We start from the raw sequence: 144,179 nt of genomic DNA, 5'->3' as shown, positions 1-144,179 counted from the left end.
CTTTTCAGCAAGAGGCATATTTCTGAGAACATTACTGACCACAGAGTCCCCACCATGCTTTGCTTCTGCTGCAGTGAGCCAAGAACCTATAGATTTCCTGCTCTTAAAATACATTAATGTAATAAAAGTCAGAATTACACAGCCTGGTATTTGTGATTTACAGCCCTAGGCCAAACACAACAAGTAAGAAATAAGAACATCCTGTGGCAATTCAAACATTCCAAGTCTGTTAGGTCAGAGGATGAATTTTCTACCTGCAACGGAGGAGAAAAGCTATTGTGTCCATTACAGCCAAAACAAAAGTGACAATGAAACATCTGCAATACTTTTTTCTGGGTTTTGAGTGAATAGATCAACATCAGTAGTGACTAGTCTCAGCAGCTGTCCTGTCTAATTACCAGCTGCTCTTGGACATTATCATCTAATATTAATACCACTGGAAACTCTTATTACATTCAGTTTATCATTATGTCATGTCTGGCTTCTTGTCTTTCTTCTCCAAATCTGCATGGTTAACCTAGACCAGTATCATTCCCTGTTTCCAGACTGAGCTGGCATTTTCAGAGCCTCTTTGCTAAGGATGGTTTTAAGAAAAACATCACAGGTCAATCAAGGTACTATAGACATTCAGTTATGCTCTACAATTAGACTTATTTTGTCCAGGGTCTCTTCCATATCCCTATCAGCATTTAGTTTTTATGCATAAGCACAACCCCAGTGACCAGCTAATTAAGCTGAATTTTAATTTTAATGTGTTCTCACCCAAAGAAAAGTGCTTTTACTGGCACTGAATAAAAGACTTAGGTTAACAACCAACAGCACTCCAGTGCTGTACCTGTAGTACCCAAGAGGAGTAAATCAGACAGAAGACCTTTGCTGTTCAAGGCTATGTATCCGTGGCAGAGCTATGCTTTTCTGTTAGCTTCAACAAACAAAAAAGGGAGAATTGCCTTTCTGTATTTAAATGAACGACCTTAACAATGTTTCTGAAGGGAGACTGAGGAGCAGTCCAATTCAAGAGAAAACCTAGGCTAAGGATTACACCAAACTATGTGTTTGACATTCTGCAGTATCGAAACACCAGATAAAGGTGCATTGGGGCAATAGCTCAGGGTCTGCATACTCTCCTGAGGGCAACATAGGCTTTGAATGTCACATTGAGACCACAGAAAACCAAAACATTTTACTCATCTCTAGGTTAAATATGTGGCAGATGATAGGAGCTTGTTTTTTCTTTCTAGCATGCTTCATCAGCTCAGAGGAACACACCTTCAGGGATGATGGGGGAGCCAGATCTTGCCTTTGAAGCTGAGACACGCTTTGGCTTCCTGTTGGTATCAGCTTCTAGGAAATGGGCCCTGTTTCCACAAAGATGGATATAAACCGGGCATTTTCCATAAGCCAGTTGGCTTGTTGTCACTGCTTATGAGTACTTTTTTTTCCCTCCTGTCAGACAGGTGGGGAGATGAACCCCACATCCCTTCAACCTTGCCACTCTGCCCCCCTCTGTCATGCTGGCAGCATCAGCTGCCACGGCATTATTTCAGAAACCAGGTGCTTCTACCCCAGGGGTACAAACTGCATGACCCCACTCTGTATAAAAGGACCACATTAGTCACGGAGAGTGCTTCCAGGAAGGCTAATGACAGGAAATGGACCCAGACACTGATGTGTTGCATATTAAGCATCTCTTACTGCAAGGATCTTCCCTGCTCTTCAATTAAATAATATTCAGAGGAAGTACCGGTCACAAACCTTCTCCACCATCATCCTTAATAGCTGGTAAAACAGTTACTTTGACCCCTTGACAATGTTGCATGACCACAAAAGCAGTGGAAGAGTGGATGCTGTCATCAGGTGCAGTAATCAGAAATGACTGTGCATGTAAGCTTGATGGTTTCTCACAAACATCTGCTTTGAGGTCCTTAGTTCCCACGAACCCCTCATCTGCCCTCCATTACGGTCACCTGCAAGAAAACCAGCAGTTATTATAGTGAAGAAAACCTGACTCGGGAGTCAAAATCATGGTCATGCCGCTAATATATAGAGGTCTCCTCTTGCTCGAGGAGGGCAGACTTGCGTCCTGAGCCACCACACACAAATTTGGGCACAGGTCTAAAATACATGAAAACAACTCTTCGGTGCCAGTGGCAAGAAATAGGGTAATTAGAGTTTCTAATGTTTACACTATTTTGGTGGATACTGAACAATATCAGAATATACATGCCACAAGCAAGGAACAGCTGAGACTAGGGCTAAATAAAGATCAAAGGGCATATATGCATCTGGATGTGTTTTCTCTAACTGTTTTTTGCTTGCATAGCAAGTACTAGGATCTGTGTCTATAATATAAACAATATAGAGCATGGGAATTATGGAAAATGCAGAAGACAAATAGAAATATTAGAGATCAAGCCTCACATTTGAGTTTTTCTTAGAAAAATGTAATAATCCTCCAGAAAAATAGAAGGGAAGGGTTTTCATTACATTAAACATTATTTTCTGAAGTATGGTACCTAGAAAAAAAAAAAAAAAATCACTGTCTGGTGGCAAAAGAAAATCAAAACATGAAGCTTGTAGCAGCTGGGAAGTTCAAACAACCAAGTAAGGGTTTGAGTTGGGTAATAATACAAAGCTGTTGGGTCTCCAGCCAGGGCACTCCTGACTCAGGCACTCCACTTTCCTGTCTTGATTCACTTGCTTGCTCTTGCTGGTTGGTGGTCTTCCACGATTCAGAGAGAATATAAAAAAATTTTATTATTATCGCCTGTTGAAGTAGCTTCAGGAGTTTTAAAAAAATATTATTTTGCTCCTTCCAATGAGATATGATTTTCTTCAGTTTCTGAGCTCAGGAAAGCAGCTGTAGTGCATGGTGAGGATGGTTATTTCTTTCCATGCAGAGCAAGCAAGGGCCCTAAACATCTCTGCAATTACTTCAGATTCCATCACTGGTGTTTTACATTAAGACTTTTTTTTTTTTTTCCAGGAGAATGTTCTTGTTGCTTCTGGGTGCATTTTCTTAGGACCCAGAAAGCCACAACTTGGTGAGAAGCCTCACAAAATTGCAGCACTCCTCAGCTGGCTGCTTGCTCCCCTGGGATGCATGTGTATGCCTCATATCAACAGAGCGGTTCTCAGTCCACCTGTGAAGAAGCACTGTTATTTTCTCATTTGAATGTTGAAGCGACACCAGGTGAGACAACAAAATATGCCAGATGGAGAGATCAAGGCAGCACAGGCTCATTTATAGAACTCCAAACCACATCATTTTTTTTTGTTCCCTTTCAGCATACCAGTCCCAGCTGTGTCTCATTTGCTGGTGACAGAGGATGCCAGCAGTGATAAGGGTGACAAGATGTCAAGGGGGAATCTGCCATTTCACCACCCCAAGCCCAGGTGGCTCTGACCAAGGCCAAGGTGGCCCCAGCAGGTCTCAGGTGGCGAGGGAGAGCAGATACCCCCTCTGAAGTCTCAGTGTCTCACTGACCTCCCTTCCTTGCCCCCCAAACCAGCAGGGTGAAGGAAACACCTCTCCCCTGACACAGCATTGCAACCATCTTTTCTGCTGCTATTCACAACACCAATCCCTCATATTAGGCCATGACATGAAACATCAAATGAGATCATGAAAAACATCAGTGCGCGTGCAGCACAGCTAAAGGTCACCGCTGCATGTGAATTCACTTTTAAAAATAATTAATTGAACAACAGCCTGACATTTACCCTGCAAAGGGATTTTTGGAAGTTTGCTTGCTGAAGTCTGATGTTCACAGGCTGCAATGTTTACTGCTGGGGGAGTGAAGGATCATTGTTATTCTAGAGCAAACAAAAGAAAATGGATCAAATTCAACTCTGAGTAAAGGAAAAAAAAAACCCTATAGGTAAAACTTGCATTGGATTCACTCAGCTTTGCTCTTTCTCCCTGCTTTGTTTCATGGGACCAGTGAATACCATTAAGGCTGAACAAATATTTCCAATGCAAAAAGTAATTTCCGCCTTCATGTAATGTCTTTTCTCAGAGCTAAAGTTTCGCACACCTTTTCCTACCTTAGAAGTACTTTTATTAATATTATTTGCAGGAATGAGAGTCTGAATAATGGTCAGGCAGTTTTTTTAGAATATAGAGGAAGAAGGAATAAAAGAAAGGAAATTGTGCTGTTCTCCTTAAATCTTCTTTTTAACTGGTAGCTCAGTTGCAAGAGTCTCATCCCTCTGTTTCACAGATGGACTGAGCTGGGTGGGCTGATCAGCATCAGTTGTGAGGAGCCAACATCCTAAACCCATTCTTTTTATGCACTTGGCTTCTGCAGGCCCATGGGCCATTAATTTCCTTCTGACTATACATGCTCTTTTAAGCCCTGGAAGGAACAGACTAAAGGCACATTATCGATGACATTGAACACACTGGTTGCTCACCCAGAAGCCTGTTCTACACAGTTTTCATTAAGTATTTTGTCTCACAGGGAAGCTAAAATGTGACTTTTCATTTTGGACTTGGACTATACTCTATTCCATTTTCAAAGAGCCTGAAATGTGAATGGAATGCGTATCAGAGCATCTCATCCTCTAACCAGCTTTCCATCCCTTAAAAAAATTAAAAAATCTTTCCTCCATTCCCACAGCAACTTAGTTTCTTTAGTAAGCTCTGGTGTGAACCCTTGCCTAATGCTATTTGGAAAGCCACATACATTCCCTCTTCTGGGCCCTCCTTATCCACATTGGGACCAGAGGGCTAGTCTGGTAGGGTTACCCTTTCAAGAAGTCAAGAAGACTGCTTCCCACAGGCTGTGTTTGTATCTACCTGCCCAGTGCTTATTGCTCACTATCAGCTCTGCCATCTTGCTGCTGCTGGGAGTTACACTCACTGCCCCGTGGTTCCCAGGATGCCCTCTAAAGCTTCAGTTGTAAAGGGAATTTACAATTAGGGATTTCAACTCTCCCTGAAAGAAATAAGCTCTTCATGTGCAGTGATACTGATTTTAAGTTTTGGCAATGAATATCTCAGTCTGGTGTCTGCATGTTCTTCTAGTCACAGCCAAGCCTGTGATTCTCAGCAACTGCAAGCAAAAGCTTAATTATTCTTTACATATCACATGTCTTGCCTAATCACCTGCTGTTTGTTGAGCAACACACAGTTTAAAGGGAATCTCATACCCTAGCACATTGTAGCACCTAGCATTAGAATACATATAGGGACAACATGTACATCTTCCAGATCACAATATCAACCAAACATTTTTTTTAAAACAGTATACATTTTCTAACATATTTACATAATTACATTTTGTGTGATTTATCACCTAAATCACAATTACAATCTGCTTTTTGAACACACACCAATATACATAGCATTATACTGTATGCAGTATAAAGATACCCAAGCCAGACTTTCCAGCTCTGCTATTGTATAGGTACTAGGGAAAGTAAGAGAGCTGGCCTCTGTGTCAGGGTGGTCCCAGCAGTCACATGAGACCAGCTGGATAATTTACCTCATTACTTTACAGCTAGCTCTGAAATTAATGGTGCAGCCCTAACAGGCCAAGCTTAAGAAGCAGGTAGATGTGCAGATTTATTGCAAGTGCATTTAGGTCAATTATTTTTAAAAAATCATTTTAATTTCCTAAAGGTACATTATGAAGCCAGTTAATCTTATGGCTAGCAGCCTATATGTGGCCTGGGACCTCTTGTACATCTTGGCTTCAGATCCCAGCTCTCCTACCTACTGGCCAGGGTTTTTTTATGCTTGACCTCTGTGACAAATCCAGGTGCAAATCCAGCCACCGGGGCAGGGGTCCTTCATAGACCACTTGTTTCTCAAGTCCAGCTGATGCTTGGACACATGTGGGATGTTTCTCAACATCCAGTACTAACATTTTGCAATTCCTTTATCTACACACTTCATCGGCAGCGGAGTCCCTCCCTGTTTACAAACTCTGATCAATCAAGTCAAGCAAGTTTACTGCTGTGTGTTTCTTACCGTGGGTTGTTCTGCTGATGCTCATTTTGAATGCTAGCTGGCTACGCTGACCACATTTCAGCTCAGCAGAACAAACCACAGCATTGCTGTTCTGGTGCTGGAAGGAGCTGCACAGACCTTTTCCCAGAGGGAGCCTCTGGGCTCCTTGCAGACGGCAGTGCTGACCACTGCAACCAGGCACCCCATCCCTCCCTCTCTCCCACAGCAGGGAGGATCTGGGGAATATAACCAACATAGATTTCCAAATGCAATGGTCTGTATTGAAGGTTATTAGGAAACAGAGCTCATTCATGATTAGAAAAAAAGTCTTTGGACTAAAAATAGATTAAGAGATGGGAAGGAAACGGCAGGCCTTAGTGATCAGTTTTGAAGATGGAGAGGAGTCAGCAGAGGGGTCTCCCAGTAATCAGTGCTGAGACTGTTTCTAGCCAGCATTTTTCTCAGAAATGGGAGTGAACAGTGAAATAGCCATGTTTTTGCATGAGGCTGAGCTCTTTTCTTTTATGTTGGTGGTAAATAATTTGGAAGGAGCTGAACACAGCTGAGCAGGCAGAAAGGTCGCAGGTGAGCTTTGATGTCAATGTAAGCAAGGAAATACACCTAGGAAAACATAGCCTACCTATTCCCACATAATGTGAAGCTTGAAAGAGGCAGCTACAACTCAGAAGAGAGATTCTTAACAGGTCTTGTCTCTTTCTAACTCAGTATACAGGAGCAGAAAGAAAGAAAACACTAAGGTATGGAAAACACTAACGTACGTTCAGAAGTGCAGAACAAGACAGAAAGGAACCCTTTGCCACCACATAAGAGCTTCACAGCCTAGATCTTGAAAATGGTGTGTGTCTTGGGTCTCTGCATCTCGGGAAGGACATAGTGAAATTAAAGAAACTACAGAGAAGGGTAACTAAAGGGATTAAGGGGACAGTGAAGTTGCCCAACAAGGAAAGATGGTAAGAGACCGGGAGTCTTCAACTTGCAAAGGACAAAGCTGAGGGGTATCATATAAAGCAATATCAATATAATGACATAATATCAAAGCTGGTGGCCATGCTGAATGCCAAAGTGTTGTTCACCAGAACCCATATTGCAGGAACTAGAGGGCACTCAAGGAGTCTGTCTAGAAAACAGCTTAAAAAAGTTAAACCAATTTCTTACACAGAAGGTAGTGAACTTCTGGGAGTTGCTGCCATTAGAAACTGTGGATGTTGATAGCAGCCAGTTAAGGAATTAAACAAATTCACAGAGAATATATAAATTATTTTTGAAAGGACTGGGCAAAGCTGTATTCTGTGTAATTTTTATGACTGAGATTGTGGATGTTGAAGAACTACAAAGGGCATGTACCAACACAAATGGTAGGGTTTGCATAATCTCCTTAAACATCTCCTTTTGCTGCCATTAAAATCTATGTGAATTTTGCAATCATCTTCAAATGAGGCCACTGCACCACAGAACCAATGTAAGCTGACATATCATGAATGGGACTTGCTGGTAACCCAGTAGATAAAGGTTGTGATGGATTAAAATCTGTTTGGTAAGGAGGCTCAATCTCAGGCTCAGAAGCTTCAGAGGACTTCTACAATTTTGACTGGATAATCCAGTTCCATCATACACAGGGCAGAGTGGACCTTATCAGATCTTAAACAAAATCTGAATGCAAACATTACTACATATTCCTTACCAAAATACAAGAAATATGTTGTTAACACTCCACTGTGTACTTCATTGTAACTGAATACTGTGAAGCCACACATTTTTCTGTCAACATCCTAAAGATACAGCATCTTGACCTTCAAACCTTAGGACAGAGACAGGCAAAATAACTCATCATTTGGGAAAGAGCCATGAACAAACTGGGATTTGTTGGGCTGCACCAAGGCTTATCTGAACATTTTGTTTTCTTGATTTAGAGGATTGTTTGGGAGTTCACCATAAGGACACTCTCAAGAGCAACATTTCCACTTATAAGTATCTGCAGAACGTTCCCCTAACCTTCCTGCCTTTACATTACATATTTTTAAACAGTGGGAAATCCAGACTACAATAAAAAACCCCCTGCATACTCAGCTCTTCCAATAAAATGCCAAATTATGAGATAGCTTGTTCACCTGGTTTGCATTGAGCCTGTCAGAGAATGAGCAAAACTGAAGGAACAAGCCATTTATGATGGTTTAGTAAATCTCTATGTCAGTTTTTGTTGGGAAGGTAATACTAAGCCTAAAGCATGCCTTTTATGTCGGCTGATAATGTCAAAGAACACACAAGGGAAACACTGACCCTTGCAACTACTGTCAAGACAGAAGTCCCAGGTTACTAATGGGAAAAGGGACATCTGGCAGCGAGAGGACACTGAGAAACACCACAGGTAAAACCTCCAAGAACTTCTTGGTAACACTATACCTAAGAGCATTCTGCTCACTAAGATGTCTGTCTCAGATGCTTAGTAGGCAACTCTGAGTCTTCTGTATTTCAGGTGGGTTACTGAAAACTACTGGATTTGGGTTTGCTATTCCAGAGCATGTGAGGGTTGCAGGAATTTTTAGGTCTAATTTATGTGTGCCAGCCTACAGTTTGCCAACAACATACATTGGTAAGGAGACAGAGGAGGCTTGAAGGAATGCACGAGCATTGTATCTCAAGAATCAGAGCTTAAATTATATGATTAATCCATTTACAAATCCTGTTTCTCATTGCAATGCAAGTGATCACCCCCATCATTCTACTAAAATGACTGGTGTGTCCCAGTTAACATCTTGCATCACCAAGTCTGTTTAGATTCCTATAGACTAAGTCTAGTTTTGAGAGTTGGAGATAGCTGAGAAGTAACTATTGTTATCTGAAACACTGATCACAGGTACTGGTACATGTAAGATTGTATTGATATTTAGTGCCAGAAGCAGTAACCTTTACCAAGACACACAGACACCTTTTATTCCACATGAACTTGTGACTTCTGAAAAGAAAAAAAGAATAAATAAAGAAACCTCTTTGTTTCATTCCAACAATTCTTTTTGTGTAAGTTAGTGTTAACGATCGGCTAAAAACCACCTCACATCCTTACCACAAAGATGCATTTGTGTGGGAGCAGTATCATCATTCCTCTTTAAGGTTCAAATTACACAAACTCCCCTTTTACTCAGCAGCCAAAATACTTTCTGAGGAATTTCTTAGGAGATAAAGGAACAGGTCAAAACAGGCTGCTGCCCACTGCCACACTAGATAAACCCTGGCATACATACTTAGAAACCTAGATAGAAAGGATGTGTTCACATTATCACAGCTTTTTGATGTGGTTGTGCATTATGGCATCCTGAACACTCACTCCGTATTTCAGAGCCTCAGAAGCAGCAAAGCTGAGTTTTGTAGGGGGTGAAGAGTGGGGGTGAAAGAGCGTGAATTGTTAAATTAAAAAAGAGTTACATCTGTAGTAACAGACATTTTCCATCCACAAGCCAACAGCCTTTTCATCATTTTACTTCCTTGAACAGATTATCTCTGATTAACAACTGCTTTTTAGAAGCCTCTGTTGTAACATCAGCTTTTTGGTTATTCCTCTCCATTTCATGTACAAAAATACAAGCTCATGCCTGGTGCTTGCGTCTAACCTCTGCTCCCTTCTTGCTCAGACAGAAGATTCTGTATGCCTTTGTGCCCTCAGAGGTACCAGCCTGAAGGTCAGCTCTGGAGCACATCATCTTCCACCACGAAACTGAACACATTTCAGACTTTATAAAATAACTTTCTGTCTTTCCGTCACACCATAACAGGGCCATTAGGTTTTATTTATTCTCTTAATGCAATTTTGTTCACATGAACTCTGAATCTCTCTTTCTGTATTTCCACCGATATGAGCCTGCTCCTTCAGACACTGCTTACAAGATGGGAGCATGAATGAAGAATCATAGTGGATCTAAGGAATAGCTTGTAAGAGCTGGAGGCAGGAATCAAGGGAGCTGCACATACACAAGACATCACTGCTCCTGACTTCAGGAGCTTTTTTGATTTGGTTTGATTTTAACAACAGCTAGTCAGTAGAATACAGACATGAAAGACGTACAACATGTCACTGCTCCTCTGTGATCTCCTGTGCTCTGCCACCGCCCACACCCTCTGGAGCAATGGGATCCTTCTAAACCAAGTTCTGAACTACTTCAGCTGAAAAAAAAGCCAGAATGCACTAATCCCACCCATGTATGACAATGGTCACTTTTATCCATAAACATGAGTGCAACATTGGCTGGTACAGATATCCATGGGATATTATATTACTTCCAGTGTGCTACACAGTGCTGGTTCAGAAGACATGAACTTAAAGTCTGGCCCACTTAAACAAGACTGAACTCAAAGTGTGGCACTATACCTGCTCCCAATATGTCTGCCCTTTTTTCTATTCCTACAAGCACTTTCTCCCAGTTTGTTAAGCTTCCTTTCCCCTTTTATGCCACTTGCCCACTGAAGGACTTGCCCTAATACTTCACAGGCTACACCAGTGTGCACTTCCAGTCAAGTGAATGAACATGCAGGCAGGGTGAAGAATTTGCCAATTGCAGATTAAGGCCCAAGAGGACAAAAAGAGAAACAGACGAAGAAATGACATTTTTTCCCATACAAGTTACTGTTGCCAACATTCAAAGAACAAAAATAAGATTCACAGAGGCTGTTTGGGGAGGAGGAAAGGAAAGAAAGCGTGGGGGCTGCACATCAGCTCAACAGAAATGCACACTGACAGTGACATATGTTCATACACACAGTCTGCACAAAGATGATGATGTACATTTGAGACAACCACCTGCTTCATCTGTTGACAGGTACTGACATGCATATACTCCAACTCATGGACCTTGCCTTGACCGAGGCAATATAATACAAACGGTATTTTAATAATACAACTGGACTTTCAAAAAACTATTGATAAATTTGTTATTACTCAAACCCCTTGCCATTTCTAGAGACTTGGATTTAATGCGAAACCAAAGCTGATTTTCAACTGAGTTCATTCTCCAATGTGAGGCCAATATGCCTTATTTAGTTAAAAGCAGGTCTACCTTCAGAATTTAACATCTGATTTTATTAAGACTTCTGAAAGAATTTAATTAAGGATTCTTCCTCTTTCCACATTCCTGCAATCACACAATATTGAAGACATCAGGTGATTCTCTTATTTTAATTTTTGTCCCCAATAGCTTTCAACAACTGCTCCTTGAGCTGGAAGTCTTTCAGCTGGGCCCTGGCAACAACACCCTAGTAATGGCAATGTGATGTGCGACACGTGTGCTTGTATCTGGCACGTAACTAGAATAAGCAACTGCACCTCCAGGGCACAATAAGGAGGAAAAGACCATCCAGGGCCAGTGCCTACTTCCAGTAGGCAGCATGTCTTCTGAGGCTGGGATATTGGTGTAATCAATCAGAAAAGGCAGCAAAGGAAAGATCTGTTTTCAGTTCAAACTAGTAAACTTCTGAACTTAAACGTGTAGACAAAGAGAACACACACTGAGAAAATAATATCCAAAACAAACCTAATTTAACCCAGGATTTCGCTTTTCTGATTTTTTTTTAAGGGCCTTTTATAATTCTGACAAAATTATAACACCGTTCCTGACTTGGCATTAGTTCCACAGAAACAGCGAAAGCAAAGTGTTACAAGGTCCAAGACAAGCAAAGTGTTAAGCCTGCAGGCCATCCCTTTGCCTTCATTCTAGGGTGCTCTCACCTTCTGGCTCATTATGTCCCACCATCAATTGCATGCTAGCAGCAACAAATGCCAGAGCATGAAGGAGGGCAAGGGCAGGGTGATGGGCATCGGAGCAAGGAGGGTCCTTGGGTCCTTCATTGACAGGGTCTGTCTAGGGGGACTACAGGGAGACCCATATTGATCCTTGGTAAGGCAATTCATTTACTGCAAGTTGCATACAACCTAAAACTAAGCTCAGGGAACACAAATAGGACTCCAATGCTGCAAATACATCTGTTCATCTAAAAAATCCTTTATTGTCACTAGACCCCAGAGCACCCATCAAGCTCCCTCACCTTTTTTTGATCCGCAGTGTCTGTGTAAAACACAGGAACAGGTTTGCTCTCCAAAGAGTCATGATTTTTCAGAGCTCACCACTAATACCACACTGTCTTAATCCAAACTTTGAGAAATTAAGTTCCTGGCTTGTATTCCTGTAGATACAATAAACAAAAATTTATTAATCTGTTATCTTCTTGAAAAAACTTATCAGAACAGACAAAAAAATACTATCAAACTTGGTGGATAAACAAACTTCTACAGAAGGAGGTCTGCGATGAGTGAGTTTCAGCTGCTGGATGATACTCGTTGAGCAGCGAAGCAGCCCAGCCTGCAAGCAGAGGGCTGTTTGCTCCCTGGCCTGGCTGCTGCGGTGGTGCCCAGCTGGACTCTGCAGTACCCAGCCGCTAGTCACAGCCTGGCCAGCTAGCCACAGAGGACAGCTGGCTCTTCAAAACAACACATAAAATATCACTGCTAAAATCTACAGATTAAACAGTTACACAGCATTGATTAACAAAAAAAATATCCAAGTAAATGCAAAGAGATTATGCTTGATGTGTTTGCGTACATGTGTGTTCACTTGCATATGTGCATGGAACAGCAACCAAACACAAAGGTGTCCATTTAATCAGTGCAACATGTATTAGTGGACTAATAAAACTGCAGTTAAGCGTGTCAAATGCATTCAATCAATACACAGCAGTTTGCTTATTTGAATATACTTCATTTTGCAGGCCATTTATCTACACTCTTAAAATAACTTTACTTACAAGCATACAATTCCCATCAATAAATATGGAGAGTGATTCAATTTTCTTTTTCTAAATGGAAAACATGGCTCATGTGACCCTAATCCATCTGTAAAATACCCCATCAAAAATACCATATAGACACACATTAAAATATTTTCATTATTTTTATGTGTGCGTAGAGGTATATTTAGTATGCACACAGAAGCTTACACTAAAAAAAGTGTCTTCAGCCATTTGCCATCATAGCTACTCCTTAGGCTTTATTGCACACAAAAATGGTTTTGGAACTTGCAAAATGAATCATCTTTCCACCATATTCATAGAACAAACCAATTCCAGTCAGAAAGTGGCAGCTGAACCCATGCACATACAGTGGCCAGAAGGGAAGTGAGAGCCACAAGCAAGTGGCTTAGCTGCTAGAGGCCTGAATGAGTAGGGGAACCTGGTAGTCAGAAACCCACTTTCTGATACTTGGGTGCCCTGGGACCTGCTCACTGGGCACTGAAGGCATGTTTCCAAGCACCTTCTGCTCTGTGCAGTTCTCAGACTTCAAACCCTAAGAAAAAATGATGAAAAGAATAGTTTGGGTTTAGACACACCTGGAAGAAAGAAAAAGTTGAATGCCATAGTGTTGAGTAGAGTCCCTCTGGAATGGAAATGTTTAAGCAGCATTTCACCCTGAATGCAGTGAGAACTTGCCAGCAACAATGAAGAGGATGTCATTTGACAAAGTGATGTACATGGTACATTTAGCAGCTGTCAGATGAGTTGGGCAAAGGAAGATAATAGGAAGGGTCCATGATCAGATGAGCAGCACAAGGTGTTTCTGATCTTGACCAGCCTCCCTAACACTGTCAGGGCCTTAAAAAAAAAAATCAGACTGCAGTGGGAACCCAAAGCAACAGCTAGAGAGACTACAAGGAGAACTGTACTGATCCATGGATAACTCAATTCAACGTCTGCAGGTTGCACACAACCTAAAATGAAGCTTGGACCCTGATGCTGCAGTCAGGACTGGCTGTCTCCAAAATCCTGCAACAGGAAGTCATGCTGAGCTTAAAACCAGTCAAGCAAGCTGTAGTGAGCTATAGAGGTCAAAACAGCATTACTACGTGGAGGAAAAAAAAGTAAGGCATGCAATGAATTGCCTCATTTTTGGCAAACACACAGTGAACAGAAACGATGACCTCCAAGCACTGCTAGCTAAAGGGAACTGACATCTGTCTATAGCTCGCTGCAAAGCACACTGAAAAACAAATGAGATGATTAACTTTCAATAGGACACCGTTACACAGTTACAAGTCAGTTGCCAGAACCAAAAGTATTAAATGGAAAACAAAGTTCCAAGCACTAAAAATTTGTCACCGAGTTCAGGGTTTATTGTGAGGTGTCTGTCCTGTAAGAGGAGAAAGGAAACTTGTCACACTGGTGAGTGAACTGCCATCAGTATTAACGAAGAATAAAATATTTGTAACAGCGCTTGGGAAAACAGTACGTTACCTTTACTGGATAAAGGATGGGAATGCTTGCTCATTTCTGCAGCACAGGAGCAAAATTTGAAGTGTTTACATATATAAACTGTGAAGACCTGGTTAAGACATCCTACAAGGCTTCACCCTCCAAATAGTTTCCTCCTAGGATGACCACTTCATTTGGTTAAAAATATTGGCAGGCATAAAAAGGGATGACTGGCACCTCAGGAAAGAGCCAGAGCAAACACAAACCAAGAAAAGTTTCATATAACAGGAACTGTATTAAATAATGAAGAAGCAACTGATAATGGATGTTAGGCTAAGCTGTATCTAGTACAGCTAAATTTAGAGCAGATCTACAATATTACACAGGTTTCTCGTAAACAAAGTGTTTTCATGTCAAGAAGGGGGTGGTTGTGATGCTGAAAGTTGGTATCAAGGGAGATGGGTTTTAATGGATATATGAGATAGATAAAACTCATAGAAAGCTCTCTGATTTTTGATTCTAGGTCCCACCTCCACTTTTGGCAACACAAGTCCACATCTGCTGGGGACATCAGTGACTTCAGGCAGCAGTCATCACACCAGCTTGCCACCCCAGAGGAACGTGCATTGCGAAATAAGAGGTAATGCCATCCCCAGTGTCAGGGTAGAAGGACGCCAAGAGAAGCCAAGGATAGGACTCCTGCTCCCTTGGAAGTCCTCAGACAAAAACCGAAGCAGATTACACAAGTGCCTCAGACCAGAGGCACTTTTATTTACAATAAATAGATAAGGACCTTCCAGTTGCAAGCCCAGGCAGCCACATGAAGCAGCTCACAACTTACATGAAAGTCAGTGGTAAATCCAGATGCAAGCTCAGGAGCTTGCATTGTACCACAGCAGTCTTCAGATTTAGCTGATAAGAGAGATGTGCTATGAGGACCAACACCCCCAGGAGCCTGACTACCCCTCTCCTTCAAAACCCTGAAATAACAGTTTTGCTTACACCTTACTTCTGTGTTGTACAGTATTTTCTTCCTTATAATAAAACATAGGAGATAGTGCAAGGAGGGAGAAGAGGGTCAGCCAACACATCCTGCCTATTAGGAGATGATACTGATATACTCCCCTGGCAACCTCTCATGCAAAACCATCCACAGTCTGACAGAAACATTGCCTGACAGAGCTCAGGACAGTCACAGGGAGCAAACTGCTGGTATCAACACAATGCAAATAGATGAAGGAAAAATTCACCAAAAGTGCTGCTCAAACAGAGGAACATTAATGCAAGTTTATTTGGTAGCTGGTGGTCAGGCTTTTACCAGGAAGTTAGCTACTCTGAGTGGCTTCTGAGACTGAAATACTTCAAATACCCCCATAATCCCTCTTTCTTTTTAGCCAGAGCTAGACGTATAATATTAAAAAAATAACAGAAGCACATCCAAATAAGAACACAGCCATTGCACTCCGAATTATTTCCATATGAAGCCTTAATTTCAAACAGATGATGATCATTATGTGAAGCAAACAAGAGTAAAAGATACTGAGTAATGGACTCTGAAATGTAATTATTTTAAAACCTACTTAAATAACAGCTAGCACACTAAATCCACACATCGGCATTTAAGAAAGCGAAAGCATGAAGACTGAAGACTCTATGCTTTTCAGTGCAGCCTCAAACACGCCAGAGGCTGATGGCACAGCACGTGCTCTGCTCCATATCCCTTGCTTTTTCCCCTTTGAACTCTGGTATCATCCAAGTGCAGCTCAGGAACTTTATGCAACAAAAGCCTCATCTAACGTAACAAAAAGGTCAGAATCATGGTCTGAAATGGTTTCCCCACCTTAACTCTTTAGCACATGGTGCAGTTGTCAGAGGATGATATTTATAGCCTAGATATATTTGCTACTAGAGCCATGCATCATGAAAGGAATCCTACGGTATCACAGTAAAAAACCTCCAGGGGCTTTATTTAGTCTTAGCTTAAAGGTTCAGAGAAGTATTATTATTTCTAAGTTAAAAGCAGACCATGTTATTTTACTCAAATCCTCTTGCACGCTTCTCTCACTTCAGCATTCTTCATTCATTGGAAATAATTGAAAACTTGCCTTCTTCAACTGAGTGATAGGAAAGCTCAAGTCAATTCTAGGGCAGTTCTTAAGGTACAGTAAAATGTAAGCACAGAAAGGAAAATTCTCAGGAATGACCACTATTTTAATCCTGAAAAGCAGGGTAGAAATTACATAAGATTATGCAAATTTCTCATTTAGTTTTAGAACAAACAAGACTTAAATGCAATACTTATACATGCCCTGATCTTCAGGACTGAAGTTCAGCTCTATGTAGCTAAACAGAAAAGCAAAGTAGCAGAGGACTTGTTTAAAAATCACAAGGAAGTCATAGTTCTGGCATTCCTCCTTTCCCCAAAAAACTAAAAAAAATAAAATACCATCATAAATACTTTCAATTTACTTACCCAGACAAGCACAAGAAAGACCATTTATCAGCAGTTCAAATTAATAACTGGAGCCACCTCTTCTCTTTAAATTAGGGCACTTGCTGTCTGTCAAAGCAAAATCTGCAAACTAGATAAAAGTAATGGATAACTGTCTTGAAAATTTAACCCTTGTACTCCGAATCAAGATGTGCTGCCAATTACAAGTTGGTTTTACATGTCCAGTTGCAAACAGTTTCACTGTCACCTAGAAAGCTGTTTGATATGAGGTCAAAATATTTGCTTTCTCATTCTTTGTATTCGTCTGCTTTTTTGGAACGGGATTAGAGCTGAGTACTTTGGATGGGGCTAATTCTGTGCTTACTTCGGCACTTTAAGCCAGCTATGACAAAGGACAGCTGGTAATTACACTACAAGATCCTAAAATTTCAAATCACAGAACTTACAACATCATTAGGCACAGGGAAGAGGTTTCAATTTCTTTCATATGATTTTATGGCTGCATCTGGCCTTGCACAGTTTTACTCACAGTAACTGATGCTCCTGGCTTTAACAACAACAAAAAGGGTGCCAAACATCAGTCCAATACAAACACTTCAAATCTGTTTAAAATGATTGTAAAATGGTTTTCTCTAAGATTTGATCACTTGCTGCTATGCAAAAGACTTTACTTGCAATGCCCAGAGGTTTTCTGAAAGATTTTCATTACACAGATGAAAAAAGACTGCACATCTTGGAAGAAACGCACAAGTCAACTCAGAAGTGAGGAGGCTGTTAAAGAGAGACCTTGTTTTGACTGGTCCAGGTTCACTCTTCACAGATACTACTAAGCTGGACAAAAACCATGTTGATGGCTAACAGCCACCAGCGAGACCAGTAGCACCCTTCTTAGCATCAAATGAAAACAGCACCTTTTTTTTTTTCCTACCCTTAAGACATTGTCAAAACCAAAATGCTCGCAGGCACTTTATATGCCATCTGGAACCAGTGGTGGCATCAACCTATTTTGTCTTTGCCACCAACTTTAAGCTGTCACTTTGAAAAGGAAAAGGGTAGGTACAGCAGAAGCCATTTAGGCCAAGAGCAGCCAAGTGATCCAAGGCAAATGTGGGGTCCCTTGCAGGAGCTGGCGAGGATGGTAGGAGCTGGGCAGCCAGTAGCAGCCACAGCATGCCAGGGCCAGCGTTAGCACAGGTTTAGCTGCATCTGCTACAGTGGTTCAGTCGAAGAGACAGTGAAATGAAACCACGGATACAGATCTCCCCCCCAAACAGGGTTCTGGCTTTAGATACACAGTATTTTTGCAATGGTGAAGGAAAGTGGAGAAGAGATCACGTCAGTGAGATATACCCAGTGCAGGGAAGGTTTTTAAATGCAATGGTGTTTTTTAGTCCCTGGTTTGAGATCAGAAAGAGAAGAGTGGGTGGGTTGCTCTGATTTGGTGGGAGAAAAACCACATGAAGCAACTCTCTGTAATAGCATAAACAGTGGGAGGCAGAATTGCAAGAATAATTACAACCGAGGAAAGCACAGAGCAATGGAAGAGCATCAAGACACCACACCTGCTTACCTCCTGCTCTGCCCCAAGATTAAAACTTTGATGTAACCACAGAGTTACATTTTTGGTATTCAAGACAAGGGAGAAGGTGGAAAAAAAAAAGAAAAAAAAGAGCGAAAAGATATGTTGCAGTGCCAAGGAAATGGGACTACACCCAAAAAGGAAAAAAACGAGCTGTTTTAGCTGTCATCTTCAAAATACTTTGCCAGTTCTTTGCAACATGATGTGTTGTGTATTTAAGGGTAAACATTTCAAAATATTCAACCATGGAAGTGGGTTTTTTCTTCAAAAAATTGCTTCATGTATTTTTTTTTTCTTCCTATGAACTAGATACTCATGCTGACAGCTGCCAAATCCTGCTAGGCTTTCTGTGCAATTCAGTGGAGACATTTAAGAGTAAACACAGTGCCTTAGATTCTCTGCTTCCCCATTACCTGCACCATCCCTTCCCACAAAAAGGAAATCTAACCGTTGTTTTTCTTTTGACTGTTAAGCAAAGCTTTCTTTTCTCTGAAACTTAACCTGTTCTATGCATGAGGGGAAAAAGGGAGAGAAAGACAAGCATTGTCTTTTCAATGAGAAGGATGGCCTTTGTGAACTATCGCTTTTGCAAATGAAAAATGAACAGGGCATGGAGGAACTACAACAGCCATTCTGACACAACCACTGTTCTCCACTGTTGTGCTTCAGAGAAAGTCCCTGTTACCAAATTTCCAGTCCTGGGGCTGGTGCTGCTTTGAGCCTTAGAAAGACACTACCCCAGCCTCAGCATTCCCACTTCTTTCAGGTTATCCAGAAGTCCCTCCCTGTGAAACAGACACAAGTGATGCCATGAGAGTGACAAGAAATCATGATAAGCAAATCTTCAGAGGCATGTGTCTTCTGTTCATGATGTTTCATGTTTGTTTCCAGTTGCCATCACATTTTAACAGACTTCTGCTCTTGTCTCTCAGTGACCCTGTAGCCTCCGTGTCCATGCCACCTGGAGCCCCAATTCCTGGGCTGTGCTCAGCAGCTGCAGCCCAATGCAAAAATGCCCTGCACATCTCCGCGGTGGCAATGTGCAGAGCTAGTAGTTCCTCATGGAGGTGACTGGCATTAGTTACCTGCGTGTAAGAAGCATGTGAGCTCAGTCACCTGTTTCAGAGGAAGGATTGTAAAATAATTGGTTTAAGTTTAGGGAAAAATTGTGAAGACATCTCTTTTTCCAGTAGTGATCCAGATACAATTTTTGGTTCCCATAACTTAAAAGAAAAAAAAAAATTGTTTTTCCTAACTCAGCTATATGTATGTATTGTAAGTTACCTGAACCAACAGAATGACTCCTGGGAAAGCATGACTTGCCTCTGTGTTGACCCTAAACATTTTCCATTTAGAGTGGTTTCATATACAGCAAAAACTGATTAAGAAGATACACTATCTTGGACTTTAAAAGAAAAAAAATCCTGCTTTCATTAAGTAGAGAAGCCTTCGAAATTAATCTTTCGGAAATTCAGAGAAGCGACATATTCAATTGTTCATTGAGCTTTTTTACTATCCCCCTAGCTGCAAGAAATTATTAAAAACATAGTATATTCACTAGCAGGGATGGGTTTTTTGGCTCTTTTTTTTTTTTTTTTTTTTTTTTTTCTGATGTGCCAGCAAGGAACAAATCTGTTCTAAGCCATATTTACCCCATTACCTTTTAATCCAAACCCCATCAGGTAGAATGAGTTCCTATTCCTTCTCTCCTTTATATGCAGCTGTATTAAATCTATTTTAGTTAGTTAACATTCCTAGTCTAGACACATCCTAAAAAATCTAAACTGAAATTTACAGTCATCAAGCTACATCCACAGGATGCAGGAACAATCACTTCATTAGCCTTTTGCAACAGCTTAGTTTTCAATAAGCTTCATGCTCTGAATAATCAAGTCAGAAGTCAAGGCTCACTTCATCAGCTTAAAAAAAAAATCATACAGAAGTTTGCATAACAGTGAGATTACTTGTAACTGGAGCTCTCCAAGTCACAGTCTACTTACACATTTGCATCTTGCTTATACATACACCACAATTCTTTATTTCTAGTATCCATAGTGGGGAAAGTAAGTCTTCTGTTCTTCATGTTCGGGGTACAGACCTGCCTAGTGCTAAGTTCCTTCTCAGCCACTCAACATATAGCCACAAACTGTAAGGACTCTTATGGAAGGGAAAGGAGGAAGGAAAATGAGCACACACAGATAAATTACAGTTGTGGGTTTTTAACTATTCTATTATCAAAAGAAAGATGTATGGTGTCACCTACAGCGCTAACATGAAGCGCCCAACACACTGATAACTACTTGTCAGAGGCTTTCTTCTCACAAACAGCAACTTCACAACCACCTTACCTACACCATGTTAGCCCTAGGTGCTCACATCAGCTACTGAGAAGTGGCAGGAGGAACACTAGATATAACCACAACTGTACTGAAGTACTCTGCAAAGGAGGAAGGCATGGTGTACACACAGAGGTGACCATTCCCCTAGCTTTTTCAACTAATACTACAGACAACCTTGTGTGGACTTGTCTGAAAAACCTCATACCATTGACAAAGGCAAAACTAACTGTGGCAATACTATGAAGCACAGCTTTTGAGGTGAGCAGTTTAATGAAAAACTGAGGTACCTTTATATCACAATTAAAGTGGACCTCAGATTAGTTCAGGAAGAAATTTAAACTGAACTACTGTATCTCAGAAAAGTTTTGGTAAGGGTTGGTGCAAGGTAGGGGAGTTATTACCTATAAGTGTTTTTATTTTCTCTGTATTTCTGGCAGAATTTGTCCTTGCAGACATCTTCACAGATAAGTTCCATCAGGGGACAGGTAGGATTCATCTAACTTCCTTATGGAGCTGTAATATTATGGAATACGAACACAGCAAAGGACAGTAAACAAAACCCTCAAAACCCAAAAAATAAAACCAAAACCCATTACAACAGGATGTCTGCAAAAATGGAAAGACAACCCAGCCTCACCCAGTTGCCACTGCTCTAAGTAGCAGTATTAAAGGACTGTATAAATAACACTAAAAAAAATCATACATAGATATACATCCTTTTTGCCACTGATGAGAGTATCTTGCAAGGCAGAAGAGATATATGCTCCTAAAAGAGCTACCTCACAGCCACACCCAAGATCAAGCACAGAAGAATTGTTAAGCAGTGTTCCACAGTTCTCCATGAGGAGGTCTGGGAGAAGGGGCAGCATCACCAGTTTTGATAGAGTGGTAAAGACATTCCCAGTATCACTACAGTCCCCACCAAACCACACTGATTGTTACCACACTGCCATCATTACTATGAGTCTAGTTCTGTCATCTCTTCAAAAAAACGTAGGAAACTTGTATATCAGCCTTTCCAGTCCTACAGCCAGAATCACATCTAACAGACCTATTTTTTTAATTTCCCAGACACATCATTGACAGGATGAGAACAATTGTGTCTTGTTGATGTCCAAGTCAAACACCCAACTAACAGACAGACTCAAATGGCCCCATGTCTAGAAGAAAGTCCATTACGCATTGTTCTGATATTTCCTACAGGAGATACGGAAATGAACAAATTCAGCCCATGCACCAGAATATTCAGAATATGCAGTAAGTGAGCCACAAGCAAATCTGAGGCTCAGTGCACTGATATATCAGTGGTCACCTAATTCTACACGAAAACACAACGTTTTGCTGTGTTGTGTTATATTGTGTTATCAGCTGCATGTAACATCCTAGCAGATACTGATAAAACGCCATGCAAAAGGCATCACCTATTCACTGTTCAGGATAATGTGGCCTCCTCCCCCTTTATAAGCCAACAAGCTGACTCTCCTCTAAGTAAGTGCTTTATATGGAAGCACTTTTAACTAGCTATCCATGCACCTTGTTGAGCATCAAATCAGTTCAACCACCAAAAAAGAAACCATTTCAGTCTAGTTTGTAACCTTCAAAACTAAACCATCCATTCATCCAAGCTGTTGCAAGCCAGGTCTGCAATCTTCAGGCACCTGTTGTGGGATTAGGTGAAGGGAGGGTGGATGCCACCACCTGTCCATGATGTGTTGCATGGTGGCAGCACAGTGGTGGCCAGAGCAGAGAGGTGCTCATGGGCAAGTGGCTTCCAAAGCCAACTACAGAGCAGATCAGGTGTGCTGGAGTGAACCAGTAGCTCTAAAACGCCAATGCCTGAGCATAGTTGAAGAATTATCTCTAGGTACTGTCCTGACAACTGCAAAAAAATCCATTCTCTACTGATGAAGTGTTGGGGGGGAAGTGGGGGCACCTGAGGAAAACAATTAATTTCTTTTTAGTGATGTTAGTGATTACTGAAGATCACTCCAACATTTGTCATAAATTTGACTGCAGGAGCCAGCTGAGTTAATGGATTATACTTAAATAGCCTCTGAAGCTTTCATAAGGCAGGAAGATCACTGATGCAATTGGACTAAAGCATCAGAGAAACAAAGCATGTCTTAGGGGACCGATCATGACACATTCAAGAGATCCAGTCTTAGGCAAGTCCTTAGCCAGAAAAAAAAACAGACCTTCAGGGTCTGGTTTCTACAAAACCCATGACTCAGAAGATACAATTTCCTTCAATACACGTTTCAGCACTGTTGCACGGGGACGACATGCACTTTTGAAAGCAAGAGTACAACACGTAAGAGTGGAAATGGCACATAATGCCTCCTAGCAGTCCAGAACCATGAAAAGGAATGAGAACAATGAAGTGTTTCATTGCACCAGGGACCTGACAGAACAGGCTTGAGATGGCACTTTTGTACATCTTATGTACCAAACATGACAGGCAGGGCTAAGCATGCCTACAACAGATAATACAGAAGTAAAACAGCCTCTCAAGTGAGAGGGTGTATGCACTCCTGCTGTGGGGCTGAACTTCAGTTATAATTGGTTGAAGTGGTTTAGTGCGCTTTGTCTAAACTACTTCACATAAATATGCACAATCTGTAATGAAATAATTATTTGCTTTTTCTTTCAGCAATTCATATTCAAGATCACAAAAAAACCCCAGGCCAGATCAGAAGAATGATTGGCTTTGACTACAAAGGGTAATTTTGAGAGCTACTACAGTCAAGCAAGCCATAAATATGGGTAATACAGAATTGGTTCCTGTGGTTTTAAGCATCTGGGAATGAGAGAGAAGATTTTTGGGTTTGAAATTTGTCTCCAGTTCATTCACCCTATTAGTACAGCCACATCTGAACGGAATTACATGTGCAACTTGATCTTACTGCCTCAAGGATACATTTCTTTTTTCATTTCACATGGGGAGAGGTTCTTTACCCTGGTAATAGAAATGCCACTTCCCACTACCAGCACTTCCCTGACTTAAAAGAGTACAGGAGAAATTGCAAGTGACAGGTTCATCAGCATTCAACATGCCATAACTTACTGTATTACAACAATGACCTACAGTGACAGCTGTTACATCATCCCAAGATCCTAGAATACTCACCATCAGAACTGGTCATTTGAGCCGTGTCCATCTAACTGGCATAGAGATGAAACTACCACTTTGCTAATCTGGTTAGCTACCTAAAAACATTTTCAGGGCAACAAGATCCATTAGAGACCTGGATACACTGATTAATCAATTCATGTACATAAAAACCATGACGGAAAACAGCAGCTAGAAAATTATTCCTGTTTTCATTGAACTTGAAACAAGGTTTCTGTGCTGAAACAATCCAGATTTCCAAATCGTGCAGCCAAAGCAACTACAAAATTTACTCTCAGATTCTTTGGTTTGAATATTTCCAATGTTGAAGTCGCCGCAGCAATGAAGGTTGGGCTCCTTTCCCACTTCCTGTGGACTGGACATGGACCCAACAGTTTTTCTTGGACCACTTACCAGGATAGGTGCCTTCTTTTGCCAAAGTTAAGTTTGCAGGAAAGGCGTATTTCTAGAGTTTAGAGGAAGCAGTGGTGAAGTCTCTTAAAACACTGGTTTAACATCCTTTCTATTAGCAGTACACTTCCAGTATATAAACTATACATGGCCAAATGGTTATAGTCCCAGAAACAGAGAAGTGACATAGAGTATCTGAACAGGAAAGATTTATGATCAACTTTGAAATGCACAGCGAAAGGATGAGAGGTAACAGGCAAGTTGCAGGAAAGGAAATTCCAGTTAAGTATTAGGGAGTAAAAAAAAATACTCTTCACCACGAGAGGTGTCAAACACAAACAGGTTGGCCAGAAGGCTGTATTGTTCAAGATGCAGAGAACCTGACTGGACAAGGCCTTGAGTAACCTGATCCAACCCTGAAGTCATCCCTGCTTTTGCAGGGGTTTGGACAAAATGACCTGCAGAGGTCTGTTCCAACCCAAGAAAAAAGGAAAAGTGGGAATATCAGAAACTTGGGACTGAACCAGCATCATTATCATTAAGTACTGAAAAAGAAGTCCAAGTTATTTGAGATAGCAAAAGAACCAAAGGTGGCGATTAAACACCGCACAAGGAAAGCAGAAGTCTATAAATACAACTTAATGCAAAAAGAAACAAATAATTATTTCTATAGTCCTGTGTTATAAGCTAAATGTTCAGAAGACTGAATGCCACTGAGGATCACTTAATGAAAACATTTACTTAACGCACTATTAGAATGCATAATGGATAACACAGAAACAATGCACATCTCTAATGGCAATATATGAACTCATCAGTACCTTAAACACCATAATCCAATCTTTGAAAGAATTAGAAAAAAGATGACTCAGAAAGGTGATAAAAATAAGATAGAACTCCGCAAGAGGCAGAGGCAAGCAAACCAGAAATGATCATTTCAGAGGCAGGTTACTATCTGTGCCCTGAACCAGTGGTATGGCAATTACTTGGTTAATTGTCAGAAACTGCAGCTTTCTTTCATCTCAGAGTTCAGTTCTGATATGGGGTAGCATCACCTGTCTGAATGGTTCAGCATCGTAAGGATCAGTTGACACTGCGTGAAATGCAAGCAGAATGCTACATATGCATTCTCCAGGATTCAAAAGATATGAACAATGTAGTGAGTGAGTTTTAATCTCAATGTAAAGTTTTATAGAGACTAGAAATCATATTAGCTCTGTTTTCTACATTGAAAACTTATTACACAAAAAGTACTATTTTGTTATTCCAAGTACTGTACACCATATGTATCACTTTCACATATCACCACAACTATGTTCAGTTGAACGAGTCACAATTATTAGAATGTTTAGTCTAAGACACAAACTTGGGAACTATTTGCTTTAACATGACTGTAAGAAATGTTCTTATAGACCTGAGAGCAAACAGCACTCATGTTGTGCAAGTTTGATCATTTAAACTTGACATATTCCTGCCTTACCCTAAATCTTTAGTTTTACAATTAAGTTCAAATAAGATGCAAAGCTCCTAAAGCTATTAAAATCTATTGTGTAACACATTTTCCCGCATTTCTTCATTTGAAAGCATGGAGGAATTGTTAGTGTAGTGAAGGAAAACTTTGAGTAACTATTTCTCAGTCAATCTTCTGTGGCATATTGGCATCTTCTTACTTACCTTGAAGGGGAAATATGGCAGAATAGATCTGCCAAGGTTTTGTTTGTGTCTCTGAACATGTTACATTACTTGAACAAGCAGAGCAACTACAAAGCATTTGGTGGAGTAAGAATTAGATTCTCTTACATTTGCATCTAACTTGTAGCAGAGATTCTGCTTTTTGCTTACAGTACATACCTCAGATTAGGACCACTGCTGTAAGAAAATGAAAAGTGACTGTTAAGCCTTAATTTCATTCTGATAAACTGGCAGATTGAGACAAAAACATTCACAGTTGTACGTATACACAAAGCAACTGTTCTGTGACTTTCAATATTTAAACAGACTGAAGATGACCTAATCAGACCTGGTACAGCAGAGTTATCCAAAGTTTGTATCATAATATGTAATACACTTTAAATCTATTAAAAGGCACTGGTGTTTCTCAATAAACGTCTTTGCACAGACTAATTAGAAGTCATGGAGGACAGAGCAGTCTTTAGAGCGTGCATAGGAAAATTTATGCTAAACACACTGAGCACAGGACAGAAGGACAAAAAGAGTTTACCAATTCTTTTCAAAATATGACTACTGATTTTTTTTTTTCCACTTACCCTGCATATATCTGCTATCAATGCCAAGTAAGACAGCAGCAGTCTTTTTTTTTTTTTTCCCCTCCTACATCTGATCTGAACAAAGCAGCCATAAATGCAGAGGCACTGAAGAGCAGAGTGGGATTTCTGCTAAATTATTTATATACCTAATAACACAGGTATGCTACACAGTAAGAAAAAACACAATGCCTTTTTTTTTTTTTTTCAGAACAGTTTAAAGAAAAATAGCTATGGAGGTTTTAAAAATTCCATCTGAAGAGTTCAGTATGAGAAGACAGATTAAACAGAAAGGAATTAAGTGTGCCTGTAACTCTGAGAGGATAAAATCAACTAATATTCCTATTCAAAACAGGGACATAGAAATATTATGCCTGTAAGTGGAGGACCACCACTGAGAAACTACAGCTGAACAGAGTCACTAAGAAAGCTCACTTTCATCAGGGAGCTCTGACAACAGCCACCACATTTGTTGTAAGAGAAGCTAGAAGAAAACTGTGTTGGCGAAGCTATTCTGTGGCCGTGTTTGAAAGGTGCTTAATACAACAAAGTATGTGAAATGCATGTTCCCAGATGGACAGAGAATCTTTGCGGAAGCCCTGTCTTGCCCACCAACATAGTACAACTGTTGAGCTCGTGCTGTGGCAAGATTGACAAGCTAAGCACAGCCCACTGCCAGTCAACCAGCACCAGTCACCTCACCACGAGACTGGCTGTGCTAAGGGCCAAACACCTTGGGGCTGCAGCCTCTCTCCAGTCTGCTTCTTCCCCTCCCTGTATTCAGCAGGTAAGGACTGGTAAGGTATTGGCTGGAAATCAGACTGCTGCTTCAGCTTTCTGAAGCTGACAACTTGATACATGCGTTTTTAGTTGTGCAATGATTTTTACTGCAGTTTTATGTGACCAACATATAAAATGACTTCTTGAATTAATAAGGATAAAATGATAGTAACACTGAGGCCTGCCTACAGGTTTAGTTATGTTACAAGTCGTGGCACTTAAGTTTTGTTAATAAGATATCACAGTGCTAATCATGAGTTAAAAATATAAAGTGAAAATGTATCTGTTTGTGTGTTCAATGATGTGCTATATACTTACGAAATCCGAAACACAACATTAAGAAATTTTGAAAACTTACAGGACTTTTACACTGCACTTCCGATGCTCCTGCTTTTCATTCCAGAAAAGGTTACCCACCTCTGATTTAGAGCCTCTTTGCTCCAAATGTATTTTGAGTTTGGGAAATTGTTTCTGAACTAATCCATAACCTCATTCTTAAACACCACCATCCCACCCCTCCCTGAAAACTTCTAGTTTGCTATGATAAACTGAAATAAAATCCAAAACATGACCCAAACCATCACTCACTGGTACACAGCAGAAAACTGAAAACAGTATTTTTGTGGCTAATATGCAGTATCAGGCAACCACAAACTGTACTTCAGAAACAGTATAAAAGCAAGAGGGACCACAGAGTACCTAAGGAGCAAGAAAATGCATCAATTACAAATGATGACACCGTCACCCATCCCATCCTCTTCACTGACTGTACCAAATGCGTAAGTCTTCTCACATAAACACTAGACTTTAATCATCTTGGCACACTTCAATATCTTTCTGATAAATATACCATACCATTACTTTCATAAACCCACTCTGACCTCCTAAGATTTGCAGGGCTATCCAAAAAGAGGGTTCAGTGAAAGATAGCTAGATATTTAGATGGTTTATCTGTATTAATCCCACACCATCTCATCCTATGTATATTTTTAAAGTAGCAACATAATACTGCAATTTGTTAACATTTCCCCTGCTTTGTGTATGAAAACACTTGTGTACTGCTGCAGAAATAATGGAGATAACACTGACTAAAGCAACTTGGAATAACAAATCTAAAATGGCCATAACAGCCAAATATAATTCCACACAACTTTTGCATGAGTCTAGGTTTAATTTGCTTTACAGGACAGTTGGCCAAACAATGACATTTATCATAAAAATATCCTCTCCATTAAGCAAATCTCATTTTTCTTTCCAAAAGAAAATTCAATGTATACTCTGAGCATTCTGTGGCTCATTTTCAAGATCAGCCCACACAGATTTTTCTTAAACAAAACAAAGCAATTCAGTTAAAAAATGCAGACCAATGTAATGACATAGTCATAGTGCTTTTGGCTATGTTAACTTTAAAAACCATGCCAATTTAGCTATTTTTCTTTAGGTTTTATTAGAAAAAAGCAGCAGATCAACATTACAATTCAGAGTCTAATCTAAATATGCACTTGACAATGAAGCACATCTGAATATGAAGTGAAAAATGATTCCAGAAAACCTTCAGTTTTGCCAATCTCCTGCTACTCAAATCATGTATCTTTTCTTCTGGCTTTCTGATGACTGAAATCAAACAAGGAACAAAAGATTTATTGCTATGAAAACAAAACTGTAGTACAGTAGTATGAGTCTTGGGCGCTAAGCATATTCCATCAAATTAACTCAATTTCAAAGTGTACTTAAATCTTTTGTTTGGCCATGAAAGTCCATAAGCTGACTGACCCAAGTATAAACTGAAATGGCAGGTCTGGACAAAAAAAGAAGTTAGACAGTATGTTAACCTCCAGTTTTCAGACAGTAATAGAAAGATACAATTCCAACAGCCAAGAAATTAAAATAAGAAAAAATGAAAAAAGTTGATCCGACATTCAAGAGCTAAGTTTATTCTTATGCTCATTTTGTTTGCGCCCAAAATAATTTTAAACTCACCAGAAAAAAAATAGTATTTATGGACTATCACACAATTGAAAAAGAGAAACAATTGCCTTTTGACTTGGTTATTTTCCCCCACTAAGGTATAAAATCTACATATAAATTTGATACTTCACTATAACAAATTGTACTTTTCATAGTTCTGATTTAGTTTCCATTAAACCCTGTTTACTTTTTGTTTTTAAACCACAGAATTCTTATTTCATGTAACTGAATCTGGTTTCCCGCTCCCTCTTTCATTTATTTGTGGATCTATATTTAGTAGTCTGATTACCACTGCTAGCCAGGAAAAAAAACAATTCTTGGAACTTTCTTCATTACAACAGCACTTTCAGCAGAGGTTACTGATGTGCAAGCAAACTACAACGATATGCAGCTCTTCAGAGAGACTATTTCACTGATTATGTTTCCACTGTCCAAACATTCCCTAAATTATTTGCTGGAAGAAACGCTTTCAATCTTGTAAACATCAGTGGGCGCAGTTTCACTAGTATGTGTGGTAGTTTCACATCCTTATACAGGAAGGCTTGTTCACAGCTGCTGATAAGCTGCAGGAGCTCTAACAGCTGATGAACTGTGGATTCTGCCGAGCAGAAGTTTCTTCTGTTGCTACTTAACAAACAGTGTAGCCAAAGTATCAGCCGAGGTAGCCCAGTCAATCCTTGCTTTTCTTTAGAACCTCTCAGAATATTTCTGGAAGGGTGACATTGCGAAGCAACCACTGCTGGGAGCGGCTGCCGTTGCAGTCTCTGATGCTGGGTACCTGGCTGTCCTCTTCGGTGGCTTTGTCCAGGCACTGGTTACTGTTCACATGCAACAGGGTTAATTTCTTGAAGACAAAATAAGAATAAATTAGTTTTACAGAAATCACCAGTCATAAGCTAACCAAAAAGTTTTTAGTGGCCATTAAAAATTCTTTCATAGGTAAGTAGGAACTGGCTACTGACTCCAGATCCCAATCCTAAGGAACACTTAAATATGCTATTGGATGTTGTAGATACTAATCGCTTCATGAAAAACAAAACAGTCTGAACTTTAAAATTATGTTCTTTATCAAGCAATATGCACCATTCTTTAAATAGGACTACACAGCTAGGGATCTTTGAGGAGTTAGAAATTATAGTTAGAAATTATAGTTTGGTAAGATACCATTTCAAATATGAGTTCTAAGAGTAGTTTTGATCAGATCATTAAATATGTATTCAAAAGTACTTTATTTTTCCTCAGTTGGGGACACAAAACTGACCTTACACTATGTTCTTCTAGCTCCATATTATTTTTAAAAATTATGTTCTTTAAAAAAAAAAAAAGGTGTACCAATTCACATATGTATATATCTTTTCCAATACCTACTAATCTTACTTATACAATCTTCCATACACCACTGTCTACCTTGGCACTATCCTCATGGAGAGGAGATCTTCAGAAGTTGCATTTCCTGCCACTGTACTATGGATACTCATCAGTGCATCACATTGTCTATGGTACTGACAGGCACTGCTATCAGTATTACTTCTCTTACTCAACAGCACGAGGACACAGGACTGTCTGAAAACTGGCAGAACAGGCAGGCCTTATGTGCGCAAGCACCAAAAACCTGCAAACAATCTCCTGCACTCATACAGCAGCTGGAGAATGAGGGAGGGATTTGAAACAGACTTAAGTAGACAAATAACTAACACAAAGTTGTTTGTTTTTTTCCCCTCTCCCCTCCTTTCTTTTCCTTCCTGGTAGACATTAAGGGAAAGGGGCTTCTTACATGCCTCCTGAACAGAGATGAAGGAGAAAAAATTACTAAAAAATTACTCAACTATGTGGGCAGGAGTTCTTGCTAAGTATTTTCAAACTTCTTTTTGTGCTTTATTTGCCAGCTTTCCATAAAGTTCTAAAGGTTATACTTAGATTTTCCACTGACAGAATAAAGAGAAAAAAACCCACATACAACCGAATTTATGGCTGAGGATAGACAGAGGGGAAGTCTGTTTTACAGTCTGTGGCAATCATTGCAAGACAAACCATTGCAAGTAGGTGTCTAAAGAGGCAATATTTTTACCATTGATAAGGTAGAAACAAAAGTACTTGCTGTTTGGTGAATCACTGCATGTAGTAGTACTATGTACCTTATTTACCCAAGTCAGGTAAACCAACTACATTAAAAACAAGAATGAATGATTCCCAAGACTCAAATTGAATCATTTCAATTAACATGTAATCCTGAAAGCCTTCAACAGCTTCCTTCAGTCTCCTATCGGAAGTTTTTCGCAATGTGCAGAAATGCTAGTAAAGATCCACTGTCTTCCACATTAAGTGCCATCCTAATCAAAGAGTCATCATCATACATATTTCCTTTTATTCTTAAAGGCTGTAGGTTTTGTTAATACCTCAACTATTAAAATCAATAGCAAGTCTATTTCGTTAGAAATATCCCCCCCCTTTTTTTAAATTAGTGAAATGACTTTTTAGTAGCTATATATGTTCTCTTTATAAAATAGTCATCATGATTATAATAGCAAGATTCTTCTTCCACAAGTTACTTCGCAAGTCTCTTTCACAAGAATTGATTTTAAATTAACAAGCTTGAAAACTATTTTTTTCTAACTATCCATGACATAAGTCAGAATTCTTGAGTGCACTACTCAATCACAAAATTGTTTTTAGAGCTTGCAAATCTAATTAATGATGAATGAATCAACAGCCAATGCTTTCTAGATCTGGCAGTTCAACATATGAACTTCAAAATAAATTTGAACACTACATACAGGAAAGAGAATGATTAAAATAAAGCTGTTTTAAGCATCTCTACCTTAAACACACCACAATTAGAAATGTAAAAATCTTCCTTACAATTTTGGGATGCTGATTTTTTTAGTTAGAAAAGTATTTCCTTTTAAACTTGTGCAAGATAAGACACCAGGTGCTGAATTTGTTACAAGATTGCTAGCAGTATCTTGTACTGATCCAGTAGATACCTGGAATACTTTTCCACTGTTGATCTCATTGTAACACAACACTACACTAGCAGACTATCTTTCTCCAGAGGATCCAAAAACACATTGAAAATACTCTTCTAAAAGTTCCCCCAAAAGTCACCATGTAATTAAATCAATACAGATGCCCACTGAGTGACCACACCATAAACTAATAACAGAGGGAACATAATCTTGACTTTGTTTCCTGGTTTGACTGTCAAATAGTGGTCCCACACCGGAATACGTTGCTCTGTGGGCTCATGGAAAAACCCAAGTTGTCTCATTTTAATGTCACAAGTCATTAGAAGACTCACCACTGGATCGTATTCCCAAAGCTGATTTCCTTTTAGATGGTGGCACTTGAGCATTGTTACTGGGCCATTAAGTTTGGATACATCTAAACACAAATCATCTGTTCGAATTTCTTTGTTGGCAGTATATGAGAAAACCTAGACAGAAAAAGAATGAGAGGAACTGAAGAAAAAGTTCAACTAAAAGATTCCTGAGGCAGAGGAAAAGGGAATGTTTGTACATTACTTCAGTAATACCCACTAAATATATTTTTCTTTCCCCTTCAGCATGTAAAGAAAGATATTTTTAATATTTTTAGGGAATAAATATAAACAATGTATGAACAAGTTCTTCAGTCAAAATTGACATTGTTTTTGAATTGCAGACTGCTTCCTGCATAAAAACAGGAGGATTCTAAACAACAGGTAATCTCTGTATTTTGGAAAACAACTAATCAAGAATTATTAACAAAGCAGAACAAAAAAACAGATGTAAAAAAATTCCAAAACCAACACCCAGGAAAACATACATTAAATACAGCCTTTCAGGTACAGCTTGGTTTTTTTAAGCAATGATGCAATTAGGAGGTCTAACCAGAAGACAGTTCCAGAGAACTACAGGAGGTGAAGCCTAGCTTATAGTAGTCTCCTCCTCCCTTCATCTCAGTTTTGACTTAAAGTTGATCTTAAAACCTATTGCAATCAGGCCTCAAAAACCTACGGATGACAAACCACCAACAAATCTTCTCATGCATTTTCTCTTACAGACATCTTCTTCAATGAGGGTTTGCTAAACTCTACAACTTAATTATATTTTAAAGATAACTTCTGAAAAAATTAAAGAATTGTTCCAAATAATTCAATACATTAATTTTCTTAAAAAATTGTCACCTGATTGCCACCCATTCCATGGCAGTTAAAGATTCCAACTTTCTCATTTTCTTTTCTTGCCATGTTATCCAGACATTGATTTGTCTCCACATTTCTTATCTGGGAGTGAAAAAGAGCACATCACCAAAAGTTGTTATTTTCAGAAAAGAACTAGGTCCGTATCAAACCACACCAGCACCAGTTCTGTCTGCTATACATTAGAGGTTATGTGAATTAAGTGTGAAATACAGGAACCATACTACAATGAGACATTGTGGTCTGAGACTCAAGCTCCCAAGCAAATGTTCAAGCTACCAGGTTACAGAACCATGTTTGTTTCTCTGCTTTCTTTTGGTGAATCTTTCCATCGTGTGGATTCTTTACTCAGACTCAAGCTACAACAGAACGGATGCGATTGGAGTATCCAGCCCAAAACTTTCAGAAGACTTAAAGCACTCTCCTAGGCATGGTGGGTTTAATTCCCTTTGAAATCACAGGTGACTGGGTTCAATTTCCTCACTTCTTGAGTTGCAGTCTTAATCCCTGTATTACTGTATAGTAAGCAGGCATGAATATCAAGTCTCCAATAGTCATGCAGCAGCATGAATGCCTGCTCCATTTTGTTAAAAGCATTTCTTTTAGAAACAAACAGTACAAAAATCACCCTGACAACAGGCTCAACATTTGGCTTAAAATAACTTGTAGGGGAGAGTAGGTGCCTACTTATTTAGGACATCATAATCTGTACTACCTCTACAGTCACTTAAGAAACTTTAAAGAAAAGAAAAAACAGGGAAATGCCCAGCAAGGCTTACAAATCACTGGTCACTGACAAGGTTTTTGGGTGTAAAGTTCAGAGCAATTTTTAGGCAAAGCCCTTGCTTGACCTGGTCTAGTTTATTAAGCAAAACTATGCTCATGCTCTACACATGGATAACTTTCTGCATAATGTTCTCTACAACTATAAATTTCTGAAGGAATATTTCTAAAACCCTTCTGTGTGACATTTAGTACTGTAGTAAGGAAGGGAAAACATTCAAATTACAACACTGTATACCCAAGTTGAGTCTTCTGCCCCACTGAGAACCTAGAGATATCATTTTACAGATGACATGAACATGGGGGCAAGATACTTAAACGTTGCTGGAGATAACTTTTTTGCACTATTCAATTCAGAACACAAATAACTTACTGCACAATGTACTTTACATACGGTAGATAAATATGTAGGATAAAAATCTTACCTCTCCCAGAGAAAAGTAATGGCGTGGAATTTGGGAATCAGGATAAACATTCTCCAGGTACCAGGAGAAAGGCTTGCATTGGAGCTTGCGTCTTAGTCCCAGTCGTGATGATATGTCCCCATAATCAACTTTAGTTACTCCTGTAGAAACAAAGAAAGTTTTATTCAGTGGCTGCTAATAAACATCATATAATTCCATTTAATACAAAAATCACCAGTATAATACACTGCTTGCATAAAAGACTTTCTCTTTAGAGAGTCATTGCAACACAATAAGTGATTTTTACTTTTTTTTTCCAAACATAGCAGTATACTGTTTATATTCTCAGAGAGAACACATCAGTCACTACCTGTCACTTTTTCCAGATAATTATACAAAAGATGGAATCACTACATCTGTGCTACATATGACAATTTCTTACCTGCAGTTTGTGGAACAAATTGAATGCAGCTGTTTACTAAGTTATCAGAGGAGAAAAGCTGAAACTGTTATAGTCACTAATGCCATTCTATCCCCAATGACAACTGGGGTGCATATCTATGCAGTATAACGTAGCAGTCTCCTTCTGTGAAGCAAGGAGAATTCCATTTTCATTTAATTCTGTAAACCAGGTACCACCTGCTGGATCCTTCATCATCTAACTGCACAAAGAAACAGTCAGAAAGCAGCCTTCATACAGGGAACTAATCCTTTAATAATTCAGTATTTGTTCAATATAACTGCAGCATTTGCAGGAAGTATGTTCACCATTAGGACTGTTATAATTTTTTTTGTGGTATTTTGCTTGCCTTTCTTCTCCTTGCTCCTCATTTATCAAAGTGTTCATTCTTCCTGTATCTTTCCACTCCTTGATGGTTACTTTAATTTCTTCTGAAAATTTATTTGTGCAAGTCCTATGTGCAGATGGCTTGAGGAAGGTGAGCATGATCAGTAGATACTTTTGCCTCATCAGAATTAAGCACTATTGTTATTAATATTCCAATAATATTAGAGTAGAATAATTTCTAGTTTTCAGGCATCATGTTCTTTTTTTTTTTCCACACTACTCTTAATACCACACAGGCCAAATATAATATAATACAAAAAAATCTAAACCAAACAAAAACTCAACCCAAAAAAGAACAAAACCAAGGCCTAGCAATTTAAATTCCCCTCACAGACCACAAATATGGCTCAACTGGTCACCACACTACAGACCTCCAGCTGCATACATTTTTCAGAAATCGCTCCAGAGTGCTGTGAAACACCTCTAAAATTGCTGACCTTCTGAAACTGAGTTTGAGACATTTCTAAATTGGCATACTGTGTTATTAAATCAACCTGCCAGCAGATGGTGTATTTCTACTCAACAGATAAGTGGATGATTTCAGCTAAATGTTTGTAAATATTAGTAAAAGCATCAGTAATTTCAATATTCCAGAAAGAAAAAATGCTAGCCAGGCTTTGGGGCTTTTTTTTTAAAAAAAAAACCCAAAACCAAAAGCCTAAATGTTTTTAAACAAAGATGCTAGAAAACTATACTGGGTAAGGGAATGAAAGCAAAGGAAAGCTTGCTTTTAAAAGAAATTTTGAATAGTGTGAATGAAATTGAAAACTCTCTTAGAATAAAATCCCAGAAAACTTCAGTCTGGGCTTTCCAGTCAAAAAGAAATCCCAAACCCGAAGAACACAAGACAAAAAAAAAACCAAAAACCCAAACACCAAAACACTGCTCTATCTTCACCAAAGCAAATATTTGCTTTACACCAAAAGTAGTACTCTCTCAAAAGATGATGGAATAAGACAACAAAGGCTGTGCCAATCACAGCTAGGTATGGAGTTCTTCATTCTTCAGTGATGACAAAGCAGTTGATAGATGAAACAGTTATGCCATCCTCACAACCACCTTACGATACTCAAAACACATTCATCAGTTTCCTACACTGACCTTCAGAAAACAGCACTGTTAAGGTTTCGTCACATCACTGAATGGCAGTAAGAATTAAAGTCACAACCATAAAGAATTAAATGCAAACTGATACTTAATAGCATACAAGTGTGCCGTTTCTTCAAAGTAGTTTTAAATGCCACCATGTAGAAGGAAATGTGCCAGCTGATTTTCCTTTCCATTATAATGAAATAAAAGGTGTGTATTATATTTCATTTAGCCGTTATTAGTCTGAAAGATTTTAAAAAAGTCGTCCCTGAAGTTAGGTCTGCATCAAGCCATATACTGGCATACAGACTACAGTTAGCATCAGGTTAGCAGATGGACTGAACAGCAGAACCAGTACAGCTGCCTTAGGGCTGTCCTCTAACAAGGCTGAATTACTCTGTCTCCTAGGTTTCTGGTACCTTATCTATATCACTCAAAAATAGCTTGAGTATTCTTATACAACTGCACTACACAGTGCAGCAGCAGTTACTTACGCGTAACAGTTCTTTTGGGAAAAAAAAATGGAAGCAAACTAGGAAAACTGCAAAGTATAAAGCATATAAAAAATAAAGTACATATCTAAATCATTATTTTCTCCACAGACCAGTAAAATTTATATACACACAACAGTGACATATACCTTCCAGTGTTTTTATACTTGCTTTTAAAGGCTCAGCTAAACAAACAAAACAAAACAACAAACCACAATACAAGAATTAGATCAAATCTTCGTCCCAGGAGACAATTATCACAGGCTCTACAGGTACATGCATCATGAGGAAGATAATCTTGTCCGCTAGTTGTTCTTTCAAATATTTGGGTTTGGTTCATTAAAAAAATAAAATCAGAAATAGTATTTAACAGTACTGTCTACTGTTGTCTTTACTTGACCATGCAATATACATGTTCTCCCCTCCAACCCTAATTACATTAAAAGCCTGGACCTCCCTTATGATTCTATTTGTCACACAGCTTGCTGGGGGACAATTGCATGGGGTTTTTTTCACACATATGCTTAAAGATGTACTCAAAAATAAACATTGATAAGACAAAACCTTCACACCATATCATCCAATCACACCATCACCAATTCTTTTGTACTAATCTAAGATTCATCTTAGCACTTGCTTGTGCTGTCACTATTCTTGAAGAAGTTTGTTATGCAGTACTAGACTACTCTTATTAGTAATATATAGTGGTCTTTCCTTATACCTTTACAAAAACATACATATAATGATGTCTATCAGTAGGGTACTCCTCCTTCAGTCTAATTTTTTTTGCCACCTTCTATTTAAGCTTTCCATCAGTCACGTTGCAACAGCTCTGCTATCCCTCAAAATTTCAAGAGCTGAAGATTTGCTTGCCAAGTTCAATGTGTGGCAACATATTTATGCTAAACTGCTTTGAAAAAAAGCATGTTTTCAACATGATTACAAATTGCTCAATTATTTTCAAAAGCACAGTATGAAAACTGTTTCATCTAAAACTAGTCTTCTATTAAAAATCATAGAACTTGGTTTTATTTAGTATCATGAAACTCGATAGCAATAATAATTTAAAACCAATTTGAATATCTACATTATTTGAATTCCCAATTAATGCTAAATAGGGAATACTAGCTGAAAGCAAGAACACATGGAAATCACTCAGTATGTATTTTGAATGTAGGCTTAGCTACCTTGAAAGATGCTTCTCTGTCTTCTCGATCAATCATACATAAAAATGTTACCCATTTCCAGTCTGTACATACTGAACTTTGACTTACCATGCTTGGCTGGAGACAAGTGCATGCAGTGACTAGAAACTAGGCCTACTGATCCAGTTTTCAGGAAACACATCTATGTCTGTCTAGATGGCTCTTGCTCAGGTAATTCTGCAGTTCTACCTTTTCAGGTCTTCTGTCCACTTAGCCCTAGTGCAATGGAAGATACCTTCTGGGGCAAACTTGTGGTCAACAATAAAATTAAATTCTACACAAACTAGACAAAGCTCTACTCACATTCACTGGAGCTTCTTTTGGGGATGCCTTCAGCTCACCAGCTGGACAAGGAACAGGGGAAGCACTGAGGAGCTGGAACCCAGACCGACATACAGCACAAGGAAACCACATAGTCTGAAGCTATCCATGCTTCTCCTTTAGTTTAAGGTTACCAAGAAATTCTGCAACTGTCAGTTTATCATTAATTAGTAGTTAGGAGAAGGTTAGGGGGAGGTAGCTGTGGTAAGCCAGCCTAATGCTTTGCAGCTGCTGCAGTGGAAAGTGGTAGCTCTTCCTTGCTCAGCCTCAGATCCCTGCTGCACATCCTGTGCTGACACAGGTGCTAACTTAACCAGTAGAGCACCAGCCCACAGGACAAGTGATCCTGACAAGTTCAGCAAGTCAAATCAGCTGACATAGATACACAACTGAATCCCCATCACCTGCCATGAAAATCAAGGCACTTTCCTCACAGTAAGCTGTCTGACATTGCCATCTTGTGAAGCCTCACCTTGGACAATCCTGTCCTAGTATTTTAGACTGCAGAAAGGGATGAAAGGCCAGCACTAGAAATAAGGAAGTGGTAGAGTCTGCAGAACAGAAATCAAACTATTCACCTTCATGTGCTGGATGTGTTTACTGAAAGCTGAAGAGGAAATGCCCTGGGAAACAGCACCCTGCTGTAATGCATGACCATGAGGAAAACTGTCAGATAGTGAGAAAAGACTACAGTTTAGTGTCATTACTGCCATGGAGAGTAGCTGTTGCATGCAATGAGATAGGCTTGATTTTGGTTGAGCAGCAGCTGCTGAACAATTTCTTGCCCAACCTCCATCTGTACCTAACCACTTCTAAGCAGAGAGATGGCTTTTAAAATGCATGAAAGCTTAAAACAGACAAGTAACAATTTCTACTAGGCTGTACTTATTAGAGAAGAAAGGATTACAGGCTTACTTTTCAAGAGGGCAGCTTTTCATTTAACTACATTACATCAATAGTAAAAAGTCTCTTGAGTTCCTATCATTCAAGCAGTAAGCTTTTTTTTTTCCTCCAGACAACACAGATTACATGAAGTGGGAAAGCTACCTGAGAATATTAGGTTTGCTTTCCTGGACCAATCCCTCTGTGATTCACTATCTTAGGGGAACAGAAAAGAAAGGATAAAGGAGGAAACAAATTTCTTGTTAACTAGGCTCAATGATGCCTGTCAGTATATTACCGCCTTCAAAATCCAATTTTCTCATCCATGTCAACTAACGAGAAAAAACATGGGTGCACAGAGGATTGCTTGCTTTCCCCATTCATCTGCACCCAGGCTTACAAACCAGCATCAGCTTAAAAATCCTCACCTCGCTCCTTGCAAGAACATGTGACACTGTCACATTAATATTGAAAGTACACATTGTACTAGCAAAGAGTTTCAGAGGCTGCATACTGTACTCTGCCAGAGGGTCACTACACTACCACTCTGTAAGAACTGAAGATTTAAATTTTTATATTAAAAGGATACCTAGAAAAGCTGAGTATGGCTAAATGAGCCAATGTAGCAGAGAACGACTGAGTTCCAGACAACTAAGGGCCAGAAAGACTTACTGAAATTTACACTGATGTTATTTGCTGTCAACTGGTAAAATCAGGGTATGCAACGCTCAGGTACGATTGGAGACTCCAGAATAAGAACAGTAAGGTGTTTGTGGACTTCCCAAAATAGTAATCCTTTCTAGTTAATATCTACTGGCTCTAACAATTTACATGGATTTGGGGGGGTGAGATGCATGAGCAGCAATGAGTATATATATATATGTTCATTCTCTGAACAATAGGTATTACATCATAGCTAAGAATGACCCACAGTACTAACCACTACCTTCACAGCTGCAGGCAACAAACCAATTTCAGAATAACCCAACTTATTCAGGTACTATATAATACTATTTTTGAAAGACTTGGAAATTCTAGTATCAAACTTCAGTGCAGCGTCAGTACGGATATGAGTACACAAATGAGATTATCTGCCAGTAGGCCAGCGTAATGCTCAAAGAGGAGCTGGGCAAAAACTCATCCCTGTCCAACAATCATTCAGGCTATTAGCATACCAACTATGCAAACATGCATCTTTTGAAAGGAAAGAAAATACATACTGCAGTTACAGAAAACTACTTGTTACTTTCACCATTTCAAAATTTTTACTGCATTCTATTTTAAATTCTTTCATTCCTTTTCTCCAACAGGAGAACACATTCATATTCCACAATACTGCAAAACTATGCAAGTCCTATTAAAATAACAATTCTACAAAGTTCAAGCAGTATAATTCCTTTTGTAGTGTACAATTACCACATAAAATGGAAGGACTATAGAAATTATATATACAGAGCCTTAAGTAAATTAACATTTGTTTTTTAGACTTAGATTTTAAAATGTACTAAGTAGCTGGAACACCTAAATATAAAAATAACCTATCTTGACATGGATTTAAAAGCAATCTTAACCAAAAATGATCGCACCTATTTTATATAGAACTTTTCTGAATATCTGGACAAGCCATGTTTGAACTCATAATGCTTTATTAATAACAACATAGGGCAGTAACCGTAAGCCGTTAAGATTCTGATTTCACCTAAGAAGCTTTGAGTAGTAGCAAGAATTATTTTTTCTTAATTAAAAATATCTTATAGGCTTGAGTAATGCATTCTCTTAAGACAAAAACCATCATAAATCTGCACAGTCACTCGCTCTCACAAGTATTCTTAAAATCTGTAATCTAAAATTTGACACTGTTCAGACTCATATTACAGCTTTTATTTTTCAACACTAATGCAGGTTTAATAAGCAGGTCATAAGATAATACTAGTTTTAAAGATACATCTTCGGAAAAGCAGATGTGACATACAGAACTACCACTTAGTGTTTAAAGTCAAATGTCTCTAACATCTCGTGTATTTAGAAAGGACGTCTGCTGCTACCCAAAGTTTGTTGTTTGATAAGACAGAGACAACAGAAAAAATCCTGTAGGGACAATAAATTCAGTATTTCCCAGGCTTCCTTTCTTTTTCTGATTTTTTTTTTTCCAGAAAGTTTGAGTTCATAGGAAATTTGCTCTCATATTTTATATCCTCTTGTTTAGTTAACATCCATTTTAAGAAACATAATAAATATCATCACAGTCAAGTATATTGGCAACTTGCCCCTGTGCTCTAGATATTGAAGTGCAAACTCTACCAAGCCAAAAGATGTTAACTTTTGCCACTCCTGCTACATGGTTTCACTTAAATCGCTTTTGTGATTCAAATTCAACCTGGAATGCCTGCAACACAGAAGTCACAGGTCAAACTCCAGTACATTATGAGATATATTTGGATGGCTAGTTTTCAGCACAACGAATGAGCTCTTTTAACATTCCACTAAGCTTTAATTCTGTTGTACAGGAAAGCTCATTCATAAATCATATGCATGTTTAAAAAAAAAGTTAAGAGACTTCAGGGCACATCTCTGGCTAACAAAATTATTTTTCAATTAAGACTTTCCTCTTTGTACATCTTACATGAGCTTTGTCTTACAGTCTTCAAAGCAATAACATTTTTATTTAAATACTCATGTTCTTTCCCAGTGGTAATAACATTTTCATACTTAATAGGTATTTCTCATAACCAAAGACCTGCTCACCTGGGGAAATGATGTAAAAAAAGTTTTTGAATTCATCCATCCAGACTTCTGCAAGCCGCCTATTATTTTTGTTGATTATCTGCCCTGTACCTCCTGGAAAAGTGTACGGTGTTGCTTTTCTGAACACATGCCCAACATGTGAACAAGTTACAATTTCCAAAGTGCCACCACACTGCCAGATCTGAAAGTGATAGAACAATTACCGCACAGCTTCAAGTTGTTAAAAAAAAGTTTAAAAATGTTAATCGTGTGCTTCTGTTCAGGTTGGAGGAACACCATTAGTTGAGGTCTAGAACAAATACATACTGCATGGAAGAGAAATGTATGCCTGTTTCCTGCTCAACAGATAACGATATTCACAAGCTTGAGTAAGGTAGCCTAAGAAAGAGTACCTCAGGCCTCACAGGAGTAATGCATCAGCAAGAGACTACCTCAGAGAACTGAGCAAGCTGACAGCAAAGGAAGGAAAAGGCTCACATGAATCACAGGGAACTAACAGGTGGTGAACTGTCCAAAGAATTCCATTATAAAATAGAATCTCCATTTAAAACCACCCATACAATTCCCAAGCAAAGTTTCTGGAAATATTTTCAATTCTATTTTGGATGTCTAGAAATGGCAGATTCAGAAAGCCGAACTACTTCACAAGTATCCACCTATATACTCTGAGCTGGTACGTGAAACGAAAGGAAATAGTGCTACTTGATAGGAACAAAAGTGAGAACAACACTGGTTAGGTCCACATCCAAATGAACATCTGCAATCATTAAGTTAGAAAACAGCAAGAAGAGAGAGTTTATAACAGAGGTGCTCACATTTCACTGATGGCATCACCCTTACCTTATGCTCCCCAATTAGCTGTTCTAAATGAACTCCTTTTAACACACACACACACACGCATTCATTCTTCAGAATGACTATTCCAGTCTTTTAATCAGAAAGCTCTGCCAACTATTATTCATCATGCACTTTTCACTGACAGTCTTTGCATATCTCTGCTGGAAAAAATTAACAGGAAGCAAGTGCTAACTGCAACAGGAGAGGACACTGATGCAGACAGCAGATCTGTATTTTACAGAACTCAAGAGGTACTGTCCTGAGTACAAAACATTGAAAAGTGAAAAGTTTTACCTACCCTGAAAGAAATTTCTAAGTTTTCTCCACCCCAGATATCCATTCCAGCATCATATGTTCCAATTTCCTGAAAGTAATCTCTGTCTATTGAAAAAAGACCTCCTGCCATTGTAGGTGTCCTGGGGAAGAAAAACAAAAAAAGACAAAAAATAACCATCAGTCACTATGAAAACATATAGTTAAATACATTTCACAGTTACACTGACAAAATGGCTTTATTCCCCAGGTTCCTAATATGTTCCTTCTCAGCAGGCTTCCATCCAAATTCAGTTACCATTGATGTACTTGCTAGCTCAAAATTTTCCAGAGATGAAACCAGTTAGTGACAGTTCTCCTTATTTTCTCACTTCAAATTGGAGTCTGGATGGAGAAACAGCCCCTAGAAAGTTGCTGCCATTCCCAAGAAAGACTTCTGCCTACCATCCAGGTAACTAAAATAAAAACCAAACCAGTTTCTTACAGGAAATTTATACTGTTCTTGAAAAAATTATGGGATGCCATGAAGTGGCCTCCTTCCTTTCACTATTATTACTTTGTACAAGAAAATTGTACAGTCAGGGTTACATCCAGATTTTCTTTAGAAATTCCTTACTGGTAGGAAAAAAAAACCTACGGTAGTTTCTCTGTTACTAACTTCAGTAACATCTCCCAAATTTCCATTTTTTTAGTCAACAAGTACACAATACATGAATTATAATTAGACAGACAATACAGCTTTGTAGTTCAAGTATACAACTCATCTACACTTTTAGCATAAATTATTTTCTATCACTGGTCATTTTCCTGAAACGCTTTGGGCTTTTTCTGAAAGACAGATAAAATATAAGCTAGGTCACAATCTAACTAAAAATTTATGTCTTTTTCCCCTAAGAAGGAAGCTCTGTGTGTGTGTGGTGGGCAGGGAATATAATTAGCCATATCCTGAGAAGAGCTCTGGATTTCTTAAATTAAAAACAAACAAAAAACTGTAAAGGTCATATCCTCAACTTTACAGTAAGTAAATATTGCCCACCATTTGAAACAGTAAGGTGAGAAAATGTGCATTTGCAATTGTTAAAAAGTACACATTACACAAATTGTCTAATTACCTTCGTCATAACATCTACATGACATGCAAGTATAAATTCACCTCCCATCCATGCCCTTTGAAGACATTAGATTTATGTAATGTATGCACACATGAATATGCCAAAAATTGATATATCTTTCAAAATATTGTTCACTTGATTAGAATAAAAGATAAAAATAAGGTTCAATAAAAACCTGTGCTTTGGTATAAAAACTAGTTAAAAGGTGGCAATTGATATAAAACTTAAAAATATTTCTAAGGTGACAAGCTAATGGCTTCCTTCATTGCTACCAAAAGTTACAAACAGCTAATCTGTACAAAAAACTTTTATGCTGTTCCTTCAACCACACAGAAATTATATTACAACACTATTCATTAAGTACTTACAAGATTAACCTAGAAAGGATATGACTAAACACCAGGTGAACTTTTTAACCAATTTAATAATTTCTTATTACCTAACAGGAAGGGTTCTATCTCCTTTCCGTCGATCCATCTCTCTCTGAGGAACAGGATACCAACGAAAATTCAACTTCCAGTTGAATCCACCATAGGTCATGTCAGAACCTGCCATATATTCAAAGGTGTCATCGCTAATTACGTCAATGATGGGACACACTACTGTTCTCCTAGAAAAAATTGAAAGAATCAAACCCATTTAAAGTGTCAAAAAAGGTGTTTTGTTTTGTTCTTTTAAAAATTGTTTTTAAACATGTACAGTTTGAATTTTCATAATGCTACTTCTTTACAACAGTATTCAACAGATTATTACCATGAAGCACATTCAAATTCTGTCTTGCTAATTAGATTTAATTAATCTAAAGGAAAATATGTTTTTCAGATAGTTTTGCCAATACTAGCTCTTTTTTTAAATAGTACTTGCATTATTGCCGGTAATAAACATTCATCCTTCTGCAGATGGAAAAACTGATCACAGCTTTCTCAGTGCTACACAGTGATTGTATAGAAAACAAGAGTTTTTAGTTTCTAGCTAAATGATCAAAATAACTTGCAAGTTCTGAAATTAAAACTTGGTTATTAGCTCTCAGGAAGTATCCTTATATGCCCTCAGGACTAAGAAATTATAATCATTGTTGAAGTATTACTGCAAAGTCAACAGAAAGTGGCCTCCTTGATCACTGTCCTGACATTATTAAGACATATGCTCACAGAAACTAATTGTAATCATCTTAAAGACACTTAAGTAACCATCCTCAAGCAGGCTTCCTCTCACAAAAAGCTCCGTAAAAACTTTCAGGGGTTGCAACTAAATTTAAAGGACTTCAGTTGAGCCATTTGCACAAATTGTAAGTTTATGTATTGTAGTCTCACAAAAAGTGTGTTAACAATAACTCAAAGATCAGTATTATATCTTGGCACAGTGTTGAACAAATAATATTATTTGTAGCTTTTTCATCACATAATACTGTATTTTGTAATGTTAAATTTTAAGTGATTTTTATCTATTATAACCATATCAACAAAAATATCTGTAACCCCATACTTAATATCTAGTCTATTTAATAGGGTGTTTACTAGCAGACTAGTGTACAACTACAGAGTTACTGCTCTGATGTATGAATGTTTTACAAAGCCAATCACTCTCACTCTGACTTTTTTTTTTCCCCTCAACACAATTTCCACCACAGTATCACAGATATGTGTTGTGAATATTGACTTATGATAGAAATATAAAGCTATGTCACTGCAGTGTAGATCAGTATGATTCTGATGAGTATTCTAGCTTTAGAAAACACATCCCAGAAGACCAAGTCACAGCACAGATTTCCACAATACAAAAACATTACAAAATAAAGGAATCATAATGAGAACCTGGAAATGGTAAACCTGGCAGTTCTTGCTCACAGTGTTGGTGCTACATGAGATCAAAGCTCTATTTCTTCCTCAGGAATATCTTCCCAAATTCATGAAGGAATGGGCCAGGCTGCAGATGGAAGACCTCAAATTCCACTGATTTCTCAACTCCATTCATGCTCAGGTCCCCTACTATTTAGCACATTATCTTATACATGCTAATACAAGCTTCACTTTAAACCAAACTTTTTTAAAGTTGTACTGAATTAGCCTTTTATTCTTATACCAATGAGACTTTATCCAGCCCTTCAAAAAGTAGATATTTAGTTGTAGGCTATATTGTAGTACCTGGAAGATTTCTTAATAATTGAAAAAAACCAACATGGACCAATAGATGGATAATTACCTGTCAGCTTTGATCCTTGCCAGCAGAGGTTCAAGCCAGCCTACTGTACATTCACAATGAGCATCTAAGAAGGTGATGACCTGGCCTTTAGAAGCAGCAGCCCCCTTTAATCTGGCTCTAATCAATCCAGAACGCTGTTCCATTCGAATCACGTGAACAGGTACTTTTAATTTTTTCACATAGTTCTCCAGAGGTCTTTTCAAGAAGTCTGCAAAGAATGGTCAAAACCATGGAAACTATCAGTTACATTTTTTTTTTTTTTAATACTTGAATTAAGAGACATTTCCTCATTTCTTTTCTATCCTTTTTGTACTTTCTCAGCTAGTTTCCTCTGCTACATATTCTATACCTCACAATATGCCCTTCCACATCTCCATGTGTTTCACTTGCTAGAGCAGGAAGTTCTCCCTCCTCTTCATTTCTTCATTATGGAAAACACAAAAATGAAGAGTGTAGAATGCTTACATAGAAACCAGATGGAATCCGCAAGTTTTTATTATGGAGTAGACGTGACACTGTCAAAAACATATGCATAAGTGCTCTTGGACATAACACTTCTCTACCAAGAAAATACAGAAAATAATCCGACTAGCTGAAGATAACTAATTACTTCCTCTAGAAATGTAACTTACAGATAATTTCTTTGCAAGCAGTATAAAATATGATCAAATTAATTTTTTAATTATGCTTACCCCAGATTTTTCTGGCTAATATTTTTTCTATTATCACTATACTACCTAAAATCAAAAATAAAGACAAAATCAACTATACATAAACGCATATCTGTAATACCAAAAAACCTCAGCTTAGCTAAGGAACAAATTATTCAAAATAGAACAGCCTTGACTACCATATGCCTAAAGGCTCAAAATTACTTGCGTTACAAAGAACTGCCAAATTGACAAATTTCCCATTGCCAGGCACACTTTTTGTCCATCATGAAAAATTAGACTATGATGGATGATGCCAAAGGAAGAACAAATAATAGAGGGAGAATGCAATTGACAGTCACAGAAACAAATATTTCAATAACTTGCAGATTTCAAATCTGTAAAAAAGGCAAAACAGTCTTATAACACAATATATTAGATTATACACTCAAAGCACATGGGAGTTGTACTGCAACAGTGCAAAGCCTATAGTAGGATTTAGCATGATACTAAGTGCCACATATAAGAATAAGCGTGACACTGGAGGGGGAAATAAAAAAAATATGGCTTGAACTCTTAGTGACTGTGTTGTAAATCTCAAGAGGCAGAGCTGACCTGAGGGTGATTACCATTCCTTACCACTGCTCCAGATGAATGAGTTCTAATTGCCTCTTCATTTTTTTTCTGCGTATTGTTGGACTGTCACTAAAACCTACAGAAATAAATTCTGACACATCTTGAAAGCTGAACTGTGCTAAAGGAGCCTAAGAGGTTGACAGATCTTAAATATTTGTCTCCAGAGAAACTCAAAGCAAGTTAATTCTTATTTTGCATATTAACAGAGACTCAAATGAATAAATGTTTATTACTACAAACCAAGCGTACATGCCTGAACATTTTGCAGGCTTTTTGAGGTTGAGCACAAACAGAGATCATTTGGCTGACTGTCTATAGCAAATATAATCTTGTCTCTTTGCAGTTTAGCTTTCCAAAGCCACTAATTTAAAAGAACTAGTATAATGGTAATGTTTGTAGTTTTAATGTATATGGCTTCTGTGTTCTACACAAAGAGAATAAAACAGTGAAGGATTTCTCTCTATGCTAACCATCTCATGAGCAAGTCACACAAACGGGCATGTTCCTCTGCACATTTCAGGTGTAGTATTAATAAGCTTTTGAAGTACTTCTAACCACTTAAAGTTCAATGAACACAGGCTGTGACATTGGCCCTTGAATGCACAAGCTACATTAACAGAATTAGTAAAACTCTGCCAGAAGGAAAAGAGAAAGAGAAATATTTCAGTTAATACAACTGCAGCAAGTCAAGAACTAGCAAGTCATAGTCAACATACTGCATATAAAAATCTTGTCCTACCTATATTTTCTCTGTAAAGTATTTAAAAACTCCATTTACATTTCAAGTACTTTTTTTTTTTCTCTCTAAGAAACAATCATAGATGTGTGCAGTGTTTTCACTGCGGATGGAATAGGGTTAAGAACAGTCCTTCTCCCATGTTTAACCACTCCATAAATCTATTCTTATGAATTATCACCTTGTTCAAAACTTTAAAAAAAGGGAGTATTCCTAGAAACAAAACATTGTGCCAGACATTCAGTAACTGCGCCCTTAAAAACACTTCTAGAATTTCAGCAAAATAAGCAAAAAGGTAAAACTTGATGTCTCATCACTACAAAAGCATGGATAATACCTCAGGCATCAAGATTTTTGGTGTTCCTCTGCTACCAGCTATTAGGGTTCAACACTCAAATCTAAGCAGAGTATTTTGTGTTTTCCTTCCAGGGCACCATCTCTTAGAGCAATACACATCCCTCAAACTGCTCCCTTAGTTCAAGCAGCAAGTCTAGAGTTTTGGACTAGTCATCCATCCAGAAACTGGTAATAGTTTCTTGTAAGGCAAGACTTATGTTTTTTCTTTAAAAGAGTATTTGAATAATCTTTTAATGCACGCAATACATTTTGGCCTACAAGAAATGCCAGAATCAAGATGTAGAGATGATTTTCTATACAAACCTATTGTTCATATTTATAGTAAATCCTATATTAAACACTCAGATGAAAAGTTTTATGCATTACAGTTAATTGTTTATGAGTGACCCAGGATGACAGCTGAGTAAATTTTTTAGCATTCCCTCACATACGTCAGAGAGTGAGATTTGGTAATGAAAAAAAAAAAAACCCACAAGCTATAAGAAATCCCACAGATACTTCTACTTGGAAACAATAATTCATGTATTTTCAGACATATAACTTTAGTTTCATTTAATGCTTTTTTGCTGAATATTCCTCTCAAACTTCTTCTGTATCAAAAGGGTGCATAATTTTATCTAGGACTATGGACAGTTCAAAGAACATCTTCCATGGCAGTAGCAGAACTAAGAAAGCCAAAAAATCAAACAAATTCAGCTCAAGTCAAGTGAGTGCATAAGTTGAAAAATACCTTGCCAATTCTATCACTGAATCACATTTATATGAATATAAATGAAAAATTATGTTGCAAACTTTTTTTTTTATTAAGCTACAATAAAACACAGATTTATCAGATATGAGCATGCCAACACAGTTTTAAAAAGTGTGAATACTTATAAGATGTTATTGGCAGGAATTTAGTTTTGGTTACATTGCTTTGATCTGTACCTGTATACCTAATTTCTGTGAATGTATTCTACCCTGATGCAATCTGCCTACCTTGGCCATTCAGTGCTGACCTAGTTTTAAGTACTGACTCATCTGATTTCTCCTGTTAACTTTTTAAAAAATAGTTACCAAAGATCAATATTTAGAAACTAAACATGCAATTCTGACCAGTACCTAGAGAACAATGTTACAGATATATCTTATTTCTCCAAAACATTTCTTTTTGGTGTAAATAAGTGTGTGATATTATGTAAATTCATTCTTCTAAGAGCGTGACACTAGCAGGTACAAAGTGTGCTTCAGGCAGACTGAATGCTTCTTTATTCCAATTAAATTGACTCTGATGCTAGAATTCAAAATACATTACTCAGGCTGAACATTTTCTTTTTCTGGAAAAATCTGCTGGTTTAGTTCAACTCAAACAGAATTCTTAAGTAGCATATGCTAAACCCTTCAAATTTTCAGGCATCATACCCTTCTGTTTTGTTTAATGTAAAAGCACGTTTGCTGGAACCATTACAAGCTTTTGGAAAGCAAGACAAAACTTTCAGTAATTGTTGAAAATAACTACAAATAAAAGATGCCTGAGTGATCTGAAATGAAGATCACAGTTTTCAAAACTAAATATTGGAACAGGTTCAATAACACCACCAAAAAACCCTCTGAAATGCTATATCTTTCAGTCTGGAATTAAGTTCCTTTTCTTTTATTACCTAACCCAAACCCAGAAACAGAAGTTATCTAGAGAAAGCTTTTTTAACATGGATACTGCTATGTTAAAATTTATTTTTTCTGAAACAGAAATCAAAGCAATATTATGTCTACATTATTTTAATATTAGCCTGCTCTTCATTTCTAGGTCATATTGAAAGCTGACCTGTCACAACTAATCATTAGCACTGATTTGAATTAGTGTCAAGGACTGTTTTGACAAATGAAACAGAGCACACTTGGAATAAACTTTGTTCTCCTAGCCAGTCAGTGCACACAAGCCCATTAACCAAATGTACTATCTCTGTTCCATTAAGGAAGCACGTACCTGTACAATAACCTAGTACGGGTACTCAGAATCCAAATATCAGCATCCCAGTTAAAAAGAGGACTGTTCCCTGGGAACAACTCCAAGACAGGTGAGCAGTTTCACATGCATTAGAAACAAAAGAATCTGGAATTTTTACAGAGATGATGAAAAACTACAAGAAATTGAGGGGTGTAATTAAAAATTCCCCGCAACTGAAAAGAGCGTAAATTTGATCTCGTGCCTTTCTAAAAGTAGAAGTTAATCACACCTCTCATCTGATCTGCAACACATTTATGTGGTAGCCTTGCCCTTTGCATGGGCATTTGTCCTCTGCTGCCAGGGTGTAATTATATTTAAAGCCTCTGTCCCTTCTTCCAAACTGCACTGAAATTGGCTGAAGAAGTTAAAGTTAGTATCAGGTAAGAAAGCAAAAGCAAGTGAGGGTGCTGGAGAGAGGAAACGAACAGACCAATACAGGTGCAAACACAACCTGAGTGCATGAGCTATGCTTCACTAGGAAAACAGGTTGGTCAGAGCACAGTTTGCTGATAGGATTTTTACCTGGTCTACTCAGCTGCTCCACAACCAGCTGTAATCTAGTCCTACAGTTTGGAATAAGTCAGTTAATATGCTTTAGCATCATATACACATGCAAGCTGAAGAAGAAATGCATTATATTTTGTACCACATTAGACATGAAGTGCAAAAATACACTCCTACATAAAACCTCCTTGTTAACCACTGTAATCCATGCACCATAATGCTACTTAGACCATATGATCTGAAATCCAGTGTCTCTCTTCATACATAGATCTTGTTTGAACAGATCTTGTTGTCTGGACAACAGTCAGCCACCTTACTCTGAAGTTGGAATTACCATGAGCAGCAGAATATGGATTTTGCATCACTGGAATCAGAAACATCAGGCAGAGATGTCAGCATGCTGAGTGTAAAACCCTTCCATGACTAAAGCATGGGAATTCCTGCTGATACAGATAACAGCCTACAACTGGTGGCTGCCAAGACTTTTTCCTAGTGACCTACTAGCTCTTAGTCCTAGTGGAAAACTTTTGGTGTAGAAATATAGAAAAACGGGTTGATTCAATATAAAAATATAGAAATGTTTTAGATGAAAAAAACATAATATCCTCTCATCTGCATCTACAAACACAAGAAAAAAATATCCCTATACTTTATAACCACTGAGAAAGATTAAGCAAAGAACAAGCCCAATATTAACTATTAACCAAAATGAAATAACAAGTATTGTCTAGAATATTTTTATTTCTACTATATTGTAATTCACAAAAAATATGAAAAGAGTAAAATCTAAATAAAGTTATTTTAAGAAAAAAATCAGCTTCAAATTTTGTCTATTAATTTCATTACACCTGGAAAGTTTCATTCTGTATCACTAGTTATTAAACAGTGGAATCTCTTACAGCATAGAAAGTGAATTTCAACTTCCCATGAATTGAATAATTAAAATTAGTCCCTCTAAACACCAAGCTTAATGGTGGTAGTGATAGTAAATTTGGATGTGTGTGAGGAACAGTCACCTTTGCTATTATTCACGAGGTGATTCAAGTATGAAATGTTCTCAAGCTTTAGCAATGCGTTAAAATTCTAAACACAAAACATGAAAGCTGTGATAGGATAAATCCACTAGCAAATACAAACTTTATACTGTCAACAGGAAAGTAAATACACAGGTAAACTTACGCTAGTTTTCAGTGAAGAACAACTCACCTGTATTTCAAAATGGGCACTGCTCACTGTCTCCCCCTGCCCCAGCTACTGTATTTTGCTGAGGAGAGCTAAGCTCATAGAAAGTCAGTCTCAATTTTTGAAGTAAAAAGAGCAGCAAGCTAAGGCATCAACACTATCATTACCTCTTTCACTGGCGTCGTCAACAAGGACGATTTCTTCCAGCATGTGTCGTGGTGACCGATTTATCACACTATGAACAGTTCGTAGAAGTGTGCTCCAAGCCTCATTGTGGAAAACAATGACCACACTCGTTGTGGGAAGGTTGTCTACATACACCTTCGTTTTACACCTATAAACAAAAATAAGGCATATATTTGTAAAGGTCAAGTCTTCAGTTAGAACTTCAATTTTGAGGTTTATTTCTGAGTCTCAATACTAACATTCATGATATATCAACTATATATGAAGTATGACAAGGGAGAAAACAGTGCACAGATTTATATTTTTACCTAAAAACCACTCTTATGTATACATCTATGTATTCCATCCTACCACTAATAAAGGAGAGCCTCAATTCAATAACCAGTTCTAGAAATGAAACAAACACCCATAAAGCTAACATACAGAGATGATAACAGATAATTTATTTCCACTACCCCTGTTTTGTGAGGAGTATCATGTCCAGATACACTAATCCAAGCTCCCAATTTAGGCTTGCATTCCTTCAGAGGGCAAGTGGGAAACCCTAGTACTGAAATGGGGACAGAGGAGTAATGGAGGGAGAGACACAAGTTAAGAAATGGAAAACAAACTAGGAAGTGCAATAAAAAGTATATAATGAACAAAATCAAATAATAACTAGAAAAGGGAAAGAATTCTGGACACAGTTGATGTCTGGAAAAAGCCAAGACTACATGCATGCTATAAAATTGTGGTGAATTAAGTATATTTCATAATTTAATACATTTATATTACACAAAGAGGGTTTTTTTTCTTCTCAATTGTATCATGTTGGAAGTGCTACAAAGGTTCATTAAATTAAAAGAGAATTATATTCACATTCCAAATTTAGCATGGAAGACCACAGGTTTAGCTCTCCTAACAGCATATATAGGACATTTATGCAAAATATGACATACACTCCAAGTAACCCCACATGCAGCCAACATTTTACACCCCGCAATACTATTTTAAAACAAGTGGTATCTTCAGGATCTCCTAGAAAAATCAATACCCTGACATAAAGTACAATTCTGAAAATACAATTCTGCTTTCAAAAATAACCATGCAAATTTTAAGTGTTCTTTTCACAGATTTGTTCCTCCTGCATATTCAAAATCACACACAGAAACTTCCATAAGATTTGGTGCTACTAAATCCTTTAAGAATCAAAACTAGAGAGATATATGCATATCTCAAACAAAGAAAACATTAAAGCAGGAAAAGAAATATATTCAGTGGAGTTACATTCCAGTGAAAAAGCTTTTATCAGATCCCAAATTACTGAGCCGATTGACTGTAATGTAACCCAATCTAAATACTATTCAAATATGTTAACAAGTATTCATGACTATCACCTTAACAGTGGTGCTATCTGAGGACTTGAGAAGTACATAGTGCACATCCTCTCTATCCTAAACATATATAAACAATACTGAAGGAGCAGCCTGCCAATACAGGATCATGGTGTCAGTATCTAATCCCACCTCAACCAGCAACACCAGGAACATCATCCAAAACTGGGTTGCTGGGAGAGATGACTTGTAACTCCCCCAAAAACAGGGCCTGAGAGAAACAGGCCTGCAAGATAAGGCAGATGAGAAAGATAAGGGGGGTGGGGTGGGGTGTGTGCAGAATTGGAGGCCCTCTGAGCTAAGGAATGTCTCAAACACTTGCAAGTAGTGAAACTGTAGTAGCAGTGTGGGTAGCGTGAAGTTTGGAGCTGATACGACTGCCTGGATAGCACAGGATGCAGCTGGAGGAAGAAGCTCTGTGAAGGCACACTGGTTCTGCTCTGCTGCATATTGTAAAGTTTCAAGGGCCATCTGTCCGGTGAATGACCTTTGCTTCATTATCCATGAAATGTATATCAAAGTTGACACCCCTGAATATGCTAATAAAGATTAACAAGATCATGCTAATTACATCATCCCATGAAGCACTTTATAGCCCTCCCCATACATGGGATAGGTAAGTATGTAGGTTGACCTAGAGGACAGACCCAAGGAAAGTGGGTATAAATTGAGGCGGGAGGAGCAAGGAGTGAAAGGGAGGAAATAAAAAGAAGACATGAAGAAGTAAAGATGACGGATGCATCCCTGACAAACTCAGACAGGACCAACACAGGAACCCAGACCAGTGATCTCTATTTCCCTCTTCTCCTTTTTCCCCATTTTCCTTCACTACCATTAAGTATTGCAAGGCATACTATATTGCTTGCCATACCTTGTTATATACTTAGCCAATTACCGTGTATCCAATTAGTACACTGTGGGAAGTTAATACATGTCTGGACTTCGAGACTTGTCTCACCATTGTCCACTATGTTGGGAATTTACAAATCTAAGCCACTTGTCTCCCTCATCTGAGCTGTCAACATGAGTATTTTATATGCTGGATAACTTGGTTAGCCAGACCTCTTCCATGTGAGAGCAGCTCTCTTAGAACATAGGCTTTTCAGCCCTGCGATGATGATAAAAGCCCAACGTGCATAGATATCCTAGAAAAGATGAAGTCCAGGTACAATTGAAGAAGTATCTGGAAGCACTTCTGTGAAATCATGTTTCCTTTCTGAGAACTGAAACAGCAGGATCAGGCACTATCTGTCTTCATTATTATACTTATTATACAATTACCACCAAATTTAATTATTGACCACACTGAGGTAAACATAAAATCTTTAGGCAAGGTAGCCATATATCCATATGTTTTCTGATTTAATTCACATCAAAAAAAACCTTGCAAAGCATACCAACTGAAAGTTATTCCTATGGTATCACTTAAATATAAAACAGCTTTTCACAAAAATGCTATGAATTTCAGATGAAAGCCAAATAATTTTTCCCCATGTTTGTTATTTAATCAGTCTATTTTGCTACCTAAAAAATAAAATTCTCAATGTTTTATTCCTTCTGCTACAGTGCTCCCTAGACCAGAAAATGTGTGGGATTCTAGACCTTCAGCTACATTAGTAATACAAATCCACCAACTATTCCTCTACTTTTTGGCCGTATATCTGTAAAAAAGTTGAGAGAAGCCTGTTAGCAGTTCTCTGAAAAGCAATAACAATGTGTCATTCACCAGGAATATCTTGCTGGGGTGGTCACAGGATCTACTATTGTAATATGAAAGCTCTTATCTCCAGCCTTATTTTTTTTTTTAGTTTTACAGAAGATTTTATTTTACTGAGCTCAACACAATGAATTGGCATAATAAAATCCAACCACGTGATCAGTGACTACCATGTTTATAAACCATTACACTGTCCAAAGCATAAATATATCAAAAGATTTAAGAACCACCTTTGAAGGGGAACTTCTGAGCACTAAAAAGGCAGCTTAGAGACATTTTTTGGGACATCTCTCCCCCCTGCAAGGCATTCCCACTGCCCTGTCCTGCAGAACATCCTCCTTTCCATAATGAGACTTGCCTATTCTCACCCCCAGAGATCAACCCTTTCTGGGGTAACAACTTCAGAGCAACCCTAGACTGGCTTGTTTATCAACATGTAGAAGGATGCCGTATGTAGCACAAGGCTGTTTCATAACAAAACTGGTTTGAATTTTTGAATGCTGTTCTTAATAAAGTGTTTGGTGTGAAGTTATTCTGGAAAGATTCATTGATGCACTCAGGAAAAAGTAAATAAATAATAGCATGATACCTGTTTTTTAATACTTTTCACCTGCCTTTCCATATATATCATTTAGCTATATTTATACAAATTTTTGTGAGTAAATACAAATAAGAAAATCCCTATTTTTAATTTTGAAAACACTTACATACACTCCTTCCCCCAGGAATATATTGCTGTAGGACATAAGACAAGACAGAACAGTTGATGCCTGTGATTAGAGCATTAACCTTCTACATAAACCTCATGTTTTATCCTTACTAACAAACATTTAAATTAAGAATCCTTTTTGTCTTTTGTTAGAAAACAAATTACCCCAGAAAGGGATTACTATAGAACTTAAAATCAAGCATTAGTTTCAACCAACAGTTATGCAACATTAGTAGCAGAATTTAACCATGAGAGGTAGGACACATAGGGTATGAATTAAGGACAATTTGAATTTTAATTAACTACTAATACATTATGTTCCCTTTGTTGGATCATGCCTCAAATAGTTTTAAAACTGAGTGCATAATATTAGGCAAGCATACCATCTCCAGTAATTTAATGACGACTCCAAGCGGCAGCTGAGAATGTCTACTTCACAGTAGTGAAGTAGTACTTCATCCTTTCCTTATCTATGGCATTCACCAAAACTCTCAGCTAATGTGACTCCATATATTTAGATTATGGAAACTCCCCCAAAATATCAGAAATTTTAAATGCAAGCAGAGACTTACTGCCCTACTACCTAAAAACACAGAGAAAGAATAGGGCAGATTGTTAAAATATGATCAAGAGAAAAAGCCTAATTAGTCTACATTTCTTGATGTACACATTCCAATGCTCAAAACAGTAATGTTCTTTATTTCATAGCAAGTCTCTCTCATGCACTGAAATCCCCATCTTCAACTGCATCAGCCTTGTATGCTTTCCTAATATTTGATTTCTTGCTTTCATGTAATCAGGAAATATAATGGAAAATTAATTAGGAAATAAAATTCAGGTCATCGAAGATTTTTAATGCCTCATCAAAATCAGATCTGAGGAAAAAAAAAAGTTTACCAGCTATACTTTCAAAAGTTGTTTTACCAAGGAGCCACAGGACCATAAAGACGTAACTGCTCCGACCTTTGTAAGATGCTCATACACATTCTCCACAGAATTTCACCTTGCTGCAATTTTGTATATATATTCAGAATACTTTGAGCCAGTTCCTTCTAACTACATGGTCACTCCTAGGTCCACAGCTCCTCAAGACCACGAGGCAGTGTAACAGGTCCAAATCCTTCATAACTTGAATGTAAGTTTAATGAACTCAAACTAAAGGAAGGAGTACAGATCCTAGCATATATGTGTATAATATTGCTAGAGAACAGTGACAGCAAAAGAAATACAAGTTGTTGTCCCTAACACACTGTAGGCTGATTTCAAAAGTTTTAAATCCATTACAAAATATTTTAAAATAGAAGGCCAAAAGCAACTATGAGTTGTGTTATACTTCTCCATTACTGTGACTTTTTGTGAACATGTTAATCCAATCTTATGTAGAAGCCCCGTGTGTTTTAGACAGGGAGATGTTCAGAAAAAAAAAATAATCTCAGGGATTTTTATTCAGTGGATCATGTACAGTCACTTGAAAACTACCTGATGCTACTTGAAATGTCCCCAAAGAGCCTCTGAATAAACTGCCTTCCTACTTTCTCTTTCAGCCCAGGGTACAAATAGTCCACAGGAGACATTATAAAAAAAAAAAAAAAAAACAGAAGAGACATCAAGTAAGGCAATTCTGTCCAAACAAAATTAAGCCATTAAATCTCAGAGCTTAATTGCTGCTTCAGCACAATCTCGCACAGACAGAAGACAACTCTTCATTTTGCACTTCCTACAAGATCATAACCATACACTCCCAACCCTCTTCCACATCTGGCAGAACCAGAAGCCTCTCTCTATTCTTTCATGCCAGTGAAGGAATGAGAAAAACATACTTCACCCCTGCACACACCGAAGAAATCTACCAGGCGATCTTACAGGATCCTTCATTTGAATTCCTCAGAAGGTGAAATTCTTCTGGTACCTATCTGCTCTGCACAGTGCCTGACTCGGAGATCATTATGGCTTACCCACTCTAGTCATCAGCACGCAAGCTGCACAGACACTAGGAACTGAGGACACCATCCTTTGCTATCCTAATGCCACCTCTTTCAGTTTACTGTTGGGACTTTCACAAATACTTCAAATATTACCTTGAAAAACTGCAACTGTGCAGCCATATTATTACAGAATAGTGCTTGGCATTTTATCAATACTGTGAAATTGTATTCATGGATCAATTTACTTAGAAATTATTCCTAAAACCCAAGATTGAGTGCTACATGTGTAATATTGTCATATCTTGAAAGACAAATATTTACAATGTTAGCTTTGATCTGTTTGCAGACCCTTCAAAGTCATGCTCAATCATGTCTGAAAGTAATGTAATAAAATGGGATTTAATATCCTGATAGCTCTTAAATACTTTTGTTTCATAGGCTAAAAAATTACACTCCAAAATAGCTACAAACAAGGTAGAGGTCTCATAGGAAATCAATTATACACTACCATAATGTTTATGCAGTGAGACACAATGAGGAAAACCTCATTCACTGAGGCAAAACATGAAAAAAATATTTAAGTAATTTTCTAGAAGGATGATGCCATAACTATATTCTGCATTAGAAATAAACGTTGAATTTCTAAATAGTACAGCGCAGATCCTTACACCTTCTGATGATTCCAACAGGTAAACTCTCCACAGATGAGCAACAAGAGGACAAGTAACACTGGAACTTTTTTTTTTTAAATATGGAATTTTCAGAACAAGGCCACTTGTGCTTACCTAATCACAAAAATTAGACTCAGACACTACCTGAGCCATGATTTGCTATACCTGATACCAACTTTATTCCCAGATTCCACAAACCTTTCATAGGAACAAGGCATGACCAACAATTTACAGTGGCTCAAAAACATTAAACAGCAGTAGAACATGTATGCAATCCTTGTTTTCTAGATCAGTGCACACAGCCCAGAGCACTCTGGTAAAGGACAGAGATGGAACACAAGCGAAAGTGTCTCCTGTGCACTAAGCAGCTCAGTTGCGAAAACCCAGTGGAGCTCAGACCACAGCTTGTACGTGCAGTATGATAATGCAGCACCGATGCATTTTTGAAAGCCGTACTAGCAACATATTGGCGCACGGAGGGAAACATATTTAGTCATCTTACAAATTTAGTACAATCTTTTATCTTGTGTACTACAAACAACAGTTATAAATAAAAGCTGCAGTTAGAGATAAACTGCATGCCAGAACTTAAATTTGACAAAGGAATAATCCAAGACTTACTGAAAATCAGGTTAGAGCTAAAGTTTTGAGGAAATGCTACACAGCACAGCCCCACAATAAATCTGTTTAATAGTACTGATGTAGTAGAAACAGCATAGTCTTCAGTATTAAAATATATTGGAGTCTCTGGGAAGTAAGCATGAGTGTCCTTAGGTTTGAAAATACACATTTATTTTCTATTGAAGTTACCAAAGTTAATGCCAGATCAATAGAGAAAAAAAAAAATAATCAGGAAATATGAACTCTTCTTATGAAACCTCAAGCTTTAATTACTGATATCTGATGAATATTGCTGCAGTGTCATAAAATGTCAGTACTCCACTGTCTACCTGTCCATTTGTCGTAAGTTATAGCCTGCAATAAAGTTAATGTAACGAAGCTGAGGCACAGCTATGCCAAACAGTGTAACTCCTTTCTACTTAGATCATGGATGAAAACAGTTTTGAAATCAGACTCTTGAGAGCCACTCCGAAGCTGCTGAGATTGACCTACATTTCCATCAGAAGATAACGCCCTGTGGCAGGGGTGGCAGAGAAAGTGTCAAAACACTACAGCAAGAACTACCAACACTCAAGTCAAGTGGTAGTTTCTGGTAAACACTGACTTAAGTCTTTCCTGGATACGATGAGCAGCTTCATGATATTGAAATGAGGGAGTTGATAAATCTGCTTCTGACATAAAATTTAAGAATACCCCAAACCCCTAAATTGAAGACATTCGAGTTGGATAAATATCTAATTTTCACCCAAACATCACAGCTAAAGAGGTTAAAAGCAATACTTCTGAGAAAGATGGAATCACTGACTGTTGTAACATGCCAAACCACTCTTCACTACACAGACTTTGCATACAACCCCAGTTTTAATTTGTGGCTGCACAGACAGAAAGGACTGCAGAAAAGGCTGCAGCAAAACTTCACACTACCTCTGAAGCTGTTTCCTCCAATCAAATCATAACAATTCAGTTTAGAAAAAGGCCATACCAATTCATACCATAACTCCAATTAATCTTTCTGAACAGGTGACATGGATGCAGGCAAATCCCTTATTCTTACTTAAACATTGTCATATAGCCTGCTTAATGTCTGCCTTCAATAGTATTACATAATTTACCTGACATCAAGAGTATGAAATTTTCCTTTCTTCTGATCTCAAAGATTTGGATATAAGAAAGGTCGCATTATCTCATGAGTCAAGTAGAAATCTTCTTTAGACCCTGGAAACAAAATCCAAAATGGTCCTTAAAACCATTGTGGTTACAGAATTCAAGCAGAATTTCACAAAAATAATTAGCTGCAATTGACTATTTTCCTTATCCTGAATGTGATCACAGAAAAGCATCTCTTGACAGAAGCATAAACAATTCTGTCCTCAAAGACTGAAATTGAATTTTAAGTTCTCTAGCCAAATAATTTTTCATACTTGCCCTATCAATTTGAATAACGCTCAGGATATGGCTGCTCATCCAAAATGGAAGACACTCATAACTAAGACATTGCCAAGTGTTCGAGTGTATATACACACACACGTATATACGTATTCATATACACGTGTATATATATGTCTATATCTAAAAAAACAGTTTACAAGAAGCAAGCTGATTTTTCAAGTGATTTTTTTCCCCTCTAAACATTCTCTAGAAAAAAGATTTATAGGTAATTTCTTCCAGACAACTCATTAAGTCAATGGGAACATTTCCAAATGTTGATTCTACAGTGGACCAGTAACAAACTATATGCACTACGAAAGCCAGATGACAACACATTCCTGCTTGAACAAATTGTAAAGTCTTTAATACCTCACATACTTTCAGACTTCCAGCATGACAATACTGCTGGTCAGATTTACTTTACAGATGCCAGATAATTAATAGCCTGGATCTCTAGTTTGTAACAAAACATTGACTAAACTTCTGAAGTTTTCCACCACCTACGCTGACAACTTTGTTCTTTATCTTTTACATCACTATGACCTGAGCTAATTGAATACCAAAAGTTCACAAAGCATATCACCATTTATGGAGCTATTTAAATCCCCACCACCTTATGTTTTTTTTAATACAGCCTTTCGGTAAGAAATTTTTTTTCCTCCTATGTTCCACCTAATCCAGTGCAACTGTGGGCTGCTGCCAAAAGCAATAATCCCACTTTTCACCATTACAGTTTTGTCCCATCCCCTTCTTTGCACCTGATCTGGTAATCATACAGCTGCTGAGCATGTTGTTTGAGTCTGCTGATTCAACAAAATATACCTTTTCCCCCTTTTTGGTGTGCAATCCTCTATCCAGTCAGTGAATGCTAAGGCCACACAATCATCAGATCAGTATCAAGAAAAGCAGTGAGAAGACTTCTTTTGGCTGAAGTCCGCATTTACACCAGATTATAAGTAGTATAAAACTATCCCCTTAGCTCTTCTGAATGAAAATAATTAAAAGCAAAGAGAGCACACCTTCACAAGCCTCACATAGAAGTAAATACTGAAAATGCTGTCACTTAAAAAACCCCATCAAGCGTCACACATGCTCTTGCATGTGTGCCTTTACTAGTTTTGCTATGAACAGGTTTACTCAAATTATTTTCCTCACACAGGGATTGTGGAAATTTTATCAATGTGTCATATTATGATTCAACTGCATCTTGCTGTATCTTAAAGCATACAGCAAATCAATTTGTTTTGAGAAGTTAAAAACTGAAATTCCAGTGTATTCTCACAAGTATATTTCAGGCTTAAAAAAATCAATAATACATTTTTAAAGCACACATATGAAAAACAGATTGCAGTCCCAAAACTGAAAAGCATTACATTGTATCACAGAATTAACAGTGCCTGAATGTAAAGCCTAAAACTAAATGTTTTTTTTCTAAGCAGAGATGACAGAATTAGTCATATGAAGGACTTACTCAGAAAGGAGCCCAGCATAACTGCTATAAACTCCATAACATTTGTGTAAATTACAAGAATGGCTTTTAACCCTAGAAAAAATTGTTTACTTCCTCCTGACTGAAAGTAAGCTTGGCAACAGGAACTGAGCATGGTAGTTTGATTCAGCAAAAAAGCCTTCAGTAATAACTTGAACTGACCACATTATTGTACTAGTTAAACATTAAGGTCTTAGTTAAAGATCTGCATCTTATTCTTCTGTTACGTGGCTAAAGGCATAATTCATACGAATTTAGATCCAGTTCACTCAAATATGGCCATCTGGTTAAAAACTCTGATTATACCCTACATCACCCAAACCCCAACATATTTACTTCCTGAATGCAGGCAGTCTGAGAAAAGGACAGTTAAAAGATCACAAATGTTATGCAGAACTGAGGTATAACAAGATGACCAATACCTTTAATTCTGGCAAAATTAATCCAAGGAATAAAATGGCAAAGATGATCTTTTATGCCAAGTTCTATGGAACCTTTAACCACACCACCTTCCAGCCCAAATACTGGTCTAAGGCACATAAGCACAGCTGAACACCTATTTTAGTCATTGACACCTATTTTATTCATTGCCTCCCTCATCTTCAGCAAAATCAAGGCAAGATTCTAGTGTTCCTAATCACCCATCTTTTACTTTTCACTGTCATGTCAAGCCCACAGCTGCATATTTTCCTGGCAAATGTGAAACAACTCCCACTTTGATGACTGATTCACAGACCATAAAAATACATGCTTACAAGAATTATTCTATTAACAACTTAAAACCAATCTGCTATCCCCAGCTGCTTGTTCCCCTACAAAAATACCCCTCCAGAGGTTGTGCCCCCATCAGTTACATTAGTTACACTAACATGCCCCAGTCCAGATCCATGGAAGTATCCAGGCTAAAAAAACTTGTGGTTGAGCTTTTCCTGTTAAGCAAATCATTCAGTTGGGATAACAAGAAGTAGAACAATGTTCCCACTTACTAACATAATATGATTAGCAATTCAGGCATATGTCAATGGTTTTAAAGGCATCTATGTGCCTCAATAATTTTGTGCCAAATAATTAAAATAAATATAAACCTGTTAATATGGCTGGGGTACAGCTCTGAAGAACACAGATTTCAGCTTCTGTAGATGTCTTGTACTGAGGAGTACCTGAGCTGAAGAAGTGCCTAGAAGTTATTAAAACAGCTCACATTTTTGTTCTAGTAAGGAAACAAAATCTATTGGCCAAAACATAAATATGATGCCCAGAGTAGGTCATCTATAGACATCAACCTGTGAGCATTTAAGAGCCAAGCAGGTACACAAATGTGCTTGCCTTTGCACAGGTAACAGGGATGTGTGTGTGTGTGTGTATGTGTTAGCATAACTAGAAATTAATGTGAAGGATAATGGAAACTACTTCAAAAGCTGCTCTCCAGATGACAGGTTATGACATCCCCATTCAATATGTGTGGCAATATTCAATTGTATATTGGCATATACAGTTCCACCAGGTTTTCAATTATTAACCATTAAGCAAAACTTTTAGACTTCTGTATTTCAGAAGAACTGACATGCCAGAGAATTATAGGACTTGAAACAGTCACATCATCCCCCCACACCACATTAAAGGAAGCAACCCACAAAACCTGTGAAGAAAATAATTACATGGCTGAACAGCTAAGTGTGCCTTTGAACATAGCCCACTTTTTCAAAACCTTGATTGAAAGTGCTACTGGCAGCTGTGCTGTAAGCATATAAATGTGGTAAGGAATGATTAGAAATTACCCATTTTTTCTCCCAAAACTATTTCCATATTATCAGAGATATAGATAGAACAAGTTACAGCAGAAAGAACTCCACTAACGCAGCAGAAAGTGTTTCTGACCATGTGAGTATTTTGACTAATCAGATACTTTAAGACATGCATACAACACTGGAGCACGTTTATAGTTTTCACAATTCTGAAAATGGCTACAGTGTTCTTGAAAAGTAATGTTAATCTACACATACAGATTATGATAACCTTGCATTGTAAACAGTACTGTTCTCGAATTTGCTGGGGAAATGTCAACACACTCCCCAACTTCTTAATTAGCATGACTTTACAGAGTACCTACTGAAAATATGACAGAAGGAGGAGCTTTTTGGGGAACATTTTTTTCCTCAAAGTCTACTAAAAATGCACACAGCAAGAAAACGTTAAAACTGTTAGCAGCAATTTACAAAAATAGAAAATCCAACTCTGCCCTGAGACCTTACCTAAAATTTTTTCTAACATTCCACTTTCACACATCTAGTATAGCAATAGTATTTGTGTCGATACAAATGGAAGAGAGAAACAAATGCAACATTTCTAAATTTATAATGCATATCTTACTGTGAAACCCAGTAATTACAGAGCATAGTCAAGTGTGCAAGACAAAACTCCTATAGCTTGGCTTGATTTTAATACTGTAATTTTATTTGTCTGCAAAAGCTTGAGTGATGCTTAGGTAATAAATTTTTAATAGTTTATAACAATTTCTCTTTCCATTTTTGGTTAATTTGAAGTCTAGACTTCAAAAAGCTTACAGTTAAGACAACTTTTTAGATTCACAAATGTATCTCCTTATCTTTATACTTAACACTATAAAAATGGTAGAATATACACAGGCAAGTTTTCCAGCATGAGTGCTGATAAACAGATGATGTTACTTTCTTCCATACTTCCATAATGGTCATAAAAATTACACATGTTTACCTTCCAGATAGCCAACTGCTGTAACTATTACTTCCCAAAGTTTTGTTAATTCCTTCCATTCAGCCCTTCCAGAAAAATCATACAAGAAGTCACCCCAAATTAGCACCCCACCTTTGACAAAAGCCTCCAGCCAAACTCATGATTTTCCTCCCAGCTAAAAGAGAGAATGCTAACAAGTTCTTAATCAGCAGCAGTCACAACTTTACAGTGAACTGATTTCTTATCCTATAGAGAGTTTGTAAAAGTGGCAGACACTACCTATGAATCTGCATGAATGCCAAGATATCCCATTGCCAAGTTACAATCACTATCACAGCAGTAACATAAGGATACCTCTGTCAGTTTTGAAAGAAAACCCTGCAAGTTCATGATTTGCAGTCTTCCACTATACTGAGAAACAGGCAAATAGTGACCATAAAATCTGACTGATAATATATCTGAAAACCAATTGAAAAGTAACATGAATTCAAACTTACAAAGTCATATGTTGAAAAAAATATGACTCAATTATTAAGAACACCAGCACTACCAGGAACTCACATGCTACATAGAATCACATTCATTACCACAGATGAAAGTACCTACAAGCCAGCTCTTTATCACTCATTAAAAATCAAAAGCAGTCACAGAGCTTCATCTCATTCTTCTAATATTATCTTCTGAGGTAGAAAATGAAGACAAATTAATCCAGCGGCTAGGCCTTGTGTATACAGAAACAACATGAGAGCTTCTAAAGAAATGGGTTTTCTATAGCATTTGATTCTTGCAAAAGAATGAAGATAATTGATTGGGAAAATGTTGTTTCATAAGCTTTATTTAACTTGAGAGTCTCTTTCATAAACAAGAGGGGTTGGGGGGAGTCATCAACTATCCTGCCAGAGTAGCCCCAGGAGAGTAAAGCAATCTTATTTAAAACAAGGCTAGAATTTCATTTTTAATTACTTATGACTCAAATAGCTCTGAAAGGATCAATATTTCAGAGGCAAGATCAAAAACAAACCAGATGGATATTAGAAAACATTATAATGCAATCTAAATTAGGCTTTGCACATTTCATTAGGTAAGAAATTTTTATTTATTTCTCCTCAACAAATCTTTTTTATCTCATATAATGCAGAATTTTAGTCTGCCCCATTAAAAGCAATGCATGAATTTTTCAAGTAGTATTTTCCTGAAATGCCAAATCGTAAGTTAACTTTGTTTTCCTACAACCAAATTACTTTCTATTCCCTGAACAGGCTTCATATTTGTAATCTGAAGGAAACTGGTTTCTGCTGTTTGATCTTATTTTACAAGTAAATACCATATATACAGGAAATCTTCCTACTTTTCACTTCAATAGTAATATCTTACAGAACTGAACTCTTGTTTTGGATCACTCTTTGCACATTCTTCATTTAAGTCAAGTAAATTTTTAATAAACCTAAAGCACTTACCCTTCTAACCTGACATCAGGTAAAGATCTGTTGAGTGCAATCATTTCACTTGCCATTAAATTAAATTGATTTATTTTAAACATTTCTTTCATTTTTTCTTGCTCCTCTTTTGGAATGACCACGGGCTTCCCCATCTCTCCAGGTCCTTCATGTGGTTTTTGTATGGGTTCTGGAACTAAGAATAAAAAAATGTTAGTAACTACTTTTATGCTTGCTTTTGTTTGTTTATACTTTCTTTTACACTGTAGGAATGTTCCTGTTTAAAACAAAGTTCTAAACCCACCAGGTTTTGGAAGTGAAAACAAATCTTCATATTTTGGACCTTAAAGAGTAGTTAAGTGCTACTCTTAGACATCACAATTCATTTGAAAAAACAATAAAATTTCATGTCTATCCATCATCATATCCTAACTGTCTTTACTGTTAAAGTTCTGTAACAACAGATATTTATATGCCAGATTGTTCTTGCATATACAAGCTTTTCAGGAAAAGTTGATATTTCCTTTACAGGGATTTTAGTAAAGATTAAATTAAATACTAACTTTACATTTATTTCCACACTTTTATTTTGACAGAATGACATTGGCATTTATAATTTAGAAATAATTTCTCTTAGGTTTACTACCATTATTTTTGGCCAACATAATTACATTTTGGAGCTTAACATTAGTACTCGAAACAGAAACAATAACACTTGACATGTTTAAACCAAAGAAGTCTTAAATATCAAATATCTGATCAAACAGATGAGGGTGAGAGGGACGAGAAAAGGAATCCAAGACTTCAAATATTTGTTTTTTTAAACAAATGAAATTAAAACCTAAAACATTAAAAAACCCCTACATCACATTTGCTTTACAAATACCCATTTACTTTTCTCCTGAACAGAAATGCTTGAATACTGAATTTGAAATATATTACTGTTTTACAAATTCAGTACAAATTTTTATTAAGAAAGAAGTAATTTAAGATCTAAATGGAGGAACAGGAAATATTTAAAAATAAATGCACCAAAGCCCTCAGTAATAAGCCTAGCTTCAAATTATCTTTAATTTGCATCTAGGACAGCACAGTGTAATTAAAGCTTATGGCAAGAGCAAATAGCCATTTAAAGAATAAAAATAAAATTAAACAAAAAAAGTCCAAGCCTTTCATCCTTGTTGAAACACTAAGATTTAAAATGGGTGCTTACTAATAACTGAAACATTTTGCTAGTTTGCATTTAGCATTAATCTGTTACAAGTACAATGTGTTTCTTGAGAAACTTTCATTTTCAAGTACCTGAAGCAACTGCCGTAGTTGCACTTAAGCAGTAACATTTAGCAGAGAGAATCCTCCCACCACAGAGATGCTTTCTTTTTACAAACTCCCTTTGACTGCCAGTCAAGCTATATAATTCTGGAAGCTGCCAGCCAGCCACTCATACACTGAAAACTGATAGAATAAGTATGTCCAAGCAGATCCTGAGCAGATTGATTTAGGTACCTGTTTTAACCATGGGCTAAAATGAGCATGCAAGTTGCTTTGCATCTTTGCCTGCTAAGAAAGTATTGTTAGCATCTTGCTGATTTGCTATCACATAACCTTTTAGACTAGAATTTGTGCCTTTTGGGGGGTAATTAACATTAAATTATAGTATACAATAAGGCAATTATTTGGGCTTAATTTTATATATTCATCTTGGTTTTATTACATGAGGTTTCATAACTATTTTATTAAGTACATAGCAATTAGCACATAGGCACAGTTTGCCAGAAAATGATTAAACGAGTGTTCAACATACCTAAAATGATTAAACAAAAGCTATCAGAATAGTTATATTCACCATATTTTTCAGCATTCTGAAGTGAATGTCTTATGCTACCTTATTTGCTGTTTAGAATGAAAAACAATTTCCCATTTCATTTACACTTCCAGTTGTTTCTTAACTTTGACTCAACCAGTTAAACTGAATAGCTAAATTAACTGAAAACTCATCTTTCACATTTGCAGATCTTGCTGTTAGATGCTAGTTTAGCACATCAGTAAGTTGAATCCAGACGTACATAGTCTACAACTTCATCAGCTGAATTTTTAAATTTAATTTTCAAATATATACTACTTGATTACACATTTTACTTAAAGTACTCCCTTCTCCTGCAGAAAAATCCAGCAACAGCTAACTAGATCCCCAAATATTTTATGGATCTCACTAAATGCAAATGCAAGAAAGCTTGGTGTGCAGGCAGAGAGATGACTTTCCAAGAAAAGTTAACCAACATCTCTCAGGTTTCAGCATTTATGGTAATCTGTTTTCACACAAAAGCATGTAGTTTTCTTATAAACACAAACCAACAACATTTTACCCAAATGACTAATGCCCATTGTTAAAAATTCAAACTGCAGTGCTCTTGTCAGTTAAATATGAAAAAAATATTTGCTTTGAAGGACTGTAGACATGTACTGATGACATACTTCTAAGAAACAGAAGTTTAATTTACAACTACAAGTTTTAGAGCTAAATGAATGACTTAATCATCACCTGATCTAACAGGAAGTCTAGTAGTGTTTTTCCAGACATTTCTCATGTGTATCAGTAAACCATTAGTTTCCAAAATCTCTTGATCTCTTCCAGATCTTCATTAAAAATCAGAAACTCTTTATGTCTATGGACTATGAATTCCTTTTTACCAGGCAATATGCCTGATGAAAAACATATTTCAAAATCTAAGACCATCTAAAGCCAGAAAAAAGGGATAGATTCTTCCATGGCATGTCTTTAGGGACAACAACAATGGTAAACCAACCAAAACAAAGTCCAGACAACTTTGGAGGAACCACCAAAATTACAAAAAAGCTGTTCAGACAGGTAAAAGTTAAGAAACAAAGCTTCTGACACACATCAGCCTTAATAGAACAAGACCGAATTATGACAAACAGTTCCTATTTTAAAAAACTTCAATCTGTGGTTTCTATCTTTAAGCCGCTTTCTTTTTTTCTTAAGAATTTTGTATGCAGATAAGAATATTCAGAACCAAGTCACAACTTAAAGAGTTTTCATCTTTACCAAAGAGCTCAAAATTCAGAACACAAGGCCTTGATGGGCACTTGACAAAAATGGCTGGTCCTAGTTAAAATCTGACATTGCCCCAAGAAAAGAATGTAAATAGGAAGTAGCTGAGATCACAAGACTCTTGTAATACCATTGTAATACCAACCTTAGGTCTACAAGAATATTTTTTTTTTTTTAGGATTTCTAATCATTACACAAGTGCAACACCCCTTGAGTTTAAAAAAAAAAAAAAAAAAGGGGTGTGTGGGGGGGGGTGGTGGTGGGCAAGATTAGTTTGGAAGTTTTTTTGGAAACCGCAACAAGTGCCAAAGCTGGAAGTTCCTTTAAAGAAGCCTGTAACTGGTGGTAAGGAAGGACTCATCTGATCTTCATTTAAGTCAAGACCTCAGAGCTGACATACAGGATCCTTACAGAACTAAGACAGAACTACACAAAAATAATCTTTTAGAATAACCACAGTGCTACCCGGGCATTTTTTCTTTACAGGAATGGTCCCTTTTTGTATTGTTAGAGAATGATTTGAACCTTTTAAGTCTAGAACTTGTTTACACTTGTCAGTAAATTCTATTCCAGGCTGTGAAATCTAAATTGTAATGCTGAATCCCCATCTGGAAGCAATAATGCTCAACTACCTATCCTATGAATTTCAGGTTTGGAAAAAACTACTACATGACATGGATTATGTTTACTATGGTTCAGTGATTTGCTTTCCAAGTCACAACAACCTTTAAACTTACAGCAACAGCCTTCCATCAACAATAACTCTTTGTGAATTTTACTGATGAAACAACAGGAATTACAAATAGGGAACAACCACCCAGAAGATGTGCCGATAGAAAGAACACCTGTTAAAGTCTGGGCAAGGGGTGTACACTATCTAGGTCAGCTGGGTAGCTCAGAATAAATGAAACAATCTCAGAGCTGAGCACTAGAGCACGCTTCCCCTGACCTACTCCCACCTCTCTGGAGTGGTCATGGTGGGAAGTAGAAAGAGCAGCAGTATCAGCCAGGACAAGCACAGGCTCTCTCCCAGCTCCCATGACTGATGTTGAAATCAACACTGCTAGGTGTTCTCACCCCATTTCTCCAGGCTACCTCCTGAAGCTACTACTGTTTTCACCATGGTGGACGGGGTGGACAAAGGCTCGAGCCTACAGCCAAATCATCCCACACAATTACAGTCACTAGATTCCAACTATTCCTCCTCTGGTATCACTTTAGTTCTCCAGTCCCATAGTACCCAATCCCCATGCCAGCCCTTCTTTTCCCAAAACATGTCCACTTACTCACAGCCTGGTAAGTGCTTGTCCCTTTTCCACTCCACCTTTTGTCCCTTCATCTCCACACTCATATTTCAACTACCAACCTTCAATCTCTATGACAGTGGACACAACAATCTTTATCCCACTCATCTCCATAATCATTTACACAGATTTTTCCACAGATTCACATTCCTTTACTATTTCTTCTTTTGAGCAATTTGTAAAATATAACAGCAGTATACATGCAATCCAGCACTATTAGAAACAGAAGCTGAAGCTCATGATGGAAGATGCTAGTTCCTTATGCCATTTTTCCCAAAGGCAATTTAGACCATGACTCTAAGTGTCACTCTGAAAAATAAACTCTCCATTTTCTGTATTGAAAACCTAAGGAAAACATCCTTCTAAGTTCATGAAAGCTTGAACTGTCCAAAATTATTCTCAAAATTCTTTGCTCCTGCTGAAATATCTAAAGACTAATTTTTCCAACTAGGCAAGCACAGCTTAAAATAAACTTACAAACTCTTCAGAAAAACTTACTCATATATCGAGTAGGTTCATTAAATGCCATGGAATTCTTCCATGAATTGCAAAGAGAAGCTATATACCAGAATGACACGGACAAAGAGATTATTAAATTCAGAACACTTACATAATTCATGCTGAATCAAGAAAACTAAATCAATTATGGAAATGAATAGGGGGGTAAAAAGTGAAATGAAAAAGCAGATTTTGATAAAAGCTTCACAGAAAAAAATAGCCTCAGTGTTATCTGAGGAGATTCTGGGCATTCTGAATGGCATTAAAACCACTACAGACTCCGAGTCAGTGAACAACTGGAACAAGGAAGAGTATCTAAGATGCAACTAAGTTAAAAGGAATTGTCAAAGTATCAGCCACAACCATGGTTTCTAGCAGACATATTACTGCAAGTACCTTACTACAAGTCAGCTGTTTTAAAAAAAAAAAAAAAAAAAAAAATCAAGAAAAATGCACAAAACTATACAAAAAGTTTTGGTTGGTTGGTTTAGGCTGTTTTTTGTTTACAAGACAACTATAAGATATTAAAAAGATACCAAGGATTTTAATATCAGTTAGGAGAAGGCCAGAATGAAGACTCTACTCAACTAACCGGTGTTGCATAGGAAAAGTCACAATGCTAACTTTTAAATACTGCAGATTTTCCCTCACCTTAAGGATCCTCCAATGACCTTATCTGAGCTTTCATCACCATCAATATATCAAACCAAGTTTCATATGTATTAACTTATGCCAGACTTCTTTAGAGCTGTTTTGCAAACAGGATTATTTTTGCTGTTGGCAAACAGTAACTGAAGTTATCTGCTTTGTGTAAAAACTTTCTGGGAACTGAAAAAGTGGATCCATTCCTTAACACTACTATGTCAGTCATCATCTTATCCTCAAAAAAATTTCCCAACTTCTGAAAAAAAAGACAACAAAAGAAAGACTGAGTTCCTATAAAAGACATACTTCCTACATAAACCTAATTCATTTTCTCAGCACTTTTTTTCACTTACTGAAAAAGAAACTCAAAAGATGAAACATAAATGAAAATATAAGTCCCTTCTGCAAAACTTCCATGAACTAGAACCTCTCTAAAATGCTTGCACGCAGGTGTGAAAACAACAGTTCAGAGGTACTAAGCACAGAAATTATACATTCCTATACATTGCTGTTCTCTGTGGAGAGTTATTGGCCTATTTTCATCATGGGGGGAAAAAAAAGAAAACAAAACTAACATTTCCTAAACATTTCCCCAGTGTTATTCTGTAACAGAGCAACATTGTTCTTAAAATGTTTCAGAAGATTTCCTAGGGAGTTTGAAGTTGTCTACACCAGATGCCAACAGGTGGAAAACTTTTTTGTGATGGAAAGCATTAATAAATCTTGAATACAGTGGGCTAATCAGACTTAACATTGAGCATCACTAGCATCTTTTCCTGTAACAGCAGTGAAACATCAGACACAGCCTTTCTGGTGGGAGACACACCATACTAGAAAATTAGGTACTTCACAAATGAACTGGAGGCAGCAGCTGCCTACAGTTCTAAATGCTTGTGCTGAGACATTGCAGTGATGAGCCTTCTCCCTGCACCAACTCTCCCATGTGATCAATTATGATGACCTCCCTAAAATAAAGTTGACAACATGAATGGTACTGGCTTTCAAAAAACCACACTCACCCCATCTAACTGGCACCCAAAAAACCTAACATGGCAGTAACAAAACTGAAAGCTTATCTGAAGACCTTTAGTACTGAATAATACAGTTCTCACTTCAAAGAAAAGGTTACATACATAAGCATGTGTGGTGTGTGTGTGTATATATATATATATATATACATACACAGTCATATTTGTCACTTTTATAGCCAAGTTTACTCTAGTTATTTTCATAACTTTATTTTCAAGCCAACAGTCTCTTATTGCTATAGTCACTGGCTAAATTTTGGCTTAGGTAGGGTTTTGGGATTCGTGTGTTGGGTTTTGTGGTGTGCGGGAAAATGTTTTGGTTTTTTTCTGGGGGCAGGGGGACAAGTAAGCTTGGTTGTTGGTTTGGTTTGTTTTACTACCAAGTCAAGTGAAGTTAACCATGCCTTTGCTTTCTCACTGGTGGAAATTTAAAACATGCTTTAGACTATATTAACATAGCTTAAATTCCTGAACCGCTCGTATAGTTTTATTGTTTTTCCATATATATTAATACTTAAAATTCTAAATCTTAAGCACTTAAGTCTGCAACATGCATATCAGGCACCATGTTTATTCCCTAGTTATTAAAAAAACATTGAACATTCTGTAACACCTAAATGCTGATGCAGTATTATATTGTTGGGGAAAAAAAAAATAAAATCAGATGTTTAAAAGGAGTGAAATTTTAAATGAGCATAATTTAAAGATGACTCAGGCAGAAAACTTACCATCTCCAGCAGGCAGACCTCGTTCTTTTTTCTCATCACATTTGTTGCATTCACTGAAGTACAGCAATAGAAACATATCCAGAAGGACCCAAACCAAAGAGGTGGCAAGGACCACCTTGCAATATGCAAATTTTTTCATGGCACTTTAAGTCAAATACAAAAATAAAAAAGTGTAAATAAAAATATCAACAGGTTGCTTTAATCCAGTTTGAGAGACCACGTTCTATATCTGTAAAAAAAAAGAAGAGTCACAAAAAGTTACCTGAAGACAGCAGCTAAAAGCAGAAATTTTAACTACATTTTAAAGGTAACAATTTAATTACCAATTGCTATATGTATCAAAATGAATGCTCTATGTATCCAGTAAGATTAAGGGAACAGGGTTAATCAAAGGAGCATTACTCCAGTGTTTTACTACTTTAACATTAATCACCTGGAATGTTAAAATGAGTGACCAAAACAGGGTGTTGTGTTGAGCCACTGGAAAAGAGGGTAGGCACATCTAATGAAATTAAAAAGGGACTCTCTGGATCCTCTAGAAATCAGAACAAGCAAAATGAATGAAAATCAGGAACACCTCAGGAAGCAGAGTACTAATCTGTGCTGTGTGAAGCCCATGGCTAATACTCCTCACACTTCTCCTGTGTAGAGCACATTGAATTTTGGGGTCCAGCACTAGGAATCCTAGTCTACAAACACCTGTAATTTATATAAAGTCTAATGGCACATCACGCCTCTGTCAGAAAGATAAAATAAATGCTTTGCTCTCAGTAAACCAAAAATAAACATCCCTTTTGGTAAACTTAAATAGTAGGAAAAGTGAAGTACTCACAAGCCACTGTGATCACTTACTAGGCATTCAAAGCTAAAGGTATCAACTAATAATTGTGATGCTTAAAGTGACTTTAATAGTTTAATGCCTGATTATAGAACAAATTTTTGTACATTTTTCAACATGTATACATTATATCTTAGAATGTCAGCCTTTGAAATTCTCTTTTATCCTACTCAAATTACAAGCCAATTTTTTTACAAGGACTGCTTATTTTCATGACTGACAATCAGATACTAAAATTTATTATTTTTCTTTTTACCAACAGGTTCCCCACCAGTGTTGACATGTTTCAACACAAAGTACTCCCAAAGTATTTCCCAGTGGAAACACCTCACCAGTTAAAACCAGAATTGTAGATATTAACTTATAAAATAAACAGAAAATAAGACTCTTCAAAAACACAATAGAATTTTAAAATTCACATACATTTTCTCTTACATGTTTTCAGCCTAAACTGAAGAATTTATTGGAAAGGAGAACTATAATTGTAAGCCATGATTATGCAAAAACCTCACAAAAACCCCTGCATCATTAAGACTATCCTTCCTTTAGTATTTCATTGTCATAATTTGACTCCTGTCTTCCTCCCACTCCCTTCATGAAGGAAAACACGATGACACCCTTCTCTAAATACAGCTTATTACTTCTTATTGGCAGCAGAGGCATGTCTCCATGCATCCCTATAAGCTTAAGTGACATAGGTTTGAATGGAATAGTGATGTAGGAGCCTGCAGCCTTCCACTTGTACAAGACTAGAAGTGTGTACTTCCCTCTGCTTCCTGCATAGGTTTGTATCAAATGCCAAGCAAGAGTTTTGTTCGGGATGATCTCAGTTTGCATCTATATAGTTTTGCCATATGGGGGATGACTATGTAACGTTAAGAACTGCAAAAGTATATGTAACAACTTGATGATAAAGCAGCAGATCAAATTACCACAACAAAACATTAAGTATGTTAAGAAAAAAATCCCAGGGGTTGGTTGGTTGGTTGGGTTTTTTGTTTGGTTTTTGTTTAGTTTTTTTAAATAGACACAAAGATGGGCCTGAACTCTGGATCTTGGAGTTACACTGTAAAACTATCAGTTTGGCAATCAGCAGTAGTGAAAGAAAATGGAATTGTTAAGAGTACCAAGTGAATAATGGAAACTAAACCATCACTACGCCATTACACAGTATCTGCTTACTCATCTTGAGAGCTGTATGAACATCCAGTCTTGTCATTTCAAAAAGGATATAGAAGGATTAGAAAAGACAAGTGAGAAGGGCAAAAGGATGAAGACAACAAGGAATAGCTTCATTATAAGATGTAAGTGAAGACAGTAGCATTCTTCCTGGATGAAAAAGATGTAACCTAAATCAAGTGGCAAGTCTATAAAATCAAAAGTTCTATGGAAATGGTAAATAGAGAACAACTGTTGCCTGTCACTCCTACTTCTCATATTGGCAGAAATTAAGTGAATTTAGCAGCAAGAGGACAAAAAAGACAAAAGAAAGGTATTCTCCACAATGTGTACTTATGCAGGGGAAGTGCCTGCCACAGTACACTGCCAGTGCTCCAAGTCTGTTCATCGGCTATTAAATATCAAGTCCTCAGCCCTACTTCAGGCTGTTCCTGACACTGACTCTCAAGTCACTGCATGCTAGGAGAGTACAGTAAAGAAGCAGCATTACAATTTCCCCTGTTCTCTTCCCTACAGAGAGACCTGAGGGTGTTGATTGACACCAGCTGAACAGGAGCCAGCAGTGTGGCCAAGAAGGCCAATGGCATCCTGGCTTGTGTCAGCAATAGCGTGGCCAGCAGGGACAGGGAAGGGATCTGACCCCTGTACTCGGCACTGGTGAGGCCGCCCCTCGATTCCTGTGTTCAGTTTTGGGCCCCTCACTCCGAAAAGGACATTGAATGACTCGAGCGTGTCCAGAGAAGGGCAACGAAGCTGGTGCAGGGTGTGGAGCACAGGTCGTACGGGGACCGGCTGAGGGAACTGGGGGTGTTTAGTCTGGAGAAGAGGAGGCTGAGGGGAGACCTCATCGCCCTCTACAGCTACCTGAAAGGAGGTTGCAGAGAGCTGGGGATGAGCCTCTTTAATCAAGTAACAAGTGATAGAACAAGAGGTAATGGCCTCAAGTTGCCCAGGGGAGGTTTAGACTGGATATTAGGAAGCATTTCTTCACAGAATGGGTTGTTAGGTGTTGGAATGGGCTGCCCAGGGAGGTGGTGGAGTCTCCATCCCTGGAGGTGTTTAAGAGTCGGGTCGACAAAGTACTGAGGGATATGGTGTAGTTGGGAACTGTCAGTGTTAGGTTAATGGTTGGACTAGATGATCTTCAAGGTTTTTTCCAACCTAGACGATTCTGTGATTCTGTAACTACTGGCAGAAACAAGTACTATATATAGATGAAATATGTCTGACATGGTATGACAGCCTAGATGATTCTGTGATTCTGTATGACTGTACTTCAACTCTCCATATGATAGGTTTCTTTTGCTCTAATTTGGGACACCATAGAAGTGATCTGGCAAAGAATCATCATACTATCACTCTGTACTTGAAGGAAACAAATGCTAAATAAAAATAATATGTTTTAAAAGAAAACTAAATAAATTCTTATAATATCAGACTTCTTGAAGATACTAGGCTATGAAAGAAAGTGTAAAACACACAGGAGCACAGCACTTAGGGGTCCAGCAGGAGGAGAACTGTAATCTAGACTTTCTGTCCATAAAAATACCAACTATATAAAGTATTTTAAAATGCACAGGCTGGCAATATATCTGCCTCTAATGCAAGAAAATTCCTTCAAGATTTCAGCAAAATGTTAAAGAGACACTCTGTGAACCCTTTGAGGGTTCAGGAAAGTAATTAAAAGACAGCAATGGGGAAGTTCAACATACACTGTGGTTACCATTGATAAGGCCCTTCCCTGTACCTTTAGACAAAGGCTCTCGCCCCCTTGGGCAGTTTACCTTCTCATGAATTACACTGTATTTTATTGGTTTTATGACAGCTCTTCCACTGTCTGCTTACCAGCAGAATTCAGGCAGGACAGAAGTGAAGCAGAGGGGCCCAGAAACTCTGCTGACACAATTACTCTTAGCATACCAGAGCCTGGACCCAGACAGAGCTCCAGAAAGAGCACTCCACCACCCAGGGCTTGGACTGTAAGAAATGCTAGGTACCTCTCTCTGGTGCTAGAGCAGTGGTGGTGGCCTCACTTCTGGGAGTGGTGTTCTGCCTAAGGTGCTGCTTCTTCAGTGGAAGTGGCTACAGGACAAAGTGGGCACCCTGGTACACCATAAGCAAGGGTGAACAGTAGGTAGATACATCTTCACAGAGACCTTGTGACACCACAATTCTGAGCCCCATGATACAAGGAGGAGACAGATAGGCATTGCACTCAAAGGATAAGTGGACAGAAACTCCCAAGATGGGGGCTGAGTGAGGGACAAACCCAGGAAATTAGCTATGTGTGGAAACAGAAGAAAAGCCTGCAGATGTGCATTTCCAGAACAGTCATACTGCCTGGGATGCTGCTGAAAGACTGATGAGTCTGCCTGAGTTCAGCTCTTAGACAACCACCCCTTGGCTATTCATTCATGTATGAATCAGTGACACTGCCAGGTGTGAACCTGAACATATAAGCAGTGACTGCAGAGCTCAAGTGGGTAAAGTGTAGCCAGCATAGGACCCAGACACTGCTTTCCTCAACTGGTCCAGGGGGGACAAGATTGAGGCAGGAGTGCACACAGCCTACCAACACCTGGCTGCATGGCAGGTGTCAAAGGCAGGCTTCTAGGACCATAGGCCCTGCTCTGAGGAATGAGGGCTGCTGGACAGTATCTGCGTGACAAAGCGAGGCAAGCAGCATTACGGAGAGGCTCCTGCATTACTTCTATGAAACACCCAGAAAGTGGAAGCAGAGCTACTTTGGAAGAACACGGAAACATCTCCTGAGCATGTGGGGAGGTACTCAGGGAACCCTGGAGCTCAAGTCCAGAAAAAACAAGAAAGGCACCTGTAAGGACGCTGGCAAAAGAAAGGCTGATTATAATGCTGATCCACTGCTCAGTGGGGCAGCAGATCTGGTAACAATGGGTGTAGAAAAGGCTAAGATACTTGGTACCTTTTTGCCTCCTTTGTTAGTGGGTGCCCCTGATCAGAGTAATAGCAGAGTCTGTGGGAGTGAAACATCACAGGCAGTACAGACAGACTGAGTCAGGGATCTCTTAAAGCCATGTGGATATATGCAACTTCATGGCACCAGATGGGAGGCATCTGAGGGAGCTGAAGAAGCAGACTGATCTTATTACAGGGTCATTCTCTATCATCTCTGAAAGGTCATGGAGATCCAGAGAGTTGCCTCAGGATTAGGAAAAGAGCTATCATCAAGAAGGAAAAGGAGAATCTGGAGCACTATCTGCTAGTCAGTCTCACTTCAGTCCCTGCAAAGATTATGGAACAAATCCTCATGGAACCTAGATACACAGACACAAAACAAGCCCCAAACCAAACAAAAAGGGCAACTGGGAACAGACAGTACAGATCCACCAAGGGCATATCATACTTGATATCATACTTGACCAACCTGGCAGCTTGCTCTAAGAAGAGGACTGTTCTGGTGAGCAAGGGAAGAGCAGTGAATGTTGTTTACCTTGACTTTAATAGGGACTGTGACAGTATTCCGGAGTACTTTGTCAGAACTGAGACATGACCTGAAGAAGTGGGCTACCAGATGGGTGGAATGCTAGCTGGACCACCAGGCTCCAAGGGTTTTAACCAGCAGTACAAAATCCAGGTGACAAACATTCACCAGTGGCGTCCTTCAGAAGTTGAAACTGGAGCTAATACTGGTTAGTGTCTTTACTGAGAAGCTGGGGGATGGCACCAAATGCATGCTCAGCAAGGTTGCTGGTGACACCCAACTGGGGGTGAAATATGCAAATGGCACCCTGAAACAGTACACTGAAATGGCAAATCCAAGTGTCATCCAAGGGCTAGAGAAATTGGCAGGTTGAAAACCTTAAGTAGTTCAATAAATGCAAATACAAAGCTCTGTACCCAGCATGGAATAACCTTCCTATCCATAAAGGCTGGGTGTCAATAGGCTAGGAAGCTAATCTGCAGAAAAAAACCCTTTGGAGCTCAATAGCAACTTTAACATGAATCAGCTGTGTGTTCTTACAGCAAAGAGAGTCAACTGAACAGGTAACCGCAGCAATAACCCTAAAATGCATAGGTTTAATAATTGACTTTGCTAGTGAGTAATGTAATAAAACTGAAGATTTTTGCAAAGCCAGGTATTTCAATTTCAGGTATTACATCCCTTCAAAATACTGGACAATAGATAACAAAATCTTTATACCATGGAAGTAAAAACACCTTGGAAAGAACAGAAACAGATGCCATAACTTAACAAAAATAAAGTGTAAGGAGGGAAAATGGGTATATTCAAGTCTTGCTACTTCTGAAGGTCAAATGATCCCTTCCCCTCCCCTCCATGACAAAATCCATTATACACTTGAAATTATTAGAAAAAGGTAATCTTTTAAATTACTACTCATATGAAGTGCATTGTTTCACTTTACCACCTCTTTTATTAACATAGTTGTCATAGGAAAGAATGCTTACTCTTTTCAATATGATATGTGACTATTCAGTCATTTTCATCTTTGGACCAACTTCATCTTTGTTTATACTACTGAACACTCTTCAGTATGACTAACAGATTTGACAAAGGACTTCACTGCTGTTATTCAGCTAAATCAGGATGCTACACTGGATGTGGCACCTAAACAGACAACACTGATGTAAAGTTTGTTGTCCAGACTTTCAGATATGATGAATAAATAGAAGCTGGCACAAAGTAAGGGCTCATCAAAATGCTGACACAACATTTGCTATTTCTAAGCTATTAATATCAATTTAAACCAAATGGAAAGTGATTAACTGAACAGTATCTAAGGAAAGATTGAGGGCTTACACAAAACTGAAATGTTCAGCTTCTCAGTCTATTTAGTAATGAGGGAGAAAAGATTGGTGTAATCTAAGGTAACATATTAGGCATATCTATGGATTTTTGAGCAAGCTTCTAAAAAGTGAAGCAAATGCAAATTGTCATACAAGCATTGTCTAAAACTCCATATATCTGAACTATTAATAAGGCCTATCCAGCTGAGTATGTCTATATTTGAAAACAGAAGTGATGCCAACACTAGACTCAGGTTTCAGAACTACTGTTGCTCCTGTGCTGATGTATTTTTTTTTCCTTTTTACTGGCCCACACCGTTAAATTGTTTGCAGAGAGCTCATCAGTAAATAGGTCAGTTCAAGGATAAACAAAGCATTACCTAGTTTCAATGACATAAAAACAATTTAAAAAACCCATTCAAATCAGAGGGTCAACCCATCACCTGTGAAAAATAGGTTTCTTCTGTGTCTTCACAGAAACAAAAACATATCTGGTAAATTTCATGAGGTAAAAAAATATTCATGAGCTCAAGGATGCCAGTACTCTCCTCTGTTCAGAAGTTAACACAGGAGAAGTACTCTTCATCGGGCTACACTTGTTTGATAGATTTGGAAGGGTTTTAGTGTTCCAAAGTCATCTGTCAAGTACAATTCAGCAACAGTAAGTTCTGAAGAATTGATGAGAGAAAACAGATCATACTAGTCTAAGCAGTATGAGAACAATTCATTAAAAGCAAACCTACTCTCCGGAAAAAATCTGAGAAATGTAAGTCAGTAAAATCAATTTCTAGTCTTTCTTGCTCTGTGTAGGAAGACTATACTTTTAATTTGTCAGAAGTGAATTTTCCATTTGTAAGTCAATTTTTTTAAGTTGACCAATTGAAAAACTATCCATTATGTTTCTAAAACTGGTAGGCCATGGAACGAAGAATGAAACAGAAATATAGGAATATCTGACCATACTTCAAAACCAAGGATGAACTTCATACACAAAGGCAGAAATTATGGATTCATAAAGACTTTCCTACAGATAAATTCGAATGCATAAATATGCTTATAAAAGTAGAAGCTCTTGTGAGATGAAAATCCAACTCATCACAGAAAAGTAATGCCAAAAACCGAACAACAGATATATGCTCCATCCACAAAGTTTTCTAACTGTTTATAACTGTATGGAACTAAGTCACTGTGTACCTGAACCTCTGATTCTCCTGAATCATAGAATAGTTTGGGTTGGAAGGCACTTTCTTCTCTAAGTGGTCTTTACTTAACCTCTAAACTTTTATGATTAGTTCTAATTACTTCTACAAATACACAGTAAAGAAATAACATTTCTAAACTGAGTAGAAACACTTTCAAAACCAAGCTCTTTCAATTATTGCAAGAAAATTAATTTAAAAGACATTGCTATTTTGGTACCTATACATTTCAGAAACATCTCAACTACATCATTTAACGTCTGAAAACAGTTTATCATTTTGCAAATTAGTGCTTAACAGTTTCTCAAATGAGTTGGTAAGCAGCCTGTACTATCTTGATTAAATCTCCTCAAAATTTTCCAAGAAGTCAAGCAAGCATTTGGTCAACACTTTCAAACAGTTCCCACTACTAGACAGTCCTTCCCGATTCTCATCCTAATCAGCACTATTAAAATAAAAATAATCATCTGCAGATTAACAACTACCTAGTGCAGCCCAAACATTAATTATACTAGAAATATACCTTACCTCCATTTAATAAAGATTAAATATGTGGAAATTAATTGCAACAGGTACAAGGACATGGAAATGACCAAATCCAAGATGAAATAAACCCAACTGAGATTATTTACTCTAGCAAAGCCAGGATGGCCTGTTTTATCACTTCTGTAGAGCACAGAACTGCCATTTCAAAGTGTGACAGCAGAAAAGCCAAGCATTTTCCTACACATACTACCTGAAACAGACACAAATATAAGGATACTCAGAAGGACTGCAAGTTGTCCAGACATACATAGTTCAATATAATAAAGTATATTAATACTGCATTAAGATAGTACACATTAATGTGGTAATTAATATAGTATATAAATCTGCACATGTTTCTAGAACAGACTGAGTGAGTGATCAGGGATATAAGTAGATCAGAAGTTGAATAAAAAGCAATATAATTTTGATAAAATTAGAACAGCATAAATTTTATTCAATTTATAACTGACTTCAAAGTTACTGCTGTCAGCTAGTGAAAAACATTTTAAATACAGCTCCCATATGGAAAATTGTTATTTAAGGTGAGGGAGATCAGGACTAATACAAAAATTAATGTAAATAAACAAGATGATTACAAGAAAGACTGTAAAGACATAAAAAAACCTTAGTAGACCAATGAGAACGCACCTTAAATTATCTGGCAACTATTTTCTTTAGTAATCTTGGTGCTAGATCTAGAAGGGCAATCTTAAGGCCTGCTGTCATTAAAAAGGAACAAGTGATAAGACAGGAAGAAAGATGGGTTTGTGGACTGGAAGAACAGAATCGAGATGACACCTAATAAAATATGTTAAGTAGTAGGCATTTGAATATGTAACTTTGCTACCAGCTGAGAGTTTCAAAAAAGCAAAGGCTCCTAAGGGTGAGCTGCCACTGTCACCCAGTCATGGATAAAAGGCCAAGGAGATTTTTGGATACATCAGTTTTCTCCTTAGATATAAAACCAGAAACCATTGTACAGTGCACCGGTATTTCACAAGGGAAGGGCAGAGGGAGAGCTATGTATTTAGCAAAGAAGTTGTTTCAAAGAGCCCCGTGGATTTATAAGAAACCACTGCAGGGGACTAGACACAGTGATCCAGGGTGTCCTTTCTACTCCCATTCTTCCAGCCTGGAACTCACAGAAGAGTAATGAACACAAATGAAAAGGCCTATATTAATTGCTTCCAGAAGCAAATGCAGATGCCAGATCTTTGCCATAAAACTCCATACCAGCTCAGTGTTTGGGGTGGGTTTTGTTTGGTTTTTTGTTTGGTTTTTTTTTTTGTTTTGTTTTGTGTTTTTTTGGGGGTTTTTTTTGGTTTGTTTTTAAGCTGGACTTTTAGCAGATTAAAAAAACCCAAACCTAAATATCCACATATGGATTCGCCTAATGCCAAATTCTCCCAATAGACTGTTTTTGAGAACAAACCAAAAGATTATTTACAGAACTTCTCAAATGAAAGTCTTCAAATTACTTTTTCCCCAGCTCTAGAAATACTTTTTAGACTGACTTTAAGTAAGCCCTATCTTGCTTACAGAAAAAAACTGCAACAGGCAAGGTTTCAAAGGGCCAGATGAACAATGTTTTAATCCAATAATAAAAGTCCAAACCCCATTTAATTCACAGATTTTGGATTTACATTTTTTACAACAATTTTTGCTATACAAGAAAAAGAATAAATTGATCCATGAGGGAGACAAAGTATTCCCTATCTGAATATCACTGTAAATATTACAAGAGCTCAAGAGGATAGCTAGAATTTGGAAACTAAGAATACAATAAAAGGAAAAAGACTGCTGCTGTCATATAAACAGCTGAGATTCACTAGACTCATATGCCATGACTTTAAAGTAGCTTTGAAATGACTGAGGCAACAAATTCATTTTTCTGTCTGCTCTCCAGGTTGAATGAAAATTATCTAAAAATAGACAGACTTATTCAAGAAGCCTTCAGACATTTCCATTCTCTCAACTGCTTTGAGATTTAAAATATACTTCTATTATGCCCAGTGAACAGTCAGTATACATTACTTAATATTGCCAATGCTATACAAAAAACCCTATGTATCTTTTTACAGTACTGCTTCAAATTTTAGGAGTACATCGTTAGTTCAATTTAATTACAACACATAACAAAATGAATACGCAGACATATAGCACCTTGAAGCCAACAGCACTGAGTTTCTGCACATGCATTAAGTCATTGGGTATTACAGTACTGGCAGGTAAGTTCAAACCACCATTATTCAAATCTTTTCCTTCTTACATTGAACAGCAGATATTGCCTCTCCTGACAGCTACAGAATAGGCAATCCTTTTAGGAAAGAAGATTTATAAGCCAATAGACAGTTACTACTTTTCCTGAAACAACTGCAGTCTTAAATTGAGCTACTGACACCTCAGATGCTGACAGAGAGCAAACATTCCTCTTCAAAGACATAGCTACTTCACATATACACTCTGTGAGGGCTACTGAATGTGCCTGACTTGGAGTAACAGCCAGCTAGAGAATACAGATAGTATCTTCATCAGTGAGTATCACAGGCAACACAAAGACAATGAGCAATTGACAAGTGAAAAGCTTTTGTTATTAACAGACACAAGAGAGGATTTTAATGTCAGTGCTAGCAATGCACCAACCCCCGACATACAATAATTAATGGCTGAAGATGCATCAGTAAGAACTATTTGAGCCTTCGGCTACCCTTCAGAGGCCTAGAAAGCTGAGGTGGGATTTTCTTTGGTTTTTCTTTTTGGAAGATTCACCTTTAGTGAGCCAGCACTTAGCCCTTTCAGTACAGCACCACTCCTGCCAATCAGCATCCCAGAACTATAAACTGACTCCAACCTTTAATAAATCCCTGAAGAGCTGTGTTAGCTGGTCTTCCAACCCCAACACTACAGGACTAGAAAAGGAAAATCCAGGTCACATTGGCACAGGTGTTCTAAGTGAAGACCGCCATTTCCCCAAGAAAAACAATTTTGCAAGGTCTAAAGCTCGCATGACAAGTTCACCATTACTCAGAAGAAACCATTTTCTAAATCTTAAGTATTTAGCTTCTCTATCTGAGCTAAATGCCAGTTCCAAGGTTCTTTTAAGAAGTAAAAAGCTGAACCACCCAAAATTTATACTGCAACAGGATACTGTCACAGTAGCAGAGACTGGGCTATTTAGTATACTATTTGCTCTCTGTAACAAAAACCTGTAAACTCCTCCACAGGTTTGTGACATGCCATAACACAGCATGAAGGCTTCTTCTAGCCAAAACCAGCATCACTTGGCCTTACAAGGTATATGTTCACTGTGATCAAATGTATGCAAGCAGTGAAAAATTTCTAATAATCAAAACGTCACACATTCAGAAGACTATTTAAAATCATCTGTCAGGTACAAGATAAGCTGTAAGTAGAGCAGGCCAGCTGACAGGACTTCTTTTAAAGTACAATTCCTGATGAAAAAAATTAAATTTACTATTGCAAGCACCTTCTTTCAGAAATTGTGTGCATTAGACTAGACTATGTGGAAGTAAAAACACAGTAAGCTGTTCCATATTCTCAAGACTCGTATCTTCCATCTTCCTTTGTAGTGTTTCTGTATAGCCCAGAAAATAAAATTTTACTTTCAAAATCTTTTAAAAGTCCTACATTAAAATACCAAACTACAAACTCAGTTTTTACCATCTGAGACTGAACTAAAATTAATACTATCCTTATCAATAGATCACTCTTCATACAGATGTGTCAAATACTCAATAGAATTTTTTGCAGATGATACTTTCTTCAGTCTGCACATGTCAACACAAGCATTGGGTAGGCATTTGCTTTTGAAGTACTTTGAAGAAAGAAGCAGATTCTTCTTGAAAACACGGATGAACACAAAGGGGGTTGGAATTTCCTGTCTATTCTGCTATTAAGATACAAGTTAGAAGAGAAGAAAACTAGCAACTCAGGTGTCAGTATTAAAGAATCACAAATTTCAAGGAGAAATCTTTGACTACTTCAAGGTCAGAAGAATTCACTGTCACCAAGCTAGTTACACATTTTTCATAGACCTAAGACTATGAACAATCAAGTGAAAAAAATCTTTTACAAGACATTCTTGAGACCTTCCTCATATGTTAGCAGAAATTGTTAAATCTTGCAAGCTAAGTCTCAAATGTTCTAAACTATCCAACCTCCACAAAGCTTCTGATTATTCTTTAGATATGTATCAAAGCCAAAAGCTAGAGTGAAATAAAATTGTTCATTAATTCTTCAAACACTTTTAAAGACAGCAGAAAATTACATAGGCAAATACTCATCATTAAGGATGAATCACTAATGGGCAAGAATTTGAATTAAAGAAAAGCAAAGTCAGCTAATTAGAAAAAAGATTATAAAGGAGATTTCTGGAAACATAGGGTAAATTGCAGTGAACAGATTCAACCATCCTTATGTAAATGCAGAAATCTCTAATCCTAAAAACCTATTGTAGATTAAAAATAAAAAAGGGGAACTTGAAGAAATATGAAATACATGTGAAGAACATTTTTCTCTGCCTTCAATATATGTGGAAAATATCTAAGAAATTAAGTGTTCTAGAAAAAAAGCTTTGAAAACAATACAGGTAAAGGAAAATTTATGTTACATGCTGGGGCCACAGGGTATTTATCTTTGAGAAGCTGGCTGAATTCTGCCTAAACTGCAGAACTTGCTGACAAATCAGATACAGACAGGTATCAAGTTAAAAACTGCTGAACAGCATGTGACTAAATGTGAAGACAAGGAATTAGGAAATATAATTTGACAAAATAAGGGTGACAATCATTTAATATGTGGTGGGTTATATTATCTCAAGCAAAATAAAGAATGGTAACTAATTCAGATGTTTTGTTAACAGGTTTTACTCCCCATTCCTTTAACAGTGATACTGCAGATTGTTAAAAAAAATAGTCCCCACCACGTCTAATTCTAATCAAAAGTAACTCAGCAGTTTTGCAGGGCTAAACACTTTGAAATATAGGGAAAACATCAGATCTCCATGCAAAATATCTAGCAACCCCTCAAAAAACATCAGAACATATGCTTCTCTTCCTCTAGAAAAAACAACCTGATCAGATATGACGAAAAAAAGCTAGCATTGTCCAATTTTGTGATACACTCATGAAATTTATTTCAATGTTTCTCACAGAGACTTGTGTCCCTTTGCTATAGCCATATGAAAATATAAATTCTACATAGAAGCAAATGGCTGTATTTATACAGACAGGCCATATAGCTCTTAAGCATACATTCACACATGAAGACTGTTTCACATCATAAAGCTGTCTGCTCAGCAGGTAATTTCTGCTGCTAAGAGCTGCTTTGTACTTAATCAACACACACAGTATTGCACTAACGATAAGATTCCTCACACCCATCCTTCACTTTCCCTCTTATACTCATTTGTTTTAGATTTAGTTTTTCTTAATTCTGTCTTCCCAGAGATCTCTGACAACACAAGCTTGAGAAATACCATGCTTTTAAGCTCTTTATTTCCATTGTCCATCCACATGAATGTACAGATGGTATAAAAAGAACAACCATGACATTTTCTTCCAGCACCCAGAAACTTGTCCATGTGAAGTCTATTTCTAAAGTAGGCGGTGTTTGTGTTTTGGGTTCTACTTTGAATAGGTAAAAAAGAGGAAAATAACTGTCAAATAATAAACTAAATAAGCAGAGTAATAAAGCAGAGTTCTGGAAATCCTTTAGAACTTGGGGTCATTTGCAAGACTGGACAAGGAAAGAAACTGAAAGGGAGAAGTTGCTAGAATAGCTTGCAAACAGCCCAATAGGAGTGCTGAATACTTTCTCTGTCCCCATGTCATCTTGGTCTTCAGCACTTGTACTGGTATTTACATAGGACCAGAGCTTAAACTCTCAGTTTATAAACTGAAGCACCTGTGATGCCCGACAGTACAAGAGAATTTGCAGAAGTATCATTCGGAACTCTTGCAAAGGCTAGTTTCACATTTTGAGACACTCTCACAACAGAAGTCCACTGCCCCTTTCCCTACATTTTCCCCTGTGACATTCAAGAAAGCAAACTACCCTTAACCCACAGGCTGGCAGCAACTCTGACCAATTCTGTTCCACACAAGCACATGCATGCTTCTTTCCCCCATTGCTCTTCTATCTATGTCTCCTAGGTTGCTATCATACAAGTAAAAATTAAGGTAACAAGTAAAGTAGAGACAGGATGAAAAAGTGATCTTCTGTTGCTGCTGGAATCAAGACTATGTAATAAAGGAGAAGGAAAGAAAAGAAAGAGAAGTTAAGACCCCACCTGTTTAAAAATATACAGGTGCCCATATGATTCAGAAACCCTGAAGCACACAGCATTCACCTATCCACAAAATGTCTTTCTGCAACTGCAAAAGTAGACAATAATAAATGATGGAGCTAAGCACAGAAGTTGTAATTGACCATGGACATACACTTAGCTCATTTTAAGTTATCAGCAGGCAGTTTCCATATTCCATTAAGTGGAGGGGAGAGAACTCAGTTTGATCCACCCAGGTCATATGCCAGTCAATGCAAATAAAGGAAACTGTTTTTACATTAGCAGTCCCTACAAATACAAATACCTGAAAATGCTCGATTGGTAAACAAACAAAACAAAAAAGCCTAAATGAATAGCATGAAAGATTGGCAGAAGTTTGATGGCAAACAAAAAAGACAATCTATGGCCAGCCAGCAGAATAAAACCACTTTTAATTGCAGAATACTGAGACTGTTTAGAAAAAAAACCCAAAGACTAAAAAGGACAAGAAATCCAGTCTATTAATTTCATTGTGAATAGCTTTGTCCTCTGACCCCTGCCCTAACACAGATATATTAGATAACCTTATAAAAAAAATACTTAGAAACTAAGACCTCATTTGCCAGTATTTTCAGACAAACTAAATGAAGGCTCCATTGAAGCCTTTTCTTTGACTCATCTCCAATACTACAATAAACATTTTAAACCTCTTCATATTCACTAGAGTAGTATTTCCAAACAATTAAGTGAAAAAACCCAACCACTAGTTAAACTTGGTTTGTTGAAGCTTAAAAATACAAAGTATGAACTTTGAGAGCAAGAGCATATTACATTTAAATCCAGCAAAGTGTGACAAAGAATATATTGGTTTTATAGTTTTTCACAATGAACTTTGACTCTGCACTTTGGACATACCATTAGTAATGAAACAAAAAGTAATAAGAAAGAAAAAGGTCTAAATTTACACCCTCCTGTTTGATGTAAATAAGTTCTTGAGTAGCCTTATCGAGTCATTGTAATCACAGCATTTGTGCAGGATTGAATGCACCTTTGGATTTCCAAAGGTTAAACAGAACCACTGAGCACTCCTCCCAGTTTTCAACTTCATTGAAAAACTTTAAAAATGACATGCAAGTTTACATTTGATCAAAAGCGGTAATGTGGAAATAATAAGGTGAGTTCTACAGAAAACAGAGATCCTGTTTTGCTAACGGCTTCAAAAATCTTTTTTAAAAAAACAAGAACAAACCTATCATGTTTTGAGTTCATTTGTTAAAGAAAATACTAGAGAAAAAAAAAAATCAATAAAACTGCAAAAAATTAGTTTTCACTTAGAACATGGAAAGTATTTAAGCAAAGTCATTTTTCACAAGAAAATTACTTATTCTCAGTATTCTGTAATAAATGCTTTTCAAATGTTGCTAGATTTCTTAATACTCTAGAAGAAAAATGGCAGATTCACTCGTGTGTTAAAGACTATACTCTTAGAGCTAGTCATTCTGAAAAAGTTTTCCCCTCTGGCTTAACTTGTAAATTTTCATCCTAATACAAAAAAGGTTTGGCAAATTTAAATAAAATAGCCATATCAAGATATAGGCACTGCATCAATAAGTGAAAAACCTAAATAAAATTTAGAATTTGTTATTTGTTGCACTATGCAGCAGTCCAGAGAAATCTAAAGAGTGTGGTATGACTGGAAAAGGGGTAACATAAACCCCATTTTTAAGAAGGGTAATAAAGGGGACCTGGGGAACTACAGGTCAGTCAGTCTCACCTCTGTGCCCAGTAAGATCATGGAGCAGATCCTCCTGGAAACTATGCTAGGGCACATGGAAAATAAGGAGGCAATTGATGACAGCCAACATGGCTTCACTAAGGGCAAATTGTGTCTGACAAATTTGGTGACCTTCTACAACAGGATTACAGGACTGATGGGTAAGCAACTGACATCATCTACCTGGACTTGTGCAAAGCATTTGACACTGTCTCATATGACATCCTTGTCTCTAAATTAGAGACGTGGGTTTGATGGATGGACTACTTGGTGGATAAGCAGTTGGCTCAATGGTAGCACTCAAAGAGTTGCTGTCACGAGTGGCATTCCTCAGGGGTTGGTATTGGGACCAGAGCTGTTTAACATCTTTGTTGGTGACATGGACAGGGGGATTGAGTGCACAGCATGTCTGCTAATGACACCCAGCTGTGTGGTGTAATCGACACACACTGGAGGGAAGGGATGTGCCATCCAGAAGGACCTGGACAGGCTTGAGATGTGGGCCTGTGCAAACCTCATGGAGTTCAACAAGGCCAAGTGCAAGGTCCTGCACATGGGTCAAGGCAATCCCAAGCACAAATACAGGCTGGGTGATGACTGGACTGAGAGCAGACCTGTGGAGAAGGACTTGGGAGTAGCAGCGGATTGAAAACTGACTGTAAGTCAGCAACATGCGCTTGCAGCCCAGAAAACCAACTGTATCCTGGGCTGCATGAAAAGAAGTGTGGCCAGTAGGTCAAGGGAGGCAATTTTTTCCTCCTCTACTCTGCTCTTGTGAAACCCCACCTACAGTACTGTATCCACCTCTGGAGACCCCAATATAAGAAGGGTATAGACCTGCCCAAGTGGATCCAGAGAAGAGCCACAAAGACGACCAGAGGGCTGGAGTACCTCCCTTATGAGGACAGGCTGAGAGAGTTGGGGTTGTTCAGCCTAGAGAAGAGAAGGCCCCAGGGAGACCTTATAAAGGTCTTCCAGTACTCAAAGGGGGTCTACAAAGAAAGATGCAGAGGGACTCTTTATCAGGGAGTGTAGGGATAAGGGGTAATGGTTTTAAACTGAAAGAGTATATTTAGATTACATATAAGGAAGAAATTCTTTCCTGTGAGGGTGGTGAGACACTGGAACAGGTTGCCCAGAGAGGCTGTGGCTGCCCCCTCCCTGGCAGTGTTCCAGCCCAGGTTGGATGGGGCTTTGAGCAGCCTGGTCTAGTGGAAGGTGTCCCTGCCCATGGCAGGGGGGGGTTGGAACTAGATGATCTTTAAGGGCCCTTCCAACCCAAACCATTCTATCATTCTATGATATGTAATTTAAGGCAGAAAGATTTTTTTTGAAAGAGTTCACTTTTGTCCCCAGTTACCTATAAGATTGATGCTAAAAATTTTCTGTATAGTGGCATAGAGAAAACCATCAGTAGAACATTAGGTATGGCAAAGATTCATTAGAGTTCACTAAATTACTTAAGTTTCTTCAAATACTTAGGTGCTTATTACTTTGCCATTTTTTTCCAGAAGTTGTCAGGCACTTTGTAAAAGCCAGTTAATGTATTTGACACATCATTTTTGAAGGTATAAAGCTGGTAGCAACTTAAGCCTTTTTACAATTAAAAATTCATACCTGACTAGAGGCCAAGATTGAAACAGGTCACCATAAAAAAGGTTAATCTGTCAGAAAACATTAAAAAAGGGAATATGATGGAACTGATTGGCAAATTCAGCTATACATTAATTGGAGACCCCAATATTTGAGTAATATAATCACTTTTAAAAGTTAAATTAAGTCAGATACTTTTTTAAGACTTTTTAAAAAAATTCTATGCTCCAATTCATTTAAAATTACTTTTCAGCAACTTTTCTGAAAGATTTTTGCATTCTCTGAAAAATACCAGAATCTTTACAACAAGAAAGCAGACATGCCTGAAGCCACAGCACATGGTTAGACCATCATTAAAGATTCACCAACACACTACTGTGTAAGTAGTTACTACTCCATCTTTCTCATTCCAACATGCCAGCCTTCCGCTTTGCCAGGAAAAATTTACACAGCATTGAAGAAACTCAATAAGGGAACCAACACAACTGAAAAATTACTAAGAACAACTGTGGGGTTTTAGCAGTATCAGTCTCCCAGTGTAGACTCAGACCAATCAGGTATCGCCGCAAAGAGCAGTTATCTCCACTCAAATCTGTTACCTTATTAAACTCACTATTAGAGTCAACAACCACAGCGAAAGTAGTATCAGTGGAGCTACAGCTTCAAAGGCCATAAGCAGCAAATCCAAAAATAAAAAATTTGCTCTGGTTTGTCTCTTTTTTTTGACCCTGATTTCTTTATCCTGAGTAGCCTCTACTATTATTTAACTGCACTAGGTTTTAAGTTTGGATTTATTTTTCCCTCTTCGCTAAACTGATGCTTGATACTTTTTAAGCACTGCATTTAAGAGTACAGGCCAGATTACGATCTTTTGAAGTTGACTGGGAAAGGATTCACTTAGACGTGAAACAGGCTTTTTTTTTTTCTTTTCACCTCACTGAATCTGAGCTTCAAAGATGGCCCCAATGAGTTCCTCAGAGCTCAGTTCGTGAAAACTAATCTTATGAAAGGTGCTAACAGGTTTGCAAGAAAGAAAAAAATCAAGGCGAAGATAAGCACAAAATGTCAATACCAAGGATATCAAGTAGAGGACAACATTTAAGATACTAAATACAAGTGAATTAGTTAATCTTTTCAGCCAAAGGAAACAGATTTGTCATACCACATCTTTGCCTGTCTGTCCTTAAACTTTGCTTCTCCATTTTGTTTCAATCAAGCTTAAAAAAACACAGTATCAAGTGGGAGATGCACAGAGAAGTTTTGACAAGAATTTAGTTGTTAAACACCTCACTGTGCAGCCAGTGACTACTGAATTCCAGCTCAATGGCCTAGATCACTCTTTTCAAGATGATACACTGAAACAGTAAAGGTAAGTTTAGGAGAACTAAAAATGGGGTGCTTTACCCACTTGGATATTGCACTTTTCACCCAGAGACAATCACAGTAACAGATATTAGCACAAGCCTAATTTATCTAAGGGGATTATTATGGACACCTGTTTAATAGCTGCAGACAACTCAACTGGTCTACCAGGACCTTGAAGAAACAGAAAAATATGGAATATGCAGGTGGTGGGTTGACCCTGGCTGGATGCCAGGTGCCCACCAAAGCCACTCTATCACTCCACCTCCTCAGCCGGACAGGAGAGAGAAAATGTAATGAAAGGCCTGTGGGTCAAGATTAGGATAGGGAGATTACTCACCAATTACTGTCACTCACAAAACAGACTCAACTCAGGGAAATTAGTTTAAATTAAACCAATGAAATCAGAGTAGGGCAGTGATGAATAAAAACTAAATTTTAAAACACCCTCCCCGCCATGACTTCCTTCTTCCCAGGCTTAACTTTACTTCCAGTTTTCTCTAACTCCTCCCCACTAGTGGTGCAGGGGGGGACAGGAAATAGGGGTTGAGGTCAGTTTATCACACATTGTCTCTGCCACTCCTTCCTCCTCAGATGGAGGACTCCTCACACTCTTCCCCTACTCCAGTGTGGGGTCCCTCTCACAGGAGACAGTCCTCCACAAACTTCTCCACCACGAGTCCTTCCCACAGGCTGCAGCTCTTCACAAACTGCTCCAGTGTGGTCCACTCCTTCAGGAACAGACTGCTCCAGTGTGGGTCCCCCACAGGGTCACAAGTCCTGCCAGCAAACCTGCTCCAGCATGGGCTCCTCTCTCCATGGGTCCACAGGTCCTGCCAGGAGCCTGCTCCAGCACAGGCTTCCCATGGGGTCACAGCCTCTTTCAGTCATCCACCTACTCCATTGTGGGGTCCTCCCTGGGCTGCAGGTGGATCTCTGCTCCACCGTTAACCTCCCTGGGCTGCAGGGGCACAGCCTGCCTCACCATGGTCTGCACCACAGGCTGCAGGGGAATCTCTGCTCTCATGCCTGAAACACCTCCTCCCCCTCCTTCTTCACTGACCTTGGTGTCTGCAGGGTTGTTTCTCTCACATATTCCCACTCTTCTCTCTGGCTGCAGTTCCCATTACACAGGTGTTTTCCCCTTCTTAAATACATGCCAGAGGTGCTACCACCGTTGATGAACTCGGCCTTGGTTTGTGGTAGGTCCATCTTGGAGCCCACTGTTATTGTCTCTGTTGGACATGGGGAAGCTTCTAGCAGCTTCTCACAGAAGCCACCTCTGTAGCCACCCCACTACCAAAACCTTGCCACGCAAACCGAATACAATGCAACGAAAAAGTAGTAGCATACATGCAGTCTCTAGGTACTCCCTTTGTTCTAAGATATATCCAAAGCAGACAGATCTGAGCAAATCATCAAAAATTTCTGGATCACATTTTGTACTAACCTCCTCTGCAGGTTTACAGCCATCTGGATGGTCCAACTAGCACTGGTGGCAAAATCCCAATACACTGCTGTAGAGTGCCTGTGGTAGGAACCATAGAGCCACAGACCTGCCTAGGCCATTCTGACATAAATACAGAAGCAAAAGAGGTCTTCCATCCACAAGGTCTTCAGGCTGTCCTAGAAGAAGAACAGAAAGTCAAATAAGTTTCAGGTTCAATTACAGCAGAGCTTGAGGTGGAAGGGGAGGAAAGTCTCCCAGTATTTAATACTTGGAAATCCAAAACCCCGTGCAAGCGAGAACGAGCCAAAAGACTGCTTCTAAAAAGATGCAGTGAACTGAGCCTGTGAGGAAAACAACATATGCAGGGTAGAGTGGAGAGGTGGAACAAGTCATCAAAATTTTTTAGCCTTTCAGATGATATGATTTAAGTGGGAGGACTGCCTGTCCTCCCAAATAAGCAGTTATGTATTTTTGAGTTCTATATATGTCGCCCTCTATCCAATCATGAACATTCAGCACAACAAACTATGAATTGTTCTCGATAAGGCTAGAAAACAGCCTCCTCAACGGTACACATTCACATGAGCAGCTCCCCAGATGATCATTCTTTCAGACTAAATTTTTCCATACATTTTCTAGCTTATAGATGTAGAGTTTTTTACATTCTTTCATCTCTCGCCCACAACTTAAACATTAGCATTTATAATGACAGCTTTTGTAAAAAAAGGTGTTATTAAACTAACACAGACCTGATGCTTAAGTAATGTTTTTTCACTTCTAAAAATAAAGTGACACCTGAAAAAAATGATGCCTGAGCTTTTCCAAGCGTTATCTGTTAAAATTCTAACAATATTTAATTAATTCCTTCAAATCTCTTTCTTTACCCAGTTAATACAGCATTGTCTGAAGGAAATTCTAAGCAGCTGAAAAGTAAACAAAACATCTTAAGACAAGAAAGCAGATTGTTTCAATTTTTAATGCAATTGTAACTTGCCTACACTTAAGTAATATTTGCCATACATTATGAACTTGTGTTGTGTTCGCCATATTACACATGAGCCTACAGGTATTCCAGTTTATTACTCTACCTATTTAAACTGTTAGCTTTACATATTGCCTATCCAGATAAAAAAATATGTACAAGAGAAAAAAAGATGCTGGCACTATGATGACATGACAGTACGGAGGAAATACATGGTAAGGAAAGCTAAGATTGGCAGTGATAGAGAAGATGTTTATCAACTGCTTATTCTGAAATAAATTATTGCCCCAGTACTGAGTCAGGTGAAGTATAATACTTGGCAGTTTCTCAGTTTTTTGCATATCAAAGTAGAAAGGGAAAATGTCTTAACTGCTAATTTTGTTCTCCATTTGAGGACAGATTACCAAAATACTGATAAAGCATACTGATAGAATAGGAACAGTAAGCAATTTTGTATGCACAGAAGTAGCTTACAGTCTGGATTTTAAAAGAACTGGCTAGAGATGTCCTGGAAATAATACCAATTTTTACCAAACCTGAAAAAAATACAGAAGTTTCAAAGGGCCAGAAAAATACAGATCACAAGATGATCCAAGACATACCCAGAGGGACACGTAACATAAATCACATGATTGTTACCTTTCTGAAAGTGTTAAATATTAATTAGAGAACATGACATATTTCTGAGGTGACTCAACCACCTTTATCAAAGCAAATTAGTGACAGCCTTCAAGAAGGTTAAACACAGACTTCTGTCAGATATCTGACTAGGCTCTATGCATTGCACTGTAACATGCAATACACACACACAAAAAAAATCAGTGTTTCTTATGCTAAATTAGCTTTTTTTGTATCCTTATTCTTCAGTAAAACTCAAGTACTTTACAGAGGTGGAGAACATGATCCATTTTTACAGATGAGGAATCCAGTCCATTACTGGCTAAGCAACTGGCAAATCTGGGAGCATGTCGTCTTCTATCTGCTCAAGATTTTTAACTGAAATATCTACCTGGTTAGATGAAGATTCATATTTTTACGTTTTTATTTATATATTTCTTCAAAGGATCCTAAAACCACAGGCTCTTTGTTCAGTGTTGTCCAGACACTGAATAGAAAGAGCTCTTATAAAACACAAAACCAAGACGTGAACAATGAAAGCAGGACACACAGAGAATGGTCCATGTTGTCATTAACAAGCAAGGCACATCTACCAAGGGCAATGTTCACTTTTTTGTTGTGAACTTCCACACACTTAAAAGCTTATAATTTCCCTTGATCTCTTCTTTGGGTTACAAAAATGCCAATTCAATCATTCTTTCTGCACATACTAGCTTTTCTAAATCACCAGTCATTACCATTACTCTCCTGAGGCAAATTAGCTGTGCCTACATCTTTCTTCAAGTACAATGGCCGAAACTTACAACACAGAACATCGTCAAAGGTTCAACTCTACATGTCCTCCAGATTATACCACTGTTTATTCATGCCAATACATACATACATCTCTTCCTTCTGTGGCTTGTCCTAGATTGGGGTGGGGAATGGGGTGGCAGGAACAACTTAAACACTGTTCTCCATCTTATTTTTAATGTTATTTTGACCTAAATATAAGGCATTTCACTTACTCTTCTAAAGCATATCCTATTCTTTCAAGCCATCTTTACAACATTCAAGTTTCTTCTGAACTGCGATCGCAACCGCATGTACCTGCATTGTTTCCCAAATACTTCTTGTCTTCAGATTTCATAATCATTTGTTATTTCATTACTCAGTTCATGAACAAGAACCAAAAGCTGAAACGACTATACAAAATCTACACAATATGCTTTCTCTTGCTTGAAGTGAACTACTGAAAGATAAAACTCTGTATACTGTTAACCTAATGATCTTACACACATCCTAAACCAGCTTTTTTTTTTTATCTAGGCCATGTTTCCTTAGCTTGCTCTGTAAGAGTATGCCATGTGGCTTTCTCCAGTCCACAAGCTTCCTGTTGTAGAGGATGTTAGATTGGCTTGATTATGCATTTCTGATCTTCACAATAAGGCTTCCAAATTTGTTTCCTAAATTGCATGTTCAAAGAGAGGACTATCTTACCTGTAACTACCTCTCTTCAGGATGTTTCTACTCTAGCTGGATTTTCCATTATATCCCATCAAGAACAAACACTAAGGCACAGTGTGCACGCACAACTGGCTGGTGATTTTCTCATGGTTCCCACTCAAAACAATTCTGGGCATTTTAGCCAGAAACAGGCAATAGAAACCAAGGAGAAGATGATGTACTGTGCCCTTCCATTTTCTTGATATAAACCCAAAGTAACCCAGAAAAAAGTAATAACCTACACACACTGCTGATGTGAACAGGCAAGTGGGTTAGGAGACCTGGACACGAATAATAGAATATGTAGGTGAACAAAAAAAAAAAAAACAAATAATCTGTTGCAATAGCAGTTATGAGTACTTAGATTAAGGCTATCAGTGGCCATTAGCTTTCAATGGTCCATGCCATGTTACACTGTTACACAATTTAAACTTAAAACTACTGCTTTAAACTGTGCATACAAATAGCCTATAGACTTGAAGGGAAATTGTTCAAACTGGGATTTTGGAATTTGGAATACAAGCAGTTTCTGTTAATAAGAAGTTCTCACATCAACTCCAAGTATTTCACAGGTTGAAAGATGTGGATGATTCTAGGCAGGGGTCTCCCTTACCGGTAATTTTTAATGTCCTGTTTTATACTCCACTACCATCAGCTATATGTTCTGTCGCCACAAGCACCAGACCCTCTGAACTGTGGGTGCTTTATCTTATGTCAGTGGCACTTGGCAACAAAGATTGTTGTTTGTTTTTTTTAAAAAAACCTGACTTTTTAGGAAAATTCAACACTCTGAGCTTTTATTTAAACCTAAACAAATTTTAACCAGCCACTCTGATATGCTGACCAGGTTCACAGACACAATATTTGTAGAGTGCAAGATATAATTGTCACATGAAGTAATTGTCTGTACTTAAGTCTCAGTATTTGCATTCCCATTATCCAGAGAACTTTCTTCTGACACATTTAACATTAGTGACAGCAACAATCAGGCAGAGCTACCTATGCACAATGAAATATCTATTTATAATTGTTACTCTTTATCCCACTTACCACTTTCACCTCTTCCTAAATATAATACGGATTGACTGTACGATTTTTTTAGTCATGCATTATCTTCCCAGTCTGTACAATCAGTTTCTGCTTATTCAGACACCTCCCACCCCCACCCCCCCAAATCATACAGCTGCCATAATGTATCTAGCCAAGTCCATTTTGTCAATTATTTTTCTATGAGGTCAGTCCAGTGGTACGACCCTGCACATGGTGAGAAACATCAGCACAAGGGAGTAAACAGAAAAGCATGAAAAGGAGAGAAAATTATTAGGCTGCCATGAAACTCCAGAGAAAACAGATTTATAACAGAGAACCACAGCTTCTACCTGTTGGTCTTAAAGTGACTGACAATACTTAAAAAAACAGCATACAACAAAACTACCACAGTTTTATTCCATAAGATTCCATGGCTTTACCTTATACAGAAAGACAGCAAGGAAAATAATCATTTCAATAAACCTTCCTTAATCCAAAGATTTTTTTTTTTCCTGCAACTTGTAAAAAAATTCATGGGCATAATTCATAATACAATTAGCAAAACCATAAACACAGGTATGTGTTTAACAGGTGTAAAGTACACACTGTTATCATAGTATCTCCCTAAAACTTATAAAAAATTGTCAAGGTGTTATTTTGATGAGGCTGACATCTACAGTGTATGTCCTTACTTTTCTTGGCTTTCACTATTCAGTTGTTCAACCAAGCAATGATTCTGGCAAGTACAGCCATGCAAACGATGCAGCAGCGCCTTTCTCATAGGTCTCCTGCCTTCTGGGGACACTGACTCAAAGCAACACAAGTCAACACTACCAGTGTATGAAAGGGACCAAGACTGATTGAACCCATAGGCAGTCTTTAAGTAAACATTATTTTTAGAAGTCAGCTGTAAAATGCACTCCCCACCACCCCCGCGCCCAAGTCAAGACTACAGCAAAGCTTATTTTCACTTTGCTTGACAGTACTACACTGCTGGAAAGCACAAGAAAAAAAGAAAACAACCACAAACGAGACAATCTACTGCTCTCAATAGTAAAGCATCTACTAGCATATTTAGCATCATTACTAAATCTGTTTGGACTGTAATAACTACCTTTTTCATAATTCAAATAGTATCTACACAGAATTGCACAACTTGAAAATGAAAAAATCTGTCTTTTATAACCTCACAACTGCTCTCCAGAACAACAGAAGACACGTTATTTGCAAATCAGGAGTAGCACTACAGCTCTGTAGAGATGATGGTAGTCATTCTTAACTATCATGATTCAAAAACATTAGTAAAACAATCAGCAAAACCTCTTTATTTTGACAGCATTAACGTACATCAGCCTTACATATGAGCACGGAGCATCAATGGTCCGGGCATGCTTGCCTTCAGTGGGACTAGCAACAAAGAGTTGTGTGTTGACTGCTTCGAGCTGGCAGACACCCTCTGCACCTTCCCTTCAGCCTCCAGGGAACACTACCCTCATTGTTTCACAAGTATGCAAAGCAACCAGCACGGATTCATATGGAGGATGTGAGCCACAGTGCAAAATACATTAGACACCTCTCAGCTCCTTCAGTTGACAAAGCATTCACTATGAAGGAACCCAGAAGTCAAAAAGAGAAAAGATTTAGTGTCAACCACAAGTTTTGTTTATTTTGTTTGTTTATAAAGAGTAATTAGTTTTTCATTAATATTTCTATTGTAATGGGGTATTGAAAACTTAAAGACCGAGCTGTACTTCCCTCAAAATCTTACTTTCCTATCCTAATCCACCACAATGGAATCCCAGACTTGTCTCCCGCCACTCACAAGAGCTCAGATGGGACCAGCAGCAGATGCACACCCCTGACATTACAGGCAATGCATTTCCTGTATACAAAGCACTGACTTCGGACCTCATTGACACCTCTTTACCACAAGTCACATGAAACTCAGGAGACATCAGATAATTATCATTTACTGTAACAGCTCAGGTAGTCTTCTTCCTCAAACAATGCAAGTATGGTAAGCAGCAGCAATTCGGTAGAATCATCAACCCCCTCCAATATGCCTACAGGCATTAATTAACCCCAGCTACTTAGATAGATGTGTGCATGTGTACATGTGCATATGTACGTACAAAGCGGATTTCTCTTTTAGTTATTATGAATGGGGCTTGACTTCCACTTTGAGTATTGTTCTTTGCTAGAAAAAGTGTATGTGACATTAACACTGGCAAACAAACATAGGATCCCTTCAACTGAGAAAGACAATGCTTTCTACTTTACCTTTTCCAGTCTTCCCTGACTCATTAGAAAAGAGTAAAAGCTCCTAGACTTACCGAGGAAAAAAAATCCTATTTAATTATGAATACAAAATAGTTAAATACATAACTATATTAAAATTACGGCTGCCCTCAAACGTTTAGTAAAATCACATGTACCTAAAATGATCAATGCTTTCTTGAACAGTGAACAGAGTGCTTCAGAAGAGCTGACTGCTATATTCTCAGGTATAATACTGAAATAAATAATCTGTAACCTCTCATTTTCTGATCTGATGCAAAAAACCCCCAAACAGTAGGATAGCTTACAGGGGGAGGGTGTGGGACAACAAAGTTTGGGGAAAAAAAGTACCCAATTTATTGTCATACCCAGTTTCTCCATTTCTACTGATAATTTTTAATGGAACTACAGAGAGTGAGATTACAAATATTTCACATTACCTTGGAGATGATCACAGGGACGCAAATTATGGACATTTCAAATATGCTGCTTTAATGGTGCTTAAAAGATCACAACCTCAGCCTTCCACAGATCACAAAATCAGTTTGCAGGTAGCAACAGGCAACTGTGGGATAATAAACTTACAGCAACTCTGTCCTATACATAAAGGGAACTACAGAATTGTATTACTTGTGACCAAAGGCTTAGCTTTTCTGTAGATCACACACACATACAGTATTATAGTGTGCACTACAGTGTATTACTTAGAGAGAAAGGTGGGAAGGGGAGGTTTCTAAGCAAGATCCTAAGACTTACCATTCACAAGAGGCAGTACTTGAAATAAATCAACTGGTAAATTTGTAAAAGCAAACATCAAATTTACACAATGCTCCTCAGAATTTACAAAGGTTCTCAATGATATAAATTTTTTTCATTAAGATAATAAAGTGCTAAGTGGTAGGAAGTCCCCAAAGTAAAACCACGTTCCACACATCTAATTATGTCTGTTTAGACACTGAGAAATCATTTCTTCCAGCACTGGTGTAAGAGTCTACCATCTATTCAGCTCTATACCTTCCATGCAAAAGAAATATTAGACTCCTTACTTTAAACCAAGTAATATATGGCTGTACACATAGCTAAAAAAGGCTGTTTTATATATTTACTAGCTTAAGAACCAAATGCAACCATTAAAAAAAAATCACAAATCAAATAAGTATTGTCTTGCAAGATGTAATTAGCACTTGTTAATCAAAGACGAAAATGAGAAAAATGTATTCTTGTCCCCAAACTTTTACAGAGCCCTATATTATCACACATTACAACATTAGTCCCCCAGTAATGAAAATATTAAGTGACAGCAGCTCAGGAGGTGAACAAGCATATCTTAAGTCCAAAGTCCAAAATAACACACTGCATTTTAGGAGGACTTTAAGTCAGCACATAAAAGTAAGCCTTTAGAAAAAATTTTGCCTGGAGCACAGAAATAATATAGAACCTCCCCCAAGAAAAAAGTCCGGCCTGAGGACTTGGTTCTTTGAAAATATTAACAAAAATTTTGTGGTGAGAGAAATAAATGGAAGTGAAGAGGGAAAGGCTTGCTGCCTTCTGCCAGATTTAAAACATTTCAGTAAGACTGTCTGTCAGTGTCAACAGGAGAATACGTACCCTAAAACAACAAACTGCTTGACTGAGCATATGTCTTCACACACAAATACTAACCCTCCCACAGAAATTCTAGTTTCAGATATCTTCATCTGCCTTCAGGCAAAGCTGTGCTGCTTACAACAGTATCTGAAATTTGGCTGAGCTGACAAATGACTATCATTTCTCATTTGCAAGAGTAGGAAGATCACTTTAAACAAAAAAAAGCTTCCATTCTTTTAAGTAGAAACAGGCAGACAAACATTTTCTGGCTTCAGGTGAGATAATGGTCCCTATTTCAGGAAGTTTTGTTTACCACCAAGGAACACAGGAAACATTACGTTATCAAGTTTCCAAAACAATGGATTCAGTTAGTAATACAGATCCTAAATTCTTTCTTGTCCCTTTCTGTAAAATCAGTAACAGGTAGTTGAAACAGAATACTGAGAGCTATTAACGCTGTCATAACAAGGATGAGGAAACTGCAACAATAAACCAATGAATTAGCTTTTCTAAAAAAAAGCACTGCTGTTTTAATGCAGCAATCCAGCACATAGTTTCCCAAACCATGTTGCAAACCTTAAGATTTCTTCCTAGAAATACCCTGTTTCACTTAGTTTATTTATTGCTGGGTCAGTCAGCTGTTTCCAGTATCTTTATTTTTACAAGCACAGACCCAGAAGATAGTTTGGTATGCAGAAAAAGGTATGGAGTTTACATATACATCATGCCTTAAATCAAGAATACTGAAAATCAGCAGCACTGCAGCTCAAGGAATACATAATAATGTACCCCTAGTCCCTCAGCATTTGCTTCTATCTCCACACTCCTTTCTGACATCATCACATTTGGGTACAGGTTAGAACTAATTTAGCACAGAAACGTACTGCCATCCAGAAAATTTTGCAACCTGTTTCACAATACTTGCCTAGGGAAGGGAAAGAATAGCCAGGAAAAGACTGTTTACTTCAGAAGCAGTGGCAGACTGGCATGCTCATGAAGCTAACAACCTAATTCTTAAATTTTGAGACTTGCCATTGTTGCTATGCTAAATCTCAACAGGCCTGTTACATGGTAATTATGTCTTCTATTTTCTCTAATTGTTTGTTTTTCAGTTATTCTGTATCTGGTTTTCATCTCAATTTAAACATCTCTTTAGCAGCTGGACATTGTGAATTACATCATAACATCATGAGGGAAGGATTATTAATCTAATACCTGGCAGAATGCTTCAGGATCTGAGAAACGATCACTACTGGAAATCTCCATCAGCTATTCAGATATAAATTCAATTTTCAGTAACTGGAAAAACATCAGTTGTATAAACTCTTGCTTCCCCAAAACACCTTGCTGGTTCAGGGTTGAGGAATAATTATTTTTTGAATATTCTAGAAACAGATGAAACAAGAATCTTCCATATAGAAGCTCATCTTAGAGTACATCAAAAGTTAGGTGGCAATATGAAAACACTCAGAATGCTTAAGTTTCTAATTAACCCCTAAAACCAAAGTCACTAAAGATAAAATAGTGTAACAAACAAGCTAGGTACTTGCAATGTTGAAAGAAAGGTCAGGATATAGAGAGAACCATGACTTACAGAACAATAAAATCCAAACGCTTCCTTTCATAGCGGGTATGCTAGACTATAGAACACTTCAGCAAGAACCAAAATGAAAGAAGGCACCTTGTAAAAATATGGTTAAATAAAAAGTAATAAAACCATCAACGTACTACTTTTGTTCAATCAACACTGAATTATTCCTTTAAAAAGATGGGAAAAACCTTTGCAAGTACCATACTGTTTTAAAACACTTATCCCAAAATGTTTAACTTGACATGAAGAAAAGCAAGCAGGAAGCTCTCAACACTTTCGCACACCTCATGATAGGCCAAACCAAAGCCTCCCAACTCATTCAGCTTTCAGCTCAACTGTTTCAAAGAGTCCCTTTTAGGAAACCACTTCTTAACACTGGCTCACCTGAACAGTATCAACTAACTTCTTTTGTATATGTTAGGAAATGTACTATGTTTTTTTAAAGACTCAAATCCAATTCATCATTATCAACTAAACTAGGGAAGCAGTGCCAACTGAAAACCAGATTTCTAAGACTTTCCTCTGCAACTGAGAACTTGGGGCTTGCAATTACCTCCCTAGGAGGCTCTCACCAAAACAAAAGACCATCCATCTGTCAAAATACCTAGGCTTCAAATTACTTTGATATAAAATTAATAAGAAACAACTTAAAAGTAGCAGCTCAAATGCTTCATCAGCTTCAAAAGAATAGCAAATGCTGAGAACAGTTATTTGCTTTGCAAACTGAAGTGTTCTACAGACCAAGTATGCTCAAACCACTGATTTGTCAGCATTGCTCTTAAATTGGCACCAAAAAGCATTCCACACTTTCAGAAACTAAGTTCTAAATAAACTCTAAATAAAAAGATGATGACTTAAATATGATCCTTTCAGAAAAAGACTTATCAACCTTCCATATTCATGGGAAAATTTTATACAGGATGAAAAACTCAATTTGATTTTTCTGGACTGTAACAATATTCTGCTTACTCATCAAGAACGAATATGGCAAAAATGTCTGTAAAAAGACTTGAAGTTCAGTGCTATCTTCAGCACATGTATGTAAAAGAAAGCTACAAGAATTTAGAGAACATGTGAATTTAACTTCTTATGTAACTATCTTGTCTGCCTGGTTTGGACTACCATGTAATTTTTTGCTCAAGAGACATCATGTCTTATCTAAATACATCAGCTGTCTTGTCTGCCTCCTCAACAATTATTCCAGCATACCCCAGGGCTACAACGGTGTGCCCGATGCTGTAAATGGAAGCAGACTCTATGCCTATTATACATTTCACTGGGCTATATAAACCCCTCCCATTTCTTGCAAAGATCCCAGTGATATTTTCCTGCTAATCATAGCTTACTCTCTTTTGCCTGAATTATATCAATGTCTTTAGCATTTAAAGCATTTGGTTTTCTATTTTTATGCTTCCCTGTTCAGAAAGCACAAGCAAGCAGGAAAAGGAAACTAAGTCCTATGTCACACATAAATTTCACTCTTGTCAGAGTCAAGAGGGGCAGGAAGGAAGAAGGTCAAACTGATTTCTTCCTACCTGAAATGCACTAGACAGGCTAATCATACTGGTCAAAACTTCCATCTGCCAACAGGTAGGTTCTCCCCAGTCAACACTTCCACATTCTCTTAATAGCTTGGCATTCGCAAACTCTAATTAGCTTGCTACACAACCCTGTCACTGTTGGACAAAAGAAGTAGAAAGACACTATTTAGTCATTTAAATATTTTTGTTATCTTCTAGAGCAAGATATTTACATTTTATTCTCTCTTGCCAACTCTTCCCTTCTCCTACAGGTTTTCTGTCACCCAGTTCCTGTCTGCCTATGCTTGGAGCCCCCAACACATGCAGACTCCCCAATGCTGTTGTAGCTGCAGTAAATTAAAAAGTTGGAAAGAGGAATGTCATTGCTTCCTTCACATTGCTCAGTGCAGTCATCTAGGGAACGCTGGAGATCACAGCTTTAGTCTTATCAACAGGATCTTGTACTGGAGTTCTTATTTCAAAACGGTTCAGATGCTACCAAAGCCTTTATTTCTGACCCAACTCCCAACTATTTTTAATCATTAAAAGATGCTTGGATCACTTAATATACCCAGTTCAAGTTTTCCTCAGTCTCAAACATTTGGTCTCTGAGGCAGTCTACTACTTTTGAAACAGTCTTCAACAAAGCAATGTCTCATTATCAGATTTTATTTTATTTTAGGAGGAGCCAATAGTACAGTATTTCAATACTGTGACCTAGTGATTCATTTATAATGCTTTGAAATTAGTATCTATGACTCATGAACATTACCAGAATGAAGGGAATTTTGAGTGTAACCATGTATTACATTACATGTAATATAAAAATTTTTGTTAATATGCTAAAAGAAAAAAAGACAGAGCAATCCCCATTAGGCAGATCAACATAAACACATAAGTCAGATACTATTAGCAACAAATGAAAAAACAGTTACAATACACCTTAAGACAACCGATGCTTTTTCTTTGGATTTATTCAATTCAAGGCTTGAAACAACCAACTCTTCTGACGATTATCTCTTTTTTTTATGCCAAGAACAATGTTACATATTATATATGGAAAAAACAGGTAATTCAGGTAAAAATGGGAGTGAAAGTATAGGTGACAACAATGTTAAAAAATGTCCACACTTTAACATTAACATTTCATTTCTTTGTAACAGTCAAGTCTTTAAAATCATATCATTTAGTAGCATTCAGGAAAGTGAGAATATTATAAACGGTTATACTATTATTTGTAGTATAAGAAGTCTTTCCTATTAGTTTCTCTAACATTACAGTATAGAACTCATGCCCAAAGAAACTAGGTCATAACTAAATATCCAACTCTGAATTTGAAGTCTGAGCAGACAGTTGCTGTATTAATTTTTCTCATACCACCCTTCTGTGCAAGTAGCTGTCACAGTTAAGTAGTAAGCTTTAGTTTTCCTAACACAGTAAGGTATTCAGTTTAATTTCAGAGTAGAAAATACTAGCACCAAGATGGTTAATTGAGCTTCTTTAATTCCTTTTCCTCACAGTATTCAGAAAGTAAATAAATTAGGTTATCACTCTCCCTAACTACATCAGCTTACATACTTTACAGGTATGAACAACACATTAATCTTCTCATCTTGTCTGAAGTCTACTCTCCTGTTCTCCTCTTTGGTTTTTCAAGAGAAGAACAGGAGACAGTATATTTACAAGATAGCTGATTTATTAGCTAATATTATCTCTTCTATGAGTGGTTTTCAAACTATTCCCATTTGAAAAAAAATAATTACCATCAGTAAATTCAGATTGAAAAGTTCATAAGCAAACTGTGAAAACTTTGTGCTGGGGAGAAGAAAACATGACTACTCACTAATGCAAGCAAAGTGGTTTAACTTTTACTACTGTGTTCTAAAAAACCATCCTGTAGCAGCAGCTGCCTAGTTTTTTATAATTTTAAAGGACCAGCTGCAGTAGGAGCAGCAGCACACTGAGAAATATCTGATGGAATGTCAATGCGTAGAAATAAACTCGTCTGTCTGCAAGCAGCCCTTGCTAAAACAAGTTATCCTGCCTTGTGGAAAGCAGAACTTGTGGCCTGGTCTCCCACAGATTTCCATGAATAGCAGTAACTTCGGCACCTTGCTGCTGCTGCCCCTTATGAGCTCGCCTTTATTCCTCCACCTGAAAAACATCCATTCCCCACATGATACTATGATATCTTCCCTGTTTCTCTTAATTACCAAATCAGCAAGACATATCACATGCTGGGGTTTGTTCCAAGGCCATCTGGTCAGTCAAAAATATGGCTCACTGGTGAACTGGCAGTCTAGGAAAGAACTGTTGAGCTGCTGTCTTTCTTCTTCCTCAGCATCAGTATTCTCCAAACTTGTGCCAATTCAATATTTTGTGGACTTTTGGCCACTGAATATGACTAAAAGCAGCCTATAACCAGGGGCGGGCAGAGAGGGCACAGGGGAAAGCAATGGACAGCTGAAAGTGAACAAAGCAGATCAAACTGTCTCAAAAGGCAACTCTTCCTCTCCTGCCAAAACGATTTTTGTTGCCTGCCTGGGGCAAAAATTTACCTAAAAACACTATTAGCTTTTACATCAAGGACCACCACAGGGTATGATGTTACCATATTTGACATAGGATGAGAAAGGAGACAAATTGCAGGCAGAGAACAAAACTCCAGCCAGCAGTGGTATGGACAGGGAAATGTCCCCCCCATCACTTGAATGCTGGACATTTGATCTGTACAGATGCAGGCAAAGCAAGTGCCTTCAAGTTTTTCCAGATGTCCTTCAAACATTGTATATTAAAGTTTTGTCCTTAACTTTCCTCTATCCTGAAAGAACCATGTAAAAACTATTTATAATGCTATTAAACATCCTTTTTGAAGCTGAACAGTATTTCTTCCATAAAACTTAATTTGCAGTAGATACAAAGACTTTCTGACATATACACAGTTTTAAGATGGAAGTCTCTTAAAATTTCCATAGTCAATATACAGTTGATTTCATAAGCTTGGAGGTTTCTCAGTAATGTTCCTCCATAAGCATTCAAAGTTTAAGAAATACTCTTTTATTTTTTTCTGAAACAAATCCCTTTTAGAAAAGGAAGATAATTTTTCAACAACTGTTTGCATAAGACTCACTAAACTTTTTTCCTTCTTTTGACTGAAAGTGACTGCTCAGTCCAGGACCAGTTTCATGATGCCAAAGCAGTAGCAGTTCTAGCCACCACCAAAGAGCCAAACTAATCCCCTCTCCTCCATACCACAACACACTGATTTGGAAATCTTTAAACACAGTGTTTGTCACTTGGGCCACTGTGTTAATTTCTTCTTCAATATGCCTGGCCATAAACAGATTTCAATTTAATTCAAAGATGCCAGCCATCACTTCTCTTGAAGTATTGTCTCTTACTTCTGACATATCCGAGATTTTTGTTTTGACTATCTATTAAACTGTTACACAGATTCATTAATTTATTCAAAATACATTGAAATCTCTCTAGTAAATTAAATTATACCAAAAACTTGCATGTATAGGAAAACACAAGACCTCACACCTTTTCCAAATACTCTCCAAGCACCAGTAAACTAAAATGAAAGTTCTCAGTAAGATGACTGAGGTAATTTTCTTTTTTTCTGAAATACTTGAGTTCCAGAAAATCATCCCTTTTTTTAGTGTAAAAGGTTGAGCTTCACTTGCAGACAGCCAGGTCTCTAAAACATGTCAAACTAGATATCAAAAAACCCAAATTACTAGCAATTTCTATTATTTCTACTTCTTTCAGACACATTTCTCCACTACCACTCTTGAATCATTACCACATCTTTCTGAATAAAAATTAATGATACACCCAACCAGTTATTACACACTCAAACAAATGGAAGAAATGGAGAAATCACAAGTTATGGAAAACTGTTAAGACGGTATGCTACAACAGTAATTGATAAGAGCTGTTTTAAACTAACAATTAGCCAGCATTTTACAAGTGACAGATACAGAAGTAAACACAGTCTTTTAGAATAACATGAGATTATTCTTGTTTCTGCTCCATAGAAATAGACCATACAGCTCATCCTGGCAGACAGAAGCAGTAGTGAATCATAATTTCAATAGCCTCTGCAACAAAAGATGGTTTTATTATAAGAAAGTTGGTTTCAAATATTTTTACAGCCTCAGAGCTGAAAACTTAGCTATGAGAATCCCAAGGTCAAACATTTGATTTGGAAATCAGTGCCTGACTTGCATGCTGTTTATGTCTGGGCTCTTCTGCATAGAAGTGACAATAAAGAAAGCCTGCTCATTTTAAAAAACATCCCATTGTGGATTCTTTGTTTAAAAATGGTAGTGATCCAAACTAGTGGATTAGTGCAAACTAGTGACCGCAACTCAGTGCTATTCAACTCTACTGCAAATAACATGAGGTATGCTATAAAAAAAAAAAGGCATTGTTTTCCTGGCAGAAGCCAAGATGCTTTATGAAGTTTTCAACATGCTTAGAAAGAGTCCTTAAATGTCTTTCAAATATACATAACTCTCATGAAACATAGGGAAACTATTGTTTCAGCTCAAAGAAGTTCTTGCTGTGTTTGGGAAGGCACAACTTTAGGGAAAAAAAAAAAAAGGAGGAGTCATGATAGTCTAAAACTGCATAAGAAAGCTTTGATATAATCCAAAGCAAGAAAATTACATACTATTGTACTTCTGTGAATCAGATCACAGCTGAGATTGGGACAATTTGTTTCTTGCACACAGCAGATTTCAAGCATTAACTGGTTGCAGAAGAGTGATTAGTTTTCCTGGACATGGAAAGACAAAATAAAAGATGTGATTTGACAACTCTGCAAAATCCAAATAGAACTAAAAGAAAGAAACATGAGGAAGGAAGACAGAAAATAAATAACTTCCAGAAACAAGGGACTTGGTTTTCTGGTTTTTATAGGGTTTCTTTTTTAAAGATTTAACAAACTCAGTATTCAGGATTACTTGGTTTCTTTTGAGTATTGGTTACATCACTTTTTTTTTAAATTAACTACTGCAGATACAAAGTCTTTATGACTTAGAACTGCGTTGCAAAATTAGATATATAGCCAGACAAGCATATTTTGATAGATAAAAATTTTGTGCTGGGTCTGCACACACAAGGTGAACATTGCTTTAAAGTGGTTTAGTGAGCTCTAGTTACTCAGTAAACTCCTAGAATTGTTCATGATTTTTAAATACCCTTTTTCATTCAATTCTATGGTGTCATCTCAGAATAATGCAAATATTCTGAAATAGTACTGAAATTTGTAAATAGCCTTCAACTTTTAACAACTGTATCATATGCCTTTTGAATATACAAGTAAAGATTTTTTTCAGATGCTTTTGTCAGAGTAACTCTAATTCTGCTGTACTGCATTTAGGTATCTTTATTCCAACTACACTTGTATGAGTTGATGGATTGTTTAATATTTTCTGCAGGAGTCTGCTAGTGTTACTGTACACTCACAGTACCAAATTTTGCCTCATTCTTTAACATATTGTACAACAAAGTAGTATTTCAACTACAAACATACAAGTTATTTTAGACTTGATAAAATATTAATGCAGCTCCCAGCAATTCAATGAATCTATTCACAGCCAAACATCAAATACAGGGTTTAGAGCCTATAATGAACACTATTTTTTTTCTAAAGCAGTACTACCAATACTTTTTAAACTCTCAGCGCATTGGAGTTATTTTAAAGGCTAGATTATCAACTATTTACTTCTGGAACTCTGCACAGCTGAAGCAGTCCTTAAGTCTGATGTTGATTTATACGCTTAGAAAATATTTTAGTCCAATGTTCATAAAACCTGTGATGCCATACCTTAAAACCAATTTGAAGCTGAAAAAACAAAACCCAAACATTATTGATGAGTATTCATCTAACAAGTCAGCAGCTGCCCCATTCTCTTCTGCTTTAGCAGGGAACTTGAGCTTTTACAAAGAATAAAGAATTCCTGTGCATCCTTCCTGTCACATTATTCTCCCTATTCACTTCAATGCCCAAATAAACCACAGTAGAAGTTGCAAGAAAAAGGACAACTGAACAGCTTGGAGTTGTTTTCCCACAGCTATCTTACACTACATTTCCAAAACATTACTAGTCTATTCTTTAAAGAGGTCAGATACTTAGGTTTAATCCAAGTCTCAAGCAAATGCAAGTTTAACTTACTGGACTTTCTGATCCTATCTGTAATCCTTTCATACAAGAACAGCTTTGGAGCAAGGAGTAAGACATAAGAATCTAAAGGCTTTTCAAAGTTTGTGAGAAGTTACAACAAGCATATAATTTTTAATCTGCATGAAGGCTTCTGAAGGTGGTACTGCACTTTCCTACTCTCTAAAGTTACTGAACGACACTGTATTTTTCATGATGTTTCTGAGACTTTCAGTTCAGAAAAATAAACCACAAAATCAAATATTTAGAAATGTCAGCCTGAAAAAGGATTTCTATTTTATAACTTCTCTTAGCAGGCAGAGGGCCTTAAGGGGTAAGTTCCATTTTTCTTGAAATACGTATTTCAGATAAACATATTTAAACTTAGTATCTCTGCTGCACTTTAGGAAGCTTAATGTTTGTAGTATGATGTACTATCTCCAGAATTTAAAAACAAAACAAAATAGGTTTACTAAACTATTACTAATTTAAATACCTGTATTTCTTAAACTTCTGTTCAGTGAGCCCTGAAGAAAAATTTTCAAGAGCATATTGAAAAAGGAGTAAACAGTCACACACTGTTTGCAGGGGTGGGGTTTTTCTGGCTATTCTAAGTATACCTGTTATTCCAACTACCTCTTTGCAACAGGACTGCTCTGGTATGCTGTCTTCAACCATTTTTTCAAAGAAAGATAGCAGACATTTACTTCATTCACATAATAATATAGAAAATAGAGTTTAAAACCACAAAATGGTCTTTAAAAAAAAAAGTTCTGTGGAAATGTGTCCTTAACTTCTTCACAACAGTCACTAATTCACAAACTGGACGTTCAAAGTAGTATCCCAATCAGCAAAAACTGAAGAAATTTCTTACAGAAGTACTGCTTGGAGACAACAGTCAAAGCTGAGTTTTGCTTCTAGAATTAGGATTCAGCTTCTGTGTTTGAGAAGTGTATCAATCCTAATTACCCTGAGTACACAATGAACTGAAAATTAAATAAATCCATTAGTTTAATTTTAACTTAAATGAGTCCTTAAAGATACTTTAAAAATGCCCCATCAGTGCACGTTCTCTCTTCAATGTATTTAATGCAGAAACATCATGAACAGGATATGCACACAAGAGCCCAGGTGGTTCCTAATGCTAAATTATTCATAATGGTAATCAAACTGATGAACGTTGCACAGAGAAAGCACCACTCTGACCAATCTTATTTTTTCACCTACAACTAATTTGCACTTGGGACCATCTGAAGATTCAGAAGCCTACTGTACTTGTGGGGTTTTTGCTTTTTAAAATAAAAGCATCGCCTAGCAAAGTTAAGAACTGACAACATGAAGTAGTTAAACTCAGTTTAGAACACTAGTGTGGAGACATCTGACTAAGACCAGTACTAGATACCTTTTTCTCTTTATAGAGAGGTCCATGGTCATTTGATGACTTTTTCATTCTGCTTTTCAGTCAGCTTCTTCATTCAGACATGTAATGAGCAGTTCCAGATCTCTCTACACACTGACAATTCATTCTAACCCATTATCAATATTCCCATCCCCTGGTTTGTAACTCACAGAACCCTCAAAAAAAAACCAAATTTGCTTCACTCTCCCTGGAAGAATCCCAGCATTATCACTTCCCTTTTAATTTTCAGTGTAATTCTGGTTATCATTCACAATTTGCACTAAAGCATTGCTAGCATACAAAGTGCAGGCTTAAATGGCATGGAAAAAGATAAGATAACAATGACCCATGGCTATAGAAGACTAAACAGATTAGGATTCAAGTTCTTCAGGCTCTGTTAGCGTTCGTCGTGTTACGCTTGTAAAATGAGGTTAGTATTCCTGTCTCCTATAGAACTACTTAATGCGAGATATTTATGCACTGTGATATTATCATAATTCCTGTGGTTGATGGGAAGCACCAGCCGAAGCTCTGAAGCCTATTCTGATGCACTGTAAAAAAGTCAAACAACACGACATACCCCCTTGCTTGCCTGTAACAAGTCTTCACAGGCAACTTGGATGTTGAAAATCAACCTGATTCAATTGTTCCGCATAACTGGAATAACAAATTTTGTCATATGACTTCACTTACACATAAAGAATTCTCTTACATGAAGTAGTATTGCAACTCCACACGAAAACAGTACCACACTCCATTACAAAGTAATACTATTCATACAAAAAATGCTCAGAGCTTACCTACTGTAAGAAATCCCACCAAAAACAAAATCCTAGAGACTCTACCACTTACACAGCTTAACCAATATTAGCACTAGTGAAAATAAGTCAACTTTTCAAAACAGTTAAAATATTACACTGGCTTGCAGTTTAAGGGACAAAGTTTTCAAGAGTGAGACAAGTGTTATGGAACAAAAGAGCAGTTCACACATTCTGCCTGCAAAGGATGCTAATGCTCTTCCAGCTAGACAGCAGAACGCTGAACTGGCTTATCTTTTGGATAAGTTTTCTAACAGAGTAAAGTTTCTGAAAGTTGATACCAGCATGGCACAAGAAAAAAAAAGTTTGAAAACACTTCCTTCCTTAACTGGGGGTAAATTTTACAGCAGCTGTACATCAGCTGGTCCCACAGTAGCAAACTGCTGGTGCTTTATACTGTTCTTCACTAGAAGTAACTTATCACAGGAGAACACACACAAATGTCTTAAGAACCACCAGATAATAGCAGTCTACAACACAAATAGTGCTCAATATCCCTACCTGGATATCTCTCTCAAATGCTGAAAACCATCTCATAATAAAGGAAAAATACATGAGCTGAAGCTATTAAAGACAGTTGCAGTGGTCATTAAACAATAATTCCAGTGAAAAGGCACCATAACAAAGCTCTGACTATTGAGGATAATTTTTTAATGCCAGAAAAATGAAGCTGACCACTCTAATACCAAAACCAAATACCTTGGCAAAAAAAAAAGTTTGGAAGCTACTTCACAATCAAGTTCCATACCACAGTTACCTACCACTTAAAGGCAGAAGAGGACAAGAGAAAAAAAGTTGTGTGGGTTTTTTTAATGATTGAAAATAAAGCTCTGGATCACAGAAGCAAAGGTGGCAAGTGATATCAAGAGAAATCTAGGGAGACCACCTTGCCAAGGTTACCTTTTCTTAGCTGACCAGGTCTCCAAGCACATTTGCTTTCAGAGACAACTGAGGTTATCAGCTAAACACCCTCTCTGCTACTGTAACTGCTAAGTTGACTGCTCAGTTCCACCAGCCCTTCAAACAAAGACATGGAATCAAAGTTGTATTTCCTACAAGAGACTACAAACCACCACTCAGTAAGCTGCATAGCCCAGGGCTTTAGAATTCAAGCTCGTTCTCTTTAGTGAATTATAACCAGATCTTTATGTGAACCTGATGGTAAGAACATCTCAATGAGTTGGGCGTTACTACAACAGTACATGTGCGAGATATTTATGCAGTGCTCAAAGTCACAAGTTTCTAATTTAGCCGAAAGTAAATGCCCCTTAAGAACCTCCGTATTTCATAGTGTAAAACCATATTTAGGTAATCAAAAGGTGAATAATAGAGCAGTTAGCCAGCTCTTTAATACATTAGCTAAAAGTATATCAATTCCATTGATTTTTACGATGGGCTGATTTCACATAATGGATTAAGCTAGCTAGGAAGACTGTAAAAAGGGAAAAAAAGCCTCACCAGAATTAGTGGAAGACGGTGTCAAAATGCTTTTATGACAAGCATGCAGTTAAAACATTTTATCTAGGGATGTTAAATTTAGAATACTACTGTCAAGAATAAATTTGGTACTAAAAGTTGAGTAAAAGCCATGATCACAACACTGCAGATATATTTTGCAGATTTTACCTATATTTTACTTAAAATATTTTGTTTTATTCCTAGCTAAGAAACAGGAAGCTTGAACTATGAATACATAGTCAAACTTCAACACGGCAAAAGGTGACAGCAAGGTGCTTTAAGGATCCATAAAGCAAGAAACATTTAAAGGCACTAATTAAAGATCTGGGAAAGAAAGAAAAGTTAACAGTTATGTATGTTAGTCAAGTACAGAAGACCAAAAGTGTAACCAGCTGGGAGATAATCAACCATGATGTACAGGTAACACAGTGGCAGATAAAATTCGATGTTAATAAATGTGGAAATGTCACTGAAAATTAAAGACAAAATTATTAGTATGGTCAGCAACCTTCTAAATTAAGTAGACGTAGTACAAACAAGCAGGGATTACAAGCACCCCTGTGGAACTCAAGGGAGATCTCTGTTCAATATGAGAACATAGCTGTTGAAAATTAAAAGTATCAGGATTCAGAAACAGCAGTGGCCAGCACTAGCAAAACTGTAGTATCTTCATGTAAAACTTCATTGCTTCGTTGTTAATCATTACCTGAAAAAGGCTGCTGTAGTACTAGATTAGGTGGAAAATCAGAAATTAATGCTGTTAATACAAAGAATCACAAAGGAAGACATAAAAAAAATGCCTGTAGTTTTAAGTAGACTAAACAACATAAACAGAAAAAAAATAACTTACAATTCAAAAATGAAGATGCTGCTCAGTGGAAGTGGGAAGTATGTAGTTCCAAGGTATGCTTTTTAAATTCAATGCATAATTAAATATTCAAACTAATTTTTAGTGCACCTTTATAAAAGAATCTGCCTACAGTCAAAGGAGGACAGAAAACGACTGGGTTGAGGAACATCACATTTAAGGATCCAAGCCTACTTCTATTACATATTGGTGTAAGACCCATACCATAAGTATTCGACATTTGCCTTTTAACCCTTCTTGTATCTGCTACAAGCTATTCATCTAAACTCCAAATAAACTCCACTGCCATGATTTCAATGCTAAAATCACCATGTTGGCCCCAGGGAGGTGCACAAAACCACCCTACTTTCCAAAAAACTTTAAAAAAATCAAGATCTCAAAAAGCAACACTAGAATGCAAAACATTCGCTCTAACTGGGCCTAAAGGACAGTACTACAGGCTTCCAGATTTTGGTTAGTAATTTGAGAACTCCAAAATTCATTATAAGATGATCGGTTTAGAAGTATGAAACTTGCTCCATTCTCAAAAGCACCACTCCAACCGCTAAAGGGTGTTTTAATGCGTCTTATGCAAAAAAAAAACCACCCAACTGGTAGGCTAGTCCTCAAGCACTGAAGGCTCCAAATACAGGTCAACTTGCATCTAGAGACAGTTCCCACACTTCCACATAGAAGACACTTAAAGAAACAGAGTGGGGAGGACTGCAGAGCCAAAGACCATACCATTTTGGTCCTGTGAATCAAACTTTTGTGGAGAGTCTGAGAAGTATCATCTACACTAAAAAAAAAAAAAATCACTAAAAATGTAAAATGCAAAATCTGTCAAGAATCTCTTGTCTCTTGAACTAAACATAATGTAAATTGCCTTCAAATGATTTAAGTATTTCGAAGTACCCTATTTTTAGATGAGTGTCCCTGGTGCAACTTTTTATTCTCATCCCAAAGACAAACATCACACTCCTTCTGTGATAGAAGAAAGAAAAATAATTAACAAGTTTACAGCTAATGTATAGTTTATCAACACATATGCAACAAAGACAGAACAGCAGGGTATTATTTTGCCAAAGCAGCAATTTGGCATTGAAATTTATTCTAAATTACCTCCATTCTTTCTCTATATAGCTTATTCCCGAACAAACCCAGTTTTAGAAGATGAGGGGGAATAAACCTTTGAATAAAAGTGAAACAGTACCACTTCACCACTAGTCTATGCAATGACTGTCACATGGTATTTTTAAAACATTTCCATGACTTTCACTAGCGACTTTGAATTGTTCTGTTCCTACAAGAGCAAGGTATATGAGGAATAAGGTATCCTCGTTCACTCAGTTTACAGTTCTGAAAAAGCAGGCAGCATCCAGTGATAGTCCAAGTGCTATCATTACCACCTTGATGTCACGGCTGGCTTGTAGGCAGTGTCCTTGCCAGCTATCATTTGAATAATTTTTCTGAAGATAACCGTGATGCCACAATCGTTTCCTATCAGCAATCATTTGAGGAATATTTATCTCTGATGCGCATTCATGTTTTACAGATAAGGTAAGCCTGATAAAATGCAGCAAATTCAAATTCAAAGTGCTAGCAACACCACTTAAGAAAGGCCAACATCACAGGAGGACACGGACAAAATCCCCAAGAAAATGATGAAGCTGGCACTAGAAAGCAAAAGGCTTTCTCTAATATAAGCAGTCCTTTGTATTTACAAGAAAAATGAGTTCTGTGGTGTTCCAAGTGTTCAGAGTAGCATGATCTTCATTGCCTTTGCAAAGGAGTGAAGTTGAGCGTAGCAGTGTATAAAAATACATGGTTAGTTACATAGTTTTGGTTTGCACAGCTGTTGGCTATGTTCATTTACAGTTCATGTAGTGCCAACATCATTTATATAAACAGAAGAGGCTGGTTCACTCCTGTTCATCAGCATAAAAGTTATTTCTCTCAGCAGCTGCTGCACAAAAGCCAGTTTCTATTTCAGTATCTCGCCCTGTAAGCTTACAAAGTGGCAGGTTGTAGAGACTGCTAAAAACAAGTAGGACCTAAAGAAACTCCGCCGGGCTTAATAATAAACGGGGGCGGTGGGGAGTGCAGGGGAGATGGACGACACACTTCTGCTTTCTTACAGCGGAAGGAGGTAGTGACCCTCTGCTAACACGGGTAAAGTCACATGAAAACTAAGTTGCTTCAGGCAACTACTTGGCACGAGAGCGCTAGTTTCCCCGACCTTCTTCAGCTTTACGAATCAAAAGGAAATAAAATAAGTCTGATCCGGATTCCAGCAGATAAGAGGAAGTCTGAAATATTAGTCACATGTTACGTAATAGACACGAACTGATGGAGCTCGATGTGACAGCGATGCAGGGGTTCAGCCCGGGGTGCTGCCCCGGCGCTCCCCCCCGCGCACACACACACACACGCCCGGGCGCTCCCGGAGGCTGCTGACACAGAGCGGCAACAGGACGTCCCCGGCCCCCCCCGCCCGCCCGGAGAGGCTCGGGGAGCCGCTGGCAGGCAGCGGGCGGGCTGTGCGTGCCCGCCCCGCTCCTCCGAGAGGGCACGGCGGCGGGGCCGCCCGGCGGGGAGGAAGCGGCGATCGGCCGAGGCGGCAGTTCCCCCGCCGGCGGCCGGGCAGGGGAGAAGCCCGGCGCTGCCTCAGCTCGGCGCTTCCCTTTCCCCGAGCCTCAGCGAGGGGCGGGAGCGGGGCGGGGGGGGTGGGGGGAAGCGGAACCCGCGGCGCCCGGAGCCCGCACTCACCTCGGCCCTCGCTGTCGCTGCGGGGCGGCCGGCCGGCCGCTGGGGGCAGGCAACGGGCGCCGCCGGCCCCGCCGCTGCCGCGCCTGTCACCGGGCGCCCGGGAAGGGGAGTCCCGCAGGGTAAATCCTCCGGGCGGCGGCGGGGACGGGGACGAGCCGCTCGCCGCCCGCTCGCCGCGGCGGCCGCTGCCTCGCACCGAGTTGAGGCGCGGCCGCCGTTGCCGTTGCGCAGCCGGGCTGCCGGCGGCGGCCGCTGCCGCTACAACCGCGGGGAACCGGCGCCTCCGCTCGCCGCCTCGCTCCGCGGCCGGGAAAGGAGCGCCGCGCCGCCGCCGCCACCGCCGCCTCGGCCCCCCTCTTCCTGTGGCTGCCGGGAGCCGCGCTCCGGGCGCAGCGGCGCGGTCACACGGAGCCCCGTGAAGGAGCCGCCGCCGCTTCCCTCAGCGCCCCGGAGCCCGCCGCTGCAGCCCCCCGGCGGCGCCCGCTCCGCATGCCCCGTCCTCCGCGCACCGCCGCTGCCGCCGGCGCCCCCGCTCTCCCGCGCGCGCCGCTGCCACCCGAGCCCTCCTCAGCGCCGCGTCTCCATCACCGGCGCGGGGGCGGCGGCGGCGGCGGCGGCGGCGGGGCGGGGCGGGGCGGGGGGCGGCGACCGGCCCGGCGCGCGGACACGTCCCCCGCGCCCCCGGGGCGGGGCCGCACGCGCCCCGCCCCGCCCCGCCGCTACCCCGGATGTGCGGGCCGGCGCGGGAGCGCGCGCCCGACGGCGCGGGGGGTGTGTCTGTGCGGGGCGGTGAGCGCGCGCGCGCGTCTCCGTCCCCGCCGCTGCCTCCCCTCGGCCCCGCACCGCCGGCGGGCGCCGGTGTCCTCGGTCCCCGCCCGTGCCCGGGTCGGGGGAGGATGGGGGCGCTGCTCGTGTTGGGCGGCTGCAGCCGCAGAGGCGGGTGGAAGCGCCGCGGGCCGTGCTGGGCGCCGCCAGCCCCCTGGCTGAGGGGTGGGCAGCGCGGGTCCGTGCGGTGGGCAGGGCCGGCGGCCCGCCAGCAGGGGCGGGGGCTCCCGGGTGGCCTTCAAGGTAGGACTGGGCCGTGAGGACGTGCGAGAACTGCGGGGCTCCACGCATTGTCCTCCCGACGCCTTCTGGTGGGGGACACCAGCAAGAGCGGTGCCCAAGCTCCTTGCTGGGCCACGGGTGGCTTTGGCGCAGCTCGTGTACCGCCACGGGTGACAGAAATGTTGCACTGGGCCATCGGGCTCTAACAATCCTCCTTGTCACAAATGGCCCTGAGCCAGGCACTGGGGCCCGGGCATGTGGCCCACTGCAGCATCAAAATGTTAGACGCGTCCCCTATAACAAGGTTTGTGTACTAAGGTTGTTTAAAACAGCTAGAAAAGTACTTCAACACCCCCCCCACCCCACTCCCCCCACCCCCAGATGTGTTATGACATTTGAATTCTGGGAAGTGTTTTATCTTTTCCCTACTCTTAAATTCAGCTTTTTAAAGTTTATAGATCAAAGTTTGTGTGCCCTCTTTAAAAAGTCTAGCAAAGTTTCAGTGAAGAAAACACTGGGTTTCCTTGACGAGTGAATCTTAAGTCTCTGGAATGATGTATAACTTTAAAGAGGTGTTTGTTTACAGAACCCAAAAACCATGCTGTGCTCATTATAAACATATTTAACGAGTTCCTTGGCAGAAACACTATATTCTAAATAGAATTTAAACATGGAAAGAAAAAAAGAATAGAAGGTATGCAGACAAAGTTAGGTGGGTGCCAAACACTGTCATACTGATGCCCCACAATTTGGGGGGCATTTTGCCCGTGCTTCCATTTATTTCTCTCTTAAAAAACCTGTTTAGGCACTGACTGGTTCTAGTCCTTTACCCACCACACACGTGCAGCTGCCACTATTCCTATGGTATTTTTTTGTCTAACCACAGGATTAATTTTTTACTCTCTTCACCATATATGCAGGTGCTACTTGCCTCCTTCAAAAGTAACTTAGGCCTTCTTTAAAGGTGCTTAGATTTCCCAACCATTCATTTGGGATACTTTTTCTTCAGACAAAACCGATGGGTTCAGAATCTTCTGTGCCCCCACAGATCTGTTGAGGATGAGTACTTAGTTTGCTCGGTAGAGAACGTACACAGCCCTGTTTTTCTGTGTATTTTGATGTTTGTGTATTTTGACAGCCGTGTACTTGCCTACTTTTGCAAGCATTAAAGAAGGTACATCAGGCCCAGCCTCTCTAATCAGGAGAGTGCTGGCAGCAGCATGGTGGTTGCACTTGGACTCCATCTGCCTGTTCACCCCTCACAGGGCAGTCAAAAGTGGACAATGGATTCCTGAGGAGAGGAGACATCTAACCAGGGTAAGATGAGGATGAGACTAAAAGCAGCTTTGACTGATGTTGACTGGAATAGTTTGATTAAAAAACATTTTGAGAAATGCTTAAAATTGTAGTCACGTGACAGAGTAAACATACATGTAAAAATACCAAGGGAGCCAATGCATAAACAGTAGAACAAGGAGTTATTCTTTGCCCAACGCAGGACTCGTGCAAATGTTCACCTTCAATGAGCTGAATGGGGTTCCTTGTGTGCTTAAACAACTTAAATGTTTGAGCTTTGCTGTGTTGCTCGGCTGAATATATTCATCAGGGACTGTGTACTATGACAGGCAGCTTCCCTGTGAGAGTTAATGCACACCACTGCAAGAACTATAGAGCTGCCTTCATTTAGCATTTATAGGCTGCAGATTGAATAGGTGCGTGTTATGATGTGCATGAATAGGTACACAGGCAGATAATATAAGAAGTACCAGGCTTTCCCCATGCCAAAAATCTGTGTTTTCAATTTATGCTAAAAAGTTTTAGCAAGAATGATCTATTGTATGCAAGCAGTTTACCGTATGCAAGCAGCTTAATGCTCGTTCCATTATGATTGATGATCCTGTAGGATGTATCCCAAATCCCTCTGGTGGAATGTCTTTATGACACCTCGATTATCTATTCTATTGCATTGCAGCTGAGTCCAGGAAACTCACTTAGCAAAAATGTTATCAATTTCATGAAAAGAAGTCAGTGCCGAGACATCTAGATACAGCCGAAGACACTTTAAGAAGTGATATCAATTCACTAAACCATGTAGATAAAAAGATGTAATTCTGGAGTAAGTGTACATTCAGAAACGTAGTCTATAATTTAAGGACTAAGTTTATGGCATTTGTATTAAGACAAGTATATTGAGATTCAGGTTTATGGATTGTGGAACACTGCTAAATCAACTTTGTAAAATTATTATTGGAGCGATCTTTTAAAATACGTACATCTTCGAGTCATGAGAACAAATAAATAGATTTTTAAAATCTTTGTGATGGTTTGCAATTATAGTCAATGCTATCCTTCCGATTTCATATGACTCTCAAATTACTCTAACGTACATACTGCAGAAAGCCTAGCGGGGAGAAGAAAAAAAAAAGGATTCTTCTTGCTTTGGTTACATGTTTGTCCAAGCTGTGCCACTCCTGTGATGTGCCCAGAACCCCAGAAAATACCAGGTGTAGGGAAAACAGCTAGTACGCTGCAGAGCGGAACCCCTGTGTAATTTGCACTGAGGCAGGCACCGATGGGCTCAGTTGCCTGCATAGGTCTCCGTCCTACACGTGCAGCCCACCTACAGCTGCAGAGAGCTGAACTGAACAAGACAAGTGCCAAAGCTGCTAGGCTCAGGGCAGATGAGGAACTGAAGTTGAGGCTACCTGCAAGGTAAACAGAGGCACCAGGGGCCAGATCGCACAGACAGGGTACGTGTAACCGTAACGCATGTCAGCAGCACAGCTTAGTGTCGTGAGGACAACAGCCAGGAGCAGCCTTGCCAAGGAATCCTCACAGAACCAGGGTTGAAGTGTTCCCCAGCTGAAGCGGGTCACTGTGTCAGGGCTTGGCAGGTTGCTGCACTGGAACCTGAAGCAGCATCCCATTTGAACTGAATGCAAATAAGTGGTATCTTAATGGAGATAATTTTGCACTCATTCAGTATTCAAATGGTGTTTTTAAAATAAAACCTTAGAAATAGGAAGTATATTTATATGCCAGATATAATCTGCTTCGTAAAAAGAAAGAAATATGTAAATACTGTCTTCACATCAACTTGGGGAAGTGTTTGTCCCACCAGAGCTAATTGCCAATGAAGAAACTGGCGTTTATTGTTGAGGTTGTTAGAAAGGGCATCATAAACTAACTTTATCATAGCAAATGTTGAATGGTATTTGCATTATTCCCATCGTATTGTCTTTGTTTTACAAGCTGTCTGCAATAGCTGTTCTTGGAAGGCCTCCAACAAAGCATTCTCTTTGGGGCTACTAACTGCAAATAAGATTAAAGCTTAATATGTCTGGTAATCAGTTTTCTTTTAAAGAGTGCAATTTGATTTCTTATGGTCAGCTGGGATCCCACATATCCTCATCTCTTCTGTTTTTCAACTTGCTGCTCTCAATAACCCAAAAAAGGCAATTTGCCAACAGATGTCCTTTCACCACTTCTCCTGAATTGGAGTGTCATCTGAGAGGTAGTCAGTTATACACAGCTTCTACTCCAGAATCCGAGACGTCTGTCTATTAGATGCAACTTCTTTTTTTCCCTCCAGCCCAGGCAAGAACAAAGCACTGTGTATCCTCCATTTGTTCCAGCAACATGCAATGAACAAAGATGATGGGTAAAGCTTGTTTGCTCAAACCAAGCAAACAGGAGTATGTAATCTCTGGACTCCTCACCTATACCACCAAATTGCTCCAAGAGAGCAGCAGCTGTACTGGGTGACTTTTTCTTGGTTACAATAAAACCAGCCTGTGGGGCAAATAGCAAGTAAGAAAGAGACAGCACCACGAAAACTCGTCTGTCTTTTGTAAACCCAATCCTACGCCCCAGCTGATCTGATCTCACCCCATTCTTGCCCCCGTATTGGACTGGAACTAGGATACTGTCCTGTATCCAAAGAGACACTTAAGGACAGATAAACAGTGAGACTGGACCAGCAAGACTTGACTGGGTAAGCCTAACCCTACAGATATTATGTGAGTCTGACAGCCTAATAATTATTGAATCATTTAGTACCATGTGCAAGCTGAATAGCAGCCACACTGTGCTACTGCCATCTATGCTGTAATATTGTACCACAGAAGGCTCAGGAGTTGCAGGAGACTATGAATCATTAAGGAAAGGAAAATACTGTTGGCAACTCTTGCACTACTTCTTTTCTTTTTTTTTTTTTCAGTATTCCTAAAATTCATCTTGACTGATACTATACTTTTCCTAATGGGTATAATGGAGCAAACCACTGGAGGATAACATTTTCAGAGCATTAGTTTCTCAAATCCTTCTGTTAACTCTTCTATTGAAAACAAGCTTTAGGACAACATCAGAGCGTATTGGTATATTCATCAGTTTGGTTGTCAGAGGACCAAGATGATTTAAAGCAAGTTTGCCAAAGAAGGAGGTTGCTTCTAGATATAAACATTTCAAAGAATGTAAACATCAGTTTTCAAAATGTTGTTAAAAGGTTTTGGCACATATGAAAGTGCTTCTGTTTCTGTCTACATTAAACCTGGAGCATATTCATCATTCTTATACAGCCTGTTGTTATTCCACATGTCATAATTTGTTTTGATACTTATTTCTAAGTTTGTTACAGGAAAAAAGAAGACTTCTGTGTTTCTAGGATATTTCTGTCACAGCAGCATGTTTCAATATATTACAAAACACTCAGTCCTGCGAGAATATCCACAACTACAAAATGTCAATGTTTAAGCCACAAAAGAAAAATAACTATTACACTTCATTCACATATACATGTGACCAAAAGGACTGAGGATTTATCACAAACAGCTCTAGCCTTTACGAAGTGGAAGTGAAATGACTGGTCCTATTCTGGAAGAAATATGAATGAGCTTTCCCCCAAGAAAAGTAGAAGTGGCCTGAGGGCAACATAAAGGTATAGTAAACCTCTAAAAGATGAAGTCTCTATTTTATTTTTACCAGAGTAGCTTTATGTTATGGATAAACAAAGACAAGATATAATTTTATGTAGCCATTTGAAAGTTCATAAGCCTGGTTAAAGCAACTTTTCTCAAGCAGTCTTAAAAACAACAGTAAAACTAGCAACTAATACGTTTGCCTGATACACTGTCACGTCTACATGATAGTAAGGCCTGTTTAACACCATTTGTTCTCCCTGCAGATGGGATCCCAGTGTTCCTATTTCAGCAGGATGTTTTTGTCACTGACTTAAAAACAATAAGCAATTAAAGTGGGAGCAGATACTAAATGTTTTCACATAAAAGCCTGTCACAGATTTCTCATCCAAATGCTTCCATCTATCCCTGACTATTTACACACACAGTGGGTCAGCAATATAACTTTTTGCCAAATGTGAAACAAAGCAATTTCTGTAGGGGAAGCTGGAGGCCACTTCGAAACCAATTGCTTGAAGGAGAAGGTACCTTCTGAGAAGGGAGCGTAAAAGTGACACCCGAGGGCCTCAACTTTGTACTCCGATGTCTTCTTCAATAAATAGGCTCTGTTTACCATATACAGACGAGCGAAGGAGAGGAAGCGGTCTTCCCAAAGACAGGTCTGCAGAATGAAGGTACTGTCTGCTCCACACATCGTAGATTAACCACAATAAAAAGGCTGAATTCATCAGTGTAGATACACACTGCATCATTAAATCGTGCCTTCAGTGATAGCAGAATAGTCCATTTGATTTCAGCGAGTTTCTAGTGGAGGCAATGACTGGAACTTTAAATAAACAGCTGTGTTAGAAAAGCACTATCTATTACATATATGGCTTGCAACGCACAAGCAGCAGAAGAAAGCAGGAACATTTCTTTTTAGTTACAAGCATCAGAGGAAATTATTGGGAGGTAAAGGAAGTGGGATGTTTTGATAAAAATACACTACCATTCACTTTTCAGGTAGAACAAGCCCTTAATAAGTATTTGGTAGTCTGGTGTTCCCATTAGTCTGGTGTTCCTACTGTAAAGTGTGCATTGATTAGCATTCCTACACGCTATTTCCAGTCAGAGGACTCCACTCATAATCTAGATTCCAGTTTTATTGCCCAATTAAGGTTTTAAAATGGTCAACACCCACTGCAATTCAATGATTTAATTACATTTACCATTTACCTAAATGACATAGCAAATGAGCTACGCCTGCAGAAATGGACGGTTTGGGTCAGACCAAAGGTCTGTCTAGCTTCATATCCTCTCTCCCACACCCAGGAAGTGGGTACCCAGGAAAAGATTACAAGGGACACTACAAACACATGGTGACACCTCCCCAGCTTCCAGCTGAACTTGGGGTTAATTTCTCTTTGCAATATAAAGGTGATTTGCAGTTCACTTATTTTCTACAATTTGCAGAAGTCTGGAGAGGCAATAATCCTGAAGATCATCCTCAGCTAGGTCTCCCCTTAAGTATGTAATTAATTGAAATGTACTCGCAATACTTAATTGCTGCAGGTGAGCTTTGTAGACATGCGAGCTGCTGGCAAAAGCAAAAGGCAAGTATCACATACTTTCCCTAGGGTTTTGATTTCTGGAACCACTAGATGATGTGTGTGGAGTCAGATAATTTATCCAGTGTATAAAGAGGCTTTTCTGTAAAACCAAGGAATAATCCATCACTCAGACTACTTTGTTAACAATTGTCAGGTATTAGGAAATTGTCTACCGTTCTTACAGCTCTGTTCTTATTCTTAAATCCTTCTACCACACAATATGTATATACAAGTATAAAATATTTTACCCAGAATACATTTGAGAAATAAGGGCATTCTAACAAGTTTTCTTCTGTCTTGCTGGGTAGCAATGATCTTCGATATTAGTATATTCACTGCCTTCCTTCCTGGGTTGCACTGATTTTAGTCAAGGTGGATAAAAATCACTTCATCTGGAGCTGATTTAATGCTTGCTGCCTGATTCCTAAATCCTGAACCAGAACCAAGTACACCATGCCTGAGCACAAACCGAGCATGGAGGAATTAAAGAAAAAAAAAATAATCCAGCACCTCAAGGTAGTACTTGGCAGCTGCTGTTTCAGCCCTAGAGCTATAGCAGCTGCCACAGCCAAAGCAGCACTGCTTGGAACTGGAACTTGGAATGGACAAAATACGGAAGATCTGCCTGAACCCTTGCTGATCTACTTCTCTTTCCTACCTTGTGGCTTGTCTGCATTTTTTAATTCTTCCTTACGCAGTGCAGATAGTTCTACCTGAAAAATAATCTTGTGGATCCAGGAGAAAGCCTATGTTTTCATCTCTATTACACAATACAGACACAGAAACCTCCCCTCCCTTTCCCATACTATGTTGTTACATTAAAAAAAATACACATCTTTTTTTGATATATGCTCAGAAATCCTAGCGCAGGTGGACAGTACAGAAATATTATTTCATCAAACATAACAAGCACAGAGACTGTGCAAGCAATGAGCTATACACTTAGAAGGAGATGAGAAAAAGATGGAGCATATAGTCTAGAACCAACACAGCAGCATTAAATTCATGTACTTAATTTTATATTAATCTATTTTCATACCTTCCTTTTCCTCCAGTCTTTTCTAAAAAAATGTTCAGCTCTTCAGAGTGCTATTTCTGAGACGGTTTCCCATCATGCAAAAGGGAAAAGTCTATGAGCTTTCCAGTGTAAGCAAGCAGCAGATGTGTGTGAGCAGAGCTCAGTAAGTAGGTATTTCCAGAGAGCTTAGATAAAGTGCTTAATACAATGCCCAAATACCACAAGTCCCAGTGGGATCTTGAAGCTTGCTATCAAAAAGAGGCAATGGAAGAAAGTCAAAGACAGCACAGGAGTATGCTGTTTCCTTTTTGAACTGTTCCAAAGTCTGACAACCCTTGTATGAACTTGGTCTGACGAGGTCAACAGCAAGACACGGCGTGGCAGTGGGCATGGAAGGTAATAGAGTACCTGATCAGGGTTATAAACTGCAGTCTAGTTGCCCTGTACTAATTCAGGGACTAATCACTTCAATCAGAGTCAAGAGTACGAACAATATCATCATTTCCAAAATACTGCTTTAAAGTTGCACCTTTGCACCACAAAATCTTGCTTTTTGTCTACTCATCTCAGTATTACTATATATTGGAACATTGATACTTTGGTTAGAGCAAGTCCTAAGTGAGTAAACATGTTGTATGTACATCCACCACATTTTTTACCCGAGGTTCTTACAGCTTTTGCTAATAGAACTGTCTCAGTCCTGTTCTTGTTAGACAAAGAAAGAGCTACGCTTACTCCAAGGCCAGGAGACACCACACAGAATCCTAACTAAACTTTATGTGACCCTGTAATGCAAGTAAGGTTACCCTGGCTTTTTGGGAAGCCAGCTGGGGTCTTGCCTCAGGTTGCAAAGCAAGTCAATGACATAGTGCCAAAAAGATTTGAGGTCTTACCTTCCCTCTCATTCCTGTGCTTCATCAAGTCATGCTCCTACTTTGTTATGTGTCTCACTTTCACTACAGTATATCACTGTTCACCAAAGTTTTAACAGTAAAACTTACTTTATGATTTGAAATATCCCTCGGATAAAGAAGGCTTTGGATAAAGAGAAAAGTGACTTCTTCAAAGATACACTCCTGTCTTGCAAGTGTTAAATCTCTCTAGCTGAAAGACTATTTATGGTCTGCATAGTTACTCTTTCAGGCCATGACATCATCCTGAGCACATGCATAGTCCAGAACACAGTAAATTATTCTCCCTGAAAATTCCTTTCATTGCTCTCAGATTGTTAAAAATCACCTAGTGGCAAACTGGTAACTGATGTCTGTTGTCTGAAATTGATTTGCACGCTTATTTCTTTTGTTACACACTGGGGTCTCTTACCTTTTGTGACTACAATAGAACTAAAGATCTAAGTCTTTTAGGATGCAGGGAATAAATTATGCTAGTCTATTTGCTTTTTACTAAACCTGTACTTATTTACTTTTTAAAAGCGGCTTTTTGTATTGCAAACAATACTCATTCACACAGTTACACATCCTCTGGTATTACCTCAGCTGCAAAATACAATTTTCTACCCAACCTTTGATGTGGGACTTCAGCCTTGTGCAAAGCCAACTTCTTCTGCTCACAGCCACTCTGACTTTGCAAAGGAGTGACCTTTTGAAGTTAACAGTTTTATTCATTCGGTATCACTACTCCAACTAGTTGAACAGTATCAGTATGATCTGAGGCCTCTAAAAGCAAAAGGTTTAATCAGAGCCCCTCATTCAGTCTTTGGGAGTATTCTTCAGAAAGACAATACAGGCTTAAAATTGATTTCTTGCAGGACCTCTGAGCGGCTGTTGTAAAGAATAAGGACACAGCATTGATACGAATCCCATGAGGAGAAACCCTTTAACCTGAAGAATGCTGTAGTTCCCAAAAGCTGAACGGTGATGAAAGCAATTACCTGAAAACATAGGCAGTGTTTTGATGGTTTTGCTGTTGCCTTTTCTTCCTGGCTTTTGGAGTTGTTTTTCTCTTAGTTCAGCAGTAAAGCCAGCATCTGCAATTTGCTGCTGTCTACTCAGCTAAGCAAGTGGCAAGTATTACACTTTTGTTATGGTGGATCAGGCCCTTAATCTGAACAATGTCTGTAATGAATCAAATAACATCCAGGGCATTTCTCTTGTGTATGGCACAGTTATTTACTTCCACATAAATCACACTTTTTAGAAACGAAGTGCTGCGCTGCTTCTGTCAGTCAACCACAGTTTATACTTCTATTAAATAGCCAGATTTTCCTTCCCTCATGTGTCCGATATATTTTTTTGTTTGGGCCCTCATAGTTGCTCATCTTGCTACATCCCAAACAACAGGCCCTGATGTTCTGAATGGTGCCTTTATTAGGATTGTTGTTCTAGAGGCACTTCCCTGGAAATTTCATTGAATTTTCAGACTAATAAAGATACAGAAGTGAAGAAAGCAAATGTACAAAACATTATTTTTCTATTTGAAAACTAGTTTTCCTGCTGTTCTAGACAGACGGAGAGGAAAAAGATGGTTCTTAATGAGGTGGGACATATTGTACTTCTTGACAGCACTGCTGAGCCAGAATCCCATTTTTTAACATGAAAACCAATGCAGGAGATAATGTGCCTTTCAAACACAGTTTAAAGTGAAAACCAATACACAAATCAACTCATCTCACCTAATTTTCTCATAGCAATAATAGTTTGGTTTTACTGCCTACATTTGTATTTATTACTGTTCCATCTTCCTCCCATTTCCTATCTCTCTCTTTTTTTGTCAAAAGAGAAGATAAACAGATGCTAGCAGAGTAACCCTCAAGACAAAAATACCTCAGAAACCATGCACAATTTCCCATGAATTCTTTCAAAGCACGCTGCTAAAGGAACATGGTCACACACTTTAAGCCTCATACTGAGCTCTGGTCAGTGTGGGACATTGTTTTACACCACCAGAATAGCTTGCAAATTTTATAAACTTACAAAGTTTAGAAATTCTCTGCTGGCAAGGTTAATTATCCTCAAGGTTGGTTATCCTCAGCTCTGAAACTAAAGTTTGAAACCATCTGGGAAGGAAAAAAAAAAAAAAAAGATGTGTCAATTATCTAAAATGAGTTTGTGCTTTACGTATAGCTTATTAATAAATATATAGTCAGAACACATCAATCCTACTGAGCAACTCCAGCCTGCAGGAAGCTTATTTTAGGCATGTGATTTGGGAAGCATGCAGAAGAGAAGTCTCATCCAGAGCCGGTGCAGTCAGTTGGAAGAATGCTGCTAACTGAAATGGATTCCAGAGGACCCCCACGTGCAACAGTCAGATACCTTTGGCTGTCAGCATGAGACTTCACAAAAGCTGTGGTTTTCTGTGCTCACTCCCAGCTAAGTAGAAGCCAAAGTTACCCTGACTATTAACGTTCATCAGCAAGTTGAAGTGTTTACTGAGGTCCACAATCCCTTCCCTCTCAAAAATCCCAATGGTTGCAAGACTCTTTCCAATTAAGGCCAAATCAGATGACCCCTGCAGCAACACTCAAAGATGTGGCTTTTGAAATGTCACAAAGCCAACTCATATTCTTCAAATGTAATTTTAGAATAATTCTAATTTAATTGTTGTCTTTTGCCTTGGATATTTTGTGCCTATGTGTTTGAATTAGCATTTTCAAGTAAAAACCTAAAAGCATTTTGCTGTAAGTAACAGGAGATGTTAATGTAAAAACTAATGGAGATTGTACTTACCATTGAATAAGGCACAAAGGAAAATAAGAGCCCCAAAGACTTTACCATCTAAGGGCTCATTAAATTCAGTGGGACTACTTCCAAGATGAAATGAACACTTCTGGGCTAAGTATTTGTGAGATCAGTTTCATTTTGCAGACATAAGATACAAAATCGTCCCTTGAGACTAGGAGAATAATTCTGCAGAACAGGAGGCATGTACTCACTCTGACTATTTTCAATAGCAAAACTTTAAGGATAGGAGAGCCCTCTGAAGAGATTTTTACATACACTCCTCACACACGCACTTCTACATATGTACATAAGTTTTATCTTTACATAAGTTTTATCTTTACATATATATTTGTATGTGTGGATGTGACTTCCAGTTACATAAATATTAAAATATCTCTATATTCAATTCCAATCTATCCCTGCTGTATGGCATATACTGTAATTCGATAATATGGAAGCTAACAAAGAGGATGGTGAGAAGACAAAGTCTTTCATATTCGTAAGACAACAGAGGTCCCAAATCCGATTTTAGAGTCACATAATCTTGATTATACAGAATAACTCCTCTTTCTGGAGGAATTCTAGCTTGCGCTGTCGTCTGTGAAGTTTTTCTCTGCTTCCAAGAGGAATCAACTGAGTCCTTGCTTCATCCAAACAGAAATCATTCGGATAAGACTATGGTGTCCCTGCTGGATGCAGGAGTTGAGTCTTGTAGTTACATATTTTAAAACACTGGATAAGTCATAATCACCAATAAAGGGGAAAAAAAAAAAACCAAAACCAAACCAAACAACACCACAAAACCCCACACCCAACCAAACCTATTTCTTATATGGATTGTTTCAGATATAGCAAAATTCCCTCTTTCCAACCTACAGTATAATTTTAAATAATCAGAGTTTTATGAAAGTGAGAAAGTCGATATTGACAGCTGCTTTGGTATTAGGTGGGTTAATGTTCTGGCAAGATAAAAGCAATTAAACTTAAAAGTTACAAGGGATTATGATCTCCAGGAAAACCCCTACACCTCATCATGCCATTCAAATTATTTTCTGGTATTAATATTGAGCTCCTCCCAAGTTGTGTTTTTCGTTTAACACTAAATTGGGATTTATGCAAACATTCTTGAAATGGAATGAATTTATTACACCTTTTTAAGTAGGAGATTGAAAACTGCCTACACGCCTACAAAATCATCATTGCTCCACCAGTTAAAATTGTTCTAATTTAATCAAAAGGCAAACTTTATTAAAAAGAACAGTTATTAAAAAGAACTGGCTTCTTGACATTAGCCAATACAATATTAAACAGACAAACAAAAATGAATAGTTCATCCAAAAATTAAGGCAAGTGTGAAAAGGAAAAAATATGTTAATCTAATTGGAATAGACTTCTTTCTCCAAGAAATAAGAAAAAAGTATTGGCAATTTTCAACAAGAATTGGCAGAGAGCATCTTAAGAAAATCACTTAAGATTTCATCACAGTAAAAGTAAGATAGAGTCAATATTTTAGATTTTGTAACATCTGTTTACAGTCAAGGGGTTTTTTTCTGAAGTACTATAAATTGGCAATTGTTTATCTACAGTAATGGACTCAATTACTGCTTCCCCAGATTATGCAATGAGCATATTCAGTAATTGAGATAATTAAGCAATAAACATATACTTTGAGCTACAGCAAAGCCTTGCCAGCACTAATTCTGCCAAATCAGAAGACATGCACACATTGCAATGTCATTTATTTGTTCTTCATTTTTCAGTACTTTGTCCTTCACTGTTCACTTCTGTAATGCTAACATACTATTGCTTTGAAAATAATTACAATTATGGCCTGACCATATGCAGTTTAAAGAAATTAGTGCATGACCTTCAACACTATACAGAAACATATACGTTCCAGATAACAAGGTTATGCAGCATTAGAGAAACAACTACATACAAAATTACACATTATAAATGTCAATACGCTAACCACAACTTCAAAAGACATATTTTGATTGTAGAGATGTGTACATTACAGGCTTACACTACAGAAATAAATTTTCTTTAAAAGTCTCCCTCAATCTCCATTTAACCACCACCATTTGTCTCCAGTCATTAAATCTGTTAGGAATGCTCTTTATTTCCATTAATTTTTCATGCTTTTTTTTGTATGCTCAACACTTAAATTGATGATGGTTGCCTCTGAACGCCTAAACCTCCTTGGGAGAATGAAATGCTTCACATCAAACTGGCATTATCTTACATCTCTCAGAACCTGCTAATTGGGAGAGACAGAACGTCACTGAAGATTAACGCATCTTCTTTCACTTTGAGCACCTGAGTTGAATCTAATCTGCACAAAAGTGACTAAAAATCAATCTAATCTGACAGTGATGCAATTATTAGGTATAATTATATGCATTCTCAGATCCTTAGGTGGAGAAGACAAAAATTCCTTGGAACCTTTCAAGAGAGGAATTTAAATTATATTTGTAGAGGTTTTTTTAAATCAAAATCATACAGAAAACATTTGTTTTCATTCATAAAAGATGAAAGATGATCAATATCTTCTGTTCATATAAGCCCTTAATATTTGCTACAGGAAACAACACACCCCCATGCCAGAAGTGTGTTGGTGGAAGGAAGGAATTGGGGGAAGGGAAAAACCTTGAAAGGTACTCAGATGAACCATTTTAATTACCCCAAAACATGCATTACATTTTTAATGATGGACTCCTCTCCATTAAAGGAGCATCTCAGCTTGCTCATGCAATGAAATAATTAGCAAAATTCTTCATTTGCAGAGGGCTGTATATATCCACAAGATATGTATATATCTTGCATATATGCAAGCAAGTAAAGTTGGCTCTTTCGCCAAACTCAGAGCAATGAACATGACCAGGAGACCATAACCCTGACTCGAAGCTACTTTTTCTTTTCCTCTCACTCAGGATTGCTGAGCCATATTCAACACATATTAGGATATTAAAAAAAAAAAAAAAAACCACAAACAAACCAACCACTACAACAGGCAGACACACCTATTTTTTGTCAATAATCTCAGCAATATCACAACACTAAACAGTGCTGGGAAAAAAAAATCTAGTTTATTTAAATACTAATCATGCATATTGAAAAGACTGAAATGGATTTGCAAATTTTTTACTCTATAACATGACATACTCAACAGCACACAGTTAACAATGTTCTTCATCAAAATCTTTCTTCAAGTGGTAAAATGCATGCATTTGTAATTCCAGAATTCCAAAAATTAAGACACAGATGATGAAATCATCGTATTTTGAGCATTAAAAAGCACAGCAAGTCTATGCATCAGAACTAGGAATGTAATACTGTGATTAAACTAACAAATTTGTTTTTGGTGAAAAAAAATAGATTCTCATGTAAAAGAGAATCACATTATTTGCTACTATGGTCATATTTTTATGCCCACAAGCACATGGATAGTGGAAGTCCAGACTATATAGTCTATCTGGATTTCCAGAAAGCTTAAGGAATGTAAGCACCTACCAAAAACCAGTGGAAGTTCTTGTACAGGTAGAGAACTTGTCAAAAAAATGAATGTAATTGCCTAAAAGAATTAGGGAAGTAAACAGTCCTCAGAGAGATCTGTCCTGGGACACATGCTGCTCATTGTATTTATAAGAAAGCTAGAAAAGGGCTGTAGCAAGGTGGCAAAAGCTGCTGATACTACTTCATTACTTAGGGTAGTTATTTAAGGTGAGGACTCATACAGACCTTATGTGATTTAGGCAATAAACTAGCACAGGAAATTCAATATAGATAAACGTAAAAAGACACAGGAGAATAAAGCCATCCAAATTTTACATATACAGTGAGTTGACCAGTATTACTCAGGAAGAGAGACTTAGAGGTTAGGACAGACAGATTATGGAAACATAACCTTAGTGCTCAACAACAGTCAAAAAAAGAAAATCACTTATTCAGAAAGGAATTGAGAATAAACCAAAGAACATCTCTTTGCTACCTACAAAGCGTCTGGATCTTACATACTGCATGCAGTTTGTTCCCTCCATCTAAAAAATATAGAGCTGAAAGTGTTCCAAACAGTGCAACAAGGAGAATCCAAGCATTATCTTCCATGTAAGAAATAGCTAAGCTAGAACTCTTGAGTCTAGAAACAGAAATGTTTAAGACCAAATAAGGTAAAGATCTATAAAGTCTTTAGTGGCAACGGAGAGGGTCGATCTCTAATGTCTTTCCAAAAACCAAGAGCCAAAAAATACTAAATGAAGCTAGAAGGGAGTCAGATTCAAAACCAAGAGTGTGGGTCTTCAGACATGTGATTCATCTGCAACAACTTCTGGTTGTAGGATACCATGAACACCAACAGCTCAGACTTGTTCAATAGGCATTGGACAAATTCATAGGACTGGAATACACCAAGAGCTACTAAACACATGGAAACCATCTACAGAACAAATATCATCCTGTGTAGTTTCCCTGTTTGAACAGTCTTCCCCGTCCATCTGCTTTCAGCTCCCACTGAGGATGGTGTACTGGGTTAAACAGTCTGACCCTGTATGGCCAGCCTCACATTCTCACTTCTCTGTGTGAAAGCACATGCCTTTGACGAAAACGATGGAATTGACAGAATCACAGAAAACAGAACTGAAAAAGTTCTTGAGAGGTCATCTAATCTACTCTCCTGTCTCTTGGTAGAATCAGATGTACGTGATCTTTTGTGGCAGATGTCTAACCTGTTTCTCAAAACCTTCAAAAGCAAGCTATTCTAGTGTGAAGCTGGCCTTCTCTGAAAAAGGCTCTTTGTAATATAACCTGAATCTTCCCTGCTGCAAAGTTATTCCCTTTATTTCTTTATTGTTACGGACGCAGAAAGATATGGTCCCTCCCCCCTTGCCGTGGCTTTTCATATCCTTGGACTTAGGTACCAAAACCTAGAAAGAAAACCCAAGCCCTCTCAAATTGTAGTCAACTAATCATTGAAAGGAAAAAAACAAACACCAACCCCCCCAAAATTCCTCTACATATTACCCACTTGAGCGCACCACAGAAAGTAACAGAACATATTCTTCTAGGAGGGTCATTATTAGTACAAAAAACCCCATGTGGAGTATGGCCATTATATGCAGAATGGCAAATACTGAGTTCATATAATAATAAATTGAGTTCATCTACAACAGGCACAGAGAACAGTTCTTCCTTTCTTGCAGAAATGTCCTTCAGCCCCCTTCTCCTCCTTATCCCACACATTTAACCCAAATTCTCACTCACTCTTCACAGACTACGCTTCCTAGACCTCAGAGCATCCTCTTATTCTCTTCAAGAAAGATAGGAAAGACTTGGAGAGAGTCCAGAAGTGTAATGCCCAAAGCTAGACATAGCATTCAAATTGAGCTTAACCAAAGCTTTGACAAGTGAAAGGATTACAGCATGTGCCTCGCAGGCTTCCTGCTTGTGTGACCTGTATGTTCAAGGCACTGCAATACTGCTGATTCACATCCAGCTCATAATTCACTCAGGCTCTGTGATGCCTTCTACCACAACTGTTATCCATTCATTTTTACCCTAGCCAATGATTTATGTAGTTCCAATTATTTTCAGGTTTTTTGTGTCTTGTATAACACTATTTACTCAAAAAGAGATGATCTTTTTTAGGAATGGCACAAAAATTACACTGATGCTAAGCAGCATCAATTTGCTTCTCTTTGTCACCTCACATGGACTCTAGGGATTTCCCAGGATCAACAGGCAATACTCTTAAAAATCACTGGCTGTAGAAAGAAAATATGAATTTGTGCTAGTTTATTTATATATATATTAAAAAAACCCAAAACAAACCAAAACCAGACAAACAACCAGAAAGCCCTTTTCTCTAAATTCCAATCTCACGCTCCAGCTACAGTCTCCTCTTGGCTTGGTATCATCTTCAAGTTCAGTTAGGGGTTTTTTTGTCTATTCCATCATCTGGTTTGCACAGTAGCAAGTCAGAAGAGCAGAGACCTCAGCTAAGACACTGGGTGGGATCTGACTAGTTCAGCATCCACCAGAGTGGTTTATCTAGCACTTGAATTCCTAGTTTGCATTAAAAAAAAAAAAAAGTGAGACTGACAAATAACCACCAAAGTCAAGATGTTATCAAGCAGATGACACATACTGTTTGCACTTTACATCTTCATCTTTTGGTTTTTTTTTTTCATCAAGAAAATAATAGTGACCAAAGCAGGTAACATTCACAGATGGCCCACTAACACTTAGAGATAATGTTGGCAATATTAACTTACTTAAATTTTTATCCTAATTGCAATAAAAATACCACAGCCTTAATCTACAGGCAAATGCAAAATTACTATAGAACTAAAAGTGTTATAGCACTAGAAGACTTGTTCTAACAAGCCAAGATGCATGAGATAACCCCTGTGAGCAATTTATACAGTGACTTCAACCTCTGTTCTGTTAATGAATTCAATGGGACATCTTTTTTTTCCGTGAATTTATTCTTTATTTAGAATTATTAATTAATTATATGACCAAGCTCAGTCTCCAGACTGCTCGCAAGCTATCTGCCATCCCACCAAGATCTTATGATCATAAATCTGATTACTTACTCAGCTAATCCACATTTTTTTCAGTCTACAAACCTACACTGTTTTCAAGGTGTTTACTGCATTAAAGATTATGCAAATGAGCATCATGACATTTTTATCTTTCTCAGCTGAGCATTTCAGAAATCAAGAACTTGTTCACATGAATAACTGCAGAAAACATTAATCAGAATCTGAATGCAAACTGAATAGGGAAATTCTTAACCCATTTTCACTTTCAAAAAGATAACATTAAATCTAATATGATAAATTAATTCATAAATCTTTTGAGACAGTGGGTAAATATGTTAAATATTGCATAACAAAAAATTATCCAGGATATCCAGAACACGGGGTTCCATTAACTGCACAATGGTCAGTTTCTTCCTTTCACTTGTGAAATGCTGGGGTTTCAACCCCAAGCCCCAAATTAAGGTTGACATGTGGGTGATTCCCACAGCCCTTCACAAAGGGGGGGTCAGTTTGCCTTTAGGCTTCCCCCCAGGGTGCGGCCGGCCTGGCAGACAGAGCCATTGGGTAAATGAGCCCCCAGTGTCCCGCATTAAGTAAACCAAGGTCAGGTGTCCCACTTAGGGATAAAAGCTGGGACCACTTGCAGGCAGGGGCAGTGTCTGTCTGTGAGGTGGATGCACTTTGCAGAGGTTCCTGTTGGGGAAGGATCTCCTGCCTCCCTGGGACTGGTCTGGCTGTTGTGAACGTGGGCTGTGTAGAGATTCAGTATGTGGATTCCTTGGTCTTATGTGTTTGGCTTGTTGACTCCATTGTCTCCCATCCCTTCTATGGGAGACTGCATTTCACCATTTATTCCACCCATTGTTGGTTGTGCGGTGTCATTGTTGGGGTCAGTAGGATTGATGTTGATTATGTATCATCTGACTGACTTGTACCCCCAGCACTCGCCCATGTACTGACCCTTTTGTATCAAATACAATTTGGTTATTGGTTCATCTTTATGCTAGGCCTAATAATTGGCAAAATAACACGGTATGCAAACAGAATAATGTTTAAAATCAAGGTCAAATATTACATGTCAAATTTTTTCCAGTGTAGAACACTTTTGCCATGGTGAAATCTGTAGTTAATATAACCTTTTGGGTTAGATTTCTCTTTCCTACACAGTGTTTTAGTTAAGGTTGTCACACACAGCATGCATACAATTTTTACACCTCACGTAAGAACACTGATAAATGGCAACAGTGCTGTCAACATTACTTTACTGAGTTACTAGCAAAAAATTCAAATAAAGTACAACTAAACTGCAAACAGAACAGCACTCTAACTCTTCTCTTACTGCCCATTTCTGATGTGTCAAATTCATAACATTTAAAAAAACCTTTGAGAACAAGAGGCTACTAGTAAAATGGCACAAAAGGCATTCTAAAGACCCTGTTTCTCCTTTTGTGTTACTAAAAATATAGAAATGGCTTTTTCAAAACTTTTAACAGGAAGACTGCATTGCAAGTTAGATATTTGATGTGTGCAGTAAAAAGGCCTTTAATATTACAAAAGTATTCTCCTTAATCCAAAGATCAAATACATATTTTAAAGGCGTTCAGCATTATATTTAAACAAAGCTAGTGCAATGCCTGCAGCTGCAAATTGCAGGGAACAAATGCAAATCACAAGAGTTCACACTGCAGGCTCTGAAAAGTCATCAAAGCCTCCAAGTACTTTTAAAGAATAATGTGCAAAATGCCACCAGACCTCACAAGCTACCCTGCAGGAATCCATTGCTTTTTACCTGATAGAGTGGTAAAGCTAAGAACTTCAATCCTTTCTTTTTCCAGAGCTTCTATAAAAATGCAAATGATACCCAGTAGACACACACTTTTTTTTTTCCCCCTTCAGTTGTGTATTGTTTTTATTTTTTAAATAAAACTAGTCTTTTTAAACACTTAAAAATCTACAAATTATAGCACAAACTACATCTGTGCAGTGCCCCTAAAGATGGATAAATTAAGAGAGAAGTTGTCTGATACTATTGCCAGGAAATTGTAATGGTACAAATTACTATGTAACCATCACTAGGAGATATTTCTCAACTGCCAGAACTTCCTCCATTGAGTTCAACATACTATCCAGTAAAAAGTTACTTCCGTTTTGTAGATATGAACCAAATGCAGAAAGAGGTTATGTATGAATTTTAAAACCTTCATTTTAATTCAGTGGTCTAAAGAGGAACTATGTATATTTTCTCACACCATTTTAGATACCTAATAATCTTATAAATGCAATATGGCCAATGAGTGAAGCCACAGACAATTTCATTTTTAACCTGCCCATTTTTCTGGTAGTAGGGGTAAGAATAGTAGGAATGTTGAAGCTAAACAGCGTAAATTAGGTACTGCGAGAGACAGAACATAATAAACTTACTTAGTTGAGTAGACCAGTTTTTTCCTGTTGATGGAACAGAAGAGTATCAATGCATTTGGTCCGAAGGCATCCAAAGGCATTTGCTCTGACACAGCCTGACCATGGCTGTTGGAGGGCGTCCCACTGCAACCAGCTGCTCCGCTGGGCCAATTCACCAGTACCAGTAGGAAAGGAGCTGGCACAACCCTCCACTCCCTAGGAAGCCGCTCCTGCGGCTGGGGCAGGGAGCAGCTCCAACGAAGCGCATGCTGCCCCAACTGTTTCTGCCTATGGATCTTCTCCATCAGCTTTCTCTGCACCTACAGATACACGTTGCTGATGTTCATAGCGGTAGGCCATCCTCCTCCCTTCCAGGTCAGTCCTTGGTGTCCTGGTGGCTGATGTCATGCCTCGCAGAGCCACCTGCACAGCAGGGCCTTCCCACGACCCCTGTGGCTCACAGACACAGCCTGCGCAGGGGCAAAGCACGGCTGATGGGGGCCTCGCTCTCTCTCCTCTGCTTCACCCTAACTCACGCTAAAGATCCTTCTGCTGGTTTTCCAAGCATTTTCTTCTCTCATCACCTTCTTCCTCCATTAAGAAAAAAAAATCAATCTTAAATTATCCTAATCATGAGGCACCCACCACCCTTCATATGCCTCAACAACCTCACACTGAAGTAATCCTTGCTGCATGATGAGAAAACTATTATTAGTGGTCAATTTTCATCCAGTCAAAGGGTGAAAAAAACACCAACCCAAACAACAAAACCAAAACGCCCCCTCACAAACCTGGGATAGGAGCCTGAGATCTTCTTCCCTAATTCAGGAGACTCCTGCATTTTTCCTCATGTACTAGCATGAAAAGTACAAGGAACTTTCCAGTTCACCAAGACTTACTAACAGGCAGGTGGGTGACTGCTAACATCAAAGAGCATGCAGAGTTATTGCTGAGCTGTATTTCATTTTCTTATTAACAAGGCAGCATATCAAAAATTAGACCTTGCAGTACTAGTGAGGGAAACAGCGTTCACCTCTAGCCAGGTTCAAAACGAACAGCAGGAAGAACCACATCACACCAAGGCAGACTAGCAATTGCAATTTGCACTTCTTCAGGTGAGCCCTCATCTGTATGGCAAAGCAACTGCCCATTAAAGTGTGTAACAGGAACCTAGCAAGATACATATTGCACTTACTTACCAGAACACCACCTCTTAATTTTCAGCAGGGCTGGGTGTGGACAGCCACTCAAGGAGTGGGGAGAAGGCAGCCTTGCAACTCCACAGCCCTTCCCACATCCCTAATTCTATTACTCATCCTCTGCAGACACTCTCACCATTTACGTTGCCATTATTGCTATTTTCCAATGAATTGTAGGCCTTCTGGGATTGCAAAGCATTTGGTACCGTGTGAAACTGCATTGTACTTAATATTGCTGCAATACACATGGGCCTTGCGATTTTGTTTTTAGTAAATCAATTGATACAAATGGGTACAGATAAGAAAATGCCTGGCTAAGTGCTATTTAAAAACTTTCACTGATGCAGCACGTTAATTCTCTGGATGATTCACATGCAACATCTACTCTGCAGCAGCATTAAAGATGCTCCTCTCAGTAAAAGTACTCCTATGATAAGGTATGCTTTCTTTTTAATTGAGCATGCCTGGGAGCTGAGCACACAGCATGTGCGTGGGAAAGAGATGGGACCCAGCCCTGGGAATGAAAAAAGGCTGACTAAGACAAGATCAACACTTTGAGCACACAGCAAAGCAGATCTGGCTTTGTCAGCAGATGTGACTCCCCTGCAATTCCCAATGCCCCTGTTAATTTCAAACTCAGGCCACCATCTTGATCATGCAACGGGAGGCTGTTGTCTGATGCAAGAAGAAACACATACTGCACAGCATACATCAGCTTCAAACAGCCACTAAGGGCAAACGCAATCGTGTTTACCAGTCTGCTCTACAGTGCTGCTGGCAGCCTGCACACTCAGACAGAACAACAGTAACTACAGTTGGAAAGGAGAAGAAGATCAGGCTTGGACGTTTGTACAAGGCCTTGCTTATGCCCCTGGAAAGCAAATCTTGTCCTGCTTTTCTGCTACATACACAGGTGCCTGGAACACAGCCTGGAAGTCGGGGCTTTTGTCTTCATCTCTCTTTCAGGCCACCTTCAAAGCTTTTGTTTTACGAAGCACTGCCTGGCACCCCTACTGTGACCAAGCTCAATCCTCATTACAGCACCGTCTATAAACACGACCTAATTTTTGTGCCTGAATATCAACTTCTTGGAGCTGTGCCTCTCCACAAGGCATGTGCTGGGGCAGGATCTCATACAGTGGCTGCTAGAAACCTAGTAGCCAGGCTTTGCACAGAAGTGGCTCAAAGAAACATGGTAATAAGCAACAGTACATTGCATGCAGGTGCACGCAAGCGTAAAGAAGCTAAAAACAGTTTTACAGCCATCAAGCAGCTTGAGAACTGTCTGCAACCCCGTATTACCACCAACCAGTTCTCTGGAGTAGGGTATGAAACAGCACAGACAAAAAGAGGACTGTGAAAACACTTTGGAGCACAGTCTGCATCACCACAAATCTATTCTGGTTTATCACTCTAGTGCAAAATTACTCCAGATTCTAACAAAGAAAAATTGCTGGACCAGGTTACCATGTCAAAACAGAGTGGAAGCGACCAAATCTGTCAGTATGAACTACCCAGAAAGACATTAACTATCAGCTATCTGTAGTCATATTTTAAAACCTTTAATGACAAGTGTAATTACTCTCAACTTACATTTTAAAAGATTATACAGTTTAAATGTGGACGATCACATACAACACTTATCAGTAGGCTTCTCAGAACTCATGATCTTAGAACTGAGAGGAAGCAATTAAAGCCAGCTGCATGTTTTATCAAAGCAAGTGGAAAAAGCTGACATATTTCAGACTCACAGACCCTTCTCATGGTCTGAAAGCATTTTGCATAAACTTTACCTCACTTTGGGCAGGCTTAATACAGCAATTGCCTGCAAATGCAGTGCTGTACTGTGTTCACATCGTGCGTGATCTAGGTCCCTCATCACCCAAACAGCTTTTTATTTTACACTTCCCAAATGACTTCTTACTGCAAGACTCAAAAGCCTCTGTGATATAGAGGACTCGGGTGACAGGGCCCTTCCCAGCCTTACGCACTTACACGGATGTTATCAAACCCAAAGCCTGCCACATCTTGTCACCTCCCACGGCCACAGGCGCCAGGCCGAGCCCGGGCCCGCGCAAACAGGCGAGGCGAGGCGAGCTTCCCCGGGCCGGCTCTGCCGCCACAGCCAGACCTCCAGAAGGGACCCAGGCTACCGCAGACCCGGCAGG

General features: G+C 38.4%; 1 protein-coding gene across 5 annotated transcripts; it reads right to left on the bottom strand.

Annotated features, from left to right (window-relative positions):
- Window positions 1-28,559: 28,559 nt before the first annotated feature.
- On the bottom strand, window positions 28,560-120,245 carry GALNT1 (polypeptide N-acetylgalactosaminyltransferase 1). 5 transcript variants are annotated; one of them, XM_074899427.1, is made up of 13 exons: window positions 119,618-120,245; window positions 95,066-95,241; window positions 74,072-74,300; window positions 66,817-66,991; window positions 52,696-52,862; window positions 46,477-46,684; window positions 44,714-44,884; window positions 43,188-43,305; window positions 42,053-42,233; window positions 34,494-34,633; window positions 33,271-33,369; window positions 32,404-32,538; window positions 28,560-29,949 (listed from the first exon to the last, which is right to left on the bottom strand). In XM_074899427.1, exons 3-13 carry the CDS (start codon window positions 74,208-74,210, stop codon window positions 29,803-29,805), a joined length of 1,680 nt encoding a protein of 559 aa, XP_074755528.1. In that variant the 5' UTR covers window positions 74,211-74,300; window positions 95,066-95,241; window positions 119,618-120,245; the 3' UTR covers window positions 28,560-29,802. The 5 variants fall into 5 exon arrangements, with proteins under 5 accessions (XP_074755528.1, XP_074755530.1, XP_074755529.1 ...); XM_074899429.1 differs by having other exon boundaries at window positions 66,817-66,985; XM_074899428.1 differs by having other exon boundaries at window positions 95,066-95,236.
- Window positions 120,246-144,179: the final 23,934 nt, after the last annotated feature.

The sequence above is a fragment of the Athene noctua genome, chromosome 2 (genome assembly GCF_965140245.1).
Source record: "Athene noctua chromosome 2, bAthNoc1.hap1.1, whole genome shotgun sequence".
Taxonomy (NCBI): domain Eukaryota; kingdom Metazoa; phylum Chordata; class Aves; order Strigiformes; family Strigidae; genus Athene; species Athene noctua.
The sequence above is the reverse complement of the archived record's forward strand: the minus strand, read 5'-3'. Positions and strand labels throughout refer to the sequence as shown.

Coding starts and splice junctions, on each gene's coding strand:
- GALNT1 (XM_074899427.1), bottom strand. CDS start 74,210: ATGAAAAAATTTGCATATTGCAAGGTGGTCCTTGCCACCTCTTTGGTT. Junction 66,992..74,071: donor AGGTCTGCCTGCTGGAGATG/GTAAGTTTTCTG, acceptor TTTTATTCTTAG/TTCCAGAACCCATACAAAAA. Junction 44,885..46,476: donor GCAAGGATCAAAGCTGACAG/GTAATTATCCAT, acceptor AATTTTTTCTAG/GAGAACAGTAGTGTGTCCCA.